General features: G+C 42.3%; 4 protein-coding genes across 6 annotated transcripts; all 4 read right to left on the bottom strand.

Moving 5' to 3' along the window:
* Positions 1–8,670: 8,670 nt before the first annotated feature.
* Positions 8,671–29,028, bottom strand: LOC139161418 (transmembrane protease serine 12-like). Of its 3 annotated transcripts, none has more exons than XM_070740515.1 (5): positions 28,842–29,028; positions 25,382–25,583; positions 15,197–15,456; positions 9,914–10,056; positions 8,671–9,410 (listed from the first exon to the last, which is right to left on the bottom strand). In XM_070740515.1, exons 1-5 carry the CDS (start codon positions 28,930–28,932, stop codon positions 9,171–9,173), a joined length of 936 nt encoding a protein of 311 aa, XP_070596616.1. In that variant the 5' UTR covers positions 28,933–29,028; the 3' UTR covers positions 8,671–9,170. The 3 variants fall into 3 exon arrangements, with proteins under 3 accessions (XP_070596616.1, XP_070596617.1, XP_070596618.1); XM_070740516.1 differs by having other exon boundaries at positions 25,496–25,583; XM_070740517.1 differs by having other exon boundaries at positions 25,492–25,583; positions 28,842–28,931.
* A 2,351-nt stretch (positions 29,029–31,379) lies between these two features.
* LOC139161420 (transmembrane protease serine 12-like) lies at positions 31,380–77,590 on the bottom strand. Its single transcript, XM_070740518.1, has 5 exons — positions 77,354–77,590; positions 58,963–59,158; positions 48,016–48,281; positions 43,029–43,171; positions 31,380–31,748 (listed from the first exon to the last, which is right to left on the bottom strand). The coding sequence occupies exons 1-5, from the start codon at positions 77,442–77,444 to the stop codon at positions 31,521–31,523; spliced, it is 924 nt and encodes a 307-aa protein (XP_070596619.1). The 5' UTR covers positions 77,445–77,590; the 3' UTR covers positions 31,380–31,520.
* A 1,556-nt stretch (positions 77,591–79,146) lies between these two features.
* On the bottom strand, positions 79,147–96,331 carry TMPRSS12 (transmembrane serine protease 12). The gene is made up of 5 exons (XM_070740513.1): positions 96,047–96,331; positions 92,232–92,433; positions 82,057–82,328; positions 80,907–81,049; positions 79,147–79,673 (listed from the first exon to the last, which is right to left on the bottom strand). The coding sequence occupies exons 1-5, from the start codon at positions 96,132–96,134 to the stop codon at positions 79,437–79,439; spliced, it is 942 nt and encodes a 313-aa protein (XP_070596614.1). The 5' UTR covers positions 96,135–96,331; the 3' UTR covers positions 79,147–79,436.
* Positions 96,332–98,577: 2,246 nt separating this feature from the next.
* On the bottom strand, positions 98,578–101,818 carry LOC139158684 (thiol S-methyltransferase TMT1A-like). The gene is made up of 2 exons (XM_070736012.1): positions 101,327–101,818; positions 98,578–99,667 (listed from the first exon to the last, which is right to left on the bottom strand). Exons 1-2 carry the CDS (start codon positions 101,816–101,818, stop codon positions 99,428–99,430), a joined length of 732 nt encoding a protein of 243 aa, XP_070592113.1. The 3' UTR covers positions 98,578–99,427.
* Between the last annotated feature and the right edge of the window lie 16,338 nt (positions 101,819–118,156).

The following is a 118,156-nucleotide window of genomic DNA, read 5'->3' as shown; positions in this document are numbered from 1 at the left end:
AACCGCTGGCTGAACCGGAGGATTCCAGGCCCTCCTCACCATCATAACGGTCCCCCTTGGCTACTCTCATGCTGACTGGCACACTCTGTCTGCTTACTGGCGATTACTGCGTAATGAGGGATGCAGCCTTAGGTCTTGGATCCCCTGTAAGATCCTTTATGGTGGGACCTTTTTCTTGGGATTCTGTTTATCTTGTCTGTCTTATTCAATCCTTTACAGTCTCCATATTGATAAAAACCTCCATGACATATATTAACCTCTGAGTACTTTTATTGTATGTGTGAATGTGGAGAGACGTGTCCCATCTACTAGTATGTGAGCTACTACTAGAAACATGTACCAATGATTTTTTGAGTCAACAACAAAACCAGGAAGGTGGCATCATTCTGGCAGTTTAAAGTTTGACTTAGACTCAGAAGAAGATGACTTATGTATAATTTGATATCTTTATTATACTTGTCATTATCCTGAACCAATGGATGACCTTCAGTGACTTTATGTAGATGCTGAAAAAACCCCCAAGCAAAGTATTGAACACAGAAGCAACCACAGAGGCTAATTTGCCCATCCTGGATTATCAACTGATACTACCCAGTCGGGAAGGAATGAAACATGTATCTGGGCTATTTGCAGCATCCTGCAGTCACATTAATCACATTTTATGATGATTTGGAGAAAACCAATGTTATGTTTGTAACTCAAGGATTACCTGTACTCCAAAGTATTCCTTTTTCTTTTTGAAAAAAATGGAGATGGGATGAAACATGAAAGTAGTCTAACAATAGATCAATAATTGGCTCTTCAAGCACCAGTAAAAAGGCATTAGGTGCAATTTTACCCCTGAAAGAGGAATTTATTTTTTCCCAAACCTGCTCCCTTTGGCCTCTTACCCCATTCTCCATCTTTTCCTCATGCTGCTTAGAATATGGTCTATATCAGGGTTGTCAAACTCCAGGTACATTGGACGAATCACACGCTGGCCATACCCACAGCATTCAGAAGCTTCAAATAGTACAGAGTGCAATTGCATATGTATTAAAAGGTGTTGGTTAGTTGTCACATATACCACTGCCTTGTGAGCTGTATTAGTTGCAAGTGTGTTTTTGGGTGCCATTCAAGGTACTGGCTATCACCTTTAAAGCCCTTCCTGACTGGGTATGTGTGTTACCTAAGGAACCATCTTCCTCTAGTTGCTTCCAATGTTCCCTCTAATTTTTTTCCGGGGTGGGCGGAAAAGTATAGTGTCTGAGCGGCAGTCCCCTTGGGACTGGGCGGCATAGAAGTACAAACAAACAAACAAACAAACAAACAAACAAACAAACAAACAAATATAATAAATCCCTTCTTTTTTATAAAAAGAAATTAATAATAAAACAAAACAAAACTCTATTACTATTAAAACTAAATAACCAGCAAATCCAAAAACATAACTATTAATAAAAACATGTGAGGGCTGGGTTTTTTTTCTCTGTTGTTATTTAAGTGCTTTTACCATATGCTTTAAATCAAGAGTCACTTCTCTCTCTGTTTCTCTCTCTTTCCTGTCATTCCCTGCCTCAAACATTTTCTCATTTCTCTTTCCCCCCTTTTTTTCTATCATTTCTCTCTCCTCTCTTCCTTCCACTCCTCTCTCTTGCTTTCTTCCTCTCTTTCACTTTCTCTCACTCTCTTCCTTCCTCTCTCCTCTCTCTCTTTCTTTCTTGCTCTCTCTCTCTCTCTTCCTTCCTATCTTCTCTCTCTCCCTTTCTTTCCTTCTCTCCTCCTTCCACTTTTTTCTCTTTGCCTCTCTTTTCCTTCCTTCCCCTCTTCCCCTCCCTCTCCCTCTTTCTCCCTCCCTCCCTTTATATGTATCTCTTCTTTCCTTCCTCTCTTCCTCCCTTTCTCTCTCCCTCTCGTTCAATTTTCTCTCCCTTCCTTCCCTCCCTCCCTCTTCCTTTCCTCTCCTCTTTCCCTCCCTCTCTTTCCCTTCTTTCTCTCCACGTCTCCGGCGGGCATCTGGCTTTGCTGACCGGCACAACCTCAAGCCAGCTGCCCGGGAAAGCCAGGAAGGTCCTCCTGCCCCCACCCAGCGGAAAACAACGGAGGTCTGCCGCCACCAGCTTGAACCTCCCGTTGCTCCACCCTGCTTCGCCTGTCATCCTGGACCTCCGTTGTGTTTTCGGGGGGGAGCGGCAGGAAAGCTTTTCAAATGCGCTGCTTTCTTGCAATTCTTTCCTGGGCAGTGGGGAGGGAGGAGGCCACTCCCCCCCCAGGAAAGAGGTGTAGGAAAGCAGCGTGTTTAAAAGGCGCGCTGCTTTCTCGGAAAGCCCGCTTTCCTGGCCTGCACAGGGCTTTCCTGCCACTCCCCCCCGAAAACACAACGGATGACAGGCAGGGCGAAGCGAGGTGGAGCTACGGGAGCCTCAAGCAGGCAGCCTCCGCGCTTTTCTTTCAGCGGAAGAGGAGAGGGCGCGGATCTGGCGGGCGGGGGGCAGCGCCTTCTACTGTCGGCGCCTCCCCGCCCCCACTTCCATGGGCTGGGGAGTGCGCGCCCGTGGAAAAGGGTGCGCGGGGGGTATTTTGGGGCGCACGCGTGCTCACGCGCGCAGCTTACCGGGAACAGTGGTTGCTTCTACCTGTCCAGTTAAGTCAGGCAAATTGTACATGCTGTGGGTCTTGGCTGCCAAGAAATGTTAGCTGGCAGTAACCATAGGCTCTTCCCTCTGGAATATTTTTCCTTTAGATATCAGGATAAACCCAACTCCATTGGCCTTTGCAAGAATGTGAAGGCTTGTGTTTGGGCCTGGAGCTTCAAGTTTATTAATGGCTGTTTCCTAGCTTTATTAATATCTATCATAACAATTTTACTTAATGCCATATATATTTATTTTATAATGCTTTAATAATATTAACTTGTTTTAAGCTTTATGTTGAGGAGCTCATTAAGATTTATTTGTTTGACTTAGATGCCACTGCAATTAAGTACCTTGCATACCCACTTAAAAAATGTTGAAAATAACCACTAGAGGTAAATAACCACTAGAGATAAATTAAACAAAATTTCTACCCCAAGGCCTTTGGAAGAAACCATTTTGGGGATAATTTTACTGCCACGTATGCTTCACTTGCAGATATCCTTCTTTATACAAAATGTATGTTTCTGTGAAGCAAGATGCTATATTTATGAATGCCATTTCTGAGCCCAATCTTGGGTACGGGTGATGAGTGTAACTCTGGCCCTGGACTCAGGTTGCTGCTGCTTAATGCCAGGTCGGTGGTAAATAAAGCTCTCCTCATCCGGGATCTGATCCTGGATGAGGAGGCCGGCCTGGCATGTATTACTGAAACCTGGCTGGGCCCAGAGGGAGGTGTTCCTCTCTCTGAAATTTGCCCAGCTGGGTTTCAGATATGGCACCAACCTCGACCCCAGGGAAGGGGGGGAGGAGTGGCTATTATAGCCAGGGAGAGCCTTTGCCTACGTGGACTCATTGCTCCGGAAATTGCGGGTTGCGAGTCACTCTTGATGAAGTTGGACTTAGGGGTTCAGGTGGGCTTATTTCTCACGTACCTGCCTCCCAGCTGCGTGTCAAAAGCCCTGCCTGTGCTACTCGAGGAGGTAGCCGGGTTGGCGGTGGAGTTCCCCAGACTTATTGTCTTGGGGGACTTCAACCTGCCGTCACTCGGCGAAACCTCTGGGTTGGCACAGGAGTTCATGGCCACCATGACAGCCATGGACCTGACTCAAGTAGTACGGGGTCCGACTCATGAGGGGGGGCACGCACCTGACATGGTATTCCTTTCCGAGCAATTGAGTAATGGTCTGAGACTAAGGGGCTTAGAAGCAGTGCCTTTGTCATGGTCAGACCATTTTCTACTACGGCTTGACTTCCTGGCTCCAATCCTTCCCCGCAGGGAGGCGGAACCAATGAAGATGTTCCGCCCCAGACGCCTGATGGACCCAGAGGGCTTTCAGACGGCGCTTGGGGTTATTCCAGAGGCACTCATCCACAGTTCGGCGGAGTCTCTTGCGGAGGCCTGGAATACGGCTGCTGCGGAGGCTCTTGACCGGATTGCGCCTTTGCGACCTTTCCGTGGCGCTAGACCCCGTAGAGCTCCATGGTTCAACGAGGAGCTCCGGGAGTTGAAACGCCAAAAGAGACGTCTAGAGAAGCGATGGAGGAAGAGCAGGTCTGAATCTGATCGAACACTTGTAAGAGCTTTTATTAAGACTTACAAAGTGGCGCTCAAGGCGGCAAGATGCGCGTACCATGCCGCCTTGATTGCATCAGCGGAATCCCGCCCGGCCGCTCTGTTTAGGGTGACCCGCTCCCTTCTTAACCAGGGGGGAGTTGGGGAGCCCTTGCAGAGTAGTGCCGAGGAGTTTAACACGTTTTTCGCTGATAAAGTCGCTCAGATCCGGGCCGACCTCGACTCCAATTGTAAAACAGAGTCGACTGACAATGAGTCAGTCGAGGTGACTGGGGCACGTACTTGTCCACCTGTCTGGGAAGAGTTTGATCTGGTGACACCTGATGAAGTGGACAAGGCCATTGGAGCTGTGAGTTCCGCCACCTGTCTACTGGATCCGTGTCCCTCCTGGTTGGTCTCGGCCAGCAGGGAGGTGACACGGAGCTGGGCCCAGGAGATTACCAACGCTTCCTTGGGGAGGGGAGTTTTTCCATCACTCTATAAAGAAGCGCTTGTGCGCCCCCTCCTCAAGAAGCCTTCCCTGGACCCAGCCGTACTCAACAACTATCGTCCAGTCTCCAACCTTCCCTTCATGGGGAAGGTTGTCGAGAAGGTGGTGGCACTCCAGCTCCAGCGGTCCTTGGAAGAAGCCGATTATCTAGGTCCCCAGCAGTTGGGCTTCAGGCCCAGTTACAGCACGGAAACCGCTTTGGTCGCGTTGATGGATGATCTCTGGCGGGCCCGGGACAGGGGTTTATCCTCTGTCCTGGTGCTCCTCGATCTCTCAGCGGCTTTCGATACCATCGACCATGGTATCCTTCTGCACCGGTTGGAGGGGTTGGGGGTGGGAGGCACTGTGCTTCAGTGGTTCTCCTCCTACCTCTCTGGCCGGTCGCAGTCGGTGTTAGTGGGGGGTCAGAGGTCGACTCCGAGGTCTCTCCCTTGTGGAGTACCTCAGGGGTCGGTCCTCTCCCCCTTGCTATTTAACATCTACATGAAACCGCTGGGTGAGATCATCCAAGGACATGGGGTGAGGTATCATCAATATGCCGATGATACCCAGCTTTACATCTCCACCCCATGCCCAGTCAACGAAGCGGTGGAAGTGATGTGCCGGTGCCTGGAGGCTGTTGGGGCCTGGATGGGTGTCAACAGACTCAAGCTCAACCCGGATAAGACGGAGTGGCTGTGGGTTTTGCCTCCCAAGGACAATCCCATCTGTCCGTCCATTACCCTGGTGGGGGAATTACTGACCCCCTCAGAGAGGGTCCGCAACTTGGGCGTCCTCCTCGATCCACAGCTCACATTAGAGAACCATCTTTCAGCTGTGGCGAGGGGGGCGTTTGCCCAGGTTCGCCTGGTGCACCAGTTGCGGCCCTACCTGGACCGGGACTCATTGCTCACAGTCACTCATGCCCTCATCATCTCGAGGTTCGACTACTGTAATGCTCTCTACATGGGGCTACCTTTGAAAAGTGTTCGGAAACTTCAGATCGTGCAGAATGCAGCTGCGAGATCAGTCATGGGCTTACCCAGGTATGCCCATGTTTCACCATCACTCCGCAGCCTGCATTGGCTGCCGATCAGTTTCCGGTCACAATTCAAAGTGTTGGTTATGACCTTTAAAGCCCTTCATGGCACTGGACCAGAATATCTCCGAGACCGCCTTCTGCCGCACGAATCCCAGCGACCGATTAGGTCCCACAGAGTGGGCCTCCTCCGGGTCCCGTCAACTAAACAATGCCGGTTGGCGGGCCCCAGGGGGAGAGCCTTCTCTGTGGCGGCACCGACTCTCTGGAACCAACTCCCCCCGGAGATCAGAACTGCCCCTACTCTTCCTGCCTTCCGTAAACTCCTCAAAACCCACCTTTGCCGTCAGGCATGGGGAAACTAAACATCTTCCCCTGGGCACGTTGAATTTATATATGGTATGCTTCTGTGTGTGTATGTTAGTATAGGGGTTTTTCTTAAATTTATAATATTTTAATTAATTGGATTAATGTATTGGATTGTCTTTTCATTTGTTGTGAGCCGCCCCGAGTTTTCGGAGAGGGGCGGCATACAAATCCAAATAATAAATAAATAAATAAAATAAATAAATAAATGCTAAGCAGCCGCCCCGACTCGTAAGTTCTTGTGGGACCAGCGCGATTTTGCTGCTGCATGTGTGAAAGTAGCAAAATCACGCAGGGAGCCATAGGTAAAACCTCGCCGAAACACGGGCGCATCACAGGTGCAGCAATAAAATTGTGCTGTCCTGCAAGAACTTACGAGCCATGGCGGCAAGCAAAATTTAGCATTCCGGCTCATAGCCCACTGCTAATGTTAAGTTCATGATGCATGTTCATTTCTTTTTTTTTCATGTGTGTTACCAAATAACATTTTGGTGGACATTTCAAGTTTTTTTAGTATGGCCAAATCATAAGTTAATCACAAACTAATTTTATCATGACATAGTTTTACTTTTGGAAGATGACCAACTAACCTTTGATTAGTTAATTTTTTAATTTTTAAAGAAAATTGCTCTATTTCCTTTGAATTAATTCAATTCAGAGGTATCTCTAAAAGCCTTCCATCCAAGTAAACATTGTTAGTGGTAAATAATTTCCCTCTACAAAAAATATTTTGCAAAATCAAACTGCCTAATAGCCATTATTAATTTGAGAATGAATATTCATAGAAGCTCAAACTTTCAAGAGTTTCTAGCTTTTATATTTTATCTTCTCCTGAATCATGGACAATATATGTTCAAAAGAGCTCCAGATTCTAAGAGGTATGAACAAGCCTGTCTCCCTCCTATCCTTATAACTTGCCTAACACATCAAATTGAACACTTCTGTACTGTTCTATCAGAGCTTTCATTTGATCAAATAGGGTGCCTGTATTTTTGACAGGGTATAGTGGTTGGTGGGGGGATGGAGCAGGATAACAAATGTCCTAAGAAAAATCTGAGTTTACTTTGGCACCAAAGGAATGCTTTGGTTCGTGCTGCTTGCCAGGCAGTAAGATGCCCCCACCCAGAGAGATTCTCGAGATACATTAATTTGCCTCATGCTCCAGAGAAATCACAGGAAGGGAAGATTCTAGAACCATACTCAGCTCCTTCGCCTGGTTGCATTTATAATCTTCCTAATGAAGAACTGTGTGACTGAGAAAACCTTTGCTACTACCTATTGCTAACCATCCTGGGCTTTTTTGTGGCACTTGATATATTTGGGATTTTACCTAAAAAAAGACTTTGGGGGCTTCTAGTGGTAAAGAAACATCCAACGCCTGGCAAACTGAAGGGGCAAAACCAAGTTGACGATTGATAAGGTTCAAGCAGAATCCAGCTTTGGGCTGGGCTTTAATAAATAGCCCAATGACCCCACCAAAAGAAAAGGTCACAACGAGATTGTCACACAACATGATCAGCAAAGGAGACAAGATGGGGGGACATCTTTTTCACATCTCTTGGGCCAGAATATGGTTAGATGTCATATAGCATGGGAACAAATGGTGATGGGCATCCTTAGGGAGATTACGGCCACTGATTATCTGCCTTGTAACTTCTTGCACTCTTGTGGATAGTGCAATGTTGTTGCTGTTGAATTCACAAGAAAATTTGCCAGGGATAAAACTGGACAAAGACATCACATTGGAGATTTTTTTTCTCATTTTAGTGCCATTTAATAGGCAATATAAATCATTTACAGCTTTTATGAATGGGATGCATTTGTGCCTTTCTCTAATCAGCACTTCTGTTTTGCGCACACTAATAGTGCTATGAATCTGGGTTGCAAAAATTTGGAATACAGTACTAAACCATGGCAAAGCATTAGATGTTTCCAACTTTTGCTGTTAATTAATCACCCTGAATCTAACCAATTTTGTTGTTTTTCTTTCATTTTAACTACCTTTGCTACTAGTTTTCTTCCTAACTGCCATCATCTTATATCCACTTCATACAGAAAAACAAATTGTAATTACAATGATAGTATATCCAATTGTAAAGGAAAACCTGATCCAAGTTTTGCTTCGGCCCAATTATTATGCCTAAATAGACAGACAGGCGGATGGAGGAACGGCCAGGATGGACAATTTCTTAGGTCTTTTGCCATCAGTACATAAAATTGATTTTGGAAATGCAGTTATATCACTGTGCTTTTTATAGTTCACAAAGGTTTTTTTAAAAGTAAAGAGTTCTCATTTCTTGGCTTAACATGCTACTATAAATCAGTATTTTAAACTACTTTATTATAACATTACATCCCCACTTATACTACCAGTATAGGTCATGTGCAAAATCTTATTACTTCAATTTACAGGTTTTTTCTAATAAAGTTATTCTAATGAATTGCTGCTTAGAGGCAGAAATTCATGCTGTACAATTTACTGATTAGGAAGAGCAATCAATTTTCAATTTGCTGATATTTAAAATTAGTGGTTCTGTTTTTTAAAAAATACGATGAAATTATAGTCTAGCCAAATCCTTATATGAAATAGTAAAATAGCACACTAGAATTCCAACCATAAAATCTGTATTCAATTGCAATACATTTTATTATTTTTTTAATGACAGTGAATACATGGTAACATTAGGTACTTGTCATATGCATTTGTTTTGAATTTATGTGAATAATTTTACAAATTATTAGTTCCATCCTGGATGAAAAGTGCTTTCACTAGAGAGACCAGTCTTACTGATATAGTAAAATATTCTTGTATGTTAATCCATTTTATAATCACAATGAAATTTGTAGCATTTTTTTCTCCCTTCATATCTCTGCAATGGCTCCTCTGTCCTGTCCTCTGTGACAACTATATGTAATTGATTTAAACTTCCTGTTTCTTTATTAAAGTAACTGTCTAAATAGATATTTCCAATTTATGTAGGTTACATTGTGAAAAATTACAAAATGTATGTTAAACATAATATATTCATATTGTTTAGAAAAATTGCTCTATACATATTTATAAGACGAAGCAACATTTAAAAGACCATTTGATACAATCTCAATTTTTCATAGAGAAATACGGAAAGTCATCCATCTTATTATCAACAGTATTAGACCATTATGATTGTTTATAGTATTACTTCTGTTTTTTAAAAAACTTTCCAACCAATTCCTGTAATTAGCTAGACGTACATAGATCCCTGGATTTTGTGGTCGGCCACAACCACGGCCAAAGCTGGTTATTCCTATCAGATAATATTTTGTGACATTTCGGATACAACACATCAATGGTCCGCCACTGTCTCCCTAAAAAATGAAAGAACTGATTTAAAAGTTGCTTAGAATGCACTTATATTTTAAAATGCTAAGGGCCTATTTGGACATGAATATTTTTTCTACAAAAATATGGAAAATTTGAATTAGGCAATCTTATGAGTCATTTAGAGAGCAGCGTTACAAAGTGCATTTAGCACTCAGCCAATTTAATTCAATGGGGCTTCTTCCTTTTGGGTGAGTGGTGCAAAATCACTAAATTTAAATTATTAATATTACTAATATTATTAATGATTACTACATATACAATATTGAAATTAACCACTTACAACATCTATTTCAAAATTGTTTTGTATGGACACAATGTGGTTGAAATATTCTAAGCAAAGTAAAAAATATTACTTGAACTAAATTGTGGTGCTTGTTTTCCCACAGAAAGTGTCAACAAATTTTATTTACTAGATTTGTAAATTTATTTGCTTGACAACCAGGATTTTATGGCAAAGTAATTAAAAATGAAATTATTTCAGTTTTACCTGACAACTATCCACACCTCCATTTTCAGAGCCAGCACAAAACATATTCTTTGTTACAGCTCCACCATACCAATCATATCTGTTACAGATATGTTGTGGAAAAATATGAACCTGTGCTTCTTGTAATAATTTCTTTTTTTCACCTTTAATGAAAAAATAAAAAGTAATGCTGCAAGTATACTTACACTTTTTTTTAAAAAAAAGTATAACTCAATTAGCAAAACTGCTGCCTCCTGACAGCTATTTTTGAATAGCAGCCATGTTTTTAAAGACAAAAATGAATGTTGTTTTAAAGATTTATCCAAAACGACCTACAGTGATCCCCCGATTATCGCGAGGGTTCCGTTCCAAGACCCCTCGCAATAATCGATATTTCGGGATGTAGTGATGCGGAAGTAAAAACACCATCTGCGCATGCGCGCCCCTTTTTCCATGGCCGCACATGCGCAGATGGTGGAGTTTGCGTGTGGGCGGCGGGGAAGACCGGGGAAGGTTCCTTCGGCCGCCCAACAGCTGATCTGCTCCGCAGCGCGGCAGCAGCGCGGAGCCGAAGATGGGGTTTCCCCGTTGCCCAGGCAACGGGGAAACCCCATCTTTGGCTCCTCGCTGCTGCCGCGCTGCGGAGCAGATCAGCTGTTGGGCGGCCGAAGGAACCTTCCCCGGTCTTCCCCGCCGCCCAGGCAAAGGGGAAACCCCAAGATCGCTTGCCGCTTGCCTGTCACCCGCTCGCTTGCCGCTTGCCCGTTCGCCCGCCCCCCTGCTCGCCCATTCGCCCCGCCCGCTTGCCGCTTGCCCGTTCGCCCGCCCGCTCGGCTGCTCGCTTGCCCGTTCGCCCGCCCGCTTGCCGCTTGCCCGTTCGCCTGCCCGCTCGGCTGCTCGCATGCCGCTCGAGAGCAAGAGGGGGAGAGATAGAGAAAGAGAGAGAAGGAAAGAAAGAGATGAGAGAGGGAGGAAGAGAGTGTGAGAGAGGAAGAAGCAAGATAGAGAAAGAGAGAGAGAAAGAAAGATGAGAAAGGAAGGGAGTGACGTCATCGGGTGGAAAAATCGCGATATAGCCTTTCGCAATGATCGGGATCGCGAAACTCGGGGGATCACTGTATATGTATTAAAGAAGGAAGTCACATATTTGTATACAATGTGTCAATGTAGAGTTTAGTAAGAGTTTTTATTTTGCTGAGTTTTACATGATTTATGTGAAGTAAATATATGATACTCTGCTAATATACATTATTATGACCTACAGTCACAACAACAAATTTACTAATCCTATGCAAAGGAGCTAAGTTGATTTTTTATGAATGAATTTTTGAAGCAAAATAGTACTTTACTCTTACTAGCTGAGTATGAAAGAATGTTCACACTATTTACAAGCAGAGGTTAGAATATCAAGATCAGAGGTTTCCAGAGTGATTGACAGAATGTCCGCACATGCCTGGCAAGGTTGAAAAAGTTCATGAAACAGAATGTGTGTAGAGTGGAATATTTTAATTGAAAATACATGAGAGTAAAGGTGATTGATTGTTCTCTATTATGTGAACTTAAACTACATGCAGTTTTTTTTCTCAGACAAGTTTTATATGATTTTGTCAAGATCCTTTTCTCTCATAACAATGGCAAACAATTTTATCTATATGGATGCAACTACTGTGTACTAACTCATAGTTCTTTATCCTTGTATCAAATGTTTTTAGTTGGAATTTTAAAATTAAGGGAGACTAGGATGGTCCCATTTCGGCCTTGTTCTGGCCTCAGCTAGCCACACCCTTCCTTACTGGGATTCGAATCCCAGTAAGGAAGGGTGTGGCTAGCTGATGAGGCCAGAACAAGGCCGAAATGGGACCATCCTAGTCTCCCTTAATTTTAAAATTCCAGCTAAAAACATTTGATACATAGAGAATATAGTTGTCGGCTATGAATAAATTAACTGCCTTGAAATGGTCCTGGGTTGGGCCTAGAGGCAAAAAGGAGCTGTGACGTTCCTTCAATATACCAGGGTGATCCGACATAAAATATATGTAATATTTTGAGTGTCTATGCGACGTTTTGGTGAAATCACATTCACCATCATCAGGCTGAAGTTGTAAGCTTCGTGCTGCTGTAGATATAGTTTGTTTGCAACTGCCATTTGTTCCTTATAAATAGTGGTGGGGGGTGGAGATTTGGTCTGAATGTAGCAAGTAGCTATGTTTTAATGAAACATAGTAGGTGGCTATGTTTTAATGATTTGATTGGTTGGTGGAATCACATTTAGTTGAAGGATTGACATGGTGATGATTATGATATTAGTAAAATTAGTAAAATTCTCCAGAAACATAATATCAAAACTTCATTTGTCACTAACAAGAAAATATCAAACATCCTAAGAAACCCAAAGGACAAAATCCATCTCGAAAACCAAGGAATCTATAACATATCATAATCATCACCATGTCAATCCTTCAACTAAATGTGATTCCACCAACCAATCAAATCATTAAAACATAGCCACCCAATCTACTTGCTACATTCAAACCAAATCTCCACCCCCACCACTATTTATAAGGAACAAATGGCAGTTGCAAACAAACTATATCTACAGCAGCACGAAGCTTACAACTTCAGTCTGATGATGGTGAATGTGATTTCACCGAAACGTCGCATAGACACTCAAAATATTACACGGGGCAAAACCCGAACAATCTACATACACATACCCGTGAAAATCTTCGAAAACATATATATATATTTGTTTTCGTAGATTTTCACGGGTACAGGTATGAAGGTCTTGGCATATTCAGGTTTCTTCCCGTGTAGGTTTCAGAGATTTCTGGCGACTTTTCGACAAGGTCCCACTCGTCATCTTCAGGCTGGTGCTTTTGTCCTTGTGCTAGGGCGAACACATTCATAGCGGACAAACCATAATCTGCATGTGTCATAACATGTACGTGTCACATACAGGATATAGTTTGTTGGCTATGAATAAATTAACTGCCTTGGAAATGGTCCTGGGTTGGGCCGAGAGGCAAAAAAGGAAGCAGTGATGCTCCTTCAATATACCAGGGTTATTTGACAGAAAAAACATATAACCTTTCCCTGGTACAAAGCTGAAGGGATTAGATAGCGTAGCCTAGAGGTTAATGCTCTGCCTTACAAGACAAAGGCTGCAAATTCAAATCTCAGTGAGAGGGTATGGCTAGCTAATGAAGTCAGAGCAAGGCCAAAATAGATCTATCCTAATCTCCCTTAATTTTCAAAAAATTCAGCAAAAACATGTGACATATATATATATATATATATTGATTGTTGTGGCCCGTCCACATCCACTCAACTGACCACGGATTCCAAGGATCGAGAGAAGGATGTGTTTTGGTATCCTGGGCCAGTGTACTTAGCATCTGAGTCTGATAGCGAGACAGTTGGGAGAGGATATGGAGTCAGAGGCTGAAAGTCAACCATGGACTGTTGCACCTCCAGAGGTGACCATGAGTGACTCAGGAGAAGAGAAAGAGCTAACTGGTCGCTGGGATTCGTGCGGCAGAAGGCGGTCCCGGAGATATTCTGGTCCGATGCCATGATGGGCTTTATAGGTCATAACCAACACTTTGAATTGTGACCGGAAACTGATCGGCAACCAATGCAGACTGCGGAGTGTTGGTGTAACATGGGCATACCTAGGGAAGCCCATGATTGCTCTCGCAGCTGCATTCTGCATGATCTGAAGTTTCCAAACACTCTTCAAAGGTAGCCCCATGTAGAGAGCGTACAGTAGTCAAACCTCGAGGTGATGAGGGCATGAGTGACTGTGAACAGTGACTCCCAGTCCAGGTAGGGCCGCAACTGATGCACCAGGTGAACCTGGGCAAATGCCCCCCTCGCCACAGCTGAAAGATGGTTCTCTAATGTAAGCTGTGGATCAAGGAGGACACCCAAGTTGCGGACCCTTTCTGAGGGAGTCAGTAATTCCCCTCCCAGGGTAATGGACGGACAGATGGATTTGTCCTTGGGAGGCAAAACTCACAGCCACTCCGTCTTATCAGGGTTGAGTTTGAGTCTGTTGACACCCATCCAGACCCAAACAGCCTCCAGGCACCGACACATCACTTCCACTGCTTCGTTGACTGGACATGGGGTGTAGCTCTATAGAACACTTGGCCACGCCTCATGGTTATATAAGGAGCTGTCTCGTGATGAACTATTTGTGAAAGTCAATGTTCGACAAAGGAACATGGCTTAGACATTGTGATTGAGAACTATTTCTGCTAAAATAAAGCATTAGAAGCTGCAATTTGCCTCTTCAGGATTCCGGCCAAGAAACTGTGAGAGCCGGGATAAAAGAGACCTTTTAGGGAGTTTTTTGGTTTCCGGCCTGAGACTGTGATTAACAGCTGGTAATTTGCCATGAACTGCTTCTGAGCGTTTGCTAAAATCAATTTCTACAGTTAACTATTTCTGCTATGAACTATTTGAAAATATATGCCTCAAAATTTGTATACTCCAGCTATGTGTGTGGACCTATTTCTTGGGTGGCTTCTTAGATAGAACATATCTGGCGGCTCCGGCGGCTTCCCTTCGAGGAGCAGCAGCAGCGTCAGGAACATCACATGATGAAGGGAAGCCGCGGAAGCTGCCGGAGCCGGGAAAGAAAAAGTTGGTGCAGCTGCCTGGAGGTAACGAACTGAACTGTTGTGGAAAGGAGCCCCCCGAAGCTGCCGGTATTGCAGCCAGCCCTACCCTTCTTGCAGCTTGGAGCAGTTACAAGGTAGAGACTGGGAGACTGTTAAGAGGGCGGCCAGGAGGAGCGTGTCGGGATTCCGACTCCCATTCTCTCTCATCCCGTCCCCTCAGATCTTACATTTTGGATAGTAAACAAAATTTTCTGTTCAGTATCTGAATTTTTGCAGAAAATTTTGTTCGGTATCCGAAATGTACGAAAACCAAAGCGTTCGAGAACCGAGGTACCACTGTATATATATATGTGTGTGTGTGTGTGTGTGTAATTCACACATACACTTTCACTTTTCAAAAAATCAGCATTGTTTATTGATTATCATGAAAACAGGAGCAATGCTTATTAGAATTGTAGAAGCTCATTAATTGATGGAACAAAAGCAATATAAGCACAAACTGTTGAATACAAACAGATGTACACTCTCCCCACACCCAACTGCCTATGTATCATAAAGGTCACCACAAGCTTTTTTCCACTTAATGGGATAAATGGAAGCAACATAGAAAGATTTTATGAGTTCAGTGAAATTATGACTGCCCTCAATATAAAATTTACAGAGAAATTAAAACATTTACCTTTCTCATGTGAACGTCCCCATCCTGTTATATAACAAATGGTATCATTACCAAGAGGACTTGGAGGTAAACAGATAGGCTGGATATAATCATTAAATGTGATAGGATCTTGTAATTGGAACAATGCAATATCATTTTCATACGTTTTCCTCTTGAAATGAGAATGGATTATAATTGCTTTGATATGTCTCTCTGTAGTGTAATACTGATGACGATAAAGATGATGTAAGCCAAATACAGCTCTCCAATACTCTGGATTCCTAGGAGAGAGGGAGAAATGATATATTGTAGATAATGTTTATTATAGAATTATGACTTCAGTACTATTTAAGAATTGTCATGGCATCTGTTCTGGGCAAAACTACTAAGGTTCTTATCAGACCAAATCACAATCAGTAATCCTATGTAGAATCAGAAATTTGATTATTAATAGGAAACCTGCCTTTACCATATATATCTTATAGAAGATTTAGTCATAAGTGCAATCTGGTTTCAAATATAATAAGTACAATCAGATCATGATTGGTAGGGTTAAACTATCAGATCCAGGATGTGCAAATCTGATAAAACTTTTTCTAGAATACCTTTATATTTGCTGTCATTTAGTGCTTGTCTGGATTTCTGCAGTGTTGACCAAGTATCCCCAATATAAAACAATTATATTAAAACATATTCCCAAAAGTGTTTAAAAATGATCAGAAGAGGTCTTGGAATTGGAACTCAGTGGGTCTACTTGAAAAAATTTGGCAGTACAAATTTTTCTTTAAATCTGTGTTGATGATTCATCAATAACTGACTATAATAATAGTGCTATATTCTTAAATTTGCACTAAAAGTGCATATGAGGTATCTTCAGATTGGTAGATAGTAATGTCTTTACTAATAATGATAATTAAACATTTTGGCTGAAAGGTTTTGATGAATTTGGAAAAATACCACGTTTGGTCATTCTCTTGCCCAATTCCCCTAACCTTTATTCAATTGTACAAGACAGAAATACTATTGTTATTAGCTCTTAAATTTTGTGTACTGTGCAACTACATTTTCTTTTTCAATTTACAATTCAGGTAGTTCTCACTTAGCAAATCAGAATTCTGTTCATAAGTCATAGAATCATTAAGGGGGTCACCATGTAACTGATTCAGCCTTACAACCACTTGTTGTAAGTCATGCAGTCATTAAGAGAATTATATGGTCATTAAGTAAATCCTGTCATTAAACAAGTTCATTCCCCCCCATTTTACTGAAAATTAATTAAAAATGAAAGAAAGCTTCCCCCTCCCCCCAAAAAAAGGATTTGAGGGAGATAAGGGCTTTCTTCATTGCTACTGTCAGACCACTTGCTGGTGAGTCTCCAATTCTCTGGTACAGACAAATATTATTTTCTCTAAACTATCATTCCCCCCCCCCCCCAAAATAAGACCTCCCTGGATAATAAGCCCAATCGGGCTTTTGAGCACATGTGCTAAAATTAGGCCACCTCGAAGATATTTAAACATATGCGCAGCTAGTTCTCGCCATTTCCTCGGGTTGCTTGCCGCACAAACAACATGAGGTGAGGAGGCAAGGCCGGAGGGAGAGAAAAGGAGGGGGAAGATGCCCCACGCACCCCACATGCTCTTACCTAACGGCTGCTTCTGCAACCCTAGACACTGTGTCCCTTCTATCACCCTAATGGCCACCACAAAAAGAGCAGCAGGACCAGCGACACGCCTCATGCACCACTCTTTACCTCCCACAATTTATTCCTGCAGCTGAGCAGTGCTTTGATTGTAAAGTATCCTTGGGCAGTGAAAGTCCCCCATCCGAGATTTAAAGCTTCCCCAGAGGATTCTTTTCAGTCATCGCTCTGCTCCGCTTACTTAAGGAGGGTAGCCCTGTTTGTGTGTGCAATCCCGGCCCTGAGACAGCCAGCCTGGAGGCCCCATGACGTCATCTTCAGGGAAGGTGCAGGGTGGCTCATGCTCCTCCAGGCCCAGCTTGCTGAGGAGGGGGAGAGCAGCCCTGATGCTTCCACTGACCCAGCGCTGCCCAGCTTCCTTAAAGGCGCAGTGTGTTTCAAAGGCGGCAGCTCGCAGCAGCGTCATCTTCGAGAAAGAAAGAAGTAGCGAAGAGCCACAAGGAGACAGAGAAAGAGAAGACGGAGAAAGAGAGAGAGAGAAATGAGAAAATTATGGAGAGAGAGGATGAGAGAAGAGGAAAAAGAGAAACAAATGAGAATGGGGAGAGAAAGGAAAGGAAAAAGAGAAAAACCAAAATGGGAGGGAGGGAAGCAGGGAGGGCAAGAGAGACTCATTTCCCACAGAAAACACTGAGAGCCAAATCCCAACCACTATACCCCCAGGGTTTTTGATTAATGGATTAAATTATCTAAAATGACTTTTATTTTGATCCCCAGACAAGGTGAGTTCAAAAAGAAAGATCTATTCTGTGGAATTCAAGAAAGGAATTGTGGAGGATTCTCAGGGCAAGAATCTAGCAGCTTTCTGCAAAGAGAAGATGTTGGATCTCCTTATGGTCCGAAAATGGAAAGTACTGTATAGTACAATAACCTCAGTCAACAGATACAGGAGGGAAATGGTTAAGAAGCACAAGTATGGATTAGGTCTACAACCATTATTTCCTGAACTTGAAGACAGCATCTCTGAATGGATCGCTGACAGAGCAAAAGGTTTGGTTGTATGCAGAGCTGACATTCGAGCATTTCAATGGCACCACAGTTGCAAACTACCCAGGAGCAATTCAAAGCCTCTCAACACTGGCTGGATGGCTTCCTTCAGCGATATGAATTGTCTCTGAGGAGATCCACTTTACTGTTCAAGCTGGAAAATACTGAACTTGTCAAACGTGCATTGCGTTCAAGTCCATAGTTGATTGCATTGACCTTTCCAAGTACCAGCTCTCCAACCTGATTGCTCTGGATGGAATTTCAAGGAGCTCAAACAACAATTGATTAGAGGGTTGCCACCTCGATTTATATTCCGTCCAAAGGATATGAAAGTGCATGTGTTACGTGCATATTAGCTATTCAGGTGGATGGAAACCAAGTCCCACCTCTAATAATCACCAAGGGAAAGAAGGAAAAAATTGGGAGGGTTTCAGAGATTTACATCTTGAATCTGAAAAGGCCTGGTGCACCCAAGGAGCTCCCACTTGTTCTGTGAGGTGGCCAAAGTGATATGCTGGTCTGGGATTCAGCTAGCACTCACCATATTAAAGATATGAAAAAGTTTCTTGCCCAATGCAGAATTGACCAAATTATGATACCTGCAGACACTGGACATTACAATTAACAAGCTGATCAAGGATCATCTCCACATTGAAATAAATGAATACATTGAAAACAGAATGGCAAGAAACGAACATTGGAACTTTGTGAAACCTAGCCTGTGACTTGGGTCAAGAAGCCATGGGACAAAATAAGTGACAACTGTTGCAAATGCAATACGAGCAGGCTACATGGACAGGGGGTGCTAGTCCATGCTATGATAAAATACAGGAAATAGTATAAGGGCAGACTAGATGGACCATGAGGTCTTTTTCTGCCGTCAATCTTCTATGTTTCTATATACTCTTTTAAGAAGACCTTTGTTGCTAAACATTAGTGATTGGGACCAATGGTTTTAAATGAAATGGACTCAAAAAGAAACTCAGAATGGAATTCAGGATGTGGAGAGTTTTGAGAATGTTCCACAAAAGGATGACATGATTGTATTTGAAAAAAAAGTTGAATTTTAATAAATTGATTGTTGTACCATTGTGGTTTCCCAGTGTGTAGGTTTAGGGTCTTCCCAGTCTCTCATTTGTTTCTATCTTTTTCTTCTCTCTCATCCTCTCCCGCCATCATTTTCTTATTTTTCTCTTTTTTCTCATTTCTTTTCCTCCCTTTCATTTGTTTTTCTCTTTTTCCTCTCCCTCCCGCCCTTTCTTTTCTTTCTTTTTTCTCCTCATTCTGATTTGTTTATCTCTTTTTCTTCTCTTTCATCCTCTCCCTCCATCATTTTCTCATTTCTCTCTTTCTCCTTCTTCTCTTTCTCTCTGTCTCCTTGTTGCTCTTTGCTACTCTTTTCTTCCCCAAATATGACACTGTTGTGAGCTGCCACATTTGAAATGCACTGCGCCTTTGAGGAAGCTGGGCAGCACTGAGTCTGGGGAAGGCAGTGGCAATGACAGGGCTGCTCCCCCCCCCCCTTCAGCAAGCCAGACCTGGAGGAGCACGAGCCGCTACTACAGATTCCCCAAAGACGACCTCACATGGTTCTCTGGCTGGCTGTTTCAGGGCCAGGCCGGAGGGCATGAATGGGAATACCCTCCTCAAACGAGTAGAGCGATGATTGAAAAGAGTCTTCTGGGGAAGCTTTAAATGTTGCACAGAGGACTTTCACTGCCCGAGAATCCTTTTCAATCAAAGCAGCATTCAGTTGCAGGGGCAAAGAAGTGGAGCAAGACAGGGCTTCTCTTGCTATCTTGCCTGACTTCCATCTCTGCCACGTTTCTTGCCACTGTGTGCAGGGAAACAAGTTGTACCGTAAAAAAAATCCCTTCTCTTGAGTTCAATTAATGCCAACTTCTCACACTCGTGAGAATTTTTTTCTTACGGTGCATGGTCTTACGGTCTTGTTTCCCTGAACACAAGGGTGAGAAATCTGACGGAGCTGGAAGACAGGTAAGACACGTGTCTCACTTCTCCCTCGCTCCACCCCTCCCCACCTGCCACCCCCAAACTGCATCTATAAAGGGGATGGGTGGCTAAGCAAGGGGAAAGAAGCCCTTCCTTGCCTAGCTAGAGGGGGAGAAAAGATGGCAAGAGGAACCCTATCTTGCTCCACATCTCGCTTCTCCCCTCCCCTCCCCTCCCCTCCTGCCAGCCCCCTTGATAAAAAGACGGTGGGGAAGGGAAGCAGCCAGGTTGCTGTTGCTATTTGGACACGTGGAGCAAGGCGGGGCTCCTCTTGCCATCTTCCAGCTCCCTCATGTTTCTCACCATTATGTGCAGGGAAACAAGTTGTACTGTAAAAAAAATTTCTCACGAATTTGAGAAACTAGAATTAATTGATTGAACTTGTGAGAAGGATTTTTGTTACGGTACAACTTGTTTCCCTGCACACAACAGCAAGAAATGCGATCGGAGCTGGAAATCAGATAAGACACGGATCTTGCTTCTCTCCGCCCCACCTCTCCCCACCTGCCACCTCTGCCTGCAACACCCCCTCACCAGCTGAAATCAGCAGGCCAGACTTGGTGAGCTGAACGTGCCGGCGGCAGCCAGGAAGATAACATGAGAAATGGGCTCTCTCACAGCGCCTCCTCTCTCTCTCTCTTCCTCCAGAGTGATGGTGGCCCATCTGGTTCACTGAATCTGGCCTGCTGATCTCGGGCGGCAGTGGCTTTGACCTGATCCTGACTGGCAATGCTGCAGGCAAGAACTGCCCATGCCAATCCCACTTCATGGCTTCACAGACAGAGCCCGCACAGGTCACTGCTCAGAGCTCCAGCACCTGTCCCCCTCCCACAAGTCCCAGGTCGACAGGACTAGAGCTGGCAAGAGTGTGATGTGCAAGGCATGTCAGTGGGCCTGCCACTCTTTGTAGCCACCACTGAGAAGGGGCGCGGTAGCTAGGGTTTGTGGGAGTGGCCTCCTCGAGATCATCCTGTGTGGATAACAAGTATATGTGGGGTGCATGGAGCATGTTCTCCCTCCTTTCCCTTCCCACCTCGCCTCATGCTGTTTGCACAGGAAGCAACGAGGAGGTCCAGCAACACAAGTGCTGGCAAGAGTGTGCCAGAAACAGGCAGAACGTCTGTCCCTCTCTGGATCAGCTGATCCACAGGCTGTGAAGGGGCTTTCTGCACCTCAAAAATAATAAGACCTCCCCAAAAATAAAGCCAAGTGCTTATTTTGGTGGTCAAAAGAAATGACCCTGTCTTGTTTTCAGAAAAACACAGTATCAATTTCTGGAATATTTTTGGTTGGCTGATTTCTCCTTTAAAGTTAACATGCACCCAGCTAGGTTTCACTTACCTTGAAATGTAAGCAATTTAGGACCTAAATGGTATTTCAGTGGGAAAATTTAGGAAATCTCAAGCCTACAGGCCACACTGAGAAGGCCCCCGCCCCCCAAAATAACCTCAAAAAAATGACAAAACTAATTCTATATTATTGCCAAGAATATTTGGTTTAAAATACTTGTAATTATAAAAGGTCACATTGAGTTTGAGGTACACCTAATCATTTTCTCTGTCCAATATTTATTTTCTCTTTTAATATCATATATTTGTTGCCAAATTTCCTTTTCCAAGGTTTTATTGATGCTGCTAATTCCAAATTGAAAATCTGCCTTATTATCTGCTTTACTGTCTATTATAGATAACTATAATGTCTATATTTAGCAACGTTACTAGGTTCTTACTATCTAAAGCAGTGATGGCGAACCTATGGCACAGGTGCCACAGGTGGCATGCGGCGCCATATCTGCTGGCAAGCGAGCTGTTGCCCTAGCTCAGCTCCAACGTGCATGTGTGTGCTGGCCAGCTGATTTTTGGCTCGCAGAGGCTCTAGAAGGGCGTTTTTGGCTTCTAGAGAGTCCCTGGGTGGATGGGGGAGGGTGTTTTTACCTTTCCTTGGCTCCAGGGAAGCGTTTGGAGCCTGGAGAGGGTAAAACATGAGCCTACTGGGCCCACCAGAAGTTGGGAAACAGACCATTTCTGGCCTCCCCAGGCATTGAATTATTGGTGTGGGCACTTGCAAAAAAGATTTGCCATCACTGATCTAAAGCCTAATGAGCACTTAGTAGCATTTTTGCTATTAGATTGCTAATCTCCAGTGCATGGTTTCTTTTATTATGACAATCCTAATAGGAAGGACCAATAAAGACATGGCAACTACCAGTATTAGGATTTGATCATTTCATGGGACTTCCAGGGGAAAAAAAGGCACTGGAGACAGCTTTGTAAAAAGCAGAGCTGACAACTGCAGTGGAATAAAGAGTCAGCAAGTACACTGCAATAATTCTTCTCTGGACAAGGAGATCACCTATAAGTCTCCAGTCAGCTGTTCCTTGCAGGACGATCACAAGATAGCAGTCTGTAGTGGGTTTAGAGCTCTGAGAAACCAGGGAATGACCATCTTCTTCAAACCATGGTTGGCACCTTTGAAATGACACTAAATTTAGCTATTTTCTTTTCTATTCACTTTCAGAAATTGCTTTTAGTGGCTTTTAAGTTATGAATATTGATAAGTTTTCCAACCTTTGAAAGAGTTTTCTTCAATCCTTAATGAAAGAAGTTTTAACTACAAGTTTAAAAACTTAATTTTTTTCCAGTAAGCAACAGGCTGATTATAACTTTGCTTTTAAAAATATACAATTGGACTTAGTGGCCAGATAAATTTGAAATAAGATCTGGGAATTAATTTTATAATTTTTAAAATAATCCTTTCCATGGAAAAATGCCTATCTTTTGATTAAAAAAAGATTTAAAAATTGGAAACTAAAGGGAACTAAAAATTACAATTAAAGGAAAAGAATATTCAGTTTTGATTTACAATGAAGCAAAATTGGACATATGGAAAAATACTTTGATCAATGGGCCTAGAAGTTAATTTTAAGTGTCTGCCTCTATAGATAGATAAAAAGATCCTATTGAAGAAAAGCAAGTGTTACCTGACATGCTTGAGACTGGTATGAAAATAGAATTAACAGACTATGAGAAGGACATAGAAGATGATTTTACATTGGATATACAAAAGAAGCTGACTTATTAATAATTAAAAGGGATATTTACAATCTCTTTTTATTGTAAATAAAAGAGATATTTATAAAAAAACAAAACAAAGAAAACAACCAGAATAATTTCCTATATGGGATTTTAAAAAGAGATTTATCAAAGGCTTGAAAAATTTTATGAGAAGTGACAAAGAAGAAATTATATTTATTTATTTATTTGTTTGTTTGTTTGTTTGGATTTACTGTATATGCTGCCCCTCTCTGAGGACTCGGGGCGGCTCACTGCATGTACAGAAAAAACAGGAAACAATAATAACAATCCAATTATACCTTAAAAAAACAATCTTAAAATTCTAATTAAAAACTATCGATATCATTCATTCGGCAGTCAAACTAAGCATTCATCGGTTGGGGGGAAGGTCTAAGGAATCCCAGGCCTGGCGGCAAAGATGAGTTTTTAAACTTTTTCAAAAGGCAGAGGGTGGGGGCAGTATGAATCTTTGGGTGGAGCTGATTCCAGAGGGCCGGCCCCCCCACAGAGAAGGCTCTTCCTCTAGGTCCCGCCAGCCGACATTGTTTGGTCGACGGGACCCTAAGGAGACCAACTCTGTGGGACCACATCGGTCGCTGGGATTCGTGCAGCAGAAGGCGGTCTCGGAGATAATCTGGCCCTATGCCATGTAGGGCTTTATAGGTCATAACCAACACTTTGAATTGTGTCCGGAAACAAATTGGTAGCCAATGCAGTCCGTGGAGTGATGGTGAGATATGGGCATTTCTTGGAAGACCCAAGACTGCTCGCGCGGCTGCATTTTGGACGAGCTGAAGCTTCCAAACACTCTTCAAGGGTAGCCCCATGTAAAGAGCATTGCAGTAGTCGAACCTCGAGGTGATAAGAGCATGAGTGACCGTGAGCAGTGACTCCCGGTCCAGATAGGGCCGCAACTGGTGCACCAGGTGGACCCGGGCAAACATCCTCCTCGCCACAGCCGAAAGATGATGTTCTAATGTTAGCTGTGGATCGAGGAGGATGCCCAAGTTGCGGACCCTCTCTGAGGGGGTCAATAATTCCCCCCCCCAGGGTGATGGACGGACAGATGGAAGTGTCCTTGGGAGGCAGTACCCACAGCCACTCCGTCTTGTCTGGATTGAGTCTGAGCCTGTTGGCACCCATCCAGACCCTGACAGCCTCCAGACACTGGCACATCATTTCCACTGCTTCGCTGAGTGGACATGGGGTGGATATGTATAGCTGAGTATCATCAGCGTACTGATGGTAACTCACCCCATGCCCTTGGATGATCTCACCCAACAGTTTCATATAGATATTGAACAGCAGAGGGGGAGAGGACCGACCCCTGGGGAACCCCACAAGGTAGGGACCTAGGAGTCGACCTCTGACCCCCCGCTAACACCGACTGTGACCGACCAGAGAGGTAGGAGAACCACCGTAAAACGGTGCCTCCCACTCCCAACCCCTCCAGTCAGCGCAGAAGGACACCATCAAGTTCTACATTAGTTGCAGGAACTAAAAATTAAGACTTCCTCCCTAAGTAAAAGTGAGGAAGAAGTAAAAGAAAGTTGGCTTGTTGACTAAGGTTAAAATATATGTTTTAATGGTATGTTGTGTATCATATGAACATACGATAGATTTGTTATTTCTGGTAATTCTTGATAGACTTTTGCTGATATTAGAACTGAAATGACTTTAAATGACATGATTGTAAAGATTTAGTTAAGAGATGGGACATGGGAAAAGAGATCACTTATTGTATTTTAAGAGAAGATGCTAAGTTGTTTACATTGTTTACAATAGTGAGGAAGATGAAATAACTTCTTTATATATTTCTTTTTCTTCACAATATTATTTTTTCTTTGCTTTCTAATGTGTTTCAATTTTTTTCTGCACCTTCTACTCTTTCTTTCTAATCTACTTTTTCAGTTTTCATTACTTTTAATTATAATTTTTAATTAGATTACTGTATAAATCATTTTATAAAATAATTTTATACAATAGATATTTTCTGTTAACTTTTGAAGCTTAATTTGGTTTTGTATGGTACTGACCTATGGTATGGGACATACCTAAAAATCTGATTTGATTGGCATGGAATTTATTTTTAATACATATTTCCATGATCTTGAATAAATAAATGTGAGAAAATAAGCTATCTTTCTGGTTATAAAGTAAAAGGTTGCCTATATATACAAGTTCTTCATTGTTTTCTGCACAGTCAATCCTGTTAAATTGTTAATTTAGTATATATTACTAGGAGGAATATTTAATCTTGCCTCAAATAAAACTGTACATTCCTAATAGTATATTTGTTACTTGATAAATCAATTCAGGAGGTAAAAATATTCAAAAATATGTACAAATATTTTCAAATCAAACAATTTTACCTCACTTTTTTAAAATCTAAAATTAACTGAAAAATATTTAAATTTAAAAGATACATACTTCCATTTTTTAATGCAGTGTGCTGCTGTCAGCAATGTATTGCTAGTAATTACTACTCCACCACACACATGATGGTATCCTACACCAAACTGTTTAACTTGAAGACTAACTTGCCATGGCCATGAACCAGGTAGAGCATTACGTCCTCCTACAATCCGATTGTTGTAATCTATCTCATCTATAGCAGGCCTTGTTCCACACTCTAGAAAACAAAACATAAATACTAATTAAATGTAATATTTGTAAATAGTCCATAAAACACACTGCAGTTAGCATTAAAAAAGATCATGGAAACAATTTCAAATTACAATATAATTTGAGAGTCCATAGTCTTCTTGTACCTTATCTCTAAACACTGACCAGGCTGAATTTATTTAGGATTTTTTCAGCCTCCCTTCCCTTCTTTTCTTTCCTCCCTCCCCCCTCTTATATTCTGTCTAGTAAAGATCATTTTGTGATACAGTGGAACCTCGACATACGAGCAGCTCTACTTACGAGCTACTCGAGATAAGAGCTGGGAGGGGAGCGACATTTTTGTTCGCCTCCCGAGCTCACATTCGGGTTACGAGCGCCAAGGAGCTGTCTCCTGAAGCCGAACACTAACTTCCGCTTTCGGCTTCAGGAGACAGCTCCTTGGCGCTCGTATCCCGCGTGTTTTAAAAGGTTGCAGCCGGCCTGGGGGGCTCGGGGGGGTGCTGGCAAGCCCCCCAGGCCGGCTGCAACCTTTTAAAACACGCACGCCGCTTCGCAGCTCTCTTTTGAATCCGGAACGCTAACTTCTGCGTTCAGATTCAGCAGACAGCTGCGAAGCAGCGCGCGTATTTTAAAACGTGGCAGCCGGCCTGAGGGGCTCGGGGAGAAGCCCCCGAGCCCCCCAGGCCGGCTGTGACGTTTTAAAACACGCGCGCTGCTTCGCAGCTCTCTGCTGAATCCGGAACGCTAACTTTAGCGTTCGGATTCAGCAGACAGCTGCGAAGCAGCGCGCGTGTTTTAAAACGTGGCAGCCGGCCTGGGGGGCTCGGGGGGAAGCCCCCGAGCCCCCCAGGCCGGCTCTGACGTTTTAAAACACGCGCGCCGCTTCGCAGCTGTCTGCTGAATCCGAACGCGGAAGTTAGCGTTCCGGATTCAGCAGAGAGCTGCGAAGCAGCGCGCGTGTTTTAAAACGTCAGAGCCGGCCTGGGGGGCTCGGGGGCTTCCCCCCGAGCCCCCCAGGCCGGCTCTGACGTTTTAAAACACGCGCACCGCTTTGCAGCTGTCTCTGAACGCTAACTTCTGCGTTCGGCGGCAGCGTTTTTTTTTTGTTGTTGCACAGATTAATTGACTTTACATTGTTTCCTATGGGAAACAATGTTTCGTCATACGAGCGTTCTGACTTACGAGCCTCCTTCCGGAACCAATTAGTCTCGTAAGTCGGGGTTCTACTGTACTTTATAATGCTACTGTAATATAACCAGTGTTAAATACATAGTTGATAAAACTGAACTCACAGAGGACCCTCACTCAGTCAAAGACCTTGGAGTACACATTTCCAATGACCTAAGTGCTAAAGCCCACTGTAACAGCATTGCCAAAAAAGCATTAACAATTGTAAACCTAATCTTACGTAGCTTCTTCTCTAGAAACACTGATTTATTAAGCAAAGCATACAAAACATTCGTCAGATCTATTCTAAAATACAGCTCACCTGTATGGAACCCACACTGCCTATCAGACATTAATACAATTGAAGGAGTCCAGAAATACTGTACTTCACAAGAAGAGTCCTTCACTCCTCCTCACGTAACAAATTCCCCTACTCCTCCAGACTTCAAATACAGTAGTCCCTCACCTATCGCTGGTGTTACGTTCCAGACCTGTCCGCAATAGGTGAAATCCGCGATGGGGAATTTATCGACTGATAGTACTTATTTAAGTATTCATATTGTAATTGTTTGGTAAGTTTTCATTGTTTTAAGTGTTTATAAACCCTTCCCACACAGTATTTATTTTAGATACAGTATTTAAATACAGTATTTACAATTTTAGATATTTTATTTTTTAAAAAAAACCTGCCGATCGAGTTCGGCGGGCTGTTTAAATCTGCCGATTGACTTCCTCAGAAACCCGCGATGAAGTGAAGCCGCAGTAGGTGAAGCGCGGTATAGCGAGGGACTACTGTACTACATCTAGAAAATTTACAACTATGTTGTCTCTGAACTGATTTAACTGTTCATAAAATCATACATCATAATGTACTCCCTGTCAGTGACTACTTCACCTTTAACAATAACACAAGAGCATGTAATAGATACAAACTGAATGTAAATTGCTCCAAACTTGACTGCAGAAAATATGATTTCAGCAATAGAGTGGTCACCGCCTGGAACTCATTACCTGACTCTGTTGTTGCTTCCCCAACCCCAAAATCTTCAACCTTACATTATCTACAATCGATCTCTCCCCTTTTCTATGTCTGTAAGGGATGTGCATAAGTGTACTTTTGTGCCTAATATCCCTGTCCTACTGTCTTATTATCCTTTCTATTACTATGTTCTATTTATGTTATGTTATGTACTATAATACTATACTTCTTTGACAAATAAATGAATGAATGAAAATAAAATAGTTTGCTTTGATTTTGTCCTGCATGGCCATCTTTATATTTGTCTAAAACCAACTCTTCTTTCAAGTTCCTTCTCTGTTAAATTTGCAACAATAATGAACACATTAATGTCTAAATTTTCTTAGAATAGATCTTAGAGCACACTATAGTGGATATTTTCCCTTTTGTTCTGAAGGCAGGACTAGAAAAAATTCTATAGTTCCTTTGTATGAGAAGAAATATTTCCTATCTCTGTTCTGACTTTGTCTTATTATGGAGCTTGCTGGCTCTTAGAAACTCCTTCAATTTTAGCGGATCCCCTTCTTTTTTCTCTTCTCTTTTCCTTTACCTTATCTCCCACAAACTAAAACTTCCTACATAGCTATGAAGTATGTCAGAGTCACTCTCCAACAGTTGGGGCCGAACCATGAGTCCAACTTCTAGTGATTCATCAGCGTGCTTCCTTATTTCCCTGTGTACTTAGCTAGAGAAAATGATCAATGCTGCAGCTGCTGAGTTGAAAATTACTATTCTGACAACCCCAATTCTCACGGGTGTCCGTTTCTCTTTCTCAGGAGAAAAACGTTTGCATCAAATGCCTTATGGCATTTTGTACGGCGCTACTGAAAGTCCTGTGTATTGCAGCTAATACTTCAAATAAACCAACCGGCTGTTTGGGTTTGCGAGTCAGAGATGCCGCAAAGAGCCGGAAGCGGACCGCGAGCGCTTGGCGCCTCTACACCTTCCAAAGGCTCCTGGGAGGGCTTCCGGGCGTCGTACCCAGGCCCGCTCGCGGTCCTCGCCCCGTACTATACGGGCCGAACCTGCCGAGGCTAAGCGCCAACCCAGCCCACTACCGAAAGCGGGAAGTCACCTCACCGTTTCCATCCCTCGCAAGGGAAGAGGCCGCGCAGAATAGCGCCAGGGAAAAAATGGAAATGACCGCGAGTGGAGAACTCCGGTTAATCATCCTCTCAAGGAAGAAAATGGAGGCTTCTTTTCCCGTTCACCGTCCGCAGCGGAGGAGCTGGCGAGGCGGTTGAGGCAGGTCTAGGGAAGTGGTTCGCGCGCCCTCCCGCAACAGCTGCTTGGAATTCGGCCTCCCACAGGCTTCATTGATAACGTTAAATGTCCGAGTTTTGGACCAGGGGAAGAGTTGCGATTCTAATCCCCGTGACGTAATATGATTTATACGCCGCTTATCTTCCTCTATCTTTTTAATAAGCGTGAAATTGCTGAAATAAGAATTATTGAATGGAATGGACAAAGAAGCAGGGATCCATGATAGACTTTTAATTTTTTCCTCAATAATGGCCTGGCTGAAGCCCATTAGCTGCCATTAAATTACGCTAGCGATCTGCTTCATATAAGATGATTTCTATATTATGAAGGAAAAGGAAGCGTTACAGATACTTGTGCATATGTAAGAAAGGTAAACAAATATTTATATAGGCTAGACTAGTGATAGCGAACCTTTTTTTCTTCGCGTGCTAAAAGAGAATGTGCACGGTATCATGCATGCACAAGTGCCCATACCCATAATTCAATGTCTGGGGAGGGCGAAAACAGCTTCCCCTGCCACCTGGAGGCCCTCTGGAGGCCAGAAACTACCTTTTTCCTAACTTCAGGTGGGCCCAGTAGGTTTATGTTTCACCCTCCCCAGGCTCCAAGGCGTCCCTGGAGCTGAAGGAAGGTAAAAATGCCTTTCCCCATCCCTTCGGAGGCTCTCTAGAAGCCACAAAATGCCTCCCAGAACCTCTGTGCGAGCCCAAAACCAGCATTGGAGCTGAGCTAGGGCAATGGCTTGCATGCCAGCAGATATGGCGCCGCATGCCACCTGTGGCACCTGTGCCATAGGTTTACATTACTGGCCTAGACTTATTTATTTGAGTTGGAAGGGACCTTGTAGGTCATCTAGTCCAACCCCCTGCTCGAGCAGGAGACTCTACACCACCTCAGACAAATGGCAGTCCAGTCTTCTCTTGAAAGTCTCAAGTGTTGGAGGGTTCACAACTTTCACAGGCAAGCCGTTCCACTGGTTGATTGCTCTCACCGTCAGAAAGTTCCTCCTTATTTCCAGGTTGAATCTCTGGTTAGCTTCCATCCGTTGTTCCTTGTCTGGCTTTCTGGTGCTTTGGAAAACAGCCTGACCTCCTCCTCTCTGTGGCAGCCCTTCAAGTATTGAAAGACTGCTATCGTTGCAGTTCCTGCAACCTCTCTTCCTATGTTTTAGTTTCCAGTCCCCTTATCTTCCTGGTTGCTGTCTTCTGCATCTTCTCTAGAGTTTTAATGTCTTTTTTGTAGTGTAACCAAAACTGAATGCAATGTGTGTGGTCTAACTAGGGCTTTATAGAGTGGTATTACCTCCCTAGTCCCAGAATGTATCCCTATGTTAATGCAATTTATTGCATTATTGGCTTTTATTTGCTGACTCATATTTAGTTGGTTGTCCACCAAGACTCCAAGATCTCTTTCACAGTCATTGCTGTTGAGTATGGTTTCACCCAATTTGTATGTATGTCTTAGATTTTTCTTAGCTAGGTGAAGAATTTTATTTTTCTATGCATTGAATTTCATTTTATTGGTTTGAGCTCACTGTACAAGACTGTCAAGATCCATGTGTATCTTGAGCCTGTCCACTGGAGTATTAGCTACTCCCACCAGCTTGGTGTCATCTGCAAATTTAATTAGTTCCCCTTCTATTCCCTCGTCTAAGTCCTTTGAATACATTAAAGAGTACTGGGCCTAGAACTGAACCTTGTGGTACCACGCTGCTTTCCATGTGGACTTGCATCCATTGAGGACTATTAGTTGGGTATGGTTGGTCAACAAGTTGTTAATCCATCTGGTTGTGGTCTTTTTGGTCTTCAGTTCAGGAAGTGCTCCCTCTTCCCATTTTCCTTAGTACAATCCTGCACAGCAAGCTTTGGTTGAGATGAGGGTAAATGGTGGCTTCTGTGGCTCAGCATAAACTGGAACCTGGATCTCAAACCCACAACATCACACACTCATTCCTTCTTCTGGGCAACAGAATACATTCATTAAACATTCTGAATAAATGCGCGTATTACTTAAATGAAGGCAATCGTTGAAAGAGAAGGGCAATGCAAAGATGCTTTTTACACCAAGATCAGTTATTAGTTATTGCCACAGGGAGATAAGATGCTGGCCCAATTCTCTTGATAATAGCACAGAAATAGCTGGTATTATTTTCCTCAAGATGTTTTTCCTGAAGTGTAGATCTGGACTTGGGAAGAGAGCAATGAACTGCTTTGGGAGAAGAACGCAGCAACTCACTCGTTTGGAGAGAAATATGAGAAAGAAACTCAACCCCACTTTGATTTTGTTTGATATAATATGCTGCAGAAAGAAATACACAGGCCTTCTACCCTACAACAATAAAGAGCATTCATAGAGTTTATTACAGATGAAAATGCATGCTTTATTTAATCAATGAACAAATTAAAATAATAAACTATTGTTAAATATTTTTTCAGAAACAATGAGATAGCAAGATATTCTAAGTATTTAAAAACAATGTGATATATTTATAGCACATTAAATTAGTTGGAAAATATTCCACACCACAGGCAAAAAAAGAACCTGCTGAATGCTCACACTGTTGGTTTCGCTAAGTTCTTTCCTCACCCAGTACATGAACTTAGGCAAATTAGTGTAAATTCCTGGTGATTTAATTCGGCCACAGCCAATACCATAGCTGGTGATTCCTACAATGTAGTATTTAGAATCTGATAAATAGCATACCAGAGGTCCACCACTATCTCCCTGAAAAATGAAAAATATAACAATGAATAAGTGATTCATAATATTTAAAAGCATTTATGCATAAACGCTACCTCTCCTCTCATTTAGTTTTCTAGTGAATATATAGCAGCCAAATATCTTCATTGAAATTCAGCGTTCTGATTATATTATGGCAAACTGAGAACAAAAACTTAGGTCTTCCTTATGGCCATATTAATGTGTATTCCTCCTGTCTTTGTGTAAGTATAAAGATGCTCTCCTCACAGTAGAACCCAATGTAGGCTGAGAACAGTTTGCTTTTCTTACAGATTTAATTTGCAAGAAGCAGTCTACTGAAGAAGAGATATGTTGTTTTCATAAATTACCTCTGGTTTATTTGCATTGAAATCAGGATAAATTACCATATTTTCTGGTGTATAAGACGCACCTTTTTACGGAAATAAAGCACTTTTAAAATTAGGTATGTCTTATACATCGAATGCTGCCGAGGCCGCCTAGCAATGGGCAGGGTGCCAGGCGTAGCACCAGCAGCAAAGCTTCTCTTCAGGCGGCTGCCCAGGCGGGTGTGCCGCTCAAGTTAGTCCTGGTGGAGGCAGCAGCTCTGGCGGCTTTCATTTGAGGAGCAGCAGCACCGAGAATGCCAGCCCCTGCCACAGCCACTCACCCAGCTGAGCCTGCCACCCAACAACACGACTAGGTGAGGGGGGCTGATGGACCTGAGCCCCCTCGCGCTGGACGATCAAGGCCTTCTCCACCAGCTGGAACGCCTGCCCGCTTCTCAGTTGCCGCCGTGCGCCCTGCCTCGCTTGGCAGTGGGCGTTTCTCACAGGGGCCCTGCTGGCATCCCTCCCAGGTCAGATGGGGTGGCTAGTCGCCATGGGCATCCGAACAGGGCCCCCCTCGGTGCTCTGTATTCAGCTGGTGGAGAAGGCCTGTGGGGCTGCCTTGATTGTCCAGTATGAGGGGGCTCGCCTCCATCAGCCCCCACCCCAATCTTCTGTCTTCGGGGTTGCAGAGAGGCAGGTTAGGTGGGCGCATGCAGCGGCAGCTACAGAGAAGTGGGCGGGTGTCCCCTCGGCGCTCTGCGCATCCAACGGGTTGCGTTGGAGAACGACACGCCTCCCACACTCCACACCTCATTGTCCCATTGTGTCATCCAAACTGGGGACGGAGAAATGGGAGGTAGGTAGACAGGCAAGGCAAACCCTGAAACATTTGAGCAGACAAGGCGTTTTCGCTTGTCTGCTCAAAAAGGCTCTGGAGGAAGCTGGAGGGAAAGAGAAGGGAGAGGAGAGATGGGGGGGAGAAAACAGTTTTTACTTTTTCCTCAACCGGATTAGGATTGCAGCAGTTAAACTGCACAATGGAGAGCAACTGACCCGGTGTGTGTGTTTGTGTGTGTGTGTTATCCTCCAGCCAAGGCTCTTCTCCCATGACTGGTGGAGGAATTCTGGGAGTTGAAGTCCACTAATCTTAAAACTAAACTTTGAAGACCCCTGAGTTAGGGGTTAGAAGTGCAAGGGTCATCAAACTGGCAAGATTAAGGCTTGTGGACTTCAACTCCCACTCCTAAAGTAGCATGACTGGTGGAGAAATTCTGGGAGTTAAAGTCCACAAGCTTGGAGTCCTTGAAACTGTCAAGTTTGAAGTTTGTAAAAAGTGTACAGTAACACCTCATGATACGAACTTAATTGGTGCAAGGAGGAGGTTCATAAGACGAAAGGTTCGTAAGACGAAACATTGTTTCCCATAGCAAACAATGTAAAGTCAATTAATCCGTGCAACCAAAAAACCTCCCGCAAAAAAACGGCTTTCGGCGACTGCTGGGAAGCTGCGCGGTTGTTTTAAAAGGTGACAGCCGGCCTGGGGGGCTTCCCAGCACCCCCCCAAAGCCCGAACCCGGGTTTGGGGGGGTGCTGGGAAGCCCCCCAGGCCGGCTGTCACCTTTTAAAACAGCCGCGCGGCTTCCCAGCTGTCTCCCGAAGCCGAACACGGAAGTTCGGCTTTGGTGTTCCGCGTTCGGAGACAGCTGGGAAGCCGCGCGGCTGTTTGAAAAGGTGACAGCCAGGCGTTGGGGCTTCCCAGCGGCCTCCCGAATGCCGAAACCGGAAGGGGCAAGGGGGGGGAGAACGGGAGGCTCAGCATTCCGTCAGTCGCAGCGCTGGCTGTCAACTTTTCTTTTTAGCACTGGGGAGGCAAGTCAGCTCCTGCCCAGTGCTAAAAAGAAAAGTTGACAGCCAGCGCTGCGGCTGACGGAATGCTGAGCTTCCCGTTCTCTCTCTGCCCCCTCGCCCCTTCGCCTCCCTGTGTTCCTAGGAGAAGTGCTGGTGAGGAGCAGAAGGTCTGTCTTGCCTCAATCCCCAGCACTTCTCCTAGTAACACAGGGAGGCGAAGGGGCGAGGGGGCGGAGAGAGAACGGGAAGCTCAGCATTCCGTCAGTCGCAGCGCTGGTTGTCAACTTTTCTTTTTAGCACTGGGGAGGCAAGTCAGCTCCTGCCCAGTGCTAAAAAGAAAAGTTGACAGCCAGCGCTGCGGCTGACGGAATGCTGAGCTTCCCGTTCTCTCTCCGCCCCCTCGCCCCTTCGCCTCCCTGTGTTCCTAGGAGAAGTGCTGGTGAGGAGCAGAAGGTCTGTCTTGCCTCAATCCCCAGCACTTCTAGTAACACAGGGAGGCGAAGGGGCGAGGGGGCGGAGAGAGAACGGGAAGCTCAGCATTCCATCAGTCGCAGCGCTGGTTGTCAACTTTTCTTTTTAGCACTGGGGAGGCAAGTCAGCTCCTGCCCAGTGCTAAAAAGAAAAGTTGACAGCCAGCGCTGCGGCTGACGGAATGCTGAGCTTCCCGTTCTCTCTCCGCCCCCTCACCCCTTCGCCTCCCTGTGTTCCTAGGAGAAGTGCTAGTGAGGAGCAGAAGGTCTGTCTTGCCTCAATCCCCAGCACTTCTCCTAGGAACACAGGGAGGCGAGGGGGGGGGGGAGAGAGAACGGGAGGCTCAGGAAGGGAGCTCGGGAAGGAGCCCACGGTCAGTCGGCTGCGGGTGGGAGGAAGGCGATTGTTGCGCTGCCGCCAGCATGGCCTGGCTGGCAGCGGAAGATGTAACGGAGCCCACGGGGGATTCGCCTTCCTCCCACCCGCAGCCGACTGACTGTGGGCTCCATCCCGAGCTCAGAGAGCTTCCTGGGCATGAAACTCGCAAATGCAACAAGAACGAAAGCCAGGAAGCTCTCCGAGCTCGGGAAGGAGCCCACGGTCAGTCGGCTGCGGGCGGGAGGAAAGCGAATGCCTCTCTGTTGCGCTGCCGCCAGCTTTTGGGGGGGGAGAAGTAGGACCTTCCTAACTCCCCCCCCCCAGCCAAAAGGAGCGGCGAAGTGACGTGCAGGAATGGAAAGCTGAAACCGGGCGGTTTGGACTTCCCATTCCTCCAAGTCACTTCGCCGTTCCTCTCCTGGCTAAACTGTGAGTTTATGGCTGGGTGGGGGAAGTAGGACCTTCCTAACTCCCCCCCCAGCCAAAAGGAGCGGCGAAGTGACGTGCAGGAATGGAAAGCTGAAACCGGGCGGTTTGGACTTCCCATTCCTCCAAGTCACTTCGCCGCTCCTCTCCTGGCTAAACCAAAGGAGCCTCCTGATTCTCCCCGCCCTTCTGTCCCGCTCATTGCCCGTGTCTGGCAGAAGCTGCTGCCCGAGAGCTCTTGGCCGGCGGGATTCAAAGTGCTGCAAAGTGCTGGGGTGGGGGGTGTCCCGACAGCCCCCCCCAAGTTCTTCGCCTCCCGCTGGGCAAGAGCGCTCGGGTGGCAGCTTCTGCTGGATACGGACGATGGGTGGGACAGAGGGGCGGGGTTAAGCCTCCTTCGGCGGCTGGGGAACTGCCCGGCTTTGCCTTTTTAGCTGCAGCGGGTGCTGTGGTGGGGACCTTTGGGTTTCTGGCTGGGGAAGAAGGTGAAGGGGTGGGGTGGCTGGACCTCCTGTCTCCTCCCCCAGCCAAAAACCCAAATGTCTCCGCTGTAGCAGCTGCTGCAAGAGGCTTCCCCGCCGCTCGCCCATGGCCGGCAGAAGATCTCTCTTGCCCGGCTTCCCTGCGAGGCAGCAGGTCAGCATCCTGGGCGGGTGAGCGGCGCGGAAGCCGGCAGCTGTGCTCCGCCCTGGCTGGGGGGGGGAGCAGGAGGACCTTCCTGACTCCCTTCCCCCAGCACTTCGCCCAAGACAACAGGCAGGGCAAAGCAGCGTGGGGCAAAGGGTGGCTCAAACCGCCGGCGGCTTCAGCTTCCCATTGTTCCCAGCGACCTCCCGAACCCGAACTTTTGCCGAACGGTGTTCGGGAGGACGCTGGGAAGCCCCGCCGCCCGGCTGTCACCTTTTAAAACAGCCGGGGGGGGGGGGGGCTTCCCAGGAGCCTCCGAACGCCGAATGCGGAAGTTCGGGTTTGGCATTCGGCTTCGGGAGGCTCCTGGAAAGCCGCCTGGCTGTTTTAAAAGGTCACAGCCAGGCTGGGGGGCTTCCCAGCAACCTCCCGAACCCCGAACTTTTGCTGAACTTACGGGTTCGGGGTTTGGGGGGGTGCTGGGAAACCCCCCCAGCCCAGCGGTCACCTTTTAAAACAGCCGGGCGGCTTCCCAGGAGCCGCCGAACGCTGAACGCGGAAGTTCGGGTTTGGCGTTCAAAAGCCGCCCGGCTGTTTTAAAAGGTGACAGCCGGGCTGGGGGGCTTCCCAGCAACCTCCCGAACCCCGAACTTTTGCTGAACTTCCGGGTTCGGGGTTCGGGGGGGTGCTGGGAAGCCCCCCAGCCCGGCGGTCACCTTTTAAAACAGTCGGGCGGCTTCCCAGGAGCCTCCGGACGCCGAACCCGGAAGTTCGGGTTTGGCGTTCGTAACTCGAAAAAAGTTTGTAAGAAGATGCAAATTTTTTCTGAACCCCGGGTTCGTATCACGAGTTGTTCGTAAGACGAGGGGTTCGTATCTTGAGGTACCACTGTACATGGTTTAAAAAAGTATACAGTGATCCCTCGATTTTCGCGATCTCGATCTTCGCGAAACGCTATATCGCGATTTTTCAAAAAACAATAAATTAAAAATACGTGCGCGGGTTTTTTTCTACACCACGGTTTTTCCCGCCCGATGATGTCACACGTCATCACCAAACTGACGTCTGCCATTGATGGTTGGCCGAAATCTCGGCCAATCAGTGTTGTTTGCTCAGCGTGCTTTGAAACTTTTGGAACTGTTGGAACTTGTTAAGACTTGTTGGAAGATGGCTCCTAAATGTTGCACGCGGAGTGGAGGCGGCGACGCTAAAAAGAGCAGGAGGATGCTGACAATTAAGGAGAAAATTGAACTTTTGGACATGCTGAAAGCGGGACGTTCTAATGTAGATGTTGGTCGGCATTATGGGATCAACGAATCGACTGTGCGATACATTCGGAAAGACGAAAAGAAGATAAGGCAAACTTCTCAGATAATGTTCAACAAGGCTGCAAAAAGAATGGTGACGCCTAGAAACAAACGCCTTATGAAGATGGAAGCTGCTTTGTCCGTGTGGGTACAAGACTGCCGCAAAAAGAGCATTGCTTTGGATACGAACACTATACGAACCAAGGCGCAGCAACTGTACAACCGTCTTGCAGACACAGAAGGAGGCGATGCAGATGAGGGAAACCCAGCTGAGGGCTGGGGTTTTTTATTCTGTCATTATTTAAGTGCTTTTTAAGGAAGGAGGGAAGGAAGGAGGGAGGGAAGGAGGGAAGGAAGGAGGGAAGGAGGGAAGGAAGGAGGGAAGGAAGGAGGGAGGGAGGGAAGGAGGGAGGGAAGGAAGGAGGGAAGGAAGGAAGGAGGGAAGGAGGGAGGGAAGGAGGGAAGGAAGGAAGGACTGTATGCTTTCATTCAAGTCACTTCTCTCTCCCTTTCCTGTCATTCTCTGTAGATGAAGGTGCTGGTGACTCTGAAGACCCCCAGCCATCAACATCTTCTGCTTCTTCAGCCCCAGCCACATTCACAGCAAGCAAAGGGTGGTTTGAGAAATTTCAACGGTGCTATGGCCTGAAGAGTGTGTCATTGCATGGAGAAGCTGCCTCAGCAGATACAGGTGCAGCCGAAAACTTCGTCCAGCGCACGTTTAAAGACCTAATTGCAGAAGGGGGCTACCTTCCAGAACAGGTGTTCAACATGGACGAAACAGGCCTGTTCTGGAAGAGGATGCCTTCACGGACTTTCTTAATGCAAGATGAAGCCAAAGCCCCTGGCTTTAAGGCCATGAAAGATAGAGTGACTTTGATCATGTGTGGGAATGCAGCAGGCTTTTTGATGAAGCCAGGGCTAATTTATAAGTCACGAAATCCAAGAGCCCTCAAGAACAGAAATAAGAATGCATTGCCAGTGTACTGGATGCATAATCCTAAAGCATGGATTACAAAACCCCTCACGTGGGACTGGTTTCATCAGTGCTTCATCCCACAGGTGCAGGTTTATTTGGCTGCCAAAGTGCTTCTCCTAATTTCAAAGTGCTTCTCCTAATGGACAATGCTGGAGGCCATGATGACCTGGCACATGAACATGATGGGGTGCAAGTCAAATTCTTGCCACCAAACACCACATCGCTTATCCAGCCGATGGATCAAGGTGTTATCCGCGCATTTAAGGCACTGTACACGCGCAATTCTCTTGGAAGCATCGTGGAAGCAATGGATGCTGATGAAAACTTCACATTGAAGGCCTACTGGCGTCAGTACACAATTGCATCTTGTCTGAAGAACATTCAGAATGCCTTAATGGATATGAAGTCACAGACAATGAATGCCTGCTGGAGGAAATTGTGGCCAGAAGTGGTGCATGATTACAAGGGATTTGCTCCCGAAGAAATTCAAGATGCTGCAGTCCAGAACTCTGTGAAGCTGGCACAGGCACTGGGTGGAGAAGGCTTCATTGACATGACACCAGAGGAAGTCAATGGTTTGCTTGATGAGCATGGCCTACCGCTGAGAGACAAAGATCTGGAGGAGCTGACCAGGTCAGCGAGTGAAGAAGAGGAGGAAGCGGAAGCTGAACAAGCTGAGGAAGAAGATGTTGGCCTAACGCTTGAGCGGCTTGCAGAACTGAACAGAGCTGCTGCAAATGTACAACGCATGGTGGAACTTTGGGATCCCAACATGACTCGCTCTATACAATTTAAGGCCTTCCTTGACAACATCTTTGCACCATACAGAGCCATGTTAGCCCAAAAAAAGAAAATGCGCCAACAACTGCCCATAACTATGTTTGTCACAAAAACCAAGAGGTCTGTCACACCATCACCTGCAGCGTCCATTGTAGACATGGTGATAGAAGAAGATCCCGATTTATCCTAGTTATGCTAACCCCCCCCAAAAAAATGTAAAAATGTAAATAAATATTGTTATTATTTCTATCAGGATGACTAAGTGTGTTATTCAATGTGTACAGTACAGGTACAGGTAGAGGTACAGTACAGTAATTAAGGGGATGGGAAATGGTAATTTGTGGGTTGAAAGTGTTGGGACTGAGTGGCATACAGAAGAATGAATGAATGACTGAGTGAATGAAATTCAAACACAGGTGAGGGCTGGGGGTTTTTATTCTGTCATTGTTTAAGTGCTTTTTACGAAAGGAAGGAAGGAGGGAAGGAGAGAAGGGAAGGAGGGAGGAAAGGAGAGAAGGGAAGGAAGGAGGGAAGGAGAGAAGGGAAGGAAGGAGGGAGGGAAGGAGAGAAGGGAAGGAAGGAGGGAAGGAGGGAATGAGAGAAGGGAAGGAAGGAGGGAAGGAGGGAGGGAAGGAGAGAAGGGAAGGAGGGAGGGAGGGAAGGAGGGAGGGAGGGAAGGAGAGAAGGGAAGGAAGGAGGGAGGGAAGGAGAGAAGGGAAGGAAGGAGGGAAGGAAGGGAAGGAGGGAGGGATGGAAGGAAGGAGGCAGGCATTCTAAAAGCCGAGAAGCCGTTGCCACAAGCGCTGCTGAAGGAGGACTCGTGCCCCAAGAAAGCCGGTGAGAGGGGCGAATCGGGCGGGGGGTAGCGGCGAGGAGCCCGGAGGCACTGGGGGGGATGGCCGGCATGAAAAACAACCATTGCCAGCCTCCGTACTTTCGTCGCTCCACCATCTGCGCATGTGTGGCCATGGAAAAAGGGCGCTCATGCGCAGATGGTGTTTTTACTTCCGCACCGCTATATCGCGAAAAATTGATTATCGCGAGGGGTCTTGGAACGGAACCCTCTCGATAATCGAGGGATCACTGTAGATAGTTTTAAGAAGTATACATGGTTGTAAAAAGTATTCTGCTACACTGGTATTTTATTAAACAATATAATACAGTACTACACCATTTGGTTAAGAATATTTTTTTCCTTGTTTTCTTCCTCTAAAATCTAGGTGTGTCTTATACACTGGTGCGTCTTATACATAAAAAAAATATGGTAGTCATTACTACCGTATTTTTCAGTGTATAAGACACACATTTTTCCTCCCTCAATTAGGATGATAATTGGGATGCGTCTTATACACTGAATATAGCTTTTCCCCCACCAGCCCTAACTAGCTGCTAACGATCTTCCCAGCTCTTACCTTGCAGACTCTTTTATTGTTTCTGTCTGTGAAGAAAGTTTTCAAGCCCTAAGTCTTTGCAGGTTTTCTTTCATTACTCTAACTTGCTCTGAGTAAGTTTCTTTCTAGCCCTAATCAGGTGCTAAGGATGTTCCCAGCTCTTACTACTCCCAAGCTCCTTCATTGTTAATCTCTGCTAAGAATGTATTCCAAATCCTGCCTTTCATTTTTTTAAATTCTCTATTTGCTCCAAATGTTTCTTTCCAGCCCTAACTAGGTGCTAATGATGTTCCCAACTCTTACCAGCTTTCAAGTTCTTTCATTTTTAATCTTTGTTAAGAATTTATTCCAAACCCTCTCTTTGTGTGTGTGTGTGTGGGGGGGGGGTCATTGCTTTATTTGCTCCAGATATTTCTTTCCAGCCCTAACCAGGTGCTATTAATGTACCCAAGCTCTTTCATTGTTACTCTCTGTGAAGAATGTTTTCAAGCCCTAAGTCTTTGCAGGGTTTGTTTCATTACTCTAACTTGCTTTGAGTAAGTTTCTTTCAGCCCTAACCAGGTGCTAACAATGTTCCCAGCTTTTACCCGCTTGCAAGCTCTTTCACTGTTGCTCTCTGCAGAGAAGAATGTTTTCCAAGCCTTAAGTCTAGGCAAGATTTTTTCCATTGCTCTACTTGCAATGTAAGGAAGATCCAAGGAAGGCTATGCACCTGGGATCGGCTGTGGTGTGAGTTCAGATGGGGATGGCTAGCTTTCCACCTGGTTCTTTTCTTTTAAAGAGAGAGAGAGAGAGAGAGAAAAGGGGGTGGGCGAATAACAAGCTTCTCTAGAGAAAGAAATGTGTATCTCCCATCAATTGCAGTGTAAAGACAGAAAGAAAGACAGAATTACATTGAAACTGATGGGAGATACACATTTCTTTCTCTAGAGAAGCTAGTTATTCACCCACCCCCTTTTCTCTCTCTCTAAAAGAAAAGAACCTGATAGAAAGCTAGCCACCCCCAGCCAAACTCACACTTCCTCAGTTGGGCTTGGCTTCCCACTCCTGGTTGCTATGTCTTCAGAGCCTGGAGCTGTCATGCAGTTGCAGAACGATGTCAGCTCCAAATCCAGCTAGAGCAGAAGGGGGTGTCAATCTGAACCATGGGGTGGGTGGGTATGGGGGGAGAGAACTAGGAGGAGAGCCGAGTCTGGCATGACTGATGGAGGAATTCTGGGAGTTGAAGTCCACAAATCTTAAAACTGTCAGGTTTGAAGATACAGGGGTACCTCGTGATATGAACCCCTCGCCATACGAACAATCCGAGATACGAACCCGGGGTTCGGAATTTTTTTGCCTCTTCTTCCGAACTTTTTCCATCTTACGAACCCGAATGCCGAACCCGGACGTTCGGCAAAAGTTCGGGTTCGGGTGGCCGCAGAGAAGCCCCGCCGCCTGGCTGTCGCTTTTTGAAACAGCCGGGGGGCTTCTCGGCGTTCTCCCAAACCCGAACGCCAAACCCGAATTTTTGCCGAACCTCTGGGTTCGGCGTTTAGGAGGCCACCAAGAAGCCCCGCCGCCCGTCTGTCGCTGGCCAGGAAGGACATCTTTGTGACCTCAAAGCTCCGCCCATGGAATTCCCTATTGGGATTCCCCACCTCCTTTCCAGCCTCCCGACTGGCCCGACAGCTCCGCGGCTCTTTTGAAAAGCTAACAGCTGGGTGGCAGGGCTTCTCAGTGTCCTCCTGAACCCGAACGCCGACCCCGAACTTTTGCCGAACTTTTGAGTTCGGCGTTCGGGAGAATGCCGAGAACCCCCCCCCCCCGGCTGTTTCAAAAGGCGACAGCCGGGTGGCGGGGCTTCTCGGCGGCCTCCTGAACACCGAACCTGGAAGTTCGGCAAAAGTTCGGGTTTGGTGTTCGGGTTTGGGAGGATGTGAGAAGCCCCCCGGCTATTTTAAAAGGTGACAGCCAGGCGGCGGGGCTTCTCGGCGGCCACCCGAACCCAAACTTTTGCCGAACTTCCAGGTTTGGCATTGGGAAAACGCTGAGAAGCGCCCGGCTGTTTCAAAAGGTGACACCTGGGCGGTGGCGTTTTTTTGCGTTTTTTTTCTTGCACGCATTAATTCATTTTACATTATTTCCTATGGGCAACAATGTTTTGTCTTACGAACTTTTCGCCTTACGAACCTCCGGGAACCAATTAAGTTCGTAAGACGAGGTATTACTGTACCTGAGTTAGAGGTTAGGAGTACAATGGTCCTAAAACCTGGCAAGTTTAAGGCTTGTGGACTTCACCTCCCATTTCTGAGCTAGCATGGCTGGTGGAGAAATTCTGGGAGTTGAAGTCCATAAATCTTAAAGCTATCAAGTTTGAAGTTTGTAAAAGGTGTACATGGTTTTAAAAAGTATACATGGTTTTAAACAATATAGTACTACACCATTTGGTTCAGAATGCTTTTTTCCTTGTTTTCCTCCTCTAAAATCTAGGTGCGTATTATAAACCGGTGCATCTTATACACCAAAAAATACAATAATTTAAATCTCTCTGATTATATTACAATGAAAGCATTATTTGGCTGGACTCTAAAATAGCAAAAGGAGTAGTAATTGATCTTTTATCTCAATTCACAGATACCCTAAATATAAAATTCTAAAATTGCATCTTTTTTTATTTTATTTTCTGAAATTTCCTATCTGCTGTAGTGCATCTGTAAATTGTTAATCTAGTAAAACTAACTCGATATTAATTAAATGTAATTTGAGATAGATCTATGTCCATTTACCTGACAAGTATCAACAGTTCCAGTTTCAGAGCCAGCACAGAAAGCAGTATCTGGTATTTTTCCTGCATGCCAGTCACGCTGATTGCACTCGGCTTGTGAAAATATTTTTAGCTGAGCTTCTTGCAATATTGCGCTGGCTTTACCTGTAAGGAAAACAATAGCTTTAAGTTTATTTATTTCTAATCTGCAATAACTATGTAAAATTGCTGAATTGGCAGTTCTTGATCTAATGCTAATACTACAGTCCACTTATTCTATGCAATAGGGAGGACCTATATTAATTACCACAATGTTTATGTTTAGAGATGTGCCAAATTCTAATTGCCAGCTACTGTCGGCAGATTAAAACTGCAACATTGGGAGAATATCATTTATCCTTGAATATGTCTCATTATATCTTGTAGTATATAGCTTTTAATTCAGAAATCCATGTTTGAACAATACTCCATAACCCAGGAATTTTCATACATACACAGAAAGTGCAAAATCTAATATCAATATACTGTACAGTGTTCCCTTGACTTTCGCAGGTCTGACATTCATGAAAATTCTATACCACGGTTTTACAAAAAATATTATTAGAAAAATACTCCATACTTTTTTTTGCAAAACCAAGGGTTTTTTGGAGCTGACCGATGTACAATACTGTGCATTTTACTCTCCTCCTCCCCCCTCCCCCCCAGTCCTGCTTCTTTAAATAAAAGCTCCGCTTCCGCCCCAGCCTTCTGATCCCTCCCCTTTAATTCTTGGAGCATTGGTACGCTCCAATTAAAGCCGAGCCTTACTGCCACCCGCCACAGCCGCTGCAGTGAGCGCAGCAAAGCCCCCTGCTTGCCGCCCTGTTGCCCATGCAGATTTTGGGGGTAAGTAAAACCAGGAATGGAGGAGAGGGGGAGAAAGGAAGGAAAGAAAGGGAGCACCTCTACTTTGTGGAAATTTGACTTTCGCGGGCAGTCTTGGAACGTATCCCCCGCGAAAGTCAAGGGAACACTGTATAGGGTTACAACCAAAGCAAAGAAATGAGGAACCATTTGTTATTTATAAACATGCAAATTTTATAGTTACACAAATTCATAGTTTTACAGAATCTGTTGATTCTATGATGTAAGTAACAACTTGCAATAGTTAGCAATTATGAGATATCCATGTGTTGGTAGCATTGTATCTATAGATGAGGAAAAGGGGGTTTCAACACTGCACTTCAGAAACAAGTGTTCACCCTAGCACAAGAACAAAAGCACCAGCCTGAAGATGACGAGTGGGACCTCGTCGAAACATCACCAGAAATCTCTGAAACCTACAGGCCTTGTTCTGGCCTCATCAGCTAGCTATACCCTTACTGGGATTTGATCCTGGGGCTTCTGCCTTGTTTTTTCTGTTGGATCACCCTGGTATATTGAAGGAACATCACAGCTCCTTTTTGCCGCTAGGCCCAACTCAGGGCTATTTCAAGGCAGTTAATTTATTCATAGCCGACAAACACAGAATATAGTTATACATACAGAATATAGTTTGTCAGCTATGAATACATTAACTGCCATGAAATGGCCCTGGGTTGGGCCTAGAGGCAAAAAGGAGCTGTGACGTTCCTTCAATATACCAGGGTGATCCAACAGAAAAAACATATAGCCCCTCCCTGGTAACAGGCAGTGCTGAAACTTATCTGCTTGGGAGAAAGACCACACACCACCCAGGAGCTATGGACCGTTATCCAGAGGCAGACAGATGAGTGGTTGCTGCCGCTGAACCTGAAACTGGGGAAGGTGGTGTTCAACAACGGGCGGAACCTTGTGGCAGCATTGGGCTGAGCGGGGCTGATGCACATCCCTTACCTGGTGCATGTGCTCAACCTGGTGGTGCAGAAGTTCCTGGCCAATTATCCGGACATGTCGGCGCTGCTGAATAGAATGTGTGTGGTGTGCGCGCACTTTCACCGTTCCCACCCTGCTGCTGCTTGCCTATCTTCCCTGCAGAGGAACTTTGGCCTTCCCACCCACTGCATCATCTGCGATTTGTCAACCAGGTGGAATTCCACACTGCATATGCTTGAAAGGGTGTGTGAGCAACAGCAGGCAATAGTGGAGTTCCAGCTTCAAAACGCCCAGGCGAGTAGAAGTGCAGACCAACAGCGCTTTACCACCAATGAGTGGGCCTCCATGAGTGACATTTGTGCTGTGCTGCAGTGCTTCCAGTATGCCACTGATATGGTCAGTGCTGATAATTCCATCGTCAGTGCTACCATCCTCATCCTTTGCCTACTGGATAAAACCCTTCAGGCCATTCCGGAGGAAGTGGCACAGGAGGAAGCAGAGGAGGAAGAGGAGGAGGAAGAGGAGGAAGGCCCATTTTCCCAGGCATCAGGGGGGCACAGCTGTGGCTCGCAAGGTGGGTCGCTGGGCCAAAAGCAGCCAGGTACTCCGCTGTCCAGCCAGCGTAGAGTTTTGGGGGGGAGGAGGAGGAGGACTTGCAGCAGGGCAGCCCCCAGTGCAGCTCACGGACATCAATGGAGTGTGGCTGGAGGGAGGAACAGGAGGAAGAGGAGGAGGAGAGACCTGTTGCTGAAAACATCACCTTGACTCAGGGCAGCCTGGCTCACATGAGCCACTACATGCTCCAGTGCCTGTGCAATGACCCCAGGGTAGCCCGCATCATCACCTCTGCCAGTTTCTGGGTGGCCACCCTGCTGGATCCCTGTTATAAGGACAACATCACCTCCTTGATCCCAGCACTCGAGCGGGAGCACAGAATGCAAGAGTACAAGCGTGCACTCGTGGACGCACCAGTGGCAGAGTTCCAACAGCAATTGGAGTGCTCAGTGGTGGCACGCGGAGAAGGAGGAGGATACAGTCGCCAACACAGCAGGGGCACTAGCAGCACCTCACGGGGGAGAGTGAGCATGGCCACAATGTGGGAAAACCTATTCCATCGTCCCACACATCCACCACCATCGGATGTGATGGCCCATACCAGAAGGCGGAACATGACACGCATGGTGGATGACTACCTGTCCACGCGTCTGATGGTTATTAACGATCCCTTCAATTTTTGGGTAGGTAAATTGAACACATGGCCAGAGCTTGCCCTCTATGCCCTGGAAGTGCTGGCCTGCCCTGCACTTAGTGTCCTGCCCGAGCATGTGTTCAGCACCGCAGGAAGGGTCATCACTGACAGAAGGATCCGCCTATCCACAGACAACGTGGACATACTGACATTCCTTAAAATGAACCAGGTGTGGATCCCATGGAACTTGGCTGTGCCACCACCTGAGTAAGTGGTTAGAGTGTTTGCTACCACCACCACTTCCCCTCCCGACAGCTGTAAAATTCATCTTATGTATGTATATAATCAGGTATATTTTTATTGAAAAAGTTTGTGTATAGTTTGTGTTCAAATAAAGTTTGTGTTCAATAAAATTATTTTTTGCACAGATGTTTTCTGAGAGCCTAAATGCATGTTCCTTCCAAGGTATGTCACCTTTTGAGAAGCTGAGATATCCAGGTGTATTTTCATGTAAAAATCTGTGTGTGTCCCAAGTTCTAATCCAATCAATTGTTGTACTGTGCACCTGGCCAGGCAAAAAGATTATTTTTTGCAGAGTTGGTTCCATGGAGCCTAAATGCATGTTCCCTCCCAGAACTGTCACCTTTTGAAAAGCTGAGATATCCAGGTGTATTTTCATGGGAAAATTTGTGGGTTTTTTATTTTTACGGAAAAGGACGTTGCAGCAGTGCTGCAAGCAAAAGGAGGTGGGGAATCCCACACTGGGATTCCGGGGGTGGGGATTTGACATCACGGAGACTCCTTCCTGGCGTGTGGCTTTATTTCCAGAAGAGTTCGGGTTCGGGTTTGGCAAACTCACCCGAACTTCACGGCAAAGTTTGGACGAACTCGCCAAACCCAAACTTCGTTGGGTTCGCTCATCACTAATTATGAGCTATTAAATTTGTTAAATATACAAATGATTTTGGGGGGCAATTTAAGACTACTAATATGAGCTAGGAAGAAGAAATATGAATAATGGGATATAAGTTGATTTTGACTAATTGTATAAACTTGAAATTATTAAATAATCAATTTGGATTGGGATTTTCTTATGCAATTGACTTTCCTTGATTCATTTTTAAATTTTACTGTATGTTATAGGTATTTTAAAATGTTTTTTTTTATAGAATTAGCTATACCACCAAAAACAAGATATGATAGGTGGATTTATTATTGTAAGGATTTTAGTTATTAAGAAAGTAAAAAAGGATAGGAAGGAGGCACTACCATTGCTTTAAGAAATTAGAGATATAATATTAAGCATGTTAAAGAATATTAGCGGTAAATTTAATTAGAAGAGAATTCGTCTATTTGGATGATGAAATTAAAAAACAGGCAGTAGGAGATAAGCAATATATACCAAAAGATAGGATATAATAGAATGGATATGTGATTAATTTTTTTGTTATTAAAATTGTAGTTAAGAAGATATAGGTTTACACTGTATTGAAGGTGTACAATGTTGTAAGCATGTTTTTATTGTGGAGAAAAAAATATAAAACTTTTTTAAAAAAATTGAAAGTATTAAAATGTAAATCTGTGAATATCAAGTATGACTAACTGAGAATAGTATCCAAAAGAAGCTCCCTCCTGATTGTACTTTTCTCTGTGTAATATAAGAGAGAAACAGTTGACTGTAGAGATTAAAAGCATCAAGCTAGAAACTGGGAGACTGAGTTCTAGTCCCAGTTTAGGCGTGACATCGAGTCAGTCATTCTCTCTCAGCTCTAGTAATAAGACAACCGGAAACTACTTCTGAACATACAGTTGCCAAGAAAATGCATGGATTTGTCCAGGCAGTCATCAGAAGTCAGGATGATATGAAGATTCCCACCCGCCACCATGAAAAAAATATTATTCTCAGTGCAAATAAACTTACTGAAATCATTAAACTCACTTTCACTTTTAACAATAGGTTACTTTAAAGCAAAAGTAAAACACTTACCTTTTTCTTTTTTCATTCCCCACCCAATTATAAAACATTTCATATCAGAAGTTAGGTCAAGAGTAGCGTTAGGTAAGCAGATGGGCTGAATGTAGTCATTAAATATGATAGATTTGCTTAGTTGAAAAATAGCAATATCATTTTTATATTTTCTTTGATCATAGGAATAATAGATCTTGATGGCTTTTACGCGTCTTTTTACACTGTATGTTTTATGTTTGAAAAGATGGTGCAAGCCAATCACAGCCCTCCAAATCTCTGGACTCCTAGGAGAAAATAAAGTATCTTTAAAAATTAGTAATTACTATATAAAGGTAATTTCAGAGAGATGGAATTGTTTATTTCAAAATGTGTGCATGGCTAATAAGCATGGAGCCAGGTTTTATTCAGATGATGACAAAATGCCAGACTGTTATAGAAAATACAACAAGTTTAAACAGTTATTTAGACTGACCTAAAAAGGTAGAATTTGCAAAATCAGATTCAAACCATTTATTGCAATATTCCTAATTCAACAATTCTCAAATAATGTATCTGAAATTTATTATTTAAATATAGCCAACTACAGTATCTCACAACAGTGACTCTAGGCAGTGAACAAAATATTATACACCAAAACAACCAAAGGCCATCAATATAATACATGCCCAAGAGCATATATTTTCAATTAGTTTTAAAAATACTCACCAACCCACTCAACAGCAGAGATTGTTTCACATTCTGGCCCTAATGCCTAACGGAACAACCAGGTTTAACTGCCTTGTGAGAGATAAACAGAGTGATTTCCAATGGGATCTCTACAGATGTGCTCTACAGCAGTGTTTCCCAACCTTTTTTGACCCGCGGCACATTATTCATGTTTTCAAAATTCTGGGGAACACTGAACGGGGGCGGGGGGGCGGGGGGGCTAAAGAAAAGTTAGGACAAAAAAAATATTTCTTCCTCCATTTCACTCTATTTCTCCCTCCCTCTTTCTCTCTCTTCCTTCCTTCCTCTTTCTCTCCATCCCTCTTTCTGCACCTCTTTTTTGCTCTCTTTCTCTCTCCCTCCTTCCCTCCCTCTATGTCTTTCCTCTCCCTCCTGCCTCCTTTTTCCCGCCTTCCTTCTTTGGGGCCCAGCAGGAGAACGGCGGATACGGCGGTCCGGCACTGGCAGCGCCCCGCCCAGCTGGAGCTTCCTAGGGGCGCCACGGCACACCTGACGGTGTCTCGCGGCACACTAGTGTGCCGCGGCACACCGGTTGGGAAATGCTGCTCTACAGGGCATGTGCTATTAGACAGGGCACAACCCTGGCTCCCATGACACTGCTCAACGGAAGGAGTCAGAGCATATCCACCCTGTTAGTTCTGGTAGGGCAATTGGCCCTGTGCCAACCAGCACTTTGAATTATATCTCACAGCTTCTTGAAAGCCAGCTGCACCAGTATTGTGCAACCTGAATACCTAAAACTGCTCATGTCACTATATTTTAAACATTCTGGTCAGATTTTGAATGCTCTTGAAAAGTAATTCCATGTAGAGTGCCTTACAGTAATCAAACAATAGATAGATCTGAGTTTCTGTGAATAGGGCTTCCCAATTCAGAAAAGGCTCAATAGGTATATAAGATAAACCTATCCAAAGAGTATTTTTGGTCACATCTGCCACATGCTCTTTGAAAATGAATCAGAGTTGTTGTGTACATGAGTACGCAGTCTAAATTTGCATGCCACTCGCTAATTGACCAGACTGTGAGCGGCAGTTTTAAATGGATGTCAGAACCCGCCACTCCAAGTGAGCCTTTTAAAAGCATCTTCCCTTGGAGATGGCTGGCATTCTGATCTCACTACAGCTATATCTAAATAAACCTCTCAATAGCTACAGTGGCTCCAAGCTTACTTACTTACTGACTGACTGACTGACTGACTGACTTACTTAGTCAGTCCAATACACAATAATACACAATGAAGGTATTACAGGACACCTTCGAAGAAATAGAATTAGAGAAAGAATAGAAGAGAGAATATAGGATAAAATAAATCAATGAGAGAATAGAAGAAAGATATAGGGATAGAAGAGAAGATATATGGGATATAGGAGAGACAATAGGACAGGGGTCGGAAGGCACTCTAGTGCACTTGTGCACACCTCTTACTGACCTCTTAGAAATCTGGAGAGGTCAACCATGGACAGTCTAAGGGTAAAATGTTGGGGGTTAGGGGATGATATTACAGAGTCTGGTAATGAGTTCCATGCTTCAACAACTCTATTACTAAAGTCGTCAAGTTTGGAGCGATAAATACAGTGGTACCTCGAGATACGAGTTTAATTCGTTCCGGACCTGCGCTCTTAAGTCGAGCAGCTCTTATCTCGAACGACTTTTCCCCATAGGAATTAATGTAAATAATTTTAATTGGTTCCAGCCCTCAAAAAACTCACAAAGTTAGTCTAAATTATGCAAAAAGACATTGCAAGAATAAATGTAACTTTACTTATTAATAAGATGATAAGCTGAGAGCTTTCCTTCCCTTCCTCTTTTTACCCAAAACAATCAACATGGCAAACTTTTATTTTTATTCATTAAACTGTAGTTATTTATTCAACTTCACTGCCACCCAATCCTGTAGAGGGAGGAAAGAAGGGAGGAAGGAAAAGGAAAGCAAGAAATGGAGGGAGGAAAGGAAGGAAGGAAAGAAAGAAAGGAAGGAAGAAAGAAAGGAAGAAAGAAAGAAAGAAAGGGTGAAGGGACAGGAACAGAGGAAGGAAGCAAGGAAACTTATGAAAGGGGAGAGTAACTTCACTGCCACCCAATCCTGTAGAGGGAGGAAAGAAGGGAGGAAGGAAAAGGAAAGCAAGAAATAGAGGAAGGGAAGGTAAAAGAGAGAAAGAAAAAGAGCAAGAAAGAAAGCAAGCAAGAGAGAAAGAAAGAAAATGAAAGAGAAATAAAAATAGAGAGGGAGAATGAAAGAAATGGAAGGAGGGAAGGAAGGAGAGAAATCAAGAGAAAGAAAGAAAGCAAGAGAAAGAAAGAAAGCAAGAAAGAGAAAGAAAGAAAGAAAGAGAAAGAAAAAAGAATGAAAGAGCAAGAGAGCAAGAGAGAAAAAGAAAGAGAGAGAGAAAGAAAGAAAGAAAGAAAGAAAGGCAACTTCAAAGAAAGGCTCACTGAGCATCTCTCACTCTCTCTCTCTTTCTATCCCTCTCTCTTTCTCTCCCCCCTCTCCCCCCTTTCCCTCTCTCTTTCTCTCTCTCCCTCTCTCTTTCTCTCCCCCCTCTCCCCTCTCCCCCCTTTCCCTCTCCCCCCCCAGGCCGGCAGCGATGTTTTCAAACAGCCGCGCCGTTTGCGAGCTAACTCCTGAGGTGCGGAAGTTCGCCTTTGGCGTTTGGGCCACTCGGAATGTGAAATTCAAAACAGCGTTCGGATCCCCCCACCCCCAGCAGAAGCCAAGGACCCCCAGAGTGGGGCGGCAGGGGAGGCGACCGCCTCTCCACTCACCAAGTGCCGGGATACGAGCCGAGAAGAGCCGGGCTGGCTTACTTTCCTTCCTTCCCGCGCTGATGCAGAGCCACTCGAACAAAGCGTCATGCCCCCCTGACGCTTTTGGCGGCAAAAGAGCCCAGCGTCGCTTCGGAAGCCGCCGAAAGCATCAGAGGGGCGCGACGCTTTGTTCGAGTGGCTCTGCATCAGCGTGGGAAGGAAGGAAAGTAAGCCAGCCCGGCTCTTCTCGGCTCGTATCGCGGAGAGGGGCGGCATACAAATCCAAGTAATAAATAAAATAAAATAAAAAAATGTCTCTCCTCTCCCAGCTCTTATCTCGAGTAGCTCTTAAGTCGAGCAGCTCTTATGTCGGGGTTCCACTGTATTGAGCTTGAATCTATTATGTGCTCTTGTGTTGTTGTGGTTGAAGATGAAGTAGTCATTGACAGGCAGGACATTGCAGCATATAATCTTGTGGGCAATAGAGTAATACCTCGTCTTACGAACCTAATTGGTTCCCGGGGGAGGTTCGTAAGACGAAAAGTTTGTAAGACGAAACGTTGTTTCCCATGGGAAACAATGTAAAGTCAATTAATCCGTGCAACAACAAAAAACCCCGCAAAAAAAACGCTGCCACCCAGCTGTCACCATTTGAAACAGCCGGGGGGCTTCCCAGCAGCCTCCCGAACGCCGAACGCCAAACCCGAACTTCCGGGTTCGGCATTCAGGAGGCTGCTGAGAAGCCCCCACGGCTGTTTTAAAAGGCGACAGCCGGGCTGCGGGCCTTCCCAGCGGCCTCCCGAACACTGAACCCGGAAGTTCGGCAAAGGTTCGGGTTCGGGAGGCCGATGGGAAGCCCCGCAGCCCGGCTGTCACCTTCTAAAACAGCCAGGGGGCTTCCCAGCAGCCTCCTGAACCCGAACACCAAACCCGAACTTCCGGGTTCGGCATTTGGGAGGCCTCCGAGAAGCCCCCCCGCTGTTTTAGAAGATGACAGGCAGGCAGTGGGGCTTCCCAGCGGCCTCCCGAACCTGAACTTTTGCCGAACTTCCGGGTTTGGCATTTGGGAGGCCGCTGGGAAGTCCTGCCGCCCGGCTGTCACCTTTTAAAACAGCCGGGGGGCTTCTCGGAGGCCTCCCGAATGCCGAACCCGGAAGTTCCGGTTTGGCGTTCGGGTTTAGGAGGACGCTGGGAAGCCCCCCGGCTGTTTCAAAAAGTGACAGCCGGGCGGTGGGGCTTCTCAGCGGCAGCAGTGGCGGCGGGTTCGTAAGAAGAAACAAGATCATGTTTAAGGCATCTTAGTTCTAAGCTTTCTAGGCCCAGAATTGTAAGTCTAGTTTCGTACGGTATTCTGTTACGGCACAAGGAATGCAGGGCTCTTCTGGTGAAGTATCCCTGGACATTTTCAAGGGTGTTAATGTCTGAGATGCGAATGGGTTCCAAACAGATGAACTGTATTCGAGGATGGGTCTGGCAAAAGTTTTGTAAACTCTGGTAACTAGTGTGAGATTACCAGAGCAGAAGCTACGTAGGATTAAATTAACAATTCTTGAAGCCTTCTTGGCGAACTGTTGCAGTGGGCTTTGGCACTTAGGTCTTTTGTAATTAGTACTCCGAAGTCCTTAACTGAGTGGGGATTATCTGTGATAATTTGATTATTCAGTTTGTATTTGGAGTTCTGATTCTTTTTGCCGATGTGCAGGACAGAGCATTTGCTGGTTGAAATTTGGAGTTGCCATGTGTTAGACCAATCAGAAACAGAGTCTAGGTCTTTTTGAAGAGCAGTTGTGTTATCGATGTTGAAGAGTTTTACATCATCTGCAAAGAGAACACAGTTGCTTGTAATGAGATAGCAAAGGTCATTGATGTAGAGAATTAAGAGCGTTGGTCCCAGTACGCTACCTTGGGAGACACCGCTTTTAACAGGGACAGAGGTAGATATGGTGCTTCCTATTTTAACCACGTTGTCTGTTTGACAGGAATGCTGTAATCCAGCTGTGGAGGGCTCCTGAGATGCCATAGGATTTGAGTTTTAGGAGTAGTTTGTCGTCGACCACTGAATCAAAGGCTTTGCAGAAGTCAATATAAATTGCATCTATAGATTTTCCTTGATCAAGATGAGTAGTCCATATGTTTTTACAGTGGAGGAGCTGTAGGTTGCAGGATAGTTTTTTTCTGAATCCAAATTGTTTGTTAGAGAGCAGATTATTAGTTTCAAGGTGGAGGGTAATTGATTGGTTTATAATTGATTCCATGACTTTGCATGGGACATAGCATAGTGAAATTGGTCTGTAGTTATCAACAAGAGAAGGGTCTCCTTTTTTGAAGATGGGGATGACCATTGCTTTCCATTTGCATAACAAGTTCCTTTGTTAGGCAAATCTAACAAGAGTGCAAGAGGATTCTCAAACTGTTTACTAGCTCTCTTTGTAGTGCTGCCCCTTTGGGAATGAATTTTTTTGGATTCAATGGCTCCAATACCCACAGCTACTTAGTTTTACTAGAAGAATTCAGATCAGAGCCGAAACCTGTTCTCCCCCATCCAGACTTCAAAGCTTCCAGATACTGAAAGAACTCCATCTTATCAATGTAAGGCAGAAAAGTATAGTTGGATATCATCAACATTCTGATGAAGCCTCATATTGATGGATGACCCCAGTAAGTGCTTTCATGTAGATGTTAAATAGGAATGAAGTGATTGGACCCTGAAAGAATTCCAAAAAGCAGGAATCCCAGTCTTTACTTTTCCCCATTAGCATTGACTGGAATTAACCCTGGAGTATGCAGAACCATATCAACACGGCGCCTCCCTGATTCAAACCTCCTGAGCTGTTCCTGAAGGAAACCATGGTTGATAGCGTTGAAGATGTTGAGAAATCAGTAAGGGGCAGGATAAATTCATGGCCCACCAGAGGCAATTAATAGGCACATCCAATACCATGCCAGTGCTTCAAAGTTTGAATCCTGAGTGAAAAGATAATTTATTCCTTCATCCTGAGCTGCAATTCAATTGCATTCTTTGAAAAGATACACTGGAGATTATGGATTAAATTTGTCCAGTTCCTTTTGGTCCAGCATGAGAAAAGGATACACTAATTTCAAGATCAGCAGGACCACTTCATCTTGTAAAGAAGCATTAACTACCAAATGGACCCAACCATATCACTTCCCAGAAGGCTTTAACCAGCCATGATAGACACAGATCTAAAATACATATTGTATAGCCAAATTAATAGCTCTGAAGATCCTGTTCATTTCATCAGGCTAACAGGCTCAAATTCCTCAGACTTTGCTCAGGCAACTCCATAGGACCTAGTCAGTTCTACCTTCTCCAATAGATGCCAAAAGCATTATCAGAACAGCTCTGTAAATATTCCTCTGGCTGCTCCTTGTTCATGATAGGCTGGGCAACCTTAAAAAGAGTCACTGATCTACTTTGTGTGAAATCAACAACTACCCATACCCCATTATCTTCCTCGGAGACCTCAACCTACCACACATTAACTGGCCCTTAAATGAATGCAGCACGGAACCCATCCATTCTACTATATATAATACCGTCACCTATCTGGGACTCGACCAACTAGTAACTAACAATACCAGACTTGATAACTGTCTGGATCTCATTTTTTGCAACAGCAAAAGTGCAATATATGGCTTACAAATAACAACCATTTTCCAACAGCGACCACAACATGATAAACTTCAGTCTCAACCTAAGCCACACTATGATCCACCAAAATAATACAACACCAAAATTCAATTTCAAAAAAGTGAATTACGAACTCATTGAAGCCCACCTCTCAACATTAAACTGGAAAACTCTATTCTCTGAATGCTACACTACTGATGACCTCTACAACACATTCCTACTCGAAATGAAAATTATCATCAGACTTCATGTACCTCTAACATGTACTATAAACAAAAAAAAAATAACCTCCCCATCACAATAAGAAAATTACAAACAAGAAAAAAAATCTCTCTGGAGGAAAAACAAAAAAGGACAAGTTTCCAACTTCAAAAGCTGATATAAAAGCATGTGCAATCAAATAAAAGCAGAACAGCAAACAAGAGGAAAACTTACTACGCACCAAATCTAATAGAGCTTTCTACAACTTTGTCAACAATAAACTCAAAGACTCTAGACCTATCCCACTTCTTAAAGGACCCAACAATAAAGAATACCATGATGATTCATCCAAAGCCAACCTCCTCAACTCTTTCTTTGGCTCTGTCTTTGTTAACAGCAATGGCTCATCCCCCAATTTCATCAATCGAACCTCAAACTCCCTCAACGACCTAACCCAAATAGACTTCACTGAAGACCGAGTTGAAAAAGCATTATGTGACTTTAAACCTTCTCTGTCAGTTGGTCCAGATGGTCTATGTGCTTACTTCCTAAAAAAAGCTCTCTTCTGCCATAGCTGAACCACTAAGCATAATTTTCAAAAAATCAGAACCAGCACTCTTCCTAAGCTATGGTTGAAAGCAATGGTCATCCCCATTTTCAAAAAAGGAGACCCTTCTCTTGTTGATAACTACAGACCAATTTCACTATGCTGAGTCCCATGCAAAGTCATGGAATCAATTATAAACAAATCAATTACTCTCCATCTAGAAACTAATAATTTTCTCTCTAACAAACAATTTGGTTTCAGAAAAAAACTATCTTGCAATCTGCAGCTCCTCCACTGCAAAAATATATGGACAACTCATCTAGATCAAGGGAAATCCATACATGCAATTTATATCGACTTCTGCAAAGCCTTTGATTCAGTGGTCCACGACAAACTACTCTTAAAACTCAAATCCTGTAGCATCTCAGGATCCCTCCATAGCTGGATTACAGCATTCCTGTCAAACAGACAAAAAGTGGTCAAAATAGGAAGCACCATATCCACCCCGTCCCAGTTAAAAGCGGGGTTCCCCAAGGTAGTGTACTGGGACCAACGCTCTTAATTCTCTACATCAATTACCTTTGCTATCTCATTACAAGCAACTGTGTTCTCTTTGCAGATGATGTAAAACTCTTCAACACCATCGATAACACAACTGCTCTTCAAAAAGACCTAGACTCTGTTTCTGATTGGTCTAACACATGGCAACTCCAAATTTCAACCAGCAAATGCTCTGTCCTGCACATCGGCAAAAAGAATCAGAACTCCAAATACAAACTGAATAATCAAATTATCACAGATAATCCCCACTCGGTTAAAGACTTAAAGATTTAAGTGTCAAAGCCCACTGCAACAACATAGCCAAGAAGGCTTCAAGAGTTGTAAACCTAATCCTACATAGCTTCTGCTCTGGCAATCTCACACTACTTACCAGACCTTACAAAACGTTTGCCAGACCCATCCTCGAATACAGCTCATCTGTTTGGAACCCATATCGCATCTCAGACATTAACACCCTTGAAAATGTCCAAAGATACTTCTCCAGAAGAGCCCTTCACTCCTCCACTCGAAATAGAATACCCTACGAGACTAGATTTTCAATACTGGGCCTAGAAAACTTAGAACTAAGATGCCTTAAACAATATCTAAGTATTGCTCACAAGATCATATGCTGCAACATCCTGCCTGTTGGCGACTACTTCAGCTTCAACCACAATAACACAAGAGCACACAACAGATTTAAACTTAATATTAAGCGCTCCAAACTTGACTGTAAAAAATATGACTTCAGTAACCGAGTTGTCGAAGTGTGGAACTCATTACCAGACTCCATAGTGTCATCCCCAAACCCCCAACACTTTACTGTTAGATTATCTACAGTTGACCTATCCAGATTCCTAAGAGGTCAGTAAGGGGCGAGTACAAGTGCACTAAAGGGCCTTCCGTCCATTGTCCTATTACTCTCCTATATCTCTTATACCTTTCTTCTATTCCTATATCTCTTCTTCTATTCTTTCATTGATATGTTCTATTACTATATCTTCTTTTCTATTCTTTCTTAGATATATTTTACTATGAGTATCTCCTCTATAACCTTCATCGTGTATTTTTCTATGTGTGTGTGTGTGTGTGTGTATATATATACAGTGATCCCTCGATTTTCGCGATCTCGATCTTTGCGAAATGCTATATCGCGATTTTTCAAAAAATATTAATTAAAAATATTTTCCCACCCGATGACGTCACTCTCTTCCTTTCTCATCTTTCTTTCTCTCTCTCTTTCTCTATCTTGCTTCTTCCTCTCTCACACTCTCTTCCTCCCTCTCTCATCTCTTTCTTTCCTTCTCTCTCTTTCTCTATCTCTCCCCCTCTTGCTCTCGAGCGGCGGGCGAGCGGCGGGCGGGCAGCAGCGAGGAGCCGAAGATCGGGGTTTCCCCCTTTGCATGGGCGGCGGGGAAACCCCGATCTTCGGCTCCTCGCTGCTGCGGCGCTGCCGAGCAGATCAGCTGCTGGGCGGCCGAAGGTACCTTCCCTGGGTCTTCCCCGCCGCCCACGCAAAGGGGAAACCCCGATCTTCGGCTCCTCGCTGCTGCGGCGCTGCCGAGCAGATCAGCTGCTGGGCGGCGGAAGGAACCTTCTCTGGGTCTTCCCAGGTGCGGAAGTAAAAACACCATCTGCGCATGCGCGGCCATGGAAAAAAGGGCGCGCATGCGCAGATGGTGTTTTTACTTCCGCAACACTATATCGTGACAAAACAAACAAACAAAGAAACAAACAAAGAAACAAAGATTATTTTTGCCATCTTTCGCAGGAGCTAAGAGAGCAGCGTCAACTAAACAAAACTCTTCCTCCTGACCCAACATGCTAGGTCTCTGAAGCTGGTCTGACGCTTCTGGGACAAGTAGACCTTGCACTCCATGGTGTCGGCAATCGCTCCCAAGTAGAGCGGCCTGGTGGTGGAGACAAGATTGCTCTTCTCTAAAATAGAGAACCTGTGGTGTCAGAGGTTTTGGACCCTCAGGTCCTCCCGTGCTTAAAGAGCATGGAGGTCTGAATCAAAATGTCAATGTAGCTGTCAATAGTAAAGGTGAGGGACTGAGTTAATGTTGGGAAGACCTAGCAACAGAGGAATATTTTACGAAGTTACTGACAGATTAAGTCCAATCAGTGAGCAGATAAGGTCAATACATCCTATCCTGGATGCTATCTCCACCCACTATGGAGCAAGGGTCTTTTACCACCATTTTTCTAGGGATCCTTGTAAGTCCCAGCAGTCTGGGTCTAGCAGGCATGACAAGAGAAATAAGGAAAGATTACAGAAATTGATATTGATACTGATGGGAGATCTTGTCTGTTGGCTTCTGAGATCACAGAATGGCTTTCTGTTACTCTTCCTGTTCCTAAAGTTAATTTCTAATCTGGGAACTCAGGTGAAGATTCCAGATAATTCTCTCAATCTGGAAAACAGCTCAAGTGAAGTTAATTTCAAAAGAGATATTTAAAAATATACATTTCTAAAGTTAGCACCAAATTTTTATCTATGTAATTTTCTTACACTAAAATCTATGAAGTTATAGGGATAGATAACACATACCGTGCTTTTGTACAGCAGTGTGCAGCTGTCAATACTGTGCTGTTATTAAGTAAAGTTCCACCACAGAAATGGATAAATCCTCCACTATGTACATACTTTTGAAGGCTAACTTGCCATGGCCATGCCCCCTCCTCAGAGTTCTGTCCACCTATAATCCGACTCTCTGATATGCCTACAGCAGGCCTTATTCCGCATTCTAGAAATGAAATCACAATTGTTAGATGAGAGTTTATACATGCAAACTTTAGGGTTTCTTTGAATAGCCATACTTTTGAGTTGGCATTTTTGCTCATAAATCCATACAGTACACACATCTACAGGCACATAGTCAAAAAGAATCAAGAAGTTGATTTCAATAAATATTTTAAAACCATTTCTTAACATCATTGTACATAATTATTTGCTCTATTTCAGGGGTCTCAACCTCGCGGCCCATGGCCAACTCCGGCCCTCGGGACAATAGTTTGCAGCCGCCACCTCAATATCAAAGTTTAATGATAGTGCGGCCTGAATTTGATACAAATGGCACTTTTCAGTGTTGTGTGTGGAGCTGAATGAACCTACCAATCACGATGGGGTATATTGCTCTCGGAGGCGGGACATCAGCCGGGCTTATTGTGAACTTGCGCCATTACCCCAGGCTCAGAAGCGGAGGTGGCCGTCATTACACAACTAGACATGCTGAGGAGTATCAGATCCAGAGGCTTAAAGCACAGAAGGTTTCGTGGTTTTTTAGAGGAAATGGAGTCAGAATATGGGTATGTATTTTACTTCACCGAGGCATGTTGGCTCAGCAGGGGAAACATATTGAAGAGATTTTTTTGAGTTGAGAACAGAAGTGAAAACCTTCATGGAAAAAGATGGGGTTGCTGTTCCTGTGCTAAGTCATCCAAAATGGCTTATGGACTTAGCTTTTTTTTGTTGATATCAATACATGAGCTTAATGTACTGAACAAGAAGTTACAAGATCAGGACAACTTGTCAGTGCTGCATATGACAATGTGAGAGCATTCTCTACAAAACTTATGTTACGGAAAGCCCAGCTTTCCCAGACAAACCTTTGCCATTTCCCAGCATGAAAGGCACCCATGGATGCAGGCATACCATTCAGTGGTGAGGAGTATGTGGATGTAATTTTGAAGCTACAGGAGGAATTTGATCACAGATTTGCAGACTTCAAGACGAACAGAGCCACATTTCAGATTTTTGCAGACTACTTCTCCTTTGATCTGCAAGATGCCCCTCCTGTGCTTCAAATGGTTCTCATTGACCTGCAGTGCAACTCTGAATTCAAAGCCAAGTTCAGGGAGGTGTGTGGAAAAGCAGACAAGTTCGGGCAATTTTTGAGAGAATTGCCCCCCCCCCCCAGCTTCCCTGAGCTGTTCCGAATGTTCAAGCGGACCATGTGTCTTTTTGGGAGCACATACTTGTGTGAAAAGCTCTTCTCTACCTTGTACTTCAATAAGTCCAAGTACAGGTCCAGACTTACTGATGAGCATCTTTGAGCCCTACTGAGGGTCTCAACTGCTTCCTCCCTTAAGCCAAATGTGGCTCGGCTATGCGAGAGTAAGCGCTTCCAGATCTCTAACAGCCTCCCAATTATTTAAATAGATCTACTCCAAACATTACTAAGTCAGGGCTTAACTCAGCTACCTTATCTTAATAATGAACAGGACAATGTTACATTTCAGATTATACTTTTATAGATCTTTAAATTTAATATGGCTTTCTGGAAATATTTATTTTTTGCTATTTAAAATAAGATACAACAGGGAAGGGGCATCACCAACTGTGTGGCACTGCGGAGTTCCCCACACTCCGTTGGGAACCCCCGATATCCACACTACCAGGAGATCTGGTTCAGCTAGAACCGGGTCGGAACTGTTGGGATAATACCACTTTTGCTTGCACTGTCTTGTAAACACATCTCTATGGTAAGGTCACAATTAACTGACCAGTGAGTCACCTTTTGATGACCTAAAGGGGGCATGTGCTCTGTCAGCCTATTTCTCTTTCCATTATCCATTTTCTCTTTTAATATCATATATAGGTTGCCAAATTTCCTTTTTCAAGGATTTATTGATAGTGCTAATTCCAAATTGAAAATCTGCCTTATTATCTGCTTTACTGTCTATTATAGATAACTATAATGTCTATACTTAGCAAAGTTATTAGGCTCTTACTATCTAAAGCAGTGATGGCAAACCTATGGCACAGGTGGCACGCAGAGCCAAATCTGCTGGCACGCGAACCATTGCCCTAACTCAGCTCCAGTGTGCATGTGTGTGCCGGCCAGCTAATTTTTGGCTCACACAAAGGCTTTGGGAGGGCGTTTTTGGCTTCCAGAGAGCCCCCGGGGGGTGATTTTACCCTCCCTCAGCTCCAGGGAAGCCTTTGGAGCCCGGGGAGGGTGAAACCGAGCAGTGGGAGAAGATTGAAACCGAGCGGTGGGAGAAGAACTCGAACCGACCCTCCTTGTATGGCACCAATGGGTGAGAGCGACTGATGCCGAGGTGGCAGAGGGGAGGGATGATGGAACAGAAGCCAAGGTGAATCTGTCCATCGAGTAGAGCTGAGGACACCAAAGATGCTGAGGACGCAGGCCAGTGGGAGCGGTCGGCATCAGAAGATGATTGATGAAGCATGAGGAGCCAGGGATGTCAGCTAGTGAGAGTAGCCGATACTGGTACCGATGGGCGAGTAACAACAGCTGAACCTCCTGCCTGGTACCAGTGGGTGAGAGAGACTGGTGCTGAGGTGACAAGTGAGGCAGACAGCCAGGGGCAGAAGAAGGAAGCTGAGGCAAGCTGGAGCCACTGAGTGGAATCGTGGGCCGGTGGCAGCAGCCAACACCAAAAGACCGAGAGAGCAGAATGACCAGTGCCGGGGAGAAAGTGGAGGCCAAGGCGAGCAGGAGCCACTGAACAGAATCGAAGGCACTGGCTGGTGAGAATGACTGGTGCCAGAGAGACTGGGAGTGAGAAGCAATAGGATTGAACTGCCTAGGACTAACCTAAAGTCCAATCAGAACTGGATGTTTGTTTGTTTTTTTGGCTGGGGGTGATAATTAGTACCAAGAACTTTGTTTTATCACACCCACACCCACACACACCCATTTTCATCTTCCCATTTGGAAAACATCATTGGAGAATATCATTGAAGAAATTTGTGCCCCCAGTAAAAGACCTTATGACACAGCGGACTTAAGGAGGACATTTATTTAACCTTGACCTGAACTGATGAATTTGAACTGGTGATCTATTGGATTAGTTATTTTTTAGTCTAATTGATAATCAGTTATATTAACTGTTTTTTTAAATTTTGTATTTTGTTTAATCTTTTTATTGTTCTAATTTATTGTGGGGTAATTTTAGAAATGGATGTCTGGGATTGGATGGAGAGTATGTATGAGATGAATGGGTCTGATGTCATGAATGATAGGGTCAGCTTGCCTGGCGATGTAGAGGTGGGAGGGATGGGGGAGCCTATCTCTGGGGTGGCAGAGGGCCAGAATATTCCGGTTCTGCTGGAGAGAGGCAAATATGGTGGGAGACATGGGGTAGGCTGCTCTCAGGGAATGAGAGCCCGCTGTCTGAAAGTGATCCCTCGTTCCGGCCGCATGAGCTCAGCCTGGGGTGCTGGTGACGAGCGAAATCCTGACCCTGGGCTCAGGCTGTTGCTACTTAATGCCAGGTTGGTTGTAAATAAAGCTCTCCTCATCCAGGAAATGACCCTGGATGAGGAAGCCAATCTGGTATATGTGACTGAGACCTGGCTAGGCCCGGAGGGAGGAGTTCCTCTCTCTGAAATATGCCCAGCTGGGTTTCAGGTATGGCACCAGCCACGATCCCAGGGAATGGGGAGGAGTGGCTATTATAGCCAAGGAGACTTTTAGCCTACGCAGACTCGCTGCTCCTGAGATTGCGGGTTGTGAGTCCCTTCTTGTAAAATTGGACCTAGGTGGGTTTGTTGCTCACGTACCTGCTTCCCAGCTGCATGTCAACAGCCCTGCCTGCGCTGCTCGAGGAGGTAGCGGGGCTTGCAGTGGAGTTCCCTGGACTTATTGTCTTGGGGGATTTTAATCTGCCGTCGCTCAGTTAATCCTTTGGGTTAGCGCAGGAGTTCATGGCCACCATGGCAGCCATGGACCTGACCCAAGTAGTTCAGGGTCTGACTCATGATGGGGGGCACAGTCCCAACATGATATTTCTCTCGGAGCAGCTGAGGAATGATCTGAGACTAAGGGGCTTAGATGTTCTGCCCTTGTCATGGTAAGACCATTTTCTGCTATGGCTTGACTTCAAGGCTCCAATCCTTTCCCTGCAGGGAGGCAGAATCAATTAGGTGGTTCCGCCCCAGATGCCTGATGGACCCAGAGGGCTTTCAGAGGGTGCTTGGGGTTTTACCGGATTCACTCATACACAGTTCAGCAGAGTCCCTTACTGTGGCCTGGAACACGGCTGCGATGGAAGCTCTTGACCGGATTGTGCTGTTGCGACCTCTCTGTGGCACTAGACCCCGGAAAGCTCCTTGGTTTACCAAGGAACTCCGGGTGTTGAAACGCCAGAAGAAACGTCTAGAGAAGTGTTGGAGGAAAAGTAAATCTGAGTCTGATTGAACACTTGTAAGAGCTCATGTTAAGACTTACAAAGTGGCACTCAAGGAGGCAAGATGCGCGTATCATTTATTTATTATTTATTTATTATTTGGATTTGTATGCCGCCCCTCTCCGAAAACTCGGGGCGGCTCACAACAAGTGAAAAGACAATCCAATACATAATCCAATTAATTAAAATATTAATTGACTCCGAGTCTTCGGAGAGGGGCGGCATACAAATCTAAGTAATAAATAATAAATAAATAAATAAATTTAAGAAAAACCCCTATACTAACATACACACACACAAGCATACCATATATAAATTCAACGTGCCCAGGGGAAGATGTTTAGTTTCCCCATGCCTCCTTGATTGCATCAGCAGAATCCTGTCTGGCCGCCCTGTTTAGGGTGACCTGCTCCCTTCTAAATTGGGGGGGGGTTGGGTTTGGGGAGCCCTTGAAGGGTAGTGCTGAGTATTTTAACAGGTTTTTCACTGATAAAATTGCTCAGATTCAGACGGACTTTGACTCTGATTGGAATGCAGTGTCGGCTGACAATGAGTCAGTCGAGGTGACAGGGGCTTGTCTTTGTCCATCTGTCTTTTTTTTTTTTTTTTTTTTCAATTTTTTTTATTATTTTTCATAAAACAGACATACAGACGTACAAACATTAAACATAAAATGGGGATGTATTTCCCCGCTTCTTTTGAAAGTATACATTCAAATAGAAAAAAGAATACATAATCAAACATTTGTTAAATGTTAAAAAGTCTAGTAAAAAATTTTCAAATCTTAAATGCAATATTAGTACGGTATAAGTAAAAATGCTTAATATGTTATTTATGTGTAATATATTCATCTAATCAAACATTCAAACAAATCTCAATTGCTAAACATACATAAAACAAAATTTTTAATATATCGCTTGTGAGTAAACTACTATATCAAAATCATCAACAAATACATCTAATATTGTTATTACCTAAATAAAAACAAATCTATCTCTTATTTTTTCTTATCTAACCATTTATATATGTTGTTCCATGTTTCATAAAATTTTGTATCTTCTTGATCGTTTAATCGTCTTGTCATCATATCCATTTCGGCGCAATCTAATATTTTAGCTATAACTTCTTCTTTCTTGGGGATTTCCTCCCCCTTCCAGTTTTGCGCATATATTATTCTAGCCGCAGTTAATATGTGTATGATTAAGTAAAGAGTTTCCTTCTTATAAGTCTGATTGGTAATTCCTAATAAGTAAAATTCCGGGGTGTTATCCATGTCATATTTTAATATTTCTTTTAATATCTTCTCAATCATCTTCCAATAAGTTTTAGCTTTGCTACATGTCCACCATTGATGGTAATAAGTTCCTATATCTTTCTTGCATTTCCAACACAGTGGGGATGTTTTAGGAAACATTTTAGCTATCCTGTTTGGTGGAAGGTGCCATCTATAAAACATTTTAATTTGGTTTTCTTTTAATGAAACTGACTTGGTCATTTTCCAATTATTAATCCAGACTTTTTCCCAAGTATCTATATCTATTTCCTTACCTATATTTCTGCACCATCTTATCATGGTATCTTTTAGAGTCAACTCTATATTTTTGTGAGCGATAAGAAATTTATATATTTTCCCTATCATTTTTACTGAATTATTAATAATTAAATGACTTAGCAAATTCTTACTTTTATTAAAAGTGTAAAGAGTTATATCCTTCTGGTATCTGGATCGAATCTGGGCATAATGCCACCAATCTATTATTATCCCTTCTTCTTGTAGTTTATTCCTAGGCTTTAGCTTCATCTGATCATTTAATAATTCTTTATATCTATAAAATATTTTCGTGTCTTTTATAGATTTTGGGTGTATTATTGCTTCTAGGGGGGCTATCCATTCTGGGACATTTAAGAAGTGATTTTTCTTTATGTCCTTCCAAACCTCTAGTAAATACTTCCTTAATGTGTGTCTTTTAAAATATGAGTGATTTTTTTCCTTGTCATACCATATAAATGCATGCCAACCCAGCATAAGATCATGTCCTTCTAAATTTAATATTCTTTTATTCTCTAAGGTTATCCAATCTTTAATCCATGTTAAGGCGGCGGCCTGATAATATAATTTCCAGTTTGGAAGACCAAATCCTCCTCTTTCTTTAATGTCTTCCAAACAGTTTATTTTTATTCTTGCTTTTTTCCCTTGCCATATAAATTTTTTAACTAAGTTTGTCAAAGTTTTAAAGAAAGTTCCCCCTGGGTTTATTGGAATTACCTGAAAGAGAAATAAAACCTTAGGCAGAATATTCATCTTGATTGTGGCAATTCTTCCTAAAAATGATATTTTCAGGTTATTCCATGTTTCTAAATCTTTTTTAATTTCTGATAATAATTTTATGTAATTATCATTTTTTAAAGTTATTGTTTTCGCTGTTAAATTTATTCCTAAATATTTTACTTTCTTTACGGTTTTTATTCCAGAAATATTTTCTAATTTAGTTTCTTGTATTTTATTCATATTTTTGGTTAAGAAAGAAGTTTTGCTTTTATTTATCTTTAAACCTGCTACCTTTCCGTATTGTTCAATAGTTTGCAATAAGGAAGGAACAGTTGTTATCGGTTCTTCAATTATAAACGTTAAGTCATCTGCAAAAGCTTGGAGTTTGTAAGTTTCGTCTCCTATAGTTAAACCTTTTATTTCGGAATCCGCTCTTATTTTAATTAATAAAGTTTCAAGTGTCATAATAAATAACAATGGTGATATAGGACATCCTTGACGAACTCCCTTGTTTATATCAAGTGCTTGTAATTGGTTATTATTTAATATTATTTTAGTCGTTTGTTTTGAGTATATAGTATCTATTAAATTAACAAATTTTGAGCCAAATCTCATTTTATTTAATTGCATTTTTATAAATGTCCAGTTAACGTTGTCAAAGGCCTTTTGAGCATCTAAGAACATTAAGGATGCTGTCTTATCTGGGTGTTGTTCATAGTATTCTAATGTGTTTATTACTGTTCTAAGGTTATTTTTAATTTGTCGCCCTGGTAGAAATCCATTTTGGTCTTGATGTATTATTCCATTTATAATTCTTTTAAGTCTATCTGCATAAATGGCAATAAATATTTTATAATCTACATTTAATAAAGATATGGGTCTATAATTTTTGATTTTTAGTGGGTCAGTGCCGGATTTATGTATTAAAGTTGTCAGCGATTCTGACCAAGATTTCGGAATTTTACCCTCAAGTCTACATAAATTAAAAATTTCTAACATATAGTTTCTTATTATTTCATTGTCTATCTTATACCATTCTGCCGGTATAGCATCCGGACCAGTGGCCTTATTGTTTTTCTGTTTTTTAATTATAGTTAGGAGTTCTTCCATTGTTATTGGACCATCCAACATAGTCTGTTGATCTTCTGTTATTTGTGGTAATTTTGAGGCCTGTAAGTAATTAAAAACCTCATCTTCACTAACATTGTCTTTGGCATAAAGATCTTTATAAAAATTATAAACAATGTCCGCCTTTCCTTCTGTATCATATTTTATTGTACCATCTTTGTCTTCTAATTTTTTTATCAATTTGGATTGACTCTGCTTTCTAAGTTTATATGCTAACCATCTGCCTGGTTTATTTGCATGTTCAAAATAATGTTGTTTTGCTCTTTTAATTTTTTCAGTTATTTGATTTTGTTCTATAATTCTAATTTTATGTTTAATTACATTTATTTCTGTTTTAAAGTCTCTGTTCTTGGTGTGTTGCTGCGATGCAAATTCCAATTGTTTTAATTCATTTATTAATTGTACGTACTTTAATTTATTTTCCTTATTGTATTTTGCTGTATAAGATATTGTTAACCCTCTTATATAAGCTTTGAGTGTATCCCATATATTCTGTGGAGTGGTGTCTGGGGTTTTATTAATTTCAAGAAATATTTTTAATTCCTTTTCAATCCAATCTTTATATTTCTTATCATTTAGTATATTTTTATTCATCCGCCAGATATTCTGTTTGTTGTTCCTTCTTATATAAACCACTATTGGGTTGTGGTCAGCCCATGTATTAACATCTATCTCTACTTCCCTTATTTCTTCTGCGACCATTTTTGATGTCCATACCATGTCTATTCTTGTCCAGATTTTGTGGGGATTAGAATAAAACGTAAATTGTCTTTTATGGGGGTGTCTTTCCCTCCATATATCATTTAGCAATAATTCTGTTTTCATTTTTTGGAAAGTACTAGGTAGTAGATTTCTTTTTGTTTTTTTCCTTTTATTATGACTCCCTCCCCCTGAATGGTCTAATTGCCTATTCACAATAGCATTAAAATCACCTATTATTAATACATTCTCAATAGCTAAATCTATTATTATTTGATGTAAATTTTTATAAAATGTCATTTGGTCTTCATTGGGAGCATAAATAGAAACAACCACTATAGGTCTAGGTTCAATATCAACTTGTACAATCAATATTCTACCATCATTATCCTTATATATCTGTTTGGAATTTATAGAATTCTCTACATACATCACCACACCTCTTTTTTTTTGATCTGCTAATGCAGCATACATTTTTCCAATTTTGGGATTCAACAATAATTTTTGGTTATCTTTTTTGATATGTACTTCTTGTAATATTGCAATTTGAGCATTTTGATTTCTGATTTTAGAGAAGATTTGTTTCCTTTTCCTTGGTTCATTAAGTCCGTTAACGTTTACCGAAAAGATCTTTAGATCTTTAGTTGTTGTCATTTAGTGGGTTTTTTGGTTTCTCGCTGAGGCTGAACTCTTCTTATAGCACCTTGGTCCTGCTCTATTACTTGAGCTGTGGCCCCCAATAGTTCCTCTTGTTGGATTGCTAGTATCTCCCCTGGTTGGTGTTGTGCTGGTTGTTGTTGAGCCTCTTGTTGTTTATCTGAAAAGTCCATGTGGCTGATGCCACTATTTTCAAAGAAATACCTAGCTTGTTCTACATTTTCCAGCTTGTATCTTGTAGAACGCCATGTCAGAGAGAGACCTTGTGGGATTAACCAACGATAGGTTATATTTTCTTTGATCAAAATTCTGGTAAGAAACTGGTAATCTCTTCTGCTCTCTCTGACACTTCTTGGAACTTGTTTTAATATTTTTATTTCCACTCCTTGATGTTGGAGTTTGGAGTTTCTTGCCCAATGGAGTATGTCATCTCGCAAAGTTTTCCTGGTGAATTTGATATGAATCTCTCTTGGAAGATTGTGGCGACGGATGTAACTATTCGAAGTCCTGTAAACTTCATCGATTTCTTTCACTAGCGCAGCAGGATCCTCCTGGAGTATTCCTCCAATCGTTTCCGCCATAGTCATTTTTAAATCTTCATCTTTTTCCTCTTTCATGTTCTGAAATCGTAGTCCATACGAAGCACGTTGCATCTCCAGCTGAATAATTGATTCATCATGTCTTCTGTGTCTTGCATCAGCTCTCCCTTCGAGATAATCAATTCTTTTTGCGTTTTTGTCGGATTTCTCTTCAACCTTTTTCACTCGATCATCACTTTCTTGTAGTGCTTGTTGGATCACCTTTATCTGGTCTTTCACCTCGCCCATATCAGCTTTCAGTTGGGCCATCTCCTTTTTAAATTCTGCCAAGTCTGCTTTTATAGCTTCCCTTTGTTGTGTTGCATCCTCTTTTATAGCCTCTCTTTGTTGGGTGGCATTCTCTAGAGATTTAAAGATAGAGTCCTGCATATTGTTTAAAGTTTCTTGTAATGTTGCAAAGTTGGGCTGCGTTGTTTTGTCTTTTTCTTTATCCTTGGAAGACATAGCTGAGGCCTGGTGCGTCGGGGAAGGACGTGGGGACACTTGTGGAGAAGAGATTGTTGCAGTAGGTTGTTTTTTGACTGTTTTAAGAACGGTTGAAGAAGTTGACATTATCAATTTTGGATCCGCTGTTTAGAATTTGAATTAATTTAAATCAATCTAAATTTATATATAGTGAAAAGGAGAAAATTTCTATAAATTCCAAATCTATTCAATCTGTTTTATTAGCGGTTACGCTTAAATTATAACTATTCAATTATCAAGAAAATTCAAAATTCAAAATCCAATATATATTGTTATTAATTGTTTTAAAAATTTAAAAATTTAAAGATATAATAACTCAGGAAACAAATATAAAACTTTTAGGAATAGAAAACCAATAAAAGTTAAAAATAAATGGTCTAATAAAAAGACAAAATAAATGACAGCAAAGAAAGAGTAATAACTATTTGTCCATCTGTCTGGGAGCAGTTTGACCTGGTAACACCTGACGAAGTGGACAAGACTATTGGAGCTGTGAGTTCCGCCATCTGTTTACTGGACCCGTGTCCCTCCTGGCTGGTTTTGGCTAGCAGGGAGGTGACATGGAGGTGGGTCCTGGAGATTGTCAATGCTTCTTTGAGGGGGGTTCCTTTCTGGCTCCCTACACGGAGGCACTCATTCACCCCCTCCTCAAGAAGCCATCCCTGGACTCAGCTGTACTTAACTACAATCCAGTCTCCAAACTTCCCTTTATGGTGAAAGTTGTTGAGAAGGTAATGTCGCTCCAGCTCCAATGGTCCTTGGAAGAAGCCGATTATTTAGGCCCTCAGCAGTCAAGATTCAGGCCTGGCTACAGCATGGAAACTGTTTTGGTCACGCTGATGATCTCTGGCGGGCCCGGGATAAGGGTTTATCCTCCATCCTGGAGCTTCTTGACCTTCAGTGGCTTTCGATACCATCGACCATGGTATCCTTCTGCGCTGGCTGGAGGGATTGGGAGTGGGAGGCACTATTTTACGGTGGTTCTCCTCCTACCTGTGGAGGAGTGGCAATCATTGTCCAGAAGAGTCTTAGTCCTCGCAGGATCCCTGCTCCCAAGATTGTAACCTCTCTGCAGCGATGGACCCAGAAGAGCTCCTTGGTTTGCTGAGGAGCTCTGGGAGATGAAGCACCAGAAAAGACTGTACACTATTAAGAGCCATTACTAGGACTTAGCTAGTGGCGATACAGGCAGCAAAATTTTACCTACGGGACTGTCTCCAACCTCACGTATCCCAGTGACCGGTCAGAGTCCATAGAATCCCACAGTCGACTTCATGTATCCCACAAAGTTGGCCTCACGTATCCCACAGAATTGGCCTCAAGTATCCCAGCAGCCAGTCAGAGCCCACAGAGTGCCCCTTCTCCAGATCCTGTCAACCAAGCAATGCCGGCTGGTGGGCCCTCTGGAACCAACTCCCCCTGAAGATTTGCACTGCCCTCTCTCTCCTGGCCTTCCAGAAGGCCTTAAAAACTTACTTGTGCTGGCAGGCCTGGGGTTGTTGAGCTTTAACATTTTACTCCGGCTGTTAATTTGAAGTTGATTGGGATATGAATGAGCGTTGAGTGTGTGGTTTTTAAATGGGTTTTTTATATTATTAATTGAGTTTTAAAATTATTTAATATTGGACTTTGAATTTGTTTCTGTATTCTGTACTTTTATATGTTGTCAGCTGCCCCAAGTCCTCGGAGAGGGGTGTCATATAAGTCCAATCAAATAAATAAATAAAATAAAACAAGTCTCTCCTTGTGAGACTGGAATCAGGGGTTCAGTTGGGTTTCTTACTAACGTACCTGCCTACCAGCTGCATTGCAACATTTCTGCCTGCACTGCAAGAGGCGGTAATTGGGCTGGTGGTAGACTTCCCCAAGCTTATGGTTCTGGGGGAGTTCAATTTACTGTCGCTCAGCAAATCCTCAGATGCAGCGCAGGAGTTCATAATTTATATGGCAACCATGGACCTGATCCAAGTAGTTCAGGGTCCAACTCATAGAGGGACACACACACTCGACTTAGTGTTTCTCTCGGGACAATGGAGTAATGATCTGGTATTAAGGGGTATAAATATTTCTCCCTTGTCATGGTCAGATTATTTCCTGTTTAGGATGGACTTTAAGACACCAATCTTCCACTGCAGGGATGCGGAGCCAATTAAGTGGTTCTGCCCCAGACACCTAATGGACCCAGAAGGGTTCCAGAGGGAGCTTGGGGAAATATCTGACTTTCTTGCTCACAATCCAGCTCAGTCCTTAGGGACTGCCTGGAACAAGGCATCATCAGGGGCTCTGGACTGGATTGCGCCTTTGCAACCTCTCTGCGGCAAAGGATCCAGGAGAGCTCCTTGGTTTGCTAAGGAACTCTGGGAGGTGAAGCACCAGAAGAGACGTCTAGAGAGGCACTGGAGAGCTAGTAAATTTGAATCTGGCTGGATACTGTTAAGGGCTTTTATTAGGACTTAGCTAGTGACGATATGGGTGGCAAATGTTCACATTATGTAGCTCTGCCCAACTTCCGACCCTCTCTGCTTCTACTATAAGAGGCTTGGACCTCATGCTCCCCTGACAATTGATGTGTGTGCCTGTGGCCATGTTGTCTGTTAAGACAAGGACATGGCAGTTTGACACAAGAGGATGAAAATGTTGTAGAGCTGAGGACACTACATGAAGCAAAGAAATTGCCAAAAACCAGTGAAATCTCTCACATGAGAGATTAGGTTTTTGCACATGTAGCACGTGCACCAGTAGCGCCGGCAAGAGGCAGCCCTTCCATGGCCTGTGAAGAAGGATAATTATTCCTTGCTCCTTTACATTTACCCCCTCCACCTTCACTCTTCCACCCCAATTCTTCTCTTATTCTTTGCACTTTACATTTATCCCTTCCACTTCCACTCTTCCACCACCTTCCCTTCCTTCTCCCAACAAGCACAGCACCTTCCCCAAAGCAGCACCTCAACCAAAGCCCCCAAGCCCCTGCACTGATTGGCTGGCTGTGAACTGTCCCAGGCGGCCAAATGCCTGATGCAAACTGTACTTCCATGAATGGGCCACAACGAAGAGACAGGGTTAGAGGGCAAAAGCAGCACCTCGCCCAAAGCCCTGAACCTACCTCACCGATTGGCTACGAATTGTTCCAGGTGGCCAATGCCCGATGCTAACTGTACTTTGACAAATAAGCCGTGGCGAAGGGACTGGGATGGAGGGGGCATGTGCCAAGGCTAAAGGATGGGGAGGGCCAGCCAAGAAGAAAATCTTTTGGATAATAACGCAGATGTGAAACCCTGGACGAGAAACAGGCACACCCAATGGTATGAGCTGAAAAGTCCTAAATCCTATTAAATGGTAGGTCCATATAGGAGAACATTGCAATAATTCAATTGTTTTTGAAAAACAGTAGACTTTAGAATATAATATTACAGAATGACTACTAAACAGAGAAATCTTTACACAGCTATAAGGCGACTTTTAAGATTACTTCAGCTGGCATGGGCTTAAATGACTTGTTAGGTTCTTGTTTATATTCCAGGGTTTGACAGTTTGCATGCAAAACAAATTTTCAATCTTTCATTCTTGATATCATGGAAATAAGGTCATGAGGTTTTGGTACCAGGTTTTGATAAAACAGTGGTATTGCCCCTTCAGATAGGAGCTTCACTCAGACTTAGCACTGGGTCCTGGACTCATTGACTGTCATGGAGTCTCTCTATTATTCTACCACTGGAGATTTCAATAACTGAGCATAAATTTGTTATCTTGTTTGCAATATATTTCTGTTTAAATCTGTCCACTAAACTTTAAGCTTTAAAACTTGTTACTTACTGGTGTGTTTATGTCTCTGGATCCTCAAAGAATCAATTATCTGGCATTTGACATTTCCCAACACTTAGCAATAGAGAAATTGATTAAAAACTGTATTTATTATTCCACATTCCTGGACATAAATCTCAGAAAGGGGCTTTCAAACACCAACAAGCAATCATAAAACAGAACAAATAAATAAATCCCACCTCCCTCCAGATCTTTTCTCCAGAGCAGTTAGCAGTCATGTAGCAAAGGGAAATATCTCATTTCTATAGTGCTTCTCATTGATCTTTTTCTTTTTCTTCAAAATTACCCTTCAGTTGCCAAATCTCCTACAATGTGGGTTTTTTAAATTAGCCTCATAAATCCAATCTAGCTACATCTGTTCTCTTGCTAAACACAGTCTCAGGAAACCAATACGTGAGCACAAATCCAAACCCCATTTTTATAGTAAAGCCCAATTCCTTAAAATATAATAGACTTTAGTGGAAATCCAACCACATACCTCTGCCTTAATGTATTTGAAACTATTTCAGCATCAGGCTGATTCTGAATGGACTTGGAAATTACTGTATTTTTCGGTGTATAAGATGCACCTTTTAACTTCAAAAAGGTGCGTCAAAAATGAGTGTGTCTTATACACCGAACATTGGAGGGCAGTCAGCAGCAGCGGTGGCTGTCCCCAAGGCCGCCCGGCAGTCCTTGGCTGGAGGCCGGCGGCTCGACCCCGGGGGTGAGTGGAGCACGTGGCAGCTCTACTCCATCAGCCGCCACCCCAATCTCCCGCCTTCGGGGGCTCATTTGGGAGGGTGCAGCGGTCGGCAAAGGCACTCCGAGCAGAGGGCACCAGCTTTGGAATTCCCGAGCTGAGGCAGCTTTGCTCAGAGCATCTTCACTGACCACTGCGTCCTCCCAAAGACGCCTCTAAAGGCGGGAGATTGGGGTGGTGACTGATGGAGCTGAGCCCTGTCCCACCGGATGATCGAAGCCCCCCTGCGGGCTCCTCCGCACGTTGGATGCGTTGAGGGGATGCCCACCCACTTCTTCAAAGCTGCGGCAGGCTTCCTCCTGGTGTCCCTGCTGGCACCGCCCACAGTTCAGATGCCCATCTTGGAAGCCCAGGATCCGCGTGCAAGGCTGAAAAACGATGCCGCCTCAGGAGCAGCCTTGGCATGCTGTCCTCTAGCCCGGGAGCTGCCTTTCTGGATGACTGAGCTTATCTGGCATGAGCAGATGGAAGGAGACGGCTTACTTCGCCCAGCGAGGGAAAGAGGCAAGGTAGTGCTGGAAGAGGAGGAGTGGGGGCATAGCCACAGGTTGCTTTCCCTTTACCTGCCAGCCCGCCCTGGAATTTCTGCTGACCCCTGGGGCGGTGCAGCTGCATCCCGTTTTATTTCCCCTAGGTTTTGGGGTGGGGAAGGGAGCCATTATTTCTCTCCAACCCTCCATCTCCCTCTCCACTTTCTTGCCCTCCTTGGGAAACTTTTTCATCCAGGAGGTAAAGTGAGCTACACACACACACACACACACACACACACACACACGTGGCAATGTTTTCCAACCTCGGCAAGCAGTGTGTGTGTGTGTGTAGCTCACTTTTTCTCCTGCATGAAAATGTTTCCCAAGGAGGGCAAGAAAGTGTGGGAGGGGGGATGGAGGGCTGCAGAGAAATAATGGCTCCCCTCTCCGCCCCAAAACTTTGGGGAAATAAAACACCTACCTGATCCAACAGAGGTGGATACTATAGTTGCTTCCCCTCAAGATGCGAGGAGAAATGCTCGAAAGATTTTTTTATTGGCACCATTCTCACCTGGAAAAGGGCAGCGCTGCAGCCAAAACTCAACCTTGGAGGAAGTTCAGTACGCAAAACAGAGGGGGGGGGGGAGGCAGCATTTTTTCAGTGTCATCACTGTGCCATAATAAATCCATCCCGGTCTTTAATGCTAAAACACCCAGGACAAAAAGTTTTCCTGAGCGTGGGAACGCTCTGCCTTGGGGAGAGCGATATTTTATTTTCGGTTTGCACAACTTCCGAATATGGATCAACTGGAATTTCTACCCAGTCTGGTTGGAATTTTTGTCAAATGACCTTCTAGTACCCAGTTCATAACAAGAGAAAAAATATACATGGTTGGCTCAGGAATTCTGGGAGCTGAAGTCCACAAGTCATAGAAGAGCCAACTTTGCCTACCCCTGTCCTACACCATTTGGTTCAGAATTCTTTTTTTCTTGTTTTCCTACTCTAAAATCTAGGTGCATTGAATATACCCATGCGTCTTATACACTTAAAAATACAGTAAGTGGGATTGGGCCTGGCTGGTATAGAGACCAGAAACTTCTAAGAATCCCAGGTCTATAAATTACATTATAAAGGTAAAATAAACAGAAAATCCTGAAAAAGGCAGTGCCAAACTCCTCCTACACTGCTACCAAGAACTACATGAAGTTATCAGAAGTTGAACTTCTTTTAAAGAGGTTACCTTTTTATTTTTGAAGAACTCTAGAATGACCACATGTACTACAGGGATGTTCATTTCCACGTATAGCTCAGTTTTACTAGATTATACTATATGGCAGAGTGCTGCCCAAACCTACATAAATTACCCCAAATTAAATAAAAATGGATTTTCTTTGGGTAATAACAGCACAAACCTATATGTTTTTCTATATTGTTAGTGCTTTACCTATATTGGGTATAAGGTATTTTTTAATCAACACTTTTGGGTAATAAAGAAAAGGTTTGTGGAGCACTGATACATAGAATATAACATTCTACATTAAAAGACAGCAGTGCATTGTATTACACTAGGCATGACTTACAATATACCACTGAAATAGTGCTCACCAGGGTAAAAGATCTATAAACGAAGCACCTCAAGCACTTCTAAACTTTCAAAGAGGGTATCAATTTTCTAACAGTCAACTTTTAGGGTAACCAGATAAACTTCAATATATAGATCCAAGGTAGCACTGCCGAACGCTGCCTCATTGAAATGCTCTAATAGTTTTTATTATTCTCTGCAACTCACTACAGACTTCAGACTCATGAAACCATCTGCTAAAAATTAAGGAACTTTTCTTTAAGTAGCAGTTTTCAGAGAGCCCCTCCCCTCCTGTCTTTACAACCACAGAAGAGATTGTAACACAGCAAGAAGCATAAGACACTTTTTCCAGTGCTGCAAATGGTCACTAAACCAATGGAGAACTACCTGCATAGCTTGTGTAATGCTGTATCTGTTCACCATGATACAATAAAGATATTGAGACCCTGGAAAGTGTGCACAGAAGAATAAAAAAAGATAAAGTGTCTGGAGGCTAAATTGTACAATTAATAGTTGGAGGAGTTAGACATATCTAGGATATTGAAGCCAAGGGTTGGTGGAGGGTATATGATAGCTGTCTTCCAGTACTTGAGGGGCTGTCATAAAAAAGTGGGGATCGACTTTTTCTATAGGGCACCAGAGGGCAGCACAAGAAGTGATGTATGGAACCTGTCAAAAAGAGGTCCAACCTAAGGAGAAATTTTCTGACAGTCAGAGGAATTAATCAGTGGAACAGGTTGCCTCCTAGAGTTAGGGATGCTTTTTTCACCGAAGATTTTCAAGAATAGATCAGGCAACCATTTGACTGGTAAGGTTTGTGCCTTCAGCCGGGGAGGCTGAATTAGAAGGCTCCGAGGTCACTTCTAGCCCACTGATTCTATTTTTATTTATTTATTTATTCTTTGTCCAATATACAATACATATGGAATGAAATAGACATTAAGTAGTACCTATATATAGGGATAGTAAGTAAAAAAGAAGAGTGGATGAGAGGGAGAGAATATATAGGATATATGAGAAAAGGAAAGGTAATTGGACAGGGGACGTTAGGCACATCAGTGCACTTATGTACGCCAACTTGAGTTTAAAAAAGAAAGAAAGCTAGTTTCCAAAATACGTTCCTGAACATACCGGGATACCCATTTCAAATGTCAGAAATGCTGCAAAGAGCGAGCCGAGAGCGGACCGCGAGCGTTTGGCGCCTCTACACCTTCCAAAGGCTCCTGGGAGGGCTTCCGGGCGTCGTACCCAGGCCCGCTCGCTGTCCTCGCCCCGTATTACACGGGCCGAACCTGCCGAGGCTAAGCGCCAACCCAGCCCACTCCCGAAAGCGGGAGAAAGTCGCCTCACCGTTTTTATCCCTCACAAGGGAAGGGGTCGCGCAGAATAGCAGCGGGGGAAATATGGAAATGACCGCGAGTAGAGAACCCGGGTTAATCATTCTCCCAAGGAAGAAAATTGAGGCCTCTTTTCCCGCTCGCCGTCCGCAGCGGAGGAGGCTGGAAGGAGTCGGCAAGGCGGTTGAGCCAGGTCTAGGGAAGTGGTTCGCGCGCCCTCCCGCAACAGCTGCTTGGAATTCGGCCTCCGACAAGCTTCACCGATACGTGGAATGTCCGAGACCAGAAGAGAAAGGGAGAGAGGTATTAATCGGCTTCCCAATTGTCGGGATGCGATCCTAGTGTGACCTAATCGATTTATACGACGCTCATCTTCCCATATCTTTTTAATAGGCATGAAATTGGTGAAATAAGACTTATTGAATGGAATGGACAAAGAAACAGGGATCCATGATAGACTTTTAATCTTTGCCTCAATAATGGCCCGGCTGAAGCCCATTTGCTGCCATTAAATCAGGCTAGTGATCTATGAACTGATCCACAAAGAGGATCCTAGCGTAGGTCATTGGAGATTCAAGATGTTGAAGGATGTAGTGTAGAGCCATATTATATATAATATATATTATATATATATAAGTTGACTCCCTCCTCCCTGTGACTACCTTTCAGGTAGAGGAAGATATCTTTTCTGTATCTTTTCTCCTATATCTTTTCTTCTATTCTTTCTTTGATATATTTTACTATGAGTATATTCTCTGTAACCTTAATTATGTTTTAATGAATGAATGAATGAATGAATGAATAAAAGTATATAATCACTAATGCTTCTCTTCATTAAGCTAGATTTACCTAGTTCCCTTAAATATTCATCATACACTTTAGCCTCTTGTCTTCGTGGCTCTCCTCTGCACCTTTTCTAGTGTCTCAACATATTTTTTGTATCATGGTAACCAAAACTGCATGTAGTATTCCTAGTGCAATATAAAGAGGTGCTATCACTTCTTGTGATCTTCATGCTGTCCTTCTGTTGGTGCAGCCTGGGATTGCATTGGCTTTTTTGGCAGTTGCAACACACTGCTGACTCAAAATTAAGTGATGATTCACTAAGACACCAAGATATTTTTTGCAGTTATTGTTGTTGAGTCAGGTGCCACCTATGCTATAGCTATGCATTTAGTTTTAACTGCCTAAGTGCAGAACCTTGCTTTTCTAACCATGGAACTGCATCTCATTGGTTAGGACCCAATGCTTAAGTCTGTCAAGATCCTTCTGAATCAGGAATCTATCTTCCAAGGTGTTGCCAATCTCCCCACTTCCCCTCCAGCTTGGTGTTATCTGCACATTTTATGAGTTCCCCTTCTATCCCTGGATTCAAACACACAATTTTGAAATACCCTACTGCATGCTTCCTTCCACATAGATGTAATTCCATTAAGAACCATACACTGAGTGCAGTTGCTCATCCAACTGCAAATACATTTGGTGGTGGTACTGTCTATATCCCATATTATTCTATCTTACCAAAATATAGGTTGTGGTTTATTTTACCAGATGCCTTACTGAAAGCCAAGTAAACTATCCACAGCATTTCTCTGATCCACTAATTTAGTCACTTTATTTTTTTATATGTGTGTCTCTGTATTTACCTTTAAAATGTATTCATTTGAAAGAGAATGGCTATTCTATATTTCCTTCTACAATTTCACACATTTGTAAAGTAATGTTTATTTTTTGAAATGCTGTAAAAAGTATGAACATGTTTGGAACATGTGTAAGAAAGGATTTTGAATTCATGAAGCGATTGTAGCATCTTTAAATAAATATTTTTTTTAATAGTGTGATAGCTTTTATAAGTGGTACATAACATTGTGCATATATTTAAAATATAGATTAAGTAAATGTTAAATTCTAAGTACAGTATGTATAAGTAGCAGATTAGAATACTAAGATTAGAATAATAAGTTTATTATATTTAATTACCACTTAAGTCAATTAGTTCTATTACTGATAATTTTCTGGAAAATGTTATGTTTGCAATGGAAAGAAAAAAGTTAAAATATTATCAGCTGATACCCTATTTCAATAACATTTGAATTTTATGCAACATGGAAAGTTATCCATCCAGCAGTACCCAACATTAGAACAAGCTGAAGGCTTACAATATTTGTTTTGTTAGATAAATATGAATTTATCCATGTTTTGTAACTTGCAGCACGTACATAGAGTCCTGGAAATTTTGGTCTGCCACAGCCAACACCAGAACTGGTGATTCCTATTAAATAATATTTGTTTGTATCTGAGAAATAGCACACCAGAGGACCACCACTGTCTCCCTAAATGTGAAAAATAAAGATAAGACATATTAACTGTTGTTTTATTGCTATTTTGAAGATTCATCATATAATCCTCTTAGTCTGAGTTATACTTGCCATGACATATCAAATGAAAATATTAATCATTTGGAAATTTGAATATCCTGAGGGGAAATATTTGCTTTTGTTGGACCACAAGATTTAAAATTAAATTACTTTAAATATGCATACATTGATACCTTGATTGGGTATATTGCAGATCATTTATTCATAAGATATATTTCATTTATAAGATCAAGACAGAACCTATAGCAGTCTCTCCTATTTTTCCCACAACAGCCTTCTGAAGTAGATATTACAAATGCTGAGTAGAATAAAATGGCCCAGTGAGCTTCCATTTCTGAGGGCACTCTGGAATTTGGGTCGTGTCAGCCCAATATCTTTAGTGACTACACTACACCAAAATTGCACTATAAACTCAGCATGTTAAGGGCTTATCTACTATCAAGCATTTTTATACACAGCTTTTGAGAATCACTCTATATTTCCAGGTGATCCATTCTGAAAAGGTAATCTGAATCAGAAAAAAAATATGCTATTATTACTACAGTATTTATTAATTTTCTATGTCATCCATCTCCCCCTTAAGGTGACTGGGTGGCTTATAAATTATAAAACAAAGTAATTAAAACATTAAAGCCACATATTAAGATTTAAAAAATTATACTGAAACCAGAACCAGGAGATGGATGGGATACCCTACTGCTTTGCCACAGCCACTGATAAAACTTTCACTGAAAGACTGTGAAAAAATATCATTATTTATTTTTCTTTATATTCATGTTCATATGCATAAATTATAGATATATCCCACAAATTTCTATAAGAAATTTAGTTTTCTTGTAACATGTTTTTCCTTTCAGTAATAACAACAAAAACAACAATAAATAATAATAGTAATAATAACAACAATGAGTTGGTTGACTGGTTTTTCTCTTTGAGGGCATTAACAGTCACATTTGTAACTCTAATGATTTTAGAAAAAGCAAACTTCTTTGAATTTTACTATAAAAATTCAAATTATCATTTTATGACACAGACCTTCATGAATTTTTTTCCCTTCCCAAACCGATTGTATTCCAATTATTTTGATATACTGGTACTTCTGTGTTTCTACTTATTAAAAATTGATCAAGCAAAAATTATATAAGATAGTTTCACAATATTTTATAGTGAAATAATTTACAATTTTACCTGGCAACTATCAACATGTCCACTTTCAGAGCCAGCACAAACCATTTTCAGGGATACCGTGCCTGCGTACCAATCATAGCTATTACAGATTTCTAATGGAATAATGTCAACCTGAGCTTCTTGTAATATATGTACACCTTTACCTGTAATGAAAACATAAAATAAAGCTGGAAGTATGTTTATGTAATGTAGGAATAGGATAGGGAATCTGGTATGGAAAACTCATGGAATTTTGAAGGTTTTTAGACTTAAATCAAATTTCCTGCCCCATATAGTTCATACTATATCTACAGTCATTGACAATCTTTGCAAATTTTATATAACAAATGCAAATTATTTGTTTGACTGCTATACTGTCTATTCATTTTCATCTTTTCATTACTGCAACTTTGAGTGATAGTATTAAGGTCAAATATCACTATGAACAATTTTAAAATTCATGTTATCTGTGCAGTAAGCTATCATTTCACAGAGGATTACACCATAATGCTAAGGCATTAAAAAATTGAATATTTTTTATTTTATTTTAGGTCAGAATATTGCATTTGAAATGAGTCTGCTTTCAATTTCCATTGATCATTTAGTGGTAGTAGTATTTCTATCAATTCTGGCTAATATAACCAGTAGCATAGGATGCATAGTAGGCATGCCAGTGGCTTAGCTAACAGTAATGTGATGATGAAAAAAATGCTGCGAATCATAGTGCAACAACATCTGGAGGACTTATCACTGCCTTGAGAAATTCTGGGCCCCCAGATGTTATAGTACTGATACTCAGAATCTCTTTCCATTACCAAGGCAGTGAAAGCTGTCAGCTGGCAACATATAGAAGCCCACAGGTTTTACACTTTTATAATTTGTCCATTGTTAAAATAAACAACTATCCTGTCCTGTCCAGGTTTTGTCAATAATGCATGCAAGAGAAGAAAATCTCACTACCCTTACATCCAGACAAAATTGGATTTATTTAATAAAAATTTAAAAAATGAATATATTGTGTTTTTTTATGCATACATATCTGGAAAGTTTGGTTTTAAAAAGTGATTAAAAAGATACTATCACTAGGGCTGGTAACTTTTTAGTGAGTACACTTACTGGCAGCCATGATTTAATTTAATATTTAATATCAAAGTAATATGAATAAATTTACCTTCTTCCTTTCTGCTTCCCCACCCACTTATATAACATGGATTCTTAGAATTATCACTCAGAAAGTGAGCAGAGTCAGGTAAGCAGACAGGCTGGACATAGTCATTGTACTTCACAAATTGCATCAGTCTGAACAAGGCAACATCATTTTCAAAGGTTCCAAATTCATAATCAGAATGAATAATGATATCTTTGATAAGATATTCTTTAGAAAAAGGCCAATGAATGTAAAGATGGTGCAAACCAACTACAGCCTTCCACTTGTCTGGTTTCCTAGTGGGGGAAAAAAATCAAAGGTCCATAAGAGTCAATAGATACTATAGAATTGTTACATCAGAGATACTGATAACAGAGTCAAAATAATTCATTAATTTCTCTTCAGGAATGTTCAGATTATAATTCTGAAATCAAAGCCAATCTTTGCCAAAAGCAATATTTTTATCTATGCCATTAAAATGGAGGCAATTGTCTTAGAAATTCTGTTCAAAATTAAGAAAGGGATTCCCATTAGGAACTGGAAGTCTGTGCATAGAGTGAGGACTAATGCAAAGACCGACAGAAACTGCTAGTAAGAGGTTTCAGAATTAATACTCATCAAAGTATGTTATTGGCGGGGGCGGGGCTGGGCCGGTGCGACGCACAAACTTGGGGCTCCAGGTTTGTAGTCGAAGTTTTCGCTCATTAGCCGTGATAACGGAGATAGTCTCTCACGGTCGAGGGTGCTAAAGAAAGGGGAAGTCCTAGAGAAGGGGGGTCTCGCAAAAACCCCTGGAAATAGAGACAAATCCCCGTGAGTGGGCGGAAAAAAAAGTTGTGGTTTACCTCATCCCAAAGGCCGAAGGGCCCGTGGCAGATTACCACCAGGGAGTCGAAACTACAGGCGGTTTATTCAGTGAGAATTTAGTTAATTTCTAATAGTTAATCAGGTGTCGAGTTTACCTTTGCATCAAGAGTTGTGTGTCTCCTGGAGTGCGATATAGCGGCAATCGTTGTGTGCAGAGCATAAGTTTAAGAAAGCAAAGTAAGTCGGAGTGTGGGGAAGGAAGTGAATGGCGGAGGAGCGGAAGTGAAGGAAGTGAAGAGGAGTGAAAAGATACGGCCAGACTTGACTTCTGTGCGTTTTGCTGACAACTGAGAACTGAGAACTGAGAACTGATTCAACAAGCCGAAGAACAGAACGGAGGAGTATTGTTTGCAACGTAGGCTTGGAAGAAAGAGCGGCGAAACAAAGCTACACAGGAGAGGAGAAAGGCGTGGTGGAAGGAGAAAAACGAAAGAGACATTGCGGCGGAGTGGCGGAGCAGCGGAGTGGCGGAGAGGTGGTCGAACGGCAGCGTGAGATAGCGTGAGACAGAAGGAGAAAGGAGCGGTGTGGACAAAGCAGAAGAAGACCTGCCGGTTTGCCGATTTGCCGATTTACTTGAGATGTTATTCTGCCTCGTTTGAGGTTGGGAGAGCAATCGGGGGGTGGTAAACTGGTTGTGCAGCGAAAGAAGTCAGAAGTGACGCAGAGGGAACGAGAGCCGACACCAGACGCCGAAGAACAAAGCGAGACGAAGACACGGAAAAAGGAAGGCTAACACCTTAACGCAACCCGGAAAGTGGACTTTTGTAAACTATTTTAAATTACCTTAGATTACTTTAAGCTAGCTCTTTAGTTTGTAACCTTTACTCCAAACTAGTTTTTTTTTATTTAGTAACTTTTCCTTTCCTCCTCTCCTATTATCCTTTTTCTCCCTTTTGTTGTTCCTATCCCTTAATTACTATCAAAACCTGCATACAATATACTTGCCTAATTATTTCATAGTACATCTTAAATAATCTATCTATTTTGCATGTATCTATTTCATAGTTTAAATATATTTCAAATATTGTAGAGTATAAAGCTTCTGAACCTTATCCCCATACCATTAACTGTGACTCAACCGTGATTACTATTAACTATTTAATATTGATTATTAATTATTGGTAGACCTGAGAGACTCAATGAATTGTATTGGTACTTGGTAGAATTTTATGTTTAGCATTTAATGGTTGATATTTAAGAGTTAATATTTAAAACATAGTATTTAATATTTAATATTTAATATCTAATATTTATTGAAGATCAATTATATAAGTTTATCAAATATATTAACATAAGTATACTAAATATATTAGCATTAATAGAATTTTTAACCCTACAAAATTATCTTTAACGCTAAAAAGGGCCATACAAAGTGTTATACAAGTCTTTTACAATCTATAATATTTGGTACTTCAGCTGAAATTTAATTAATTGTTTTTATGTAATTAACCTGTTTATAATATACGTTGTATAACGAAAAGACTTGAAAAGATAGAAGTGACTGGGAATTGTGGTCTAGTGGAAAGCAGAGGAAGACTTATTTATTGATTGAACCAAAACATTTAAACAGTGTTAAGACACACTACACATAAAATCATCCATTTAGTAAATTTAATAAGAAACTGGGGTACCAGATTTAGTTTTTTTTTAGCAGTAAGATATTTAAACATTTTAGACAATTTACGATGAAATAAAAAAAAAAAAAGAAAGTTTAGGTAGATGGTCTGAGGGCAAAAGAAGAAGTGGCCTAAATTTGTAAACCCGTTTAAGAGAAAAAGAAGCAGACTAACTATCAACTAAACACTGTTAGAAAACGGTATTATTTAACAACAAACCTTGTACTATCAATTTTATAAGTAATTTCCCTCCAAATATGTCAACCACCTTTACCAAAACAGCCAAGAAAACAAACATTACAGGAAGCCCGAACACCCTCAACTTGAAACAGACTACAGAGATGGCCTTGACAGAAAAACAAAATCAATTACCGACATTACAGTCAATCCAAGCCTCTCTGGATTTGATCCAAGAATTTATGGCTAGAAGCCAAGAGACCTCCATTGCAACACAAGAAACGATGGTTAAAAACCAAGAAGAAATCAATAAAATTTTTGAGAAGATGGCTGATAAAATTGAAGGCCTAGAGGCAAAAATGGGATCAATCCAGGAAACGGTCAATAACCATGAGTTGAAAATCAGAAACATGGAAGAAAACATAATAAAAACAGACAAAAACACCGTTCTTGTCGAGGGAAGATTAAGGGCGGAAAATAAGGAGTTGGAAGGGGCTGTGGCGGTCCTAGAGATGGAGAAAGCCTCCTATTATCTCCGTTTTCAAAATGTCCCCGAGCAAGCGGACGAAGATCTGACTTCTAAAATGGTAAAAATCCTATCAGAAAATCTGCAGATTGACGAAGAAGAAGTAAAAAATCATATAGACGAGGTCTTCAGGATCCAGACAAACTATGCCAAAAAAAACAAAGTCCCAAGAGAGGTACACATCCGTTTCACAAAAAAACCCGCAAGGGATGCGATCTATAGAAATACAAGAAACGAGCAAATTCTGTTTAACGACAGAGAAATAACTATACTAAAACAGATACCCAAGAGAATTAGAGAGGGACGAAGGGAGTTTCACTTCTTGACCGCTAAACTGATGAGAAGGGGAATCTCATATAGATGGCTGATCCCAGAAGGCTTGTTGGTGACTTGGAAAGGAAGAAAATACAAGATCGATTCTTTCGAAAAAGCAGATAACTTTATTATACAAAATCTAGAAGGAGAAAACACACTTGGCCCTGAAGGAGCCCCTCAGACCAGACCAGAAGAAAACAAGCAAGGACAACAAAGTGCAGAAAGCGAGAAGGATCTTAGTTTTAGAGAAGAAAACAGAGTAACAACAAGAGCAACAGCAAAGAGGAAGTAGAAAGGAAAATACACAATATCAACCATAATAGACCATACATTTAGATAAATAACACACAACAGGGGAGAACCTCGGCGAGCAAGCAAATTTTTTCTACTCCCTCCCCCTTTCTTTTTCTCTCTCTCTCTCACTCCCCGTATCTTTTATAAATAAATATGAAATTATTAAAAATTTTCTCAGTTAATATAAACGGACTAAACTCAATTATAAAAAGAAAACAAACGATGATTAAATTGAAGAAGGAAGAAGCAGACATAATCTGCTAACAAGAAACGCACATTAGATCGCAAGATCAAAACCTACTTAAGAATAAAAAATTAGGGAAACTGTTTACGGCGCTAGCAGAAACAAAGAAAAGAGGCATAGCAGTGTATGTAAAAGAGAGGCTACAACCAGAGCTAATTTTTGCTGATCCCGACGGAAGAATACTCAATTTGAAAATCAAAATTGGTCAAAGTCTTGTAGTCTTGATGGTGATATATGCCCCAAACTCAAACCAATCAGAATTCTACCAAAAAATAAAGGATCAATTAATACAATTAGAAGCGAAAAATGTGTGTATATTAGGAGACTTCAACGCGATTACTGATAAAAAAAAGACTATAAAACATCCAAAAAAAAAATTCAGGATAGGAAAATCCTACCTAACAAATTTTTTGAACTAACAAGAGAATTTAATCTTTTGGATCTATGGAGAGAAAGACACCAGGGGAATAGTGAATACACCTTTTTTTCAAACCCACATCAATCCTGGTCAAGGATAGATATGGCCTGGGGTGACCTGAACATGGATAAATATACAGAACAAGTGGAGATTGGTCCCAATATTTGGGCAGATCACCACCCAATCACAATTATGATAAAAGAACCAAGGAAAAACTTTCAAAAGTGGTCTTTGAACCAATTATTACTTAAAGAAAAAAATTACACTGACCAGGTTAAAAAAGAACTAATTCTATTTCTAAAAGATAACTGGAATGATGATACTTCTGTACAAAATCTATGGGACACCTTAAAGGCATATCTAAGAGGAATCACTATATCATACTCCTCTAGAGTAAAGAAAATTAAAAATCAAAAGATTAAAGATTATCTAGTTAGAATTAAACAATTAGAATTAGAAATACAACAAGATCTCTCGAATGAGAAACTTACAGAGGAAAAGGATAAATTAACTCACCAAATCAATCTAATGGCTCAGGAGGAGTTAGCAGGGAAACTAAAAAGAGCTAAATTAGACTACTTCGAAAATGCAAACAAGCCGGGCAGATGGCTTGCCCACAAACTAAAAAAAGAAGAAAAGGAACGATATATTCATTCATTAGAAGATAATAGGGGAGAAAGACAATCCACTCTAGAAAGGAAAAAACAAATTGCTACTGACTATTATATAGAATTATATAAAAGGGAAATAAAAACCCCAGAGAAACAAAAGTTGTATATAACAAAATCGGAACCGGGAGAATTGACGGACAACGAAAGGGAAAGATTAAACAAAGAAATTACGATAACGGAATTGGAGGAAACAATTAAAAATCTAAAAAAACAATAAAGCCCCAGGCCCAGACGGCATCATTTCTGAATTCTATAAAGAATTCTCCACTGAGTTAGGAGATCTCCTACTAACACTCTATAATGAAGTCCTAGAAAAAGGCCTAATGCCCAACTCATGGATGGAGGCATTCACAAGTCTGATTCCTAAAAATGAAGAAGAGAAGCATAGAATCCAAAATTATAGACCTATCTCCCTGCTAAATGTGGATTATAAAATTTTTATGTGTTTAATGGCAAACAGACTAAAAACAGTTTTAAATAATAAGATACATTCTGACCAAAACGGCTTTCTACCCGGCAGGCATATAAGGAATAACACGAGGATAATATTAGACGTATTAGAATTTTATGAAAAACACTCAGACAAACAATTAGCTCTTATTTTCCTAGACGCCCAGAAGGCCTTCGACAATCTAAATTGGGGATTTATGATAGAAGTAATAAAACATATGAAATTTGGTGCCAAATTTATAAGAATGATCGAGACAATTTACCACAAACAACACACAAGAATAGCAATAAACGGAGATTTAACCGATAGAATTCAGATTGAAAAAGGAGTTCGGCAAGGCTGCCCACTTTCCCCATTACTATATATTCTCACTACAGAAACTATGCTAAGACAAATTAGAGCCAACTCTAAAATAAGAGGATTAAAAACTAAAAGACAAGAGTTTAAATTACAGGCATACGCGGATGATCTGGCCCTGATACTAGAAAACCCACTGGAATCGGGGAAATTTATTATGAAAGAGGTGGAGGATTTCGGCGAGGTAGCAGGTTTAAAAATAAATATGCAAAAAACTAAAATTATAACCAAAAATATGACAAAGGAGCAGGAAAATGATCTGGAAGAAATTTTGAAAATTAAAATAGTCAAAATAGTTAAATACTTGGGGATTTTACTTACAAAAAAATGTAGTACTATTAAAGAAGATAACTACGAAAAATTATTAAAGACAAATGAGAAACAATTAAAAGACTGGGACAAGCTGCAAATTTCATTACTAGGTAGAATAGCGACAATCAAAATGTCAGTACTGCCGAAATTCTTGTACCTCTTTCAAACAATCCCAACAAAATTAAACAACGACTTCTTCAACAGATTGAATAAAATCACTTCTAAATTCATATGGAACAACAAAAGACCCAGGATCAGATTAAAATGGCTACAAGATAGAACTAAACAGGGGGGTTTAGGATTACCGGACTTTAAGATTTACCATTTATCTTGTAATTTGCTATGGATAAAAGACTGGATAGAGCTTAAGGCAGAGAGAACATTAGCTCTAGAAGGCCATGACTTACTCTCTGGCTGGCACAATATGCTATGGAATCAGCACCAGAAGATTCCGACTTACTTTAAAAACCACATGTTCAGAGATGTTTTAATAACAACATGGCTGAAATTAAAAAAGGACCATTATACAAAAATACCTAGATGGTATTCCAGTCTGGAAGCTCTCACTCACCCGAATACAATTGAATTAAAAAATATGATAACTTATAACCACTTATTAAATACAGAAGGAAATATAAAAACGAAAGAAGAGTTAGCAGAGCAGAATATAATCTTGAACTGGTGGCCATATAGGCTAATATTTTCAAAATGGCAAAAAGACACTAAAGAAGAAGGAATAGCAGCACACAACACTCCCCTGGATAAACTTATATTAGGAAGTGATAAACATTTTATTACAAGAATATATAGTTACTTAATAATGTATGAAATGGAAACGGAAATATCTAAAGACCCAATGACCAGCTGGGCAAAGAACTTTGGTTATAACATCCATATAGATCAATGGGAGACAATTTGGAATAAAAATTACAAAATTACGAAGTCAGTATCATTCAAAGAAAACATCATAAAAATGTTCTATAGGTGGCATATGTCGCCATCAAGACTAGCACAGATCTTTCCCAAAACCAGACCAAATTGCTGGAGGTGTTCAAATCCGTCGGGAACCTTTTTCCATATTTGGTGGAGCTGTCCAAAGATAAAAAAATTATGGTCTAAAATAAAACATTGGATATTCGAGATTACGGGCACAAACCTACCTCTCAAGCCAGAGATCTTCCTATTGGGAATAATAGGCATAAAAATAAGGAAAACAGATTATCATATAATCCAACACATTATAACAGCAAGCAGAATATCAATAGCTCAAAACTGGAAAAAGGAGGAGGTACCATCAGACAGAGAAATAATTAAAAAAATATTCGACTGCGCCGAATATGATTCCCTAACACAAAAACTGAAAGATAATAAAGAAACAGAAAATATAACCACATGGGATAAGTTCTATAACTGGATTGAGGAGAGGGAGAGAGTGACAGAAACGAAAAGAAATTAGAACAAATTACAAAGAGACCAGGAATGAAGAGAAAGGAGGAGAAGAACAAGACAAAACAACTTATTTGATTGCTCGCCGATATTCTATTCTTTTATTTATTTATTCAATATGAAGGAATATACCAGAAACATAACAATTAGAATTTTAAACGCAACACCTAGATAAGGAAACACTAGACTAATAGATTAAGCAAATTTTAAGAAACAGGATACCACTGAAAGTATAACCGGAAAAATGAAATATAAATATAACTGCAGGTTGGCAGAGGGGGGGGGGGGGGAGGGGCGTCCTACGTTTGTTTTTTGTCTTTTTTTTGTTAGTGTTAAATATGGTTTGTTCGACCTTAATGAGAATAACAATTAGACACATATGATAAGAACACCCTGTCCTGTCCATACTGTTTGTATTGTTTTTGTATATAGTTTTGTATATATATTCAATAAACTTTATTTAACAAAGTATGTTATTGGCAGTTCTTAAGCTTGTGAGAGCCAAGGAAAGATACTTTTACAGAATTTTAATACCAGTATTGCACAAGAAGCACAAAGTACCAAATCCAGCTTCTTTTTCTTGAACCTGGATGCTTTGTCCTACCCCATTTTTTTTCACCTTGACTTCTTCCATTTTTTGTTCAAATTGTCAGGATCTTGGCTCTCTTGCTTGCCTATCTTCAATCCTGTAATTATTTTGATTATTTTACCACCACTGTTATTCTTGTCTCAAATTGCTTTGGACTTTCTAGATTCCTAGATATTTCCCCCTACTTTCCTCTCTCTTGGCTCTTCTTTCTTTCATATGTACTTTTATCACTGCTCTTCAGTCTTCCATATCTGGACATTGATTTGCAAAACTGCAAAGAGAGACACTGGCTCTGGAGGATGCAAAAGCTGCATAACAAGTAGTCTATATTCTATTTGCCTTTCCTGAAGAAAGCTAATTTTGTGATCTGTAGGATTTGTTCTGAACTGAAAATGGCAGATGAGTACAACCTGTGAAATCTCACAGGGCAATTAATAGTACCATTGCCTATACTAATTTGACAATTCAAAAGATAATGGATTGAAACTGATCATAATTCCCCCTGGTCCCAAACCCAGACGTTGAATGCTTTCAGGCTTGGAAAAAACATGCAACTCAACAATAATTTGTATTTTTCTAGCTGCAACAACAAAGCCTGGACAATGTCTCTTTATGGAATTTACAAAATTAGCTGATGCCAGAGATTGATGCAAAACAGTAACCAACTGGGCTTACTGTTAATAAACTTCTATCATTAATTATCCTGGCATTTGTGCTTTGTATTTTTTGGTACATGACCTACAATCACTGAAGCCTACAATAAACCTTTTTAAGGGTGGGGGTTTTTTTATACTTGTTAAGCTCAATCTGTAGGTTAAGGTATCAAAATATCTCCTGCACTAATAAGCAAAAGATATATGGAAAAAGAAAATAGTATAGGAAAGAGATTCATAAGTAAATAACTGACACATCAGTATAACTTATGACAGCACTCTCAGAGGTAAACCAGCCTTTTCCTTTAGGTATTTCCCGCGAGCATAATGCTACATACTATAATGTAATTATATGTATCACACAATTTTATCTCTTTCTTTAATACATAAACAAGTTTCTCCTTCTCTTTTCATTTTTCCTTTCTCTTTATTTCCATCCAGCTTGGCTACTCTTCCCCTTATAAATTTCATACTGGGGCTACAAAAATCCAGACTATCATATGGCGGCTTCCACTTAGTAGCTATCATGTCTTGTAGAGGAGAAATGGTAGCCCTTCCTATGTTTGCCCAATGAAATATCTCATTTTCTTTTTTGCCATTTCATATGGAAGGACAGAGGAAAATGTGTGTCTGTCTGTCTCGGGGATGGGGGGGATTACTTGTGCAGGGAGAGAATGGTTGGTATAGTTAGACAGAATTTTTAAAGTTGGAAGAAATGACTTATTTTACAGGAATTAATTAAAATGTTTTGTTGCCCTGGTTCCTATTTTCCCCTTTCAAATATGACATGTATATTTGCACAGTGTATGTCCACATGTGTATCAATTAATGAGAAGAGGAAGTCCATTTTCATTTTCTTTTCCTAAAACTTTCCTCCTTTCTATGAAGGATGAATTCCTCAATCAGACTGTTGCCAAATAATCTTGTAAATCCAAGTTTCAAAGTGTGTCTGCGTCTATATACACATCTTCACCAGAGCTGTAGTGGCAGACTGCTTGGAATGCAGTATTATAGGCTAACCCTGCCGACTGCCAGCGGTTTGGTTTTGATTGGCTGAAGGATGACTCAGCCTTCCATCCTTCCGAAGTTAGTAAAATGAGGAATCAGATTTTTGGGAGCAACAGGCTGACTCTGTAAACCGCTTAGAAAGGACTTTAAAGCACCTCTTTAGAGGTATGTAAGTCTAAGTGTTATTGCTATTTCTATGTACACACACATCAAAAATGAACAGAAAACCATTTAGAGCTGAAAGATACATACGGATATTCTTGAATGCAATGAGCTGCAGTCAGCACTGAGCTGTTACTGATTAAAACTCCTGCACATATATGACGATATGATCTGTCACTGTAATGAATTTGAAGACTGACTTGCCATGGCCATGCCCCAGGTTCAGCATCATGTCCACCTACAATCCGGGAGGACATTGTGGACTCATCTACCGCAGGCCTTATTCCACATTCTAGAAATCAGAATAGTTTAATGGTGAGAAATGAAAGATTAAAACAAAACCAATATTCAGCAATATATTAAAAATGCCCGGCCAACGGTTTTTTAACCGTCGGCCGAAATTGCCTCAGGGGCGGGGGCGACGGTGATTCAGCTCTTTTGAGCTGCGAACTTCCGGGTTCTTTGGAACCCGGAAGTTCGGCTTCTGGCAGCGCGCCAATGAGAGCGCGCTGCCGGTTTGCTTAGGCGGGTCCAAAGATCGCCCTATTTAAGTGCGATCTGGTTTGGACCCGGCATTGCGAACTTTAAAGCGAACACCCGCCCACCCTCCGCTATCACCAGTGTGTCCTAAGGAGGTCGCCTTGGGGCCGAATAGGAATTTTTTGCGGCCTCCCCTTTAGAGGCGGCCGTTTTTTCGCCTATTCCACACTGACAGGTGTGGATTGGATTGGTTAGGGGGTGTGGCGCATTTAGTTAATAAACAGGCCTCCCTTTGGTCATTGGGGTTGGCAGGTTTGGGGCGGAAATGGGCAATTAGAAGCAACTGCGCATGCTCCTTTCGGGCATCCTTAAAGGGTGATGGACCGCCTCTCTCAAGGAACTAGAGGTTCGAGCAACGTCGGGGATTGGAGAGAGGATGTCCATGGGAATCACCGGATCCAATGTCCCACGGGGATTGGAGGGTGAACTCCTCCCACACGACGAAGGGGCATGGCTAGGATCCAGGTGAAGGTGGGACCCTCACCTGGTTCAGCAAGTAGTTATTGCCCAATGTTGCCAAGGAATTTTATGGTAGGAATTTCCGCCCCGTTAGTTTTGGCTCTGCAGGTCCTTAGTTTGTTTTGAATTAAATATTCAAATTTATGTATTCAAATTTATTTAAAGTTATTTAAATATGTTAATTAATAAATGACTCTTAATTAATCCACAATCCATGTCTCAGCGTCTTTACTCCGCCTCCGGGGGCAATATATTAAAACTAGCCCCTGTGAACTAGAAATTATAGGTAGTCCTCGACTTTAAACCACATTTGAGCCCAACGTTTCTGTTAAGCAAAACATTTGTTGGATGAATTTTGCCTCACTGTACAACCTATCTTGCTGCCAGTTAAATGAATTACTGCAGTTCTTAAGTTAGTAAAAAGTTATTAAGTGAATCTGGCTTCCCTTGTGCTTGTCAAAAGGTTGCAAAAGGTGATCATGTGACCCTGAAACACAGCAACGCTCATAAATATGGACAAGTTACCAAGCATCCAAATTTTGATCACGTGACCATTTGGATGTTGAAATAGTTGTAAGTGAAAAACAGACAAAGTCACTTTTTCAGTGCTGTTATAACTCTGAACACTTACTAAATGAATTGCTGTAAGTCAAGGATAACTTGTACTAGAAATTGATGAGGCAGGGTGCCTGGTAGTACCTTTTCTGATTACTGGTAACCAAATCTATTAAAAGGCGGCAACTCACAAAAGCTTATGACTTTTAATAAAATTAGTTAGTCAGAACCAGGTATCCCCATCAAGAATATCAAAGATGTTTCCAAATATATCACCTAGGTGCTGGAAATACAAAAAAGAAATCGGAACATTTTATCACCTTTGATGGACTTGCCCTGAGGCAAGAATGTTCTGGTATAGGATAGCTATATGGTTAAAAGAAATTACAAAATAAGAAATTGAGAAAAAAAGTTATTTTTGTTAAGTATTTTTAACAAGGTTTGCAAAAAAATAAATTCAGTACCTCATCTTTCATATTTTGACAGCAGCGAGGATAGTTAATGCGCAGCAATGGAAAAATGAAGAGATACCAAAAGAGGCAATGATAATTTAAAAAATTATAGATTGTGCAGAAAGGTAGAGTGTGTACTGCAGATCACTGAAGCTGACTAGATCTGAAGGTCAGCGGTTCAAATCTCATCACCGGCTCAAGGTTGACTCAGCCTTCCATCCTTCCGAGGTGGGTAAAATGAGGATCCGGATTGTGGGGGCAATATGCTGGCTCTGTTAAAAAGTGCTATTTGAATGAATGAATGAATGAATGAACGAACGAACGAACGAACGAACGAATAAATAAATAAATGGATATGCTTACAAGGAAATTGAAAGGGAAAGAGGATTCTGATTATTATAAAATATGGAACAAATGTTATAATTGGCTAAAAGGAAGGACTGACAAATGAATTATACAGGGATACTGCTCAGTAGCTCAACAATAGAAATAACTTTATTTACAGTATAAATAATGTGGAATTATAACATTAACAATGTATAATGTATATATAATTATAACATTAACAATGTATAATGTGTGTGTGTGTATATATATATATATATATATATATATATATATATATATATACACACACACACACAATAATAACTTGACATAAATGAGGTTATAAATATTCCATGTTAATGTGTCTTGTTATGTGTGTACTTATTCAAAAATAATAATAATGAAAAGAAAGTTGGAGGACAGATGGTCTCCAGTATGCTCTGGTGGAGTTTTCTGCAGTCACTGCTCAACACCTGTACATTTCTCTGGTTTGTAATAAAACAGTGGGGAATAATAGGATACTTATTATGGTATGCACTGATTGAGCTTTTGTGTGAGACTCCTTCACCAACTTCTTGTGTAACAACTTCCTCTTTGGCATGTCTACTAATGTAGCTGACTGGTTAAACAAAGATGTTTTACCTGTCTGAGATTTTATTTAGAAGGATAAATTGGCAGAATACTTGTCATTTTTCCTCGCTAGGGAAAAAAGGGAAGAAATTCACCAATACTTCTTGGATGCAGATAGCCTGGATTTGGCAATACAGGGTGTGATTGGTACCAATCACAGAGGATGTGGTGGCAGCTCACTACATCCTCCAAGAGAACTGCTGTTGAGTCGAATGAAAGCACAGCAATGAAAGTGCAGAATCTGGCTCACCTCAGCCCAAGTTGGAAAAAACGTTTCAAAGTGGAGGAGGAAAACCCATAGTTCTGGGCTATTATCTCCACCCTCTCTGGATAGGAACCAACTTCAGGTTAGGCAATTAGTTCCTCAGCAACCCTTTCCTTCTTTTCTCGGCAAGAAGAAACAATTGCTTAGGAATGGCCGAAGGTAATATAGTGTCTATGTATGATGAATCTGTTCGACTAGATCTAGTTCTGAATTTGTTTCAACTTGCCAAGAGAGAAATAGCTGGAGATCCCAGGCTCTGGGCTCCCATTCACAGCCAAAAGAGAGTAAGAGATGAGAGGAATCTGATGCTTGTTAACAGGAGATTGCAGAAATCTCAACAGGACAATCGGAGCTCTTTCCTTACAGAGGTTTCAAGCTGGGGAGGGGGCAATTAGAGCCGCCCTGAACGCCTTTTTACACATGCACGCAAACACACAAATGGGGTCAACATGAATTAAGGCTTCCGGGAGCAGCTTTCCTAATAACGGTGGAGGTGCTTTCCGCCACTTGGTCTTTTGAGAGCAAGCGCATTCAAAGGGCCTCACGGAGCAACGGACAAGTTAAATGAAACGAATGAAAGGAAAAGTTAATGAAATTAAATTCAGAACAGAGGCGGAAGGGACCTTAGAGGTCTTCTAGTCCAATCGCTTGCTTAAGCAAGGCAACCTCGCTCTCACCGTGTGTGAGGGAGGCGCGGGGCAGGAGCTCCAGCGGCAGAAACAGCGGCCACAAAGAAAGGATGGAGAAACGAAAGCTCCGCCACATCTTCGATCCAGGATGCAAATGGCGGCCGGGCCTCTGGGCGGCTTCTTTTGCGGTTGTCCGTCTCGGGTGTTGCGCGGCTCGCGAGGCGATTTTCACGTGGCGCGAGGGCTTCGCGCTTTCAGCATGCGGAACGCGATTCCCCCCCCCCTCCTTCCGTCTTTCCTCCCCTATAGTCGGGGTTTGCTCACCTTACCTCCGGTGAACATACACTGTTTAGATTTTACATTTAAATTGTAATGTCTAAAATGTATTAGTTTTAGTTTAAAGAAACATCTCATTTCAAGATATCTATGCTTTATTTATTACCCATAGTATAGTCTGGATAATCAATAAGATTACTGACTTGAATGATGCCCAAAAATCAATAATGATGCAACTGAAGGAAAGTAGTGGATGGGAGAGTTTATTTCGCTGGGAGTCTTGGAACATGCGCACCAGGATTGATAGGATACCACAATTGTGGGGCTGCTGCTGTATCCTATAGCTATGTCTCCCTGTCCTCTTATAACTAATCATCCAAATTTTCATTATGTGACCCTGAGGATTCTGCAATGGTCGTGAGTGTGAAAACTGGTCATAAGTCACTATTTGCAGTGCCCCTGTAACTTCGAATGGTCACTAAATAAACTGTTGTAAGTTGAGGACTCCCTGCATAGGGGTTAAATAACAGTAATTGGAACTGCAATTAGAACCTGTGTGGAGTGTAATGTATGATGTGTGAACTGCATTTAAAAGGACAGGCATCAATTAAATTGAGGCTTATAAAAGGTTAGTATATAAATCTGTTTATGAGGCATAGAGGAAGTCTGACTAATGTATCTTAAAAACAGAACCTGCAGGAAAATATTGTTCCTAGTATTCACCAGGTTTATGAAGGAAAATAGCAGGAAATTCAAAGCCCACAACTATTGAATAATTCAGAAGCATAAGATACCTTTAATGCATAAACAAGGCAGGATTTGATTTTTTATTTTAAATTTGTAGTTATATCAACTTAGTTTGCGAGCTAAACTCCCAAGATTCCCAACATGAAATTTTAGCAAGCTTCACCCAAAGTAATACAGTACTTGAAATCTAAAATTAGTAGAGAGAAAGATAAACATGTGGCTCTTGATAAGTTTGTACTATTATACATTCCAAAGTGTCACAAGTTGATTAAAAATTTATCTGTGTGTCCCAACCTTCCCTGCTCTGCAAAATAACACCCCCAAGATTCAATTATGGTATCTCCCAGGGATTGAAAACTGATTATTTCTTATTAGAAGTACAGATGGAGGGAGACAGTGGCTGGATAATGCCTTGTTACTCTGACTCAGATTCTCTTATCTGACTCGGCTTCACCTAGTGTAAAGAACATGATTGTTTAAACAAAAATTCACCATTCGAAATGTTTCATTTTTAAACATAATGCCATACAATTGAATCAAATCCAATTAGATCCTATGAGGTCACGCGATCTCAGAACACTACCCACAGCCACAGATATGGTGTGGTTGCTGAGCCGAGCAACCAAAGTTTGGTCTTTTGTCCACAAATGGGATGGGACTGTTGTAACTTCTAATATAGTTCATAGGATCCATGGTAACTTTGAATGGTTGCTAAGTGATAACTCATAAATCAAGGATTACGTGGATAGTGCTCCTGTATTAAAATAATAGTTCAGCTTTCTAATGGTAGGACTAATAGTATTATAATAACTCACATAATTAGCATAGCTAAGAGTTCCAAAAACGTATTCTTTAATCTGCCAGAAAGGCTTAATCCTAGAAAATGGAACATTGAAAAACAATGAAAAAAATATGCCTGAATTGTTGTCATCTCACTGTGGTGCATGACCAACCATTGGAACATCAGATTTGGATTGCAAATCTCATTTTTCAGGTCAGTCTAACTTTGGATAATAATAATAATAATAATAATAATAATAATAATAATAATAATAATAATAAAAAATTAGATTTGTATGCCGCCCCTCTCCGAGGACTTGAAGTGGCTCACAACAAGTAAAACATCATGTACAAATCCAATGTTAAAACAGTTTTTAAAACCCCTATTAAAAACAACCATACTACCCAAACACACCATACATAAAGTCAAGACAGCTAAGGATATATCAATTCCTCCATGCCTGGCGACATAGATGAGTTTTCAAAAGTTTGCGAAAGGCAAGGAGGGTGGGGGCAACCCTAATCGCCGGGGGGGGGGAGCTGATTCCAGAGGGCCAGGGCTGCCACAGAGAAGGATCTTCCCCTGGGTCCTGCCAGACAGTCTAACTTTGGATGTTAGAACTATGGTCAAAGACAACCTGTAATATTATGTACATGTTTCTAACCTTATGTTTAATACCCATCCTTCCTCTTTTACTTCTAAACACTTGGTTTTTTTCTACACAAATCTTTGACTATAATACATTTTAAAAATGAAAAAAATAATAATAAATTTTTAAAATGAAAAAAAAAAGCATTAGGCTGAGGGTATATAAAACTATGATTTTGGATATCTGGAATCTCCCAGTGCCCATCAACAGGGAAGAGTCTTTGTACTGTACCACTACTTTTCATTAATTGGCCACAAAGTAAATCCCTGCTGATCTGGGACCTTTTATAAAATGCGGATGGGATGGCACTAAACAAATGTGCCAAATTATTTTCCCCAAATTTGGTAGTATCAGGTCATGGTTTAACAACACACCTCTTCACAGTTCCCCCTTAAAAGTGATTATTGAGGATCAGTCTTTTCCAAGGGTCACTTGCACAACAGTTGCGCAATATACCACAGAACCAGGAGACCTGATATTTGCATTTGCCATATTCAGAAAAAGTCAGGAGACAACGTTCACCAGAGAATAAAGAAAAACAAAAAGACCCTCCAAGCCTTTTTTAAAAATTGAAAATGGAAAGTATTAAATTGAGTGATTGAAGAAGAGGAGAAGACTATATTCACTTCAGTTCATAATTATGGTAATCAGCATAGAAAAGCATAAGTAAAATAAGGGTTTCCTCCCCACCTGAACATGGTCTTTTGATAGTAGGATTGTTTTTCTTTTATATTTTATAATAATTATTTTATATTAATATTCTTTTATATAAATTTCAACATTTATTTGTTCTCCCTCCAAATCTGATCTAAGGTACCCACTTAGGTTTAGTATGGCTTGAACTTTTAGGAGCCTTTCTCCACTCCAAATTGTATAGAATAGAGGAAACACTTTTCTTACTGCAGTGTATGCATTGGCACTGTTAATTCTTTAAAGCCAGAAATCTGATTTTAAGAGAAAGATGCTTTCTCTTAAATTACTTCACAGCATATCCATAAATATGGGTACGCATTACACCTGGGAAGATCAAAGGGACTATGATGTGTTGCAAGTTCAGTTTAGAAAACCCTGCGTTCTCCACATATTTCCAGGTCTCTCTTAACAAGGTGCAGCCATCTCCTATATGTTGCCACGTAGGGTTAGACACTTGTTGCCAGAAGTAGGTCCAGGTTGATCTGCCAGCTGCTACGTGTTCCAGGAAACAGAATGCACCACCCTGGAAAAAGTAAAAGAATACAAAAAAGAATAATTTAAAGCAGAACATTTTGAAATTACAAAAAAAAATCCCACTGCAATCAAGATGGTTGTTACAAAACTTCCTAGGGACGTGAAGCAATAATTTATAGAGACAAATAAAGCTGGAATGCAATTAATGGCAATTAATGATTTACAGGAGATTTAAGTTTTAGCGAAGTAGCTGAATCAGTTCAATATATTTCCATATATCAAGCTCAAAATTTGTTATTTTTTTTTATACCATTCATTATTTTAACAAATAATCTATTGCACATATAAAGCAATATGCCTGAATCGTGATATGGTTTATACAAAAGTTGGAACTTGACATTGAATCTTTTCCTAGGAAAAAAAAACCCAAGGCATTGGAACATTGTCAGCCTTATGATTCATTCTTGAACTTCATGTTGCCAGGGTTGTTGATATGCTTGATCAGGTCATCACTATTTTTCTATTCTTTTTTTATTTTCAGTTCTGTGACTTGGCTTTGGGCGACTCTTGGCTGTTTGATCCAGCCTTTTTGTTCTTTGAACAGATCATGAGATTTTTATATCTTCTTCAGATGATCTTGAAAACACCACAGGGACACTTTTTAAACCAATGGGTGCACTGCTAGTTAAAAATGTCCATGTGAATTTTAATAACACACAGCAAGATATATTAAAAACACAACAATAAAGCTCAAGAAACAATGTGTTTCTTTGGATAAAAACTAGCAAGTTGGAGAAATAACATATTAAAAATATCTGAATTTTAGTCATATTCCAGGTGCTAGTAAAAAGGTTTTGTATGCTCTGGTTAGTAGTGTGATATTACTGGAGAAGAAGCTACGTAAGATTAGGTTAACAACTCTTGAAGCCTTTTTGGTGATGTTGTTGCAGTGAGCTTTGGTACTTAGGTCATTTGATATAAGTATTCCAAGGTCTTTTGCAGAGTAAGGGCTGTCTGCAAAGTCTTGTCTATTCAGCTTGTATTTGGTATTCTGATTCTTTTTGCCAACGTGTAGGACAGAGCATTTGTTGGTTGAGATTTGGAGTTACCAGATGTTTGACCATTTTGACACAAAGTCCAGGTCTTTTTGGAGCATAGCAGAGATGCACGCTCATGTCGAGCAGGAGGGAGCAAACTGGTGGCAAGATAAGTTAGAATCCACCCTTGAACCAGGCCCCTATCTCAGGCCAGAAGCTTGCTGCCATTTACTAACATTAAAGTTATGCATATGTTCCTTGAAAATGATTCAGAAATGCAAGACAGGCAGGAAAGGCGAGGTTAGGAATCCCTTTTAGGTTAAGCCAATAATTTAGCAGCATAAAGAGAAGCAGAGACATGCTGTTTCTGTGGGATATCTATCTATCTATCTATCTATCTATCTATCTATCTATCTATCTATCTATCTATCTATCTATCTATCTATCTATTTATATGCCACCCCCTCTCCGGCTAACAGCAATCATACGCAGTGTACAATAATAATCCAATACTATAATATAAACTTAAAGCCCCTGCTTCCATGCACACCTGCATTAATGTGCTTGCACAGCTGCCTGGTGCCCATTATTTTCAAAGCATGCACGCCTGCCCATTGTTCGGTGGTCAGGACAAACCAGACTTAACTTTCCCTCTTTGCCCTTTGACTTACTGGTCTGAGCACTCGCAGAATCTCCTTCAAGGCAACCTGGGGGCTGTCCACAGAGCAAAGCACCAGTGTGGCAACCACCACATCCACAGAGTTGTCTGACACTGAAGACATGTCCTCGGCGGAGGCAACCACAAAATCCTCGAACTGGAGGTGTGTGTTCTGAGCCATGCTCTCCAGAAGGAAATTTTTAAAGTTTGGATTGTAGTCCACGCAGGTCACGCAAGTGTTGGGGGGATAAAACTGAAAGTTGGTGCCGGGTCCCACGCCAATCTCTAGCAGACGAAGCTTTCCCGAGGCGTCGGCGAAGTTCTGCAGGTTCTTGAACAGCGTCTCCTTTTCCTTGTGCATTATTTTATTATAGATTTTGCTGAAGTTCTTCATGAGATGTGGGAAGAGTCTTTTACAAATAGGATCCCATAAGCCAAAATAGGCAAGCACATAGATGGGCAGGGTGAGGATTTTCATGCATTGCTGGAAGATGAGAACTAGCATCGTTGCTGGACTAGGAACACAAAGCGTTCCTGTTTGACTACCTCAATGATTTGTAAGCAAGCCATCCACATTCAGTCGCCAATTTGGATCTGTTTCAGTTCTTCCTTAAAGCAACAGCAACTTTTTCAGTCACTTAAAAAAAAAATCTTTTAGCTGTACAATTTTTTTTTGTAAAATATTTTTATTGATTTTTTTTACAATATAGATTCACACAAAATAAAACAAGTGTTTTGTGAATTGTGCCCACCACCAGACAAACATTCATACCCCACCACCAAATCAAGGATGTTTCTTGTATAAACCATTTTAACCCAAGAGCAAAATATCTATTTACATATTATAAAGTGATTCCAATTTGTTTCTTGTAGCTTGGTCTCGGATCCTACTCGCCATATATCATCTTACCTTGTCCCATCGTCCCATCAGTTGTAGCAAGTCAGTTTCATTAACCAAATTCATCCTTTTTTCCATAATCTCAAATTGAATGTGGTCCACCATGTACCGGTACCAATTTTGCATTGTCCATTTTATCGCATCCTTCCAACCCAAGACTATTACTGCCTGAGCACTTTCTATCGCTGCTTGTTTTATTTTTCTAAATTCTCCCATCACATTACTTTTGACTAATACTGCCATTTCCATTGTATATTTAACATCCTATTAATCCCAGCGGCCAATCAGGTCCCACAGAGTTGGCCTTCTCCGAGTCCCGTCGACTAAACAATGCCGTTTGGCGGGACCCAGGGGAAGAGCCTTCTCTGTGGTGGCCCCGGCCCTCTGGAATGAACTCCCCCCGGAGATTCGAACTGCCCCTACTCTTCCCGCCTTCCACAAGATGTTGAAGACCTATCTATGTTGCCAGGCATGGGGGGGGGGGGGGGAATAACTATCTTGTCCTTCCAGCACCACCTTTTTCTGACTGTAATAGTGTATATGAGAATGGTATGATTGTGTAGTAATGATCATTTTTTAATATTTAGGGGTTTTAAATTGCTTTTAACTTATATTGGATTTGTACTTTGTATATTGTATTGCTGTTGTGAGCCGCCCCGAGTCTTCGGAGAGGGACGGCATACAAATCTAATAAAACTAAACTAAAGCTAAACTAAACTAATATCCTCTTGCACTTTTTGCCATAAACACTCCTTTATCTTACCACCCATGCCAACAAATACCCTTAACATTCTGCTGAAAGTATGCGAATTGAATGGGTGTGTAATTCCACTTATGTAATATTTTCCTTCTCATTTCCCTAACTCTTGTATTCTTAGTTTTCCTTATATTCTCCACTATATTTTTCATCTCTTGCGCCTCTACTTGTATCTCATTTTGCCACCATTTAGTCAATCCTTAGATCACATCCCTGTCTGACTGCACTAACATCTTATATATATTACTTGCTTGCACCTTGGTACCCTCACTTTTTTCTCTTATTATTTTCTCTAACTCTATCTCCTCCCTAAATAGTGCTTCTTTATTCTCCCTTTCATTCAGATATTTACATATTGCATTTGTTTGTAGCCATCTTCCCTAACCCAAACACCATTCTATACGATTTCTACTTGGCCTCCCATCCTTCTCATATCACTGTTCTATCTTAATTATCCGTCTTCCCTTCAACTCTCCTATAACCCAATTTAGATTTGTTTTGTTATATCTATTTATTACATATAGCGATGACAGTTTTGATTTATATAATCCTATTTCCCCCTGCCATTTTTTCCAAATTTCCATAGTCCCTTTCATGGGACCTATTAATTTATCTAACTTGTTCCTATTCCACCTTATAAAAATTAATTCTCTATTCTTCATCCCATTTATTTGTTTTTCCAATTTCACCCATTTATTTTTGAATAATTGCAGCTCCATTAATATTTCAATTTGAAATGCTTCTCTATACTCCAAACAAGGAATTCCTCATCCACCCTCTTTTTCATTCGCTATTAACCACTGTTTCCTTATTCTGGGTCTCTTATCTTCTTCAACCCAATACTTAAGTTTTTTATCCCACTCTCTAAACCTGGATACTAATAAACCCCCTGGCAATACCTGAGATAGGTACATCATTTTGGGAACTATCATCATTTTTAATGCTCTTATTTTAGCCATTCTCCTTAGCTTTTTCTCTTTCCAGCTCCTCAACTATTTGCAGGCAGCCTGTGATTTCTGCACTGTTTGATCCTGTGGGAAAGCTTCAATCCTCTTCAATTCAGTACCATTAGAAAGAGCAGACTCTCTTCCTTAGGAATATATTGTTTTAATTCTGGTGTCTCTTCATATAAGGATTGGAAAAATGTCCTCAACTGTTTGCGGGTAGCCTTTGATTTCTGCACTGCACCCTTGATACAAGTGCAGTAAAAGTGATTCTTTTTTCAATAAGCAGCATTTTTTAAAAAATAAAGAGCATATTATGTTATAAGACTGTCTTCAAGAAAACTAAAAAACAGGAATGTTTGTTAGGAAATGGAAGGGTGAGGCCAGGTTTCATATAAGGGTCCAAAAGAGGGGCGAGTACAAGTGCACTAGAGTGCCTTCTGTCTCCTGTCCTATTGCTCTCCTATATCTCCTATACCTTTCTTCGATTCCTATATCTCTTCTTCTATTCTTTCATTGATATGTTCTATTCCTATAACTTCTCTTCTATTATTTCTTTGATATATTTTACTATGAGTATCTTCTTTATAACCTTCATCATGTATTTTACTATGTGTATATAGATATATACCCACTAAAACCCTCATTGTGTATTGGACAAAATAAATAAAAATAAATAAGCATTGTTGCATGATAGAGGAAACGGGCCCATTGATGTTTCTAATGGCTGTGTAACTCAATTAGTGCTTTAAACATCCGTTGGTCCATGGTGACTCATCGCCAAGAGGTCACGCCTGATATCCAGGCATGTCCAGTCATGGGTGGGGCACTTTGCACAGGTTCCCAAGCCTGAAGGTGAGCATCTTACACAAGGTTCCCAAGCCTCTTTTGGGTGCCTTTGCCTAGGTTCCCAAACCTAAAGGAGGTGTCTTAGTGTTTCCTAAGCAGTAGTAAAACAGTGCTGCAGAGACAAGAATTTTTCACTGTTAATTTAGGTGGGTTTTTTGGTAATTTATACTGTTGTCCAAGTGCTGTGGTTGCTGGTACTGGAAGAATTGCTAGAATATGCTGTTCAGGAATCCAACAGGAATCTCTACTGCAAGGCCAATGAAATTATTGTGCAGGCCCACATGGGTGTATAAAGTTGATGAAGGCATCATGTTTTACAAATGATGTGTCACATACTTTGCCAATTCACCATTCATTGTCATAAACACAAGCAACTTACTGATCAAGTTGAAATTCAGGCACATTTATCCCAGGTACACTCACTGCGTCCTTTGACTTACAAAACTTGGCAACAAATGAGGAAGAATCATTTGACACTCTACTTAATGAAATTTGGTTCAAGTCAATTGGAATAAACTGGTGATTTTCACAAGTTCCAGCAACTGTGGAAGCTTTACTGAGTCTTTTCTCTTGCACAGATCATAAAGATGCAATTTCATCCTTGGAAACAAAAATGAACTTGATTTTATTTATTTTTTGTTTGCAAAATTCAAACAAGCCTTGTGTTGTAAGAATTTGGCTTTTTTAGATCATTGCAAACTAGCCTGAGCTGCTAATTATTTTGTTATACAATCTTTGGCATCACGTGGAGACTTGCCATGGCTTGTGTCAAAAAAATTCCACAGTGCTCTTATTCTGAAATCATTTTGTTGGTAGCACAAGTTGCTAAAGTTTTTGAAGTTTTGAATTCTCGCAGCCAACCCACACTCAGTAAAAGACCTTGGAATACTAATATCAAACGACCTAAGTGCTAAAGCCCACTGTAACAATATCGCCAAAAAGGCTTCCAGAGTTGTTAACTTGATTCTACGTAGCTTCTGCTCTGGCAATCTCACACTACTGACTAGACCCTACAAAACTTATGCCAGACCCATTCTCGAATACAGCTCATCTGTCTGGAACCCACACCACATTTCAGACATCAACACTCTCGAAAACGTCCAAAGATATTTCACCAGAAGAGCCCTTCACTCCTCCACTCGAAACAGAATACCCTCTGAAAATAGACTAACTATCCTGGGTCTTGAAAGCCTAGAACTATGGCGCCTAAAACACGATTTAAGTATTGCCCACAAGATCATACGCTGCAACGTCCTTCTGGTCAACGACTACTTCAGCTTCAACCGCAACAACACAAGAGCACACAACAGATTCAAACTTAATATTAACCGTTCCAAACTTGACTGTAAAAAATATGACTTTAACAATCGAGTGGTCGAAACGTGGAACTCATTACCGGACTCAATAGTGTCAACTCCCAACCCCCAATATTTCTCCCTTAGACTCTCCACGATTGACCTCTCCAGGTTCCTAAGAGGCCAGTAAGGGGCGTATATAAGTGCACTGATGTGCCTATCGTCCCCTGTCCAATTGTCTTTCCTTATCTCATATATCATATATATTCTCTCCTTATCTATCTATCTATCTATCTATCTATCTATCTATCTATCTATCTATCTATCTATATCATATATATTCTCTCCATATCTCTTATATCATATATATTCTCTTCTTATTTACTTTCTATCTTTATATATATTACTTAATGTCTGTTCTCTTCCATATGTATTGTATATTGGACAAAGAATAAATGAATGAAATGAATGAAATGAGCCATAATTTATTTCACCAATTTTGCTTTTCAAGAACATGACCAATTTGTCTAAGAATGCATGTACAGCAGGGGTCCCCAAACTTTTTACACAGGGGGCCAGTTCACTGTCCCTCGGACTGTTGGAGGGCCGGACTATATAAAAAAAACTATGAACAAATCCCTATGCACACTGCACATACCTTATTTTAAAGTAAAAAACAAAATGGGAACATACTATTTACAGGAGGGGAAGAAGTCTGAAATTCATATATGTTTATGTTTTGTTTTTAATTTTCTTTTGTTAACATAACATAACAACCAGGTTTTTCTTGGTTATTCGAAAAATGTATAAAGAAAGAAGGAAGCACTTTGGCATAATGATTAATAAGTTAGAAATATAATTGGTATTGTACTTTTTGAAGGAACATTAAGGAGGGAATCTAATTAAAAGAAAAGTATGTATCTAAATGACAACATTAGAAAAAAAACTTTTGCATTTTTTTTGATGATTGATATTAGTTACTAAAAAAATACCGCATTTTGTTCATGGAAAATTAGATGGTACACTGTATTGTTTGAGTGTATATTGAGAGAATTTTTTAAAAAAAGTTTAGCCCCAAAAAATTAGCAAACCCTTTTTTCTCTCTTCTCTTTCTCTCTCTCTTTCTCTCTCTTGTTTTCTTTCTCTCTCTCTCTCTCTTGCTCTCTTTCTCTCTCTTGCTTCGTTTCTCTTCCTTGCTCTCTGTCTCTTGCTCTCTCTCTTTTTCTCACTTTCTCCCTTTCTCTTTCTTTCTCTAGCTCTCTGTCTCTTGCTCTCTCTCTCTCTTGTTCTCTCTTTCTCTTCCTTTCTTCACTCTCTCTCTCCATTGGTGGTGGGCATCTGCGCTGCCTCTCTCACCTGCTTCCGAGGCGGCACCAACCCAGAGGAAGAAGAGCGCGCTCAGTCTCTCCATTGGTGGCACCAGGGCAAACGCTTCCATTGCCAGCCCTCCATGCACCTGGGGGGGGGGAAGGATAAGAGTCTCTCCCAGCAACTGCAAACGGGAGGCTCAGCGGTGGGAGCAGCTGCTGCTCCCTCTCCTCCTCCCACCGCCTGTGTCGGGGAGCGACAAGGAAAGTGCAGAGGCTGGCAAAGGTTTTTCTTGTTCTGCTAGCCTGCCTGGGGAGGGCGGGGAGGGTCGGTAGCGGCCCATCTGTGGTGGGCGGGGGTGGCTGTGGCTCCCTTTCCTTCTCCCACCACCTGTGTCTACCGTCAGCGCAAGCTATCATTTATTATGCAAACACTTATGCACTGAATTTCACCTGAAGCATGGATATAGTGTAGCTTGACTGTTGTCCCAGTGGAAACGTTGAACAGCATCTTGGACAAAAAATGAGTAGTTTTCAGCAAAGTCCATCAGAACAATAATTTCATAAGGATTTAGGTTTTCTTTTACAGTTTTTAAGTATTGTGTCTGATGTTTGGAAATGTAATGGTGAATTGTCAGCTCAGAAACTTTCAATTTTTTTAAATTTTATTGAATACAGTCTTATAACATAATATGTTCTTTATTTAAAAAAATGCTGCTTATTGAAAAAAGAATCACTTTTACTGCACTTGTATCAAGGGTGCAGTGCAGAAATCACAGGCTGCCCGCAAACAGTTGAGGACATTTTTCCAATCCTTATATGAAGAGACACCAGAATTAAAACAATATATTCCTAAGGAAGAGAGTCTGCTCTTTCCAATGGTACTGAATTGAAGAGGATTGAAGCTGTCCCACAGGATCAAACAGGGCATCAAAGATAGCCAAAATTTGGCAAAAACCCATTAAATACCAACTTTGAACTGTTATATTTTTTCAACAACTTGAAGGAAAGTGCCACAAATTGGAAGTCCTCATTGCAGCTGTGTACGTAGTACACCTGCCAAAAACCAGCCTGAAAGGCCAAGTAGTTTTGAAACTACAGCAGCCTGAAAACTGCTGTCAATTCATTTTTGAGGCTTTTTTTGCAAGTTTGAGCCTGAACCATGTACAAAGTAAGAGGACTAGGTACATGGAGTTTTGCCAATTTATAAAGCCTTACAAGGTGTGCAGGTTCTTCAAATATCTCCAACATACTACTGAAACTGCCGCGTTTACAGCTTCTGGAAGTTGACCCAAAATGTAATTTTTGCGGACTTGGCATTTTGCAACCCATTACTTGAGGTCTCCTAGAACTCCCAATTTTTAGTCTGTTGAACTAAACTTTTGCACAGCATAGTTTTATATCATAAAGAAACTATGTGCCAAATTTCATCAAAATCTGAGATGGTAAGGTGGGGATGATCTTTAAAATTGGTCCACTTGACACGGAATGACTTGTTTGCATTTGCCATATTCAGAAAACGTCATGAGGAAAGGTTTACTAGAAAGCAAAAAAACAAAAACAAAAAAAATCACACCAAAATTCCAAGCCCTTTTCTATTTAAATTCAGCAGTTCCCAAGCTTTGATATATTAGTGTCTAAATTCTAAGCTGTAGATTTCAGCCTAACCCCATGCCAACATATTCAGAGTTTTACTCACTCTACAACTATAGGAGATAAGAAGCTGAGAAAAATCTTTCTGGGTAGGCTGTTCTTAAAGGCCAAAAAAGGCTTATGCCTGAAGTATTATTTAATGAAAAATCCTTGCTCTTCTTGTGGTTAAATTAAAGCTTTATCCATTACCAGTTTGCTCTTAGAGAACTCAACACAACTTGCGAGCTATACTCAAAAACAGGCCTCCTCTAGCTTTCCTTCCTGGGTGGAAAGCTGAGATTTTCGACTGAGTGATGCCACAGCAAAATGGGGTGGGCTTTTTTCATCCCTACATGGTCTTTTGGTAGTATGATTGTTTTTCTTTTATATTTTATATTAATTATTTTATATTAAATGATTTTATATTAATTTTAACATTTATTTGTCCACCCACCCAACCTGATCCAAGATACCCATTTAGATTTACTGTGGATTGAACATTTAGAAGCCTTTCTCCACTTCGAATTGTAAAGAACAGAGGAAACATTTGTTCTGTCCCAGCAACGAGCCCTTCCCCCAAAGTAATACACATACACTTAAAACATCAAACTGTTATGCTTAATATTTCCTTAGCAGTGGGTTTTGGTTTTTCAACAGTTTAGGTTGAATCCAATTATATAGTTTATAATATAAACAAATAATAATAAACCAGGGGTGAAATTCAGGTTCTGGAGAACTGGTAGCAGAAATTTTGCTTAGTTCGGCGAATCAGTAAATACCACCTCTGATGGGCCCCAGAGTGAGAAGAAAATGGGGATTTTGCAGTACACTGCTCCTGGAGTGGGATGGGAATGGAGATTTTGCAGTATCCTTCCCTTGCCACACCCACCAAGCCACCCCCACAGAACCAGTAGGGGAAAATTTTGAATTTCATCCCTGTGATAAACCCAAAACAATAAATAGGAATGTGGAGTCTGAGAGGTCTATATGAGTCTTGGAAAACACAATACAGTGGTACTTTGTCTTACAAACTTAATTTGTTCTGTGATGAGGTTCGTTAATAGAAAAGTTAATAAGATGAAACAATGTTTCCCATAGGAATCAATGGAAACTCACCCCTTTTGCCTTGCTCCGCTGGGAGTCCCCGCCTCTGGACTTCCATTGCCAGCTGAAGCACCAGTTCTTGCACTACTGGGATTTCCCTGAGGCTCCCCTCACTGGGAAACCCCACTTCTAGAATTCTGTTGCCAGCTGAAGTGCGCGTTCTTGCACTGCTGGGATTTCACTGAGGCTCCCCTCACTGGGATTCAAAGCAACGCTGGCAAAAATGAAGGGAATCCCAATGAGGGGAGCCTCAGGGAATTCCCAGCAGCACAAGAACGGGCACTCTGGCTGGCAACAGAAGTCTGGCGGCGGGGATTCCCAGTGAAAGGAGGCTCAGGGAAATCCCAGCGCTTCAGCTGACAATGGAAGTCCGGAAGCGGGGCATCCCAGTGGTGGTGGCTTGGGTTCGTAAGGTGAAAATAGTTCAGAAGAAGAGGCAAAAAAATCTTAAACACCGGGTTCATATCTCGAAAAATTCATTAGAAGAGGCGTTTGTAAGATGAGGTACCACTGAATACAGTGGTACCTCATCTTACAAACTTAATTCATTCCGTGACAAGGTTTGTAAGTAGAAAAGTTCATAAGATGAAACAATGTTTCCCATAGGAATCAATGTAAAAGCCAATAATGCGTGCAATCCCAAAACTTACCCCTTTTGCCTTGTGCCGCTGAGAATCCCCACCTCTGGACTGCCATTGCCAGCCCAAGTGCCCATTCTTGCACTGCTGGGATTTCCCTGAGTCTCCCCTTGCTGGGAAACCCCACCTCCAGACTTCCGTTGCCAGCCGAAGCGCCCGTTCTTGCGCTTCTGGGATTCCCCTGAGGCTCCCCCCACTGGGAAACTCTACCTTCCGGACTTCCATTGCCAGGTGAAGTGCCTGTTCTTGCATTGCTGTGATTTCCCTGAGGCTCCCCTTGCTGGGAAATCCCACCTCCAGACTTCCATTGCCAGCCGAAGCGCCCGTTCTTGCGCTTCTGGGATTTCCCTGAGGCTCCCCTCACTGGGATTCAAAGCAGCACTGGCAAAAATGAAGGGAACGGAAGTCTGAAGGTGGGAATTCCCAGCAAAAAGAGGCTCAGGGGAATTCCAGCGCTTCAGCTGGCAATGGAAGTCCGGAGGTGGGGTATCCCAGCAGCGGCAGCTTGGGTTTGTAAGGTGAAAATAGTTCGGAAAAAGAGGCAAAAAACCTTAAACACCGTGTTTGTATCTCAAAAAATTTGTTAGAAGAGGCATTCGTAAGATGAGGTACCACTGTACTATCAAAGAAATGCCCAAATGCAATAGCTGTATTGGAAATGAGTAAAATGTGCTGACCTGAAAATTGAATGCTTATAACCATTCATCCACAAACAACGAAACATGAAACTGAACAGCTTCCTCAAACTAGCAACTCAGAACAGGACATAGGCATAAGCCATCTACTCAATTGCCCCACCTCTTCCTCTCTCTCTCAGACAGACTACAGAAAAAAATGTATAAAAGGAAAAGCAAACCAGAGCTTCCCTCCTTTTCTATTGGTTTCACTCCAAACACCAACCCAAAAAGAGAAGCCAGGCACACTGGTAAAAATCAAAGGCAGTTTATAGAATTCAAAGCAAACACAGGTAACAGAAAATGTCCTTACAAACAGGAATACGCTGAAACTTCAAAGATGTTTCACAAAGGCCATGAAGTAAAACAGGATTCTTGCTGTCAAACAACGCTGGAGATAACAAACATACGCCTCCCCCAAGTCTTCCAGTCTTCAAGGCCACAAGCCAAGATCAGAGTCGCCGAGAACCAAAGCAGGGTCACAGAATTCCCAGTTGATAACGCTCCACATGGCTAAAAGGGCTTGCCTGCCTTTTAAACCCTGCTGAGGAGAACCACACCCAAACCCAGCTGTTGCCAATTCAGTGATGCCAATACCTTTCTAATTGGTCCCGTCTCTGAGCTGCACGTCTCTGTCTCATGTCTATTATAGCCTGTGCTTCCTCATCCAATGAGGCCAGGCTACTGGCTGGGCAGAGGCCCCCCCCGGGGCTCTCAGGCTGCTCCCCCTCATCCTCTTCCTGACTTTCCTCTCCCCCATGTGCCTGGTCCTCCCCCTCCTGTTCACTGTCCTCCTCCTCCGGGCCTGGATCTAGCAGCGATGCAGCCGGTCACTGAGGAGCCTCAGGCTGAATCACAACAGTTAGTATAAACTAACATACAAAAATTATTCCTCCTAACTAATCAGTATAATGCCCTTGCCATCTGGTAGCTCATCCCTCAAGCAGTAGGGAACATCCATGGTTTTAATTAAAAATATGATGTTGGGCCCCAACCACAGCCCATTTCCCATAGCTCCAAGGCCAAGCCAAGCATTTTTGAAGACAAGCATGGGTCATTATGTCTTTATCCTTTCTGGTTTTATCTGGTTCTTGTTGTGAGTGGTCCACGTCCAGCTCAGCTCGTCATGGATTGTGAGGACCAGGAGACGGATGAGTACAGGCATCACAGGCCAGTGTTGTTGCCATCTGAGTCTGAGAGTGAGAGTGAAGATGAGTTAGGGACAGAGGAACCACCTGAGACTGTGGCACCCCCAGTTATGGTATTGAGTGAGCCAGAGGATGATGAGGAGAAGGAGGACTCCTTGTTAGATGCAAGGGTCAGGAGAACGTGGTTTAGACATGAATATCTGAAAAGAAGAGGTTCTTGGCATTAATTGATATATGGGACATTTGGTCACACCTTGCCAGTATATGTTCTGGTTTCAGGCTAATTCAGGTAATAATTGGAATAAATGATTGCTAGATGCCTTATTGTAAAAAACACAGCAAAACCTATATTTATTTTTCCTTCACTCTTCATAAAAACGTCTGCTATTGCGCAGTGCTATACATTCTTATTTCCCTCTTAAGCAGTTAGGCAGATTCTCTCAGCAGTAACTTCAATGCATTCCACAAGTCATTCTAAAATTTATGGCCTAATCAGTCCTAGCGAAGAGCCATAAAAACAGGTTATAAATCCCACGATCAGGGCCGCCGATAGACCGGTACTACTGGGAGTCCTGTCACGGGCCCGGCGAAATTGAACAATTAGGGGGGCCCACAGTCAGCAGCTCCTTGCACATGCGCAGACTGTCACCTCAGCAAAGTAAAAGGCCGGGCCTTTTACTTTGCTGAGGTGAGGCAGCAGGCAGCCGGCAAAAGAGGGAGGGTACAGTCTGCGCATGTGCAAGGAGCTGCTAACTTGGCACCAGGGGCCCCCGTCAGCCAACCTCCTGGCGCCAAGTCAGCCTTGCACATGCACAGACTGTACCCTCCCTCTTTTGCTGGCACCTCAGCAAAGTAAAAGGCGAGGCAGAACTTGAGTCGAAGCCCCGACGGAGCCTTTGGCAGCGCGGTGGTCCTCCCGGTCCCGGTCCTGGTCCCGAAATAAAGCGTGGTGCCATGCGTGTGGCGAAGCAAGGTAGGAGCCCCTTTGGGGTGGCGGCGGCGCGGCGTTGGTAATTGCAATTTGGAAACGAGGCTTTTCAGGTGTGCCGTGACGAAAGCAGCTCAGCTTCTGGTCTCGAAACTTTTTGCAAAGAGCAAAAAGTTGTGAGAACGGAAGCTGAGCTTCCTTCTTAGCGCCTTCCAAGTTTTCCGGCAACTGCAGCGCCCTGCCCGGCTGGAGCTTCCCTGGCGGCTGCAGCAGGTGAGCTTTGGGGCTGGTGGGAGGGTAGCGGCAGCGGAAGGGTGGTGCGCAGCGGGAGGGTGATGGCGGCGGCAGCGACAGCCGCAGCGGGTAGTAGCCCCCCTCTCCCCCCTCTCTCCCTCTCTCTTTCTCTCAGCAGTCGCAGCGGGTAGTAGCCGTGGGGCAGCGGCAGAGTGGTCAGCTGTGAGGAGGAGCTCTGGAACAGAGGCACTGACCGCGGCTGGACAGCATTTACGGCGTCTAGCAACACGTCTAGCCGCCGCCATCAGTGCTCCGTTCCGGAGCTCCGCCTCACAGCTGACGACCTTGCCGCCGCCAAGAGAAAGAGAGAGGGAGAGAGGGGGGAGAGAAAAAGATAGCAAGAGAGGGAGAGAGAGAAAGTGAGAGGGAGAGAGGGGGGAGAGAGAGAGAAAGAGAGGGAGAGGAAGAAAGAGAGAGGGAGAGAGGGGGGAGAAAGAGATAGCAAGAGAGGGAGAGAAAGAGAGAGAAAGAGATAGCAAGAGAGGGAGAGAGAGAAAGAGAGAGGGAGAGAGGGGGGAGAGAGAGATAGCAAGAGGGGGGAGAGAGGGGGGAGAGAAAGAGAGAAAGAGAGGGAGAGGGAGAAAGAGAGAGGGAGAGGGGGGGAGAAAGAGATAGCAAGAGAGGGAGAGAGAGGGAGAGAAAGAGATAGCAAGAGAGGGAGAGAGAGAAAGAGAGAGGGAGAGAGGGGGAGAGAGAGATAGCAAGAGAGGGAGAGAGAGGGAGAGAAAGAGAGAGAAAGAGATAGCAAGAGAGGGAGAGAGAGAAAGAGAGAGGGAGAGAGGGGGGAGAGAGAGAGAGCGGGAGAGGGAGAAAGAGAGAGGGAAAGAGGGGGGAGAGAAAGAGACAGCAAGAGAGGCAGAGAGAGAAAGACAGAGAAAGAGAGACAGAGCAAGAGAGACAGAGAAAGAGAGAGAAAGAGACAGCAAGAGGCAGAGAGAGAGAGACATAGCAAGAGAGACAGAGAGAGAGAAAGAGAGACATAGCAAGAGAGACAGAGAAAGAGACAGAGAAAAAGAGACATAGCAAGAGAGGCAGAGAGAGAGAGAAAGAGAGACATAGCAAGAGAGATAGCAAGAGAGAGAGAAAGACATAGAGGGAGGGAAGGAGGGAGAGAGAAAGAGAGCAAAAAAGAGAGGAAGAAAGAAAGAAAGAGGGATGGAGAGAAAGAAGGGAAGGAAGGAAGAGAGAGAAAGAGGGAGGGAGAAATAGAGTGAAATGGAGGAAGATATATTTTTTTTGTCCAAACTTTTCTTTAGTGCCCCCCCTTTAGTGTTCCCCAGGATTTTGAAAATATGAATAATGTGCCGCGGCTCAAAAAAGGTTGGGAAACACTGTACTGGGGCTTGTAAGTTGACTCCAGGCTTCTCTCACTCCCCCTCCCTTTCTCTCCCCCCCCCCCACATCTTTCACACCCTCTCCTGTTAAGTTACACAAAAGCTGGTCAAGGGGAAAAAAATTCTAAAGAAAAATTGAAGTCCTCCTTGAGGAACTGCTCCTTCAGCTCCAGCTGGACAATGTTTGCTTGGAACTGAAGGCCCAAAAGGCATTTTTGGAATAAACATGCATTGTGGGTCCTGAATAAGTTGCTGTTTTCCCTTGGAAATCAGCTGCGCTGTAATACACTCTCCCATGGCTCTATTAGTGCTACCACTACCAGCATGTAGCCGGCATGAAACCACAGCTTAAATATATTGTTTGCAGAGTGGAGCTGTTTGCATAGCCTCAGATTAAAAGGGCTGATCAAATGTTGGGGTATAGTTTTCTCCTGGTATGGAAGTTTTAGAGCACCATAGGATTTTTCTGTTGTGCAGTACTCAAGTAAATAAACCATTCTAGTGTTTAAAGCCCTGTTTTCCAATTTTATTTTTAATGGGGGCAATTGGAACCTTGTTTAAACCAAGTTAATGGCTTTAAACTAGGTTTCCTCTGCATGTGTAGTAGTTCACTTTTTGAATAGTTAGAATTATATGTCATGGGTGGAGGGGCATCAGGATTTTAGAGATGCTTGGGTGGGGCATGGCAAAAAAAAGGTTGGGAACCCATGGGTTAAGCCTTGAAACTTTTGTTCCTACATAGCCTTTCTGATTTCTCAAGAGCTTAATTGTAGCCTGGTTTTGACTAGGTTTCTGCTCAAAATAAAAATAAACCATGGTTAACATAAGTGGCCAAGCCCCTTATAAAGCAGTCATTCAGAATGGGTAGCATCAATTTAAGCCAATAGTAGGTGTATGGCAGGTTGGAAGTTAATAAGTTCCAACAGCACATGGTTAGACGTTTTCTGCATCCTTAGGTGTGTTGAGTAAGAGTACTACACTTCTAGTATGGAAAGTGGAATTCCTAGGCCTGACTTGAAGAGTATACTAAATACTTGAGTTGTGTGAATGCAACTGTTCTGGTTTATGGCTTGGCCAGAATTGGCTACACTTGCATGTTCTGCCACAATTAAGCAAACTAGGAAGTACTTTTAATGTCTCCTGGTTAAATGGATCTCCTAGGCCAGGTGTAGGCAAAGTCGGCTCTTCTATGACTTGTGAACTTCAAAGATGTTAGAAGGTGGACCAGGGAGGGGGGGATTGTTAGGACATCGGGTGTGTGGCACTGCGGAGAGGGACTGGGGCAATGTTATTATGTACTGTTTTTTATTATTGTTGTGAGCCGCCCCGAGTTTGCGGAGAGGGGCGGCATATAAATCCAATAAATCTAATATATAATATATAAGTTTTTAGCTGGAGAACAACAAAGCACACAATACCTCCAAAGGTATGTGTGCTTTGTATTAATAATGATGTAGGCTGCTATGCTACTAGCATAGCAGCCTGTTTGGGGATGGGACTTTCACTTTAAAGGAGTGTTCACATTGCGTTTTTGGCCTCCCTTGCCGGGATACGTTGGTAACTAGTCACAATCAGCTACCCACTTATCCCTGCACGGAGAACTGCAGCCCCCCCTTTTTTTAATGGCCAGTTCTTCGTGCAGGGATAAGTTGACAGCTGATTCTGACTGGTTACCAACCAAAAGGAAACCGGGGGACATGATCGAAACATTTAAATATATTAAAGGGTTAAATAAGGTCCAGGATGGAAGTGTTTTTAATAGGAAAGTGATCACAAGAACAAGGGGTCACAATCTGAAGTTAGTTGGGGGTAAGATCAAAAGCAACATGAGAAAATATTATTTTACTGAAAGAGTAGTAGATCCTTCTTTCTTTCCTTCTTTCTTTCGTTTCTTTTTCTTTCTTTCTTTCTCTCTTGCTCTTTCATTCTTTTTTTCTTTCTTTCTTTCTTTTGCTTTCTCTCCTTCCTTCCCTCCTTCCATTTCTTTCATTCTCCCTCTCTATTTTTATTTATCTTTCATTCTCTTTCTTTCTTTTCTCTTTCTTTCTTTCTTTCCTTCTTTCCTTCCTTCTTTCTTTCTTTCCTTCTTTCTTTCTTTCGTTTCTTTTTCTTTCTTTCTCTCTTTCTCTCTTTCTCTTTCATTCTTTTTTCTTTCTCTTTCTTTCTTTCTTTCTTTCTTTCTCTTGCTTTCTCTCCTTCTTTCCCTCCTTCCATTTCTTTCATTCCCCATCTCTCTTTTTATTTCTCTTTCATTCTCTTTCTTTCTCTTTCTTGCTTTCTTTCTTGCTCTTTTTCTTTCTCTCTTTTACCTCCCCTTCCATTATTTCTTCTTTTCTTTCTCCTTCCTACCTTCTTCACTCCCTTCCTTCAGTCCTTCCTCTCTTACTCTCCCCTTTCATAAGTTTCCTTGCTTCCTTCCTCTGTTCCTGTCCCTTCCCCCTTTCTTTCTTTCTTTCTTTCTTTCTTTCTTTCCTTCTTTCCTTCCTTCCTTCCCTCCCTCCATTTCTTGCTTTCCTTCTCCTTCCTCCCTTCTTTCCTCCCTCCCTTCTTTCACTCCTTCCTCTCTTACTCTCCCATTTCACACCTTTCCTTGCTTCCTTTGCACCCTTCCTCTGTTCCTGTCCCTTCCCTCTTTCCTTCCTTCCTTCCCACCCTCCGTCCATTCATTCACCCATTCCTCTCTTGATCGCCCCTTTTACCATTCCTTCCTTCCTTCCTTCCTCCTTCCTTCCTTCATAGCTCGCCCTCGCCTTTCTTCCCTTCCTTCCAGATGGGAGTGCCCCATCAAGACACCTGCCCGACTCTCCCCTCATCCTTTCCAGCTCCTTGCCAGTGGCTGCCAGGTGTGGGATCCCCCTCCCCTCTCCCCTCGCTAGAAAGCACATGGTTTTGTCAACAAGGCCTCTTCCAAGAAGGGAGAAGTGCCAAGGAGCCGTAAATAAGCCATGCTCCGCCTGACCAATGCCAGGAGGCTCTTTCTTTCCCTCGCCGCTCCCGCTTCTTTCTTTCTCCTGGATGAGTCCACACAATCGGCTTAACCC

Source organism: Erythrolamprus reginae, chromosome 2 (genome assembly GCF_031021105.1).
Source record: "Erythrolamprus reginae isolate rEryReg1 chromosome 2, rEryReg1.hap1, whole genome shotgun sequence".
In the NCBI taxonomy this organism is placed as follows: Eukaryota; Metazoa; Chordata; class Lepidosauria; order Squamata; family Dipsadidae; genus Erythrolamprus; species Erythrolamprus reginae.
The sequence above is the reverse complement of the archived record's forward strand: the minus strand, read 5'-3'. Positions and strand labels throughout refer to the sequence as shown.

Coding starts and splice junctions, on each gene's coding strand:
- LOC139161418 (XM_070740515.1), bottom strand. CDS start 28,932: ATGATTAACCGGAGTTCTCCACTCGCGGTCATTTCCATTTTTTCCCTG. Junction 25,584..28,841: donor CCTTGCGAGGGATGGAAACG/GTGAGGTGACTT, acceptor TTTGTTTTCTAG/AGTGTGGAACAAGGCCTGCT. Junction 9,411..9,913: donor GAGGTGTGGATAGTTGTCAG/GTAAAACTGAAA, acceptor TTCATTTTTTAG/GGAGACAGTGGCGGACCATT.
- LOC139161420 (XM_070740518.1), bottom strand. CDS start 77,444: ATGATTAACCCGGGTTCTCTACTCGCGGTCATTTCCATATTTCCCCCG. Junction 43,172..48,015: donor GGGAATGAAAAAAGAAAAAG/GTAAGTGTTTTA, acceptor TTTTCCTTACAG/GTAAAGCCAGCGCAATATTG. Junction 31,749..43,028: donor GAACTGTTGATACTTGTCAG/GTAAATGGACAT, acceptor TTCATTTTTCAG/GGAGATAGTGGTGGACCTCT.
- TMPRSS12 (XM_070740513.1), bottom strand. CDS start 96,134: ATGTGGCGGAGCTTTCGTTTCTCCATCCTTTCTTTGTGGCCGCTGTTT. Junction 81,050..82,056: donor GGGAAGCAGAAAGGAAGAAG/GTAAATTTATTC, acceptor TTTTCATTACAG/GTAAAGGTGTACATATATTA. Junction 79,674..80,906: donor GACATGTTGATAGTTGCCAG/GTAAAATTGTAA, acceptor TTTCACATTTAG/GGAGACAGTGGTGGTCCTCT.
- LOC139158684 (XM_070736012.1), bottom strand. CDS start 101,818: ATGCTAGTTCTCATCTTCCAGCAATGCATGAAAATCCTCACCCTGCCC. Junction 99,668..101,326: donor TTCTGCGAGTGCTCAGACCA/GTAAGTCAAAGG, acceptor TACTTTTTCCAG/GGTGGTGCATTCTGTTTCCT.